Genomic DNA, 112556 nt, shown 5'->3' with positions numbered 1-112556 from the left:
TTTAAATATAGAAAAGACCTCTAAAAGTAGGCTGTATGTTTATTGCATGATATTAAGTTGTCCACCCCCTCATGCCTGTGCAGCCTCAGTGACGTATTATACCCAGTTGTTGTTACACGGCTTTTCATATCTTTTAAGACTCAGTGACTACTTCGTCTGTAGGGTACGAATATCTCTTTTTAGATTTAATGGCATGCTACAGGACCCAAAGTAGTAATGATAGCTGGAATCAATCATACAAATTCTAACACAATACCCTCTTGTCCTTTCCCATCCCTCTGCCTCAAAAGTTCATTCCAATGACTTGCACGGTGTTTAAGTTTTGTTTCATGTTGAATCTAATGTTAGGATTCGGTGAAAGTGCAAAATAGATGAAGTGACCGTTTTGGAGAAAACTTAATGTTACTGATCATGGCCATAGGAACAGCAGTCTTGTGGCTACAGTAAAAAATAGTATGCTGACAACCAGGAAGGGCTCCTGACAAAGGAGACCATATAAAAAAACTAAATAGCTCAGTAAACAGTCCTGTGTAGACTAATCCTAAATAGGTCATTAACCCCGAAGGCATTGCAGCATCAGTTTATAAAAAAGACCTCAAGTCATTAAGAAGGGTCTAAAAAGTGCTAGTTTTTATGGGTGTAAACTTCAATAAAATGGAAATTAAGTGAAACATCACTGATAATAAAAAGAAATTTTTAACATTAATTCATGGCATTCAGGCTATACTTGAATCTATGTGCTCAATACTATGTGCCCTGGTTGAGCTCAGTGACTCCTGTCTAATTTTATACAGATGTCATATCTTTTTCCTTCTCACTTTTGAAAAAGAAATGGTTGATAGTGACATCAAATGGTGACGTGGGTTAGAGGCTTATATCTGCAAACAACTGTATAGATTATGGAGAGAAAGCATTATTTTCCATGATGCTGAATTTCTTGAGGGTAGGAGTTGTGGTTCTGCCAATAATGGAAGAGAAAATTTCTAGTAGTTATTAAAATATTCTCTGCAGAATGACAGCTGGGAGAAAGGTGACATGGAGACTTCCATGATTTTATGAAACACTTTTTTAATGTTTTATTTATTTTTGAGAGAGAGACCAAGAGAGACAGAGCATGAGTGGAAAAGGGACAGTGGGAGAGAGAGACACACACAAAATCCAAAGCAGGCTCCAGGCTCTGAGCTGTCAGTGCAGAGCCCGATGCAGGGCTCGAACCCATGAACCAGAAGATCATGACCTGAGCTGAAGTCAGATGCTTAGCCGACTGAGCCACCCAGGTGCCCCTTTATGAAACATTTTCTAAGAACTGACTCAATTTCTGAATAAAACTCATTTTTAGAAGAATGCATGTGCTAAATTTTGGATGTATTTTGTGCTGCCTGCTGCCTCTTCCTGGCAGATGTAGAGACAGAATCACAAATCTGGGGTAGCATACAATGTGTGTGTGCAAAAAATAACTGTATTCTGTGCACTCCTCACCTGTGCCCAGGAGTTCTAATCTATGAGATATCATAGATATTGGGGGATGGCTAGAGAACAGAAAGAGGCAGATATCAGCAAAGTTTGCAAAAGGGGAAAAGAGAAGATTTCATTAATGATCCACTCATCTGTTTGACATTATTCCCTGGGAAAATTTTATTTTACTTTTTATTATTTTTTTAAGGTTATTTATTTAGAATCTCTACATTTAATGTGGGGCTTGAACTCACAACCCTGAGATCAAGAGTTGCATGCTCTACTGACTGAGCCAGTCAGACACTGCTATTCCTTGGGAAAATATTAGAATGTGTCATTATGTGGTTTGTGAAGACATGGAAAAGAATTTGATGGTAACCAGGGTGCTGATGTGTTTGGCAAATAATTGAATATGCCAAATTATTCTCCTTCCACTTATTTCAAACAGTTGTTAAATTTATACATCAGATCAATGAGATAAATAAGTATTTATATGTTGAAGATGGAGAATATTTGATTATATTATAGTTGTATTTGAAGATGGTAGTTGAATAATCATGCACCAAGAATCTAAAAGATCATTGTCAAAAATAAATAAATAAATAAATACCGGTGTTAAGAGAACATTTTTCTTTTTCAGGAAAGAGAAGAACAAAATTGGAGGAATCACATTTCCCAGTTGAAAAATTTACTTACTACAAAACTCGAGTAATCAAAACACTGTGTATTGGCATAAGAATAGATTATGGAGAAATGGACTGGAATTGTGAGTCTAGAAATAAGTCCTCACATATATGATCAATTGATCTTTAACAGGAATGCCAAAACAATCCAATGGGGGAGACAACAGTCTTTGGTATAACTGGGGCAACTGGATACCCTCATGCAAAGAATAAAGTTGGATCCCTACCTCACACCATTAAAAAAAAAAACAACAAAATCACCTCAAAATGTATCCAGTCCTAAGTGTAAGAGCTAAAACTTACAGAAGAAAATATAGGCATAAATCTTTATGACCTTGGATTAGGCAATGGTTTCTCAGATAGGACACCAAAAGTACAACAAATAAAAAGTAGATAAACTGGACATCATTAAAATTTAACAGTTTGGTGGTTCAAAGGACACCATCCAGAAAGTGAAAAGAATGGGAGAAAATATTAGCAAATCATATCTCTGATAAGGGACTTGTACTTACAATATATAAATTACAACTCAGTAGTAAAAAGACAACCCAATTGTGGAACCCTGGAGCACTGTTGGTAGGAATGTAATATGGATGCAGTTGCTATGGAAAACAGTATGGCAGTTCCATAAAAAATTAAAAACAGGATTACCATACAATCCAGAAATTCTACTTATCAGCATATGCCCAAAATAACTAAAAGCAGGATCTTAAAGAGATCATTCATATACCCATGTTCATAGTAGCACTTTTCAGAATAGCCAGAGGTGGAGACAACTTAAATGCCTCTTTTTTTTTTTTTTTTTAATTTTTTTTTTCAACGTTTTTTATTTATTTTTGGGACAGAGAGAGACAGAGCATGAACAGGGGAGGGGCAGAGAGAGAGGGAGACACAGAATCGGAAACAGGCTCCAGGCTCCGAGCCATCAGCCCAGAGCCTGACGCGGGGCTCGAACTCACAGACCGCGAGATCGTGACCTGGCTGAAGTCGGACGCTTAACCGACTGCGCCACCCAGGCGCCCCAACTTAAATGCCTCTTGACACGTAAATGGAAAAACAAAACATAGCATATACATACAATGAAATATCATTCAGCCTTAAAAGGGAAGGAAATTCTGACACATGCTATAACATCGATGAACCTTGAGAATATTATGCTAAGAAATAAGTCAGTCACAAAAGGGTAAGTACTGTATGATTCCAAGGCCTGGATGGGAGATTGGGGAGTGACAGCCAGGAGGTATGGAGTTTCTTTTTGGAGTAATGAAAATATTCTAAAATTGTGTTGATGAATGCACAATTTTGTGAGTATTCTAAAAGCCATTGTATTGTACTGTTCAAATGGGTGGATGGTATGGTATGTGAATTATAGCTCAATATAGCTGTTTAAAATAAAAGATTTAAAATAAAAGTATTGGATTTAAGGAAAATCTGTCATGCCATGCACTTTTCTATCATCCAATCCTTTTCAGCATCCAAGGACAAAGACATAGAAGTGTGATGTTTACTAATTTTTTTAAGTAACATAAAGCTGTAAAAATGGTTAATACAAGTCCCTCCATGGAAGAATAGAGACTAAATCATCTTAAGAGTTTGTGTTCAATCAATAGTGGCTAATATTTATGTGGCATTTACTATATGCAAGGTACTGTTCTGTATGTGTGACAGATGTTAACTCTAATCCCCACAGCAACCGTAGGAAGCAAGTTATCATTATTATCACCATTTTACAGGTAAAGGGATTAAGACACAGAGAAGCTAAATGGTTTTTTCCCAAGATCAAAGTCACACAGCTAGTTAGTGGTAGAGCGTGGATTCAAGCCTAGGAACTCTGATTGCAGAGTGGATACTCTTAATCATTTTACTCTCCAGCAATCTAGACTTTTTTTTTTAAGGTTTAATTTTTTAAGTAATCTCTACACCCGACATAGGGCTTGAACTCACAACCCCGAGACCAAGAGTCACATGCTCCTGACTGAGCCAGTCAGGCAACCCCAGCAATCTAGATTTTTAATAAGCATAAATATCAATTCCTATATTTAAGCCAAAAAGAGAGATGGCAAGAAAGAGAAACCTATGTATTAAGTTTTATTTATTTAATCACTACATCCCTTGTGGAGCTTAAACTCACGACCCAAGATCAAGAGTCATATGCTCTTCCAACTGAGCCAGCTAGGTGCCCCCAAGACCATCACCTTTTAAGGTCATTGACAAACTGATGTATTCCCAAGGAACAATGTGGCAAGGGGTTCAGGACAACTTACTGTCTTGGGCAATTGTAGGAACCGAGGCTTTAACGTAGAGAAAAGAAAATAAAGTAGCTATATCCAGGTAGTTAAGGATATATTCTTGAAAGGCTCTAATGTTATTTTTCTAGATGACAGAATTAGGTAGTCTAATGTATAATTTATTTTTTTTTTATTTTTTTAATATATGAAATTTACTGTCAAATTGGTTTCCATACAACACCCAGTGCTCATCCCAAATCTAATGTATAATTTAAGAGCATAGACTTAGGGGGGAAAAAGAGCATGGACTTTGGAAACTGATTAGGTGGGTTCAGATCCTGGTTCTGCCCCTTAATCAGGCACATGAACTTCAGCGATTCACATATCCTTTCTGTGTCCTTTTCCTCAACTGTTAAGATGATGATGATCACAGTATCAACTTCATAGTTGTTATGAAGATTAAATGAGTGCCTGACACATTAAGCATTATATATAAGATTTATTAACAGTGGATGGAAGTGGTAGGTTTATAGGTTCCAACTTGTTGTAAGGAAGAATTTCTTTTTTTTTAATGTTTATTTATTTATTTTTGAGAGAGAGGGGAGGGACAGAAAGAGAGGGAGACAGAGAATCCCAAGCAGGCTCCATGATGTCAGCACAGAACCCAACACAGGGCTCAAACTCATGAACTGTGAGATCATGACCTGAGCCAAAGTCAAGAATCAGACGCTTAACCAACTGAGCCACGCATGCAACCCTAGAATTTATTTTTTAAATTCAAATTTATTTTTTAAAGTAATCTCTACCCCCAACATGGGGCTCAAACTCACAACCCCAAGATCAAGAATCACATGCTCCACTGACTGAGCTAGCCCAGTGCCCCAAGGAAGAATTTCTTAATAATTATAATACTATTCAAATGAGGAACAGGATATTGCCAATACTAGTGCATTCCCTAGCCCTTAGTTGCTAGAATTGCTTAAGGAAAATCTTTAATGAACATTTTTGTCAGGAATCTTGCAGAATTACTAAATTACAACAGAGGTTTACCCAGATGATCTTGAATTCCTGCCTAATTGGTTCATAACATAATTACTACGTTCTCCATGTATATATAACAGTATCTTACAGAAGTAGTTTTTATTTTTATTTTTGTTTTTGGTGTGTGTGTGTGTGTGTGTGTGTGTGTATGTGTGTGTGTGTTTGTAGGAACACACATAGGTATATCTGCAGAATTTTTAAACATGAAGGACATGATTGTTAGGAAGAGGAAATAAATGAGAAACACTCTGTATAATACCTGTTGACACTATTTTATGGTTTTGTATTTGGTTCTTTTCTATTTGCCAGTGCCCTAGGAAGAAAACTATCTATATTGGGGAATGATTTTCAAAATATTTTTTAGCTAGTACTACACTGATCTATCAGAATGTACGGTTAAAGCTGAGTCCCAGAGATCCTCTGCTATGCTGGGCAGTAAACCCTTCGGTTGCTGATAGAAGGTATGTTCGGGAGAGTCCTGAGTGTAAGAGGAGGCAGGCAAGGAAAACTTGGGTTTGGGACAATGGTACTCTAGAGCAAGTGTGGAAGCATTTTAATATTTTAATAACTGAGCTAAATATCAATCGACCCTGCCAATATCCTGGATTGAAGAGACTATCCTAGGGGTACCTGGGTGGCTCAGTTGGTTAAGCATCCAACTTCGGCTCAGGTCATGATCTCACTGTCCATGAGTTTGAGCCCCACACTGGGCTCTGTGCTGACAGCTAAGAGTCTGGAACCTGCTTTGGATTGTGTCTCCCTCTTTCTCTGCCCTTCCCCTGCTCATGCTCTGTCTCTTTCTCTCTCAAAAATAAATAAACATAAAAAATAAACAAACAAATAAAGAGACTACTCTTTCCCCAATTACTTATCTTGACATCTTGGTCAAAAAGACTATGGGGTGCCTGGGTGGCTCAGTCAATTAAGCATCCAACTTCAGCTCAGGTCATGATCTCCCAGTTCGTGGGTTCTTGCCCCACATCAGGCTCTGCGCTGACGGTAAGGAGCCTGCTTGGGATTCTCTTTCCCTCTCTCTCTCTCCCCTCCCCCACTCACACTTTCTCTCTCAAAGAAAATAAACTTTAAAAATTTGACTATAAATCGAAGGGTTTGTTTCTGGATCCCCAAATCTATTCTATGGATTCTGTAGTCCTATCCTCATGAATATTACACTGTCTCAATAACTATAGCTTTGTAGTCAGTTTTGAATCTGGTAGTATAATTCTGACTTTTTTTTTTTTTTTCAAAATTGTCTTAGCTATTCTGGGACTTTTATATTTCATTATACATTTCATGATCAGCTTGTTAGTTTCTACAAAAAAAAGAGTGCTAGGATTTTGTCAGGTATTGCATTGAATCTAATCAAATTGAGAACTGTTATCTTAATATTGAATCTAACAATCCATGAACATGGAAAGTGTCTTTACTTTTTTAGATCTTAATTTCTCTCGGTGTGTTTTATATTTTTGGTGTATAAATCTTCAACATGTTATACTAAATTTTTTCCTAAGTATTTTATTCTTTTTGATGCTATTGTGAATGCGTTGTTAATTTCATTTTTTGTTATTAATGTAGAGAAATAACAGTTGATTTTTGTATACTGATCTTGTAGCCTGCAATCTTATTAAACATATAAGTTCCATTAGTCTTGTTTTTGTTTTTCCTCTGTGTGTGTACTCCTTATGATTTTCTACAGAGGATCACGTCACCTGCAAATAAAGATAGTTTTGTTTCTTCCAATCTGGATGCCTTTTGTTTGCTTGCCTTTTTGCACTGGCCACACACACCCCCCAGTACCGTGTTGAATAGAGGTGAAGGGAGCCTGTGTCCTCACTTGCCTTGTTTCTGATCTTAAAGGGGAAGTATGAAGTCTCACCATTAGGTATGATATTATTAACAGTAGGTTTTCCCGTAGTTGCCCTTTATAAGTTTCTGTAAAAATAGGACTCCTTGGCTCCATCCGAGGACTTTGGAAATTGTATCTCAGGGAGGTGCAGCCTTAGGAATCCATTCTTCTGGAAAGCAGCCCTTTTGACAGTCGTACTGGTGTTTGAGGACCTACACCTCCTACACGGGAGCCCTCTGCCGCACAGCCTAAGAGTAACTTCTAATTACCCTACCCGCCTCTCGGAACAATCCTTGAAGAAAATATCTGAAGAGCCCTACAGCTGAGTGTAGGAAGCAACAAAACTGTCAGTTATAACGTATGACATTCGGCAGAAGGACCCTAATCTGCTCTCGTGTACTGACCAGAGCTGTAAACAGGGGTCTGACGTTTGGACCCTTTAGGAGTAGAAACAGGTCAGACAGTCAGATAGAAACTGGAGCTATTAAATTGTCTGCCTAGGTGTGGTGTCATGCGCAGGATTAAAAGCTCCCGGCCCGAGAATGAAATTATTAGCAGTATAGTTGAACCTGACGGTGGCTTTAAAAAGTCATACGGCCTAACCAGACTACCCTTCCAAGAAGTGACACATCTTCTACGTGGAAATAATTTTACATTCCTAACAAGTGAATTACAACAACGTCTTTTCCTATTACCTCAACCCTGGGACCCAATCCGACAAAAGGATAGATGGAAAAGAGACGGGCCGGCGTTATTGATTGACGTACATTCCGTCCAACCTACAGGGGGAAAAGAGGGCGCTTGCGCAAGTCGTTATCCAGTGAGGACTCAACGGCAGAGACGGGGGCGGGGCTTGTGGAAGCAGCTGCCGCAGGGTTGGCGGATTTGGGAAGGAGTGAAGATGGCGGAGTGAGGCGCACCGCCGGGAGCCGGCCTTTGGGCCGGGGGCGGAGAGGCCCCCGGACGGTCGAGTGCTTCTGCTGACTGGTGCGAGGTAAGCCGAGAAAGCCGGCGATGAGGGAACTAGCAGGAGGTGGCGCGGTCCAGTCCGATAGGGGACGGGAGCGCGCAGAGCCTGCCTGCGGTTGGCGCGGGCCTCGGCCTGACACGGATTTCCTTCCGCGCTGTCTCAGGGCGGTGGTACTAGCCTTCCGGGGTGTGTCGCACCGACACTTCGACCCGCCGATGCCCTTCTCGGTTCTTTTTGGCTGCCTTTGTGTTTTCGGCTTATTCCCCGTTGACTGCACCCACGCGGGTGTATATCTACCAGCGTCTGCGTTGTCCAGAGCTTTATCTTTTAAAGAATATGTTTATTTTATTGATTTATCTATATTCCTCGCCTCACGGCTTCCTGCCCGCTGTTTTGCGTGAGTCTCCGACATCTATCGAGGCTTGTTGCAGCCTTGAATAATTAGTGTCCCTTCTCCGTTGACCTTGAGATTTGGTGTAACAAGCCCCCCCACCGCGGGATTTAATTTGTGTGTATCATTCACGTTCTCTTGTTACCTATCCATTCGTTCCCACTCCCATCTCTCAAACTTTAAGATGCGAGTAAGCACCTTTGTCCTTGCATGACCTGGTAGTGGCTTAATGGCGCATTAATCTCGGCTGTCTCAAGGTCTCGGTAGAATTCACCGTTGTTTGTTTCCAAGAGCTAAAAGTCGGTGTACAATTTTTATTTATTTATCTTTTATAGAGAGAATGAGAGTTTTGGAGATATTACTAGAACGCAATTTGTGTGATGTGGTGGGGTCGCGAAGTGTAATACTCTCAGTATTCGGTTCTTGTGTCTGGGGTCTCTTTGTAATTTGGGTTTTTATAACCTCTCATTCGGTCTTTCAGTTAAATTCTTCGAAAGTTACCGAACAGGTAGGTTTCGGAATTGGTGAAGCCTGTTTAAAATTGGCACGTTGGTTCGACTGACATGTCATAATACGATTGAGTGTTTCTGGTATGGTCTTTGCTGACTCTTGATTTAGCAAAGCTGGAAATGTCAGGTAAAGAAAGGGCTTCTAAATAAGACCTTTCTCTTGCTTTTCTCAGGAGTCTTTGTTTTTTTGTTTTTTGTTTGTTTGTTTTTCCCTTCGATTTCATGAAGAAGAAAGAAGATACATGGGGCAGAGGAAAGGAATAGAACATTATTCCTTCCTACCTTAAAACAGGGGTGTGGTCATCTATAGTAAAGCACAGGTCTTTTGTGAGAAGAGGGACCATAGCATCATCAGATTCTCAGTGGGAACTGTGTTCCTTGAAAACTTGAGAACCACTGATCCAAGAGTTTTGAAATTAGTTAAAATTATAAAATCTGTATAAAATGAGGGCCAGTGCAGATAGAGAGTAACTTCTTTCTATTCCTTTTGAGTAGTTTTTGATAGTGATGTTTTTTAAAATACCTTGGTTCATTGGAATAGTTTTGCCCCCAGAGGCATATAGCACAAGTGAGGGCTGTATCCTTTCTGTAATGCTCTTTTTTATTTTTCCTTATCACAGGAAGAACATTTTCTTTGGCTTCCAGGTGCTTTTATATTCCTCTCGAGAAGAAAATAAAATTCTGAACTCAGGATTTGGCAAGTGAGTAATAGTGGCTAATGCTTTCAGATACTGTTTAAGCGGCTCAAAACATAGCTTATAGAAGTGGAACAATAAGCTTCAACAGAAAATGAGCATCACAAGTGATTAGAAATTATATACATTTAAGTTAAATCTTATATTCTCAACAAAATCAGTGTATTAAGTATAAAAAAAGAAAAAAATGATCATTTGCCCAAACTAGTAATTTTTATTGGATAAAGGAAAAAAGGTACAGACTTAGATTGAAGATCAACTGATAAAATATAAATGTTATTAGGCAGATTTTCGAGTATATTATTTTTTTTTTTAAGTTTATTTATTTTGAGAGAGAGAGTGGGACAGGGGCAGAGAGAGGAAGAGAAGGAATCCCAAGCAGGTTCTGCACTGTCAGTGCACAGCCCAGTGAGGGGCTCCAACTCATGAACTGTAAGATCATGACCTGAGCCAAAGTTGGAGGCTTAACTGACTAAGCCACCCAGGTAGGTGTTCCTCGAATATATTTACTTAAATTTTAATTATAGATAAATATTGGTATTTTAATCTTTAATTTCTAAAGCTTTTCAGTACACCTTTATTTTTTATTTATTTTTCTTGTCTTTTTAATTTTTTTAAGTTTATTCATTTCAAGAGAGATGAGAGAGCAAGCGGGGGTATTGGGGTCAGGAAGAGAGGGAGGGAGAGAATCCCAAGTAGGCTCCTTGTTGTCAGCTCAGAGCCCTACATGGGGATTGATCCCAAGAACCATGAGCTCATGACTGAGCTGAAATCTAGAGTCAGACACTTAACCAACTGAGCTACCCAGGCACCCCAGGGTCATACTTCCTTTGAAGGTACTAGGGAAGGATGTGTTTCTTCTAATTTTTGGTGGTTCCTTGGCTCGTGGCAGCATAACTCCAGTCTTCACATGGCATTTTGCCTGTGAGTGTGTCTGTGTTCTAAGTTCTCTCTTTTATGAGGATACCAGTCATGTTAGATTAGGAGCCCACTCTGTTCCAGTATGACCTCATTTTATTTTATTTTTATTTTTTAAATGTTTATTTTTGAAAGAGAGAGAGACAGAGTGTGAGTGGGGGAGGGCCAGAGAGAGAGGGAGACACAGAATCTGAAGCAGGCTCTAGCCTCTGAGCTGTCAGCACATATCTGAACACAGGTCTCGAACTCTGGAACTGCGAGATCATGACCTGTGCCAAACTCAGACACTTAACTGACTGAGCCACTAGGGTGCCCCAGTATGACTTCATTTTAATGTTTGTTTATTTTTTGAGAGAGAGAGAGTGCATGTGCATGTGGAGCAAGGAGAGACAGAGAGAGAGAATCCCAAGCAGACTCTGCACTAACAGCACAGCCCACCATGGGACTTGAACCCACTAGTTGTGAGATCACAACCTGAGCTGAAATCGACTCTGTCACTTAACTAACTGAGCCATCCAGGTACCCCTAAAGGAATTTGTTTATAAGACACTCTATATAGGTTCCCTATTAAGAAAAGGTGTGCTTTTTTTTTCTTTTTTTCTTTCTATAATTTATTTTATAATTTACATCCAAGTTAGTTAGCACATGGTGCAACAATGATTTCAGGAGTAGATTCCTTAATGCCCCTTACCCATTTAGCCCATCTCCCCTCCCACAACCTCTCCAGTGACCCTCTGTTTGTTGTCTATATTTGAGTCTCTTATGTTTTGTTCCCCACCCTGTTGTTATATTATTTTTGCTTCCCTTCCCTTATGTTTATCTGTTTTGTATTTTAAAGTCCTCATAAGAGTGAAGTCATATGATGTTTGTCTTTCTCTGACTAATTTCACTTAGCATAATACCCTCTAGTTCCATCCACATAGTTGCAAATGGCAAGATTTCATTCTTTTTGTTTGCCGAATAATACTTCATTGTATATATATATATCGCATCTCCTTTATCCATTCATCCATCAATGGACATTTGGGGTCTTTTCATACTTTGGCTATTGTTGATAGTGCTGCTATAAACATTGGGGTGCGTGTGTCCCTTTGAAACAGCATACCTGTATCCCTTGGATAAATACCTAGTAGTGCAGTTGCTGGTTCGTAGGGCAGTTCTGTTTTTAATTTTTTAGGAACTTCTATACTGTTTTCCAGAGTGGCCGCACCAGTTTGCATTCCCAGAAAAGGTGCTCTTTTTAAAGGCTTCTTTGGTGTTTGGTTTGCGTAGAATTCTTTTAGCATATTTACTCCTGGAAAGAACTAGCTTGTATCTTCTTTCCTTGTCAACATTACTACCAGTTATCTTGTCATTATAATTGAACTACAGAACAGTCTAATGACTGATGCAAGCTTTGAATTAGCCTGAGTAAGCTTATATAATGAAACAGCTCTGTTGCCTGTGGTGTTCTAAAGGCCCTTTGTGGTTCTTCTGTATTTTTTACTCTTACTTCTACTTTTGCATCAATGCAAATTCTGTAATTCTCTTTCTCCTGATTTGATTCTGAATTAATTTGTTTGCCTTTATTTTAATTCCAGTATAATTAATATCCAGTGTTATATTGGATGTACAATATAATAATTGGATCAGATGTACAATATAGTGACTCAGCAATTTCTTGCATCATCCAGTGATCATCATGGCATGTGCACTTCTTAATCCCCATCACCTATTTCACCCATCCCACTACCCATCTCCCTTCTGGTAACCATCAGTTTGTTCTTTATAGTTAAGAGTCTTTGTTGGTTTGTCTCTTTTTTTCCTTTGCTAATTCTTTTTGTTTCTTAAATTCCACATAGGAATAAAATCACAAGGTATTTGTCTTGCTTTGATTTATTTTGCTTAGCATTATATTCTCTAGCTCCATCCATGTTGTTGCTAATGGCAAGATTTCATTCTTTTTGGCTAATTCAGCTTTTTGGCTTTCATTAAGCTTATAGCTGAGTAATATTCCATTGTATATATACACTATATCTTCTTTATCCATTCATCTATTGATGGACACTTCGGCTGCTTCCATAATTTGGCTATTGTAAATAATGCTGCTATAAACATAGCAGTGCCTGTATCCCTTTGAATTAGTGTGTTTGTACTTTTTGAGTGGATACTGAGTAGTGCATTTACTGGATCATAGGTAGTTCCATTTGTAACTTTTTGAGGAACTTCCATACTGTTTTCCACATCGGCTGCACCAGTTTGCATTCCCACCAGCAGTGCAAGAGGATTCCTTTTTCTCCACATCCTCGCCAACACTTGTTGTTTCTTGTGTTTTTGATTTTAGCCATTTTGACAGCTGTGAGGTGATACCTCATTGTAGATTTTTTTTTAATGTAGGCTCCATGCCTAATGTGGGGCTTGAACTCATGATCCTGAGATCAAGAGTTGGATGTTCTACTGACTGAGCCACACACAGGTGCCCCACATTGTAGTTAGATTTGCATTTCCCTGATGATGACTTATTTCTTTTGCTCTGCAGAAGCTTTTAATTTGGGTATAGTCCCAGTAGTTTATTTTTGCTTTTATTTCCCTTGCTGTAGGAGACATATGTAGGAAAATGTTGCTGTGGTTGATGTCAGTGAAATTATTAACCTCTTCAAGGATTTTTATGGTTTCAAGTCTCACATGTAGGTCTTCAATCCATTTTGAGTTTATTTTTATGTATGGTGTAATAAAGTGGTCCAGGGCCATGTGGGTGGCTTAGACGGTTAAGTGTCTGACTTTGGCCCAGGCCATGATTTCATGGTTCATGAGTTCGAGCCATACATCAGCCTCTGCCCAGGATTCATTCTCATTCTCTCTCACCCTCTCTCCCTTTCCCTCTCCCTCTCCCTCTCCCTCTCTCCCTGTTTCTCTGCCCCTCCCCAACTTGTGCATGTTCGTGCTCCTGTGTGTGTGTGTACATGTATATATATATAAGAGAAAGGGGTCCAGTTTCATTCTTTTGTATGTAGCTGTCTAGTTTTCCCAACATTATTTATTGAAGAGACTTTTTTCCATTGGATATTCTTTGTTGAAGACTAGTTGACCATATCATTGTGGGTTTATTTCTGAGGTTTCTTTTCCATTGATCTATTTGTCTGTTTTTGTGCCAGTACCATGCCGTTTTGATTACTACAGCTTTGTAATAAAACTTGAAGTCTAGAATTGTGATGCCTCGAACTTTGCTTTTATTTTCTTCTTCTTCCCTTCCTCCTCCTCCTCCTCCTCCTCCTCCTCCTCCTCCTCCTCCTCCTCCTCCTCCTCTTCTTCTTCTTCTTCTTCTTCTTCTTCTTCTTCTTCTTCAAGTTTATTTATTTATTTTGAGAGAGAAACAGATCACAAGCAGGGGAGGGACAGAGAGAAAGGGACAGAGAATCCCAAGTAGGCTGCGCTGTCAGCATAGAAGCTAACACGGGGCTCGATCTCATGAACCGTGAAATCAAGAGTCAGACACTCAACCGACTGGGCCACCCAGGCGCCCCTGCTTTTCTTTTTCAAGATTGATTTGGCTATTCAGGGTTCTTTATGGTTCTGTATATATTTTAAGATTGTTGTAGTTCTGTGAAAAATGCTGTCGGTATTTTGATAGGGATTGCATTAAATCTGTAGATTGCTTTGGGTAGAATAGACATTGTCACGATATTTGTTTTTCCAGGGGTGCCTGGGTGGTTCGTCTGACTTCGGCTCATGTCACCTCATGTCACGATCTCACAGGTTTGTGGGTTTGGGCCCTGCATTGGGCTCTGTGCTGACAGCTCAGAGCTTGGAGCCTGCTTCACATTCTGTGTCTCCCTCTTTCTCTGCCCCACCCCCACTGGAGCTCTGTCTCTCTCTCAAAAATAAAAGCATTAAAAAAAAATTTTTTTTTTAAACTATTTGTTCTTCCAGTCCATGAGCATGGGATGTCTTTTCATTTCTTTGTGTCTTCTTCAGTTTCTTTCATCACTGTTCTGTGGTTTTCAGAGTATAGGTCTTTTACCTCTTTGGTTAAGTTTATTCCTAGGTACTTGATTATTTTTGATGCAATTGTGAATGGGATTGTTTTCTTAATTACTCTTTCTGCTGCTTCATTATTACTAAATATTATATATATTATTATTACTATATATTATTAGTATATAGAAAGGCAACAGATTTTGTATTCTTAGATTTTGTATCTTGAGACTTTACTGAATTCATACATCATAACGTTCTAGTAATTTTTTGTTGGAGTCTTTAGGGTTCCCCCCCCCCCCAGAAAAGTAGTTTTGTGTTTATTATTATTTTTTTAATGTTTATTTTAGTTTTGAGAGAATAAGCAGGGGGAGGGGGAGGGGTGGGAGACAGAAGATCTGAAGTGGGCACCGCGCCCACAGCAGAGAGCCTGATGTGGGTCTCGAACTCAGGAACCTTGAGATCATGACCTGAGCTGAAGTCTGCTCAACCAACTGAGCCAGCCTGGTGCTCACTATTTGGTTCATCTACAAATAGTGAAAATTAGTTAATTTATTTTAGAGAATTTTTTTTTAATGTTTATGTACTTTTGAGAGAGCGAGAGAGCATGTGTATATGAGCAGGGGGACAGGCAGAGAACAAGGGAGACAGAGGATTCCAAGTGGGCTCTGAGCTGACAGCAGAGAGCCTGATGCAGGGCTCGAACTCAAGAACCATGAGATCATGACCTGAGTCAAAGTCTAACACTTAACCGACTCAGCCACCCAGGAACCCCATGTTAAAGTTAGTTTAAATTTTCCTTTTGTGATTTTTGATTTAAGACTTTGTCTTGTCTTCAACCTGGGTTACTCAAATTCAGTTTAGAGTTGAGGTATTTTTTTATGTGACATAGTAAAAATGGAGGCCCAGGAAGACGAGTTAGCCAGTTGCTTATTGGCCATTTTTGTAAGCTAATTTATTTCAGCTTTTCATAAGCATTTGTTACATGTTTTTTATTGTAAAATAATACATAAGATATATCATTGTAACCACTTTTAAATGTAGAATTGTGTGGCATTAAGTGTATTTATAATAAGTAAACATTTTTTAAAAAATGTATATTTGTGTAACCACTACCACTGTTTCCAGAATTTATTAATCATCCCAAGCAGAAATTAATTAACTCCCTTCCCCACTACCCCCAGTCCCTAGTTACCTCTTCTACTTTGTTTTAGGTACCTCATGTACATGGAATTACATTAATATTGTCCTTGTTTGTTTGATTTACTTTTGCACATATTTGCAGTTTAAAAAGTGTTATATTTAGCAATGAACTGGTGATAATTTTACATACTTCTATTTGGTGACCATGGTATAGTACACATTGTTTTACTTGTGGTTATATTTTACAAAAACATTTTTTAAGTGTTATTATTATTATTGTTATTAATTTTTTTTGGTTCAGTTTCTGCAGCTGCTACTACTAAATAAAAAACCATTTTTATTAATTTCTTATGTACCTTTCCAGAGTTTCTTTCCACATATAAAATCAAATACAAAAAAAAATAATAATAAAATAAAATACAAAGACATTTCCCACTTCTTGCCTTTTATCCAAAAAGGAGAATATGACAAACTTTGATCCATATTTTTCTTTTTGCTTCTCTTACCAAATTTTCATAGTACTACACAGAGAACTTTTTTTATTCTTTTTGACTGCTGTATAGTATCCAGCTGCTTACAAGTACCATAATTAATGTAGCCAGTTCTGACTAGAAGGTCATCTGGGATGTTACTGTTATTTATAATTACAAACAGTGCAATTCTGATCTACCTTATGCATGTTTTTCTACACATTACAGAAAATGTTTTTAATAGGTTGTCCCAGCCTAAGATAGTTCTTGTTTCATCGCATTCTTGGCAACACTGTGTATTAAGTAATTTTTCTTTTTTTTTATCACAAAACCTCATTTATTACAGTGTTAGTTTTGTTGCTCTCTAGTAACAGTACCATGAAAGTATTATCAAACTTGATACAAGTTGATTTTATCTAATAAGTTGCATTTCTTTTTTCTCTCTTTTTTTTTTTTTAATGTTTATTTATTTTTGAGAGAGAGAGTAAGACAAAGCATGAGCTGGGGAGGGCCAGAGAGAGGGAGACACAGAATCGGAAGCAGGTTTCCAGGCTCTGAGCTGTCAGCACAGAGCCCAATGCGGGGCCCGAACTCACGAACCGTGAGATCATGACCTGAGCCGAAGTCGGACGCTCAACTGAATGAGCCACCCAGGCACCCCGAAAAAAAAATTTTTTTTTTAATGTTTATTTATTTTTGAAAGAGAGAGTGAGACAAAGCGTGAGCTGGGGAGAGCCAGAGAGAGGGAGACACAGAATCGGAAGCAGGTTTCCAGTCTCTGAGCTGTCAGCACAGAGCCCAGTGCGGGGCCCGAACTCACGAACCGTGAGATCATGACCTGAGCCGAAGTCGGACGCTCAACTGAATGAGCCACCCAGGCGCCCCTAAAAAAAAAAATTTTTTTTTTAATATTTATTTATTTTTGAAAGAGAGAGTGAGACACAGCGTGAGCTGGGGAGGGCCAGAGAGAGGGAGACACAGAATCCAAAGCAGGATCCAGGCTCTGAGATGTCAGCACAGAGCCCGACGCGGGGCCTGAGCCACGAACCATGAGAACATGACCTGAGCCGAAGTCAGACGCCTAACCAACTGAGCCACCCAGGCGCCCTGTCTTTTTTCTTTTTTTTTTTTAATTTAATTTATTGTCAAATTGGCTAACATATAAAGTATGTAAAGTATGCTCTTGGTTTTTGGGGTAGATTCCTGTGATTCATTGCTTACATACAAAACCCAGTGCTCATCCCAAACAGTGCCCTCTTCAATGCCCATTACCCATTTCCCCCTCAGTTTCTTCTCTGTACTTTTTCTAAAAATTTTTTTTTTTTACATTTGTTTATTTTTGATAGAGACAGAGTACAAGTGGGGGAGGGGCAGAGAGAGAAGGAGACACAGAATCCAAAGCAGGCTCCAAGCTGTCAGCACAGAGTCTGACGCAGGGCTCAAACTCACAGGTGCCCCTCTTCTTTGTATTTAAGAGTTTAAGTTTGGGGTGTCTGGGTGGCTCAGTCCGTTGAGCGACCGACTTCGGCTCAGGTCATGATCTCACCATCTGTGAGTTCGAGCCCCGCTTCGGGCTCTGTGCTGACAGCTCAGAGCCTGGAGCCTGCTTTGGATTCTGTCTCCCTCTCTATCTGTCCCTCTACCACTCATGCTCTGTATCAAATAAATAAACATTAAAAAAATTTTTTTTTAAAAAAGAGTTTACGTTTTATTTACTTAAGTAATCTCTACAGGCAACGTGGTGCTAGAACTCACAACTCTGAGATCAAGAGTCACATGCTCCACAGACTGAGCCATCCAGGCGCCTCTATTTTACAAAATTTTTATTGTTCACTGTTAGTCTTAAGTTGTTGAAGATAATTCAAAGTAAAGATTATACAGGGGTGCCTGGGTGGCTCAGTCAGTTAAGCGTCCGATTTTGGCTCAGCTCATGATCTAGCGGTTCATAGGTTCATACCATGTCGGGCTCTGTGCTGACAGCTCAGAGCCTGGAGCCTGCTTTGGATTCTGTGTCTCCCTTTCTCTCTGCCCCTCCCTCACTTGTACTCTGTCTCTCAAAAATAAATAAACATTAAAAAAATTTTTCTTTCAAAGTAAGATGATACATACAGCTTTGAGTACAAGTAGTTCTATCAAATTGGGAGTACAGCTGCTTTTATTACTTTATTATTTTTTTAAGGTTTATTTGCTTTTAAACATACATGTTCTGTGTAGAATCAGGGCTATAAAAACTTGAGGCACCTTACTCCATTTGCATAATATGAAATGGATATGTGTGTGTCTTGTTTTATAATACAAGTTTTTATATAAATGTAATTTTTTTCTGTTGTGCTTATATATTTTTTCTGACTAATGCTTCTGCTTTTCTGATGACAGTACTGAATTCGATGTTATGGTTGGACGTTTTCTTTTAGACAGTGTGTAATCTAAAGTATATTTTCTTTGTGTTTTTAAATATTTTTAAAAGTATGCTCATGCAGAAGTACCTGTCTTAACCTCCCTGTTTTTAATTTATTTTGTATTTCCAGGTATTCTGTGTTTCTCCTGGAGTAGGTAGTCCTTCTTCTTTTACCCAGCCACTTTCCCTATTCTTGAAATGTGGATATCTCTTCTCTACATGTTTTACCTCCATGATTTGGATTGGAAAAAGCTGCTTTTCTTTTGGTTCCACTTCTCAGATTCAACATAGAGAAGCTCCTAGGATGCAGTCGTCTTGCTGAGCGCTCCAGGAAGAAAGAAGCAACTGACATGCATGTTCTGCTTTTGCTTAATTATAAAGAAATTATTTTGGAAGCTGGGGCTGATGTTTAATTTCAAACAGGTGCTTAGATGTTGGCATTTTTTAAATTCTTTACCTTTTGTTCCAAACAAGAAGACTAAATAAATAGCAAGTATGGATGACATAAGGTTTTTTTTTTTTAATGTCTTCCAGTTTCAGCCACTGTCATAAGCACAGTTGAATCTGCAAGAGTAAATTCCAAATATGTGTTCTAATATGAAATGAAAGAGATGCTTAAAAATTAACATATTAAATATCTAAATTCATCCTGTGAAGTACATTTGCTGGAAAAGAACAAAGGTCTAATTTTGCAGTAAAACCTTTGATGTAATAAAGAAGCATAAAGACAAGATAATGCAAGGTTAACAGAGTCTCTGTAAACTACACATTTTCACATGTGTAAATCTACATTTTGATGAGAAGAGGGATTTTTCTCTTAGAGAAGGAAGCTGTTGTTGGCTTCTGTGTCAGAAGTCTTTGGACCACATTGTGCATTTGTTAACCCTGTGAATCCATGCTTGGGTTTACTGAAAGGTTGGAAAAGGAAACAAAACAACTTCAAGTCCAGTGATGGAACCCTGTTCATCTAGCTCAGATGAGAGGCTGTTATATTTCAAATTACTTCATTCTTTTTTGTGCAGTCTTACATAACACTTGAGACTTGGTTTTCCATACTGCTAAGGCAGGAAGAAGAGTGGCTTAAGTGGTTTTTCTGTTCAGAAAATATGGTGGATCATACATTATGACCTGCCTTCAATTTTGGACATGGAGGAATGGAGGGCAGGGGAATGAGAAGAGTCTCCATAAGATTCCTTTCTCCTGAGAAAAAGAAGCAAAAATGCCTTATGCAGCTCCATCTGACTTCATGGCATTTTACATTCTGTAGCTTGATTTTTCTAAAAATTTAAATAGCCTTTTTCCTTTGATCCAAGGTGGGTACTCAAGTGTTTAGTTTGTTTTTCTAGGTGAGGCTGTCAGGTCTGGGACTCAGGTAACTTTACGCAGTTGGAACTGAACTTTCTCATCAGAGAATGGACCTCAAAAGCAATGTTCCCAAACTTGTTGTTGATGTAGAAGAAGTTCAGGGTCTGGAAAAAAACCTCAAACAAGAAAAATAGTTCAATAAGAAATACGGATCTTCCTTCTTTCTCTTAAAACCTACACCATATGATGAACAGACTATTGTGTAAAGAAAGCTGTTCTTGCTTCCAGATCAACAGAGGACCAGTGTCTGAATTGTCAGGTCTTTACATAAAAAGAATAAAACCGTATGGGTCTTTGTGAGAAAGAACTTAAAACTTCTTAGATGCAATTAAGAACACATTTTCTTAGAGCCTATCTGTGACTTAGGGAATTTGCCTAGGGCCATACATGCTGTGATGCTGAAAACTTAGAGCAGATTTACCAAAATTTACCAGTGATAGAAATGACCAAAAATGGGAAACGTTGAGAACCCTTAATGATTAGCTAACTTGGTCAAACTATTTGAATTGTCATAAGAAAGCTTTTTAGTAAAATACTCACGTAATATAGATAAGGTATAATTTCCTTTGAAGATAAATACTGAGTGGTAAAGCATAGAAGTAACTTCGGATAAAGGTAACTTAAATTTTTCTCTGACTTCTTAGCCAACTTATATTTTCCTTTAGTATTTTGGAATTGTTAAAGACAGAATGGAACCTACATACATGAATCTCACTGGTATGTTGAGAATTTATATCTTCTGTTGTCTGTTATCCATCTGCCCTGTGTCCTTTTTGCAGTGTTTTGGGTAGGGTCATTTGGCCCAGGGGATAGGGACTCTGTACGGTCAGCACCAGTGAAACCATCTCTGGCCCACTTGTTGAATATGTATCAGACTCATCTTCTCCATTTGCTTTGTATTTTTTATTTCATACCTAAAAGAACCACTGCTGAATGATCTCGTTCAAGTTGTTCTTGCATCTTTAATTGTTGTCACCAGATGGCATCTACCAAAATGGTACATGCCAATTGTACTAGCCCAGGGTTTACTAAATACACCTACGTTTCTCCCCCTCCCCTGGTCTATTTTGTCCCCTTCTTGATGGCAAAGGCTGTAATTTTAGGCGAGAATATGCCTACTTCGTTCCCTTTGTTCATCCATGTCACCTGGCCGTTTTTCTTTTTAAAAAGTTCAACAAAAACGGGATATGTGCAATAGAAATATATATATATGTATATTTTAATACTTGTGGACAAATGTTACAAGTTGTTTAAGAACAACAAAATCACCAATGTCTTCCATTTTGAGATGTGTATAGTTTTGTAAGCATTAGTGCTTGGTAGCATATTGTAGTGCCATGTTAGGGGTTAGTGCATGAGCCTAGTAATAATTTAAACTTCAGGATGAATTATTGATAATAACCAATAGTGTAAAATGAGTGGAAAATTGAGACCTTTTCTTTTTTCATAAATATCTCAATCGTGATCTTCTCTCTGGGGAAAGACGATTAAGGCCAAAAAGACTCATTTATGAATAGAAATGTGGGATCACAATGTGAAATACTATGTTTGAGGTTATTTAAGCTTTCTCTGAGGTAGCTGGAAACCAGCTGCCCTTGTGTCTTAAGAAGCCTCAAATCAAAATGAGTCCCCATTTCATGATTCTGCTTTTTTGCTCTGTTTGAGATGAAACTGTTCTTAGGTTGTTTTCACACTGTATGTCTCGTAGGTTTATTATTTAATCCACTCCTTTTGCATCAAGAAATTCTTTTATATTTTGCATGTCTTACTCAGATGCTATGTTAAGCAAGTGCTTTTCTAATCTGCAGACAATTTACATTTCCTGTCTGCAGCATGCTACTTGTTACCGAAGAACACTGGTCAGTAGTTCAGTGTCCTTCATTAATTTGTCACGGGCTTTTCCTGTTTCAGAATCTGAATTGTGTGTTGATGGGATTCCAGACCTTTTTATGAGAATTGGAATGTAGCTAGATAGAGCTTACCCAGGTTGCCCTGTAATAACTATCTATTTTGCTTGGTTAGATAGAGTAAGCCACCTCAGACAGCTTTCACTTTTTTCTACTTTCCTTGTGGAAATAAAAGTTTTGTTCTGAAAGCCTAAGATAGCTTTCTGTGGAAGAGAAATTCCTACCTCTAAAAGCTGCCTTGAGAACTTGGAAAGGGCAGTTTTCTGAGGTGATTTTTAAAACTCAGTATTCTGAGAGTTCAGGATTTATTGACACAGGTTCTACAGTTACCATGATGTGAAATGCAAAACTAATGAGGTATGTCTCCTGTACAGAAGCAAGCTTAAACAAATAGACTTTGCAGCAGCAGATATCCAGGGACCCAGGTTTAGATTCTCATAGTGTATTTAAAGTAGTTGTACTCTTGGCTCAAGAAGTTTATTACCTGGGAGAATCCATTTCTGAAAAGCATTTAAACATTTTTAAAAATACCTCTGAAAAGGTAATGAATGCAAAATATCAAAATAGCACAGTATATAGGAAAGGATACTTCCTATTGCAAAAAATAAAAAATAAAAGCCATAAAATGAATAATTTTCAAGAGGTAGAATTTTAGTAGCAATAACAGTTTTGCATGTATAGTAAATTGTATTAGCAAAGTTGTACAGTTGAATAAATATTATTACTTGAGGTTGTGAAGCTCTGCGATCAACAGAGTTGCACAAAAGGAAAAAGATGTTTTAGACAAAGAACATATAAAAGGTACTTATAAAACTGAATGTATATGAATATATCATTGTGTGAGAATTAGCAACTTTTGTGTAAGTTTAAAGGTTAGAGACCCTATTTGTTTCCTAAAGCAGAGGGTTAGAGCCATTGAATGAAATTTTTCTAGTGGTTAACCTGGAAACAAATGTATTACTGATGTAGCTCCACTGAAGCCATCATGTGGGGACTTTGCTTGATGTTCTTGTCAGCAACAGGCATCTACAGAATAGCATACTTTGTTGTTTGTCACCTCTTCTTTTCTCCATTAGTTTTCCGGGTGCATTTTAAAAAATGAAAAGTTTGTTGTGTGTGTATGTTTGGGTTAAAAACAAGCCAAGAACTTGGATAGCTGGGTTTTCCTTATGACTGTGGTAAGGGAGTGGTAGGGGAGTTAGAATTTAAAGGTGTAAAGCAAAGGATTGAAGGGAATAGCCAAACACAGTATGTTGGTTTTTTAAACCTTGTCTCATGTAGCTGTGCTGAGGACTTCGGCCTGTGACTGTTTATTTTAATTTAATAAAGAGCCCAGCAAACTAGTTTCTTGATCTGGGGAATCACACACCTCACATCGGGCTATAATAGTGGAATAGTTCATTTTGGCCATTAGCACCTTGAAGTTCCTTGAAAAGATTGGGTCTATGTTCCCTTGTTTTCCCAGGGAAAAAACTAAAAGTGGAGTGGATTTAAGAAAATAGTGCCTCTTGAATATTTAATTCTTATATGGCAACTCCAAAGGATGGGGAGAAGGCTATATTAAATTGATTATAGCTCCTCTTTTAATGTCTTACGCCAGCAGTTGGTGTTAGAGACATTGGAATAACCAAGCAATATTCACTCATCTGCACGATCATGAGGACACCGCTGTGTATTATAGTGATGTCAACTTACTTAGAACAATTAAAGACTACTCTTAACAGCCACGTTATAGTTGTAAATGCTAAAATGTGTTACAAGTTTTTGTAGTCTCTGAGTATGCAGTTATTTTTAATGTTGTGGTATCATGTTTACTCTTTGTGTACCTGTGATATGCAAAATATGAAGAGACCCTTGGCCTCCAGGAGTTTACATTCTCATGGTGCTGCTGTTGCAAGCAAATCGCTTCTAGTTTATTCAGAACATTGCTTGGCTATTAACCATACCCTATTTGGAAGGATCCCTTGGTCAACAGTTTTCAAAAGCAGAAGTCTATGCTAAATTTCAGGGCATTGATTTTGAGTTTACATTTTATTAGCTCTGCTGTTCATAAACTCTCTTTCCCCAGGGGGCTGTGCAGATAAAGCTCATTAATGTGAATCAGAAACCATTCTGCCTAAAAACATCTTCATCACTACACCACCTATGCTCTTCTATGCTATAGGTGTCAATAAATGGCCAAGAAAACTTAACTGCTCAATTCTCTTTCTTTTCCCAGAGTTTTTACATCATTCTTTACCCAAAAGGGCCAGGATTTGCAATTAAGCCTTTTATAATTGAGTAGTGGTCCTGATTTTAACCTCTTTGTGTGTGACTTTTGTACCTCTATTGAGATAGCATTGTGATGTGGAGCACCTGCCCTGCCTGCATTTCTAAGCAATCACTTTATTAACCCACATTTTCAGTTGAAATTTGGCATGCATGCTTGTTATTTTTCCTAATTCCTCTGAATCAAGGGGTCTTTTCTGCATGTTTATTAAAACTGGGTCTGAATGAAAGTGGAAGCAATCAATAGTGGCAGGCCCGTAACTCTGATTTTAGAGTACTAATATTTTAATGCATGATTGAAAATGTCCAGTGTTATATGGTGACTAGTAGATACATATATATATGCATTTGTTAATGAAGCAATAGAGACTTAAACCAATAGCCTGAATTTACTGTTTGGATTATTCGTTTTCATTTTCTAATTAAAGATTATCATAACTTCCATTGAAAATGGGAGCTAGAAGATAAACAGGGGCGACCACAAGACATTCAAACTGTCAGGAATAGAGAGCATGACAGTGCTCACCCTCTCACCTCTTGCCTGCTTCCCTTAGTCCCCAAGCATGTTTAAAAACAAAACTAAGGCACAAACTAAGCATGTGGAATAAATAAGTAAGCTGCTATGGCTCTAGTAATCAGAAAGGTGCAGAGTTTCAGAAAGCGTAGGAAAGTAGGGAATACCAGTGTAGATTATAGAAAGTAATGTTAAGTATGGGGATTTGTCTGATAAAATTTATGTGGCTTAAGTTTGGATCTCTTAAAACTAGTATCTTGGAATTCAGTATCCTATTTCAGATATTCCAGCATTTTCAGGTAACCAGCCAACTCTTCTGAATGGTACTGGTACTGACCAGTCCTAAAGGTTCCCGCAAAGGAGACTGTTCGATTTTGTAGAAACAGTGCTAAAAATGTTGACAAATCTGTGACTTGGGTTCTCTTTTGTTACTATATTATATAAATGTATTGTGTTTTTAAAATTTATAGCCAGGGCTTTATCCATGATCTTTTGCTTAGACTGCATAATTTGTTGCCTAAAGCTTTTGATCCCAGGTGAACAGGAACAGGTTTTCTCATAAAAACAACAACAAAAATCCTTGCCATTCATTTTCTTACTTGATGTGGAAAATAGATCAGTTTATTGTGATAGCTTAAAACTTTTGAGAATATTCCTTAGAAATAGCCATTATAAGTGCAAATGATCATGAAAAATAATGTACAAATGGAATTCATATCTGAGTGGCCTAAACAGAAGAGAATTCAGAATTAGAATAGATGATTCTCCCTAGGCCTCTCCCAAGTTTCATGTTTGATTGAAAAATAATTTTTCTAAAGTCATTTTAACCTGTTTGCTGTGGGGTTTTGGTCTAAATACCTTTAGGAATGCTTAAGTGGAAATTGTGACTTTCTAGTAGTTCAGAACTGAATTATACTTATAGTCATTGCAGTGTTTAGTCTCCACTTAAGTACAGGAAGTGAGATGTCATATCCCATATATAAATTTTCTCTTTGCCACTTACTGATAATGCTGCCAACCAATGAAACCAGTAAAGATACAAAGAAAGTTTCTCTTTGTTCCCATTATTCCACAAAAGCATATTAAAATAGTTGGAAAACCAAGCATCACAGATTTCTCTAGGAACTCTTAACTCCTAAACCTCCTTTAAAATCAAAGTAGATCTCTTAAGGTTGCAATTTTCAAAAGGTTTTTTCTCCTTTGGTGATAGTATGCCATGCCATCAGTTTTTCTCCCAGGTATAAGAACAGTATTGTGGCAATACATTATCGTCAGCCATTCAACAACAGTAATAGTCTTGGCACTTACCTTAAAACCACCCATCCTTTACAGTCATATTAGGGTATCATTCACATATTTTTATTTACTGTCCTACAAGTACAGTTGTTTTTACTTGCTGTTCTGCATTTTCTTCACTTGCACCATTGGTAAAATGTTAAAAGGATTTCATTGAATGTTGAAAGTATTACAAAAGGCAGCTTGCTTTGTTTAATCTATGCATCCTTGGGATTTCAGAAGAAATGTTATTCTTTGATGTAAAAGGGAACTGCTATACGAGTTGGAAACTCTGTACCTGTGTGTGTGTATATATATATTTTTTGGCAATAAAGCAGCATGGGCTGAGAATGCACTGAAACTTCACTGTGTGTCACTCATTACTTGGAAGAGGTAATTTCTAATAATGCAGATTACTAAAATGGGAGGAGCCAAACCAGAGACGTAGGCTGAGGTAGGCTCCAGATGTCAGAAAAGACAAAAGACCTGGGTGTCAATAACCTATTGTAGCAGTTTCTGCTGTAGACCAAGAGGACTGGCAGCCATTTGAACAAAGAGGCATCCCATTTAAACTCTTGTCATTCCCACCTTTAGGGCTAGGTATGAACAAATGTTTAGTTTCTGGTAAGGAATTACTGAGCTAAGTACAATAATGATAAAACTATTGCAGAGAAAAAAAAAAAAAAAACTATTGCAGAGAATCCTTCCTATCTGAAATATATAACACATTTAAAATGCTTTTACATTTGAGTATTTAAACATTAGCTACCTTAACTAAAGAGGCTTAACACTGTAAGAAGAGATGCTTCTTAATTTAGGGGAAAGTGTTTTCAAGTTTAAAGAAAGTAGGGGTTCCTGGATGGCTAGGTTGGTTAAGATTCAGACTTTCGCTCAGGTCATGATCTCACAGTTTGTGAGTTCAAGCACCATGTCAGGCTCTGTGCTGACAGCTCAGAGCCTGGAGCCTGCTTTGGATTCTGTGTCTCCCTCTCTCTCTGCCCCTCCCCTACTCACATTCTGTCTCTCTCAAAAATTAATTAAAAAAACATTAAAAAATTTAAAAAGTAGATGTTACAAACTTCCTTGGGATTGGCTCTTGTCAAATGGAGAGGAACAAAAGCTATGTGGTTTTTGAGGTACGATTACTTAATGTAATCATTCTTTTGATTTTTGACTAACACACACTGATATATACTGATATACTCCATTCCCAGGTACTGTACTAGATGTTGGGATTACAAAAATGGAAATAGTTTCTGTTAACTCAGGAGCTTAAATGCTTACAACTCAGGAGGAACTTTAGTATGTAGTTTTATTCTCATGACTATATGGAATTCTGAAAAGACTTTTTCAATATATATACAATGCTCAGTAACAAATTGTAGCAAAGTAGCCTTAGAATCTGTTAATATCAGTCATTGATGTTTGTTAGACTTTCATAGGGACTCATACCACCTAAAAGTATCATTTAAAAGGGTTTAAAAATTCAGCCATTTGTGAGTATCAACTAGTGTATGGAAGGCATAATATCAAAATTATAAATGCATATGCCCTTTGGCCCATTTTAGTAATCACTCCTACAGAAATACCAGTACAACTATGCAAAGATATATACAAGGATCCAATATAAGAAATGGTTAAATTCTGATATATTCATATCATTGAATCATGCAGATATTAAATAATTTGCATATGGGCTGGTATGGAAAGTTGAGAAAAGCAGATGGTAGAATAATGTGAAAGATATAACTGCCTTTATGTCTATATATGTATATCCACATGCATAAAGATTATTGAACACTTAGTATGTGCTAAGCACTGCTGTAATTACATTAGATGTATTCATTAATTAATTTACTCTTCACTACATAGTTTTTTGTTTTTTTTAATTTATTTTGAGAGAGAGAGAGCACAAGGGAGGGGCAGAGAAAGAGAATCCCAAGCAGGCTCCGCATGGTCAGTGCAGAGCCTCACGCAGAGCTTGAACTCACAAACCGAGATCATGACCTGAGCCGAAATAAAGAGTAGGATGCTTAAGCAACTGAGCCACCCAGGCGCCCCCAGCCCTAGTTTTTGTTTGTTTTTTTTAACAGAACAAGCCTTTTGATTTAAACAATTTTTTTCAAGTTTATATTGAAAGACAAAGCAAGAGGAGGAAGCAGGAGAGAGAGAATCCCAAGCAGGCTGCATGCTGCCAGCACAGAGCCCAATGTGGGGCCTGAGCCCACAAACCATGAGATCATGACCTTGAGAGCCAGATGCCCCAGACCAAAAAGCTTCATTTTTTCATTTAGCTTTCTGACTCTGTGCTTGTGCCTTCAACACTTTTACAATGATTTTCTGCTCTTTAATAAGGAAAGCATGCTTGATCCTATCACAAACACACTTAGCACATGTGGAACCACCCTAGACCCTGCTTGCTGTTTTCTCCTTGTAGACAACCTCATAAGAACTGTAGGTCTCACAGCATGAACTCCTTGAAGCCAGCCTGAGCACATACCACACGCTGATTCTGATGCTTTCCCAGTCTTTTTGGTGTAACAGTAAATTATTCTATTCCAGGGATTTGGGACACCTTAAGTTTTGTTAGAGGCTGTATTGTAGGACAGCATAAGATGGGATGTCAAATGCTGGACCATTGTGAATGCCTATGATGCCATCTCCAGAAGAGGGAAAAACCAGCCCTAGTTTTTAATCCCTATTTTATAAGAGCTTATGTAAATTCTTTACATTTATGGCTAGAAGTATCCAAAGTATCACTAGAAGTATCACTATCCTATTGTGATAGGAATCCAAATAGTTTGGTTCCAGAGCATGCTCACTTTCTAGCTTGCTATCCCATGCTTTTCAAAGGTGGAAAGGAAGTGTAGTTTTCACTCGTCATACATCTATGTCTGAACTTTTTTCTAGAATAAGCACATAATTTGTATTTGGGGAAAAAAAACCTATTTAAAACCAGCCAGCTTAATTTGACGTAAAGTTCGAGCATTTAAATTTCTATTTGTCTGCCAAATCAGCAAATCCAGAGGTTATGGAAAATAGCTACATAAGAACATACCTCCGCCCCCCCCCCCCCCCCACACACACAACAGGATAATTCAATACAGTATTAATTTCTTATGTCTCATTCTTGAGTAGAAAATAAGAGTTTTTCTGGTACTATTTGTTGCCAGAGGTTTCACCCTTGTTTATGGAATCAGATTTTGCAACTCAAAAGCATAAAGCAAGTCAGAATTTTGTTTAAAATTTTTAATTTTTAGAGCGAGAGGGTGCAAACAGGGCAGGGGCAGAAGAAAGACAGAGAGAGAGAGAGAGAGAGAGAGAAAGAGAATTTTAAGCAGGCTCCATGCTTAGTGTGGAACCAGATACAGGGCTTGATCCCACAGCTCTAGATCATGACCTGAGCCGAAATCAAGAGTTGGACACTCAACCAACTGAGCCACCCAGGCATCCCAAATTTAAAATACTTTTAAAGGGAAATGTCCTTTATGTAGTATAAAATGGAAAAAATTTTTTAAAAAATGCTGCTAGCTACAGCTGAACCAAGTCAACCTGGCTATATCATGTCTCAATTGTGCTCTTGCCAGTCCCTCAGTGGTCTGCTTGCTGAACCTATAACCCATTCTCCACAAGACAACCATAATAAGGTTCTACAAAAGTAAAACCAATCCTATCACAGGCCTCCTCTAAAATTCTTCAAGGGCTTCCACTGTTCTTGTGATAACAACCACCATCCTTCAGGAGGACAGTAAGTCCTCGCACCGCTGGTTTCTGACCACTGGTGTAACTCCTGCAGGCCTTCTTTTATGGACCATATAGGGCCTTTGCACGTTTCTCCCTCCATTACCTAATTAACTCCTACTCTGTAAGACCACTGCTGAAATGTCACTTCCTCAGAGAGGTCTTTCTTGACCTCCAGACCAGGTCCGTTACATGCTGTATGTGCTTGTAGCTCTATGTCCCTTTTCTTCAAAATCCTTACTACACTAGTAATTTCACATGTATTGATGTGGTTATTTGAATGTCAATCTCTGTTGAGACAATAAGCTCTGTGCAGGTAGAGAGTGGCTGTTTTGGCTTAACTGTTATCCCCAGAAGCTAGTATAATATCTTTATTGAATAATATGATAAGCTACTGAGCCCATGTGCTACATAAAGCAAAATATGAAAAAACAGCATTTTGGTGAATGTTTATCATTCCTTTATTACCTGGTTAAGCTCAATTTAGAAATGAAAAGAGAAAGATAAATTGTATATTTTCCAGTTAACTTATTGAATATTACCTATAAAATATGTATGTACCTGTATTTTACATAAGAAAAAAAGTGGTTTCTCAGTCTTTACCTAACAACTGTACATCTTTACATCAGAGCATTCACGGGACATTGCCTCCCCATCAACCTAAATTTGCAGCAAAAGAGGGTTTCAGAAATAAACATTTATGAAATTTACAAGCTAAAATCAGTTCTTAAGACAAATAGCTATAAAACCTAGACAGGGTGGGCCAGGGAGGCTCAGTTGGTTAAGTGTCTGACTCTTGATTTCGGCTCAGGTCATGATATCACAGTTGTGGGAGCCAGCCCCATGCCAGGCTCCGCGTTGACAGCACAGTGTGGAACCTGCTTGGGATTCTCTGTCTCTGCCCCTCTCCCGCTCATGCTTGCTCACTCTGTCAAAATATATAAACATTAAAACAAGCAAACAAAAGCTAGACAGAAGGCTCTTTAGTTTCTCATCTTCTAGAACAGGCTTCACAAATCATCTGGACAATCGGCCTAGACAAAATCCTAATAAACCACATTTCTCATCCATTCTTGAAGCCAATCTTTCTTGCGAATTGATAAAATAGCACCTGTTGTTGAAGACAGCAACAAGGACTCACCCTGATACTTTAAAAAAAAAAATTTATTTATTAATTTATTTATTTACCGACCCTAATACTTAAACTCTGATTCTGGATCAGTTTTCTGGCTTGGGCTGGTCAGGAGTTACTTCCTTCAGAATCTTCATCAGTGAATTTAAGTGAGTATGAGTTAACATTATCTTCTCTTTCAGCTAGGAAGAAAAATAAATAGGCATCAGGGCATCTTAAGCTTAACACTCAATTTAGTGATTCTAAAAGCCATTTCAAATTTAAACTAGTGATTGTGAGTTGGCAATGTCTCAACATATTTCATAAATATGTTTCTTCTATTTCTGAAAGAACTTTATGGTACAAACTCAGAGCACAATGAGATCCTTAGATACAAAGTTCATGTGAAAAAAGACCAGCCATTGCTGAGTGTCACTGCTTCAGTCTCTCTCCTATCTACCTCTTATCACCAGATTTAAACTCCAAATACTGGAAAGGAAGACAAGAATAAGGTGGAGTAAGAAAGCTTACGGAGAGAAGCATCAACTAGTCTTCCTTTCCTTTCCTAGTGGCAAGAATCTAACTTTTTTCCTTTGTTTCCAGTAACAAATGATTTTGTTTGATATTCTGCCAATGGTCTTCAAAAGTAGCCCTGTTAAGAACATATGTTTGGTGTAATTAGACAATTTTCAATAGTTCTTTCACCTATGAATAGCTATATCTAGAACCAAACTTAGTGGTATTATTCAGCATAAAATATGAAATACAGAATTACGGAGGATTATCTGTTGAAGTCGGGTTAATAAAAGTCTTATTTCTGACATAATTTGCACCATACACTAAATCTCATTTTTATCATCCAAGATACAAAAACAATCAAAATTCATCAGGAACTATGACTTAAACAAGTAACTCTAGAGCCTCTCTTTTGTTTGGGGGTACCCTTGGATTGGTGAATCATTTCTCTATTGCTGCTTTCAAGATTTTTTTTTTGTCCACATTTTTACTATGATATGTTGGGGTATAAATAAATCTCTTCTGTGTTTATCCTACCTGGGGCTCATTGAGGTTTTGGATATGGAAATTTATGTTTTTCATCAAATTTGGGAATTTTTCAACTATTTCCTGGGACATGTTTTCTACTTCTTTCTCTTTTCTTCTGCTATTTAGTCCCTTTACCAAAGAATTTTTAGGTATGCATGTTGTTTTTTTTAGAAAATGCTATTGTACACTTAGGTAAACTACAGTTTGGTATAAGCATAACTTTTATATGCACTGGAAAACCAAAATATTAATCTGACTTGCTTTGTATTATGGTATTTGTTTTATTCTGGTGGTCTAGAACTGAACCCACAATATTTCTGAGGTATGCCTGTATTATAGTAAATATACGACCATTATGAAATTTTACCTCTGCAATCTTTTCTGGTAGAGATAAGTTGTGAATATCCATCTCAGATGCATTTACTATGGCCTTTGTTTTTAAGAGATAGCTAGATAGAAAATATATAAAGAAAATATTAGTATCATACTACAGATAAGATTATTAGTGAACCAAACTTGCCCTCTAAAATAACACGTCGGGCAAGGACCGCCTTCTTACAGATTTCCATTTCAGCATTCATAATGTGTCTTTTAGGAAAAACAAATCCTCAACTAAGAAATCAGAGAGACTGTGTGTCTTATCTCACCCCTTGCCAGCCAGGAGACAAAATAACCCCACAACAAACTAAAGACAAAAACCAGGGTCCTATGAAGAATTCTGATGAGTATAAGCTTCACAGTCCACCAGTAGATCGTGTAGCAGTTAGAAGAAAAGTAATCATATTGTGACAACACTGTTGGTTGCCTATCCAGTAGCCATTCCTAACTTGTTTTTGGCTAACAGAACCCAGATTTCATTTAGGGCAGGAGTATGCCCAATAGTAGGAGATGAATAATAACTGCTCTGAGCCAAGTGTGCAATCTTACTCTCCACTGTCACATATTTGCTCTCCCGCCTTAAGGCAATCATGGGACATAATTTGGCCAATAATAAGGAAATTTTTGCTAAAGAGACCATTCACTGTGTTCCCATTTCCCATATCCTTTTCCTTCCAGTTAGGGATGCTATTGTCTATGAATGTAATGCTTATAACTGTCACAGCCTACAAGAAGAAAAGGCCGAGAAAACCAGAGATGCTCACTCAGAGCTCTATTGTAGCTAACCCACTAGAAGACTCCTGGGGTGGCCAACCACCCCTACCCTTACTTGTTAAAGCCACCATCAGTCAGGTTTAATTTTTCCTAGCAACCAAATTCATTCTGACACACAAAGACATAGATTTATTATCTTTCCAGACTTGTGCTACCTATACTTTCCTAATTTCTACTTAATCAAAAAGAATATACTGACCTTTGAGTCCCAACTCCTTATTTTAAAGAAATTACTTAAAATCCTATTATACTTTTAAAATTTACATTAAAAATTTTTGTTACTAAAAACTTCCTTGTGCAAAAACTCAATTACAGCTCACCTGGAACAACTACTTATAACTTTCTGAAGAAGACTTGAGGTTACTAATAGCACACAGTTAGAAATAACTTTTCACCCTCTTTAAACTTAGGTCTTACTTGGGGTGCCTGGGTGGCTCAGTAGGTTAAGGGTCTAACTTTGGCTCAGGTCATGATCTCGCGGTCTGGGGGGTTCAAGTCCCGTGTTGGGCTCTGTGCTGACAGCTCAGAGCCTAGAGCCTGCTCCAGATTCCGTGTCTCCCTGTCTCCCTGCTCCTCCCCAACTTGTGTTCTGTCTCTCTCTCTTTCAAAAACAAATAAGCATTAAAAAAAAATTTTTTTTAAGAAATTACTTAAGAAATTAGAAAATGAAAGTAAATTATCAATCCATCTGAAGTATATATTTTCTGTTGAAAATTTGCAGTAAAGAAAAAAAATTGCACCGAGGAACAAATAGTATACCTAATGCACATTGAACAACCTTGTGAATGAAAGATGGGCTTTATGAGTTTTATTGTTTAGTCACCCAAAACTCACCTAGAAACACCTATCTAAGCACATTGAGAAAAAGGATGGGCATCTGGGTGCTTCAGTTGGTTAAGGGTCCGATTTTGGCTCAGGTCATGAAGTTTGTGAGTTTGAGCCACAATGGGCTCCATGCTGACAGTGCAGAGCCTGCTTCAGATTCTTTCTCCCTCTCTGGCCTTCTCCCACTCATGCTGTTTCTAACTCAAAAATAAGTAAAAACATAAAAAGAGAAAAAGGAAACTTCATGTTTAATGAAAGGAAAATGAGTTTTAGAGTTAAGACAGATTAAAATCTCAGCTCCCCTCTCTGAGACCCAGTGTTCTTCTATTAAGAACTCAAGTGAGGTAAGCCTAATATCTGGCATAAACACATAAAGTAGGTCATCAATGGCTATTTTTTTAAATTACTTAATTTAAATGTTTATTTATGACAGAGAGACAGAGAGAGAGAGAAACCCAAGCAGGCTCCCTGCTGCCAGCACAGTGCCCGATGTAGGACTCAAACCCACGAACTGTGAGATCATGACCTGAGCCAAAACAGAGTCGGACACTCAACTGACTGACCCACCCATGAGCCCCAATGTTTATTTATTTTTGAGAGAGAGAAAGAACGTGCACACACAGGGGAGGGGCAGAGAGAGGGAAAGAAAGAATCCCAAGCAGGTTCCTCACTGTCAGCACATAGCCTGACATGGGGCTCTATCACGAACCATGAGAACATGACCTGAGCTGAAATCAAAGTCAGACGCACAGCCGACTAAGCCACCCAGGCAACCCTCCCCCACTTTTTTTTTAAATGATCAAGAAAAGACTATAATAGATGTTTCAATTTGTTATAATACACAAAAAAGCTTAAGTGAGGGGCACCTGGGTGGCTCAGTTGGTTAAGTGTCCGACTTCAGCTCAGGTCATGGTCTCAGGGGTTCGTGAGTTTGAGCCCCACATCAGGTTCTGTGCTGATAGCACAGAGCCTGCTTCTGATCTTCTGTCTTCCTTTCTCTGCTCCTCCCCTGAGCTTGCACACGTGTGCACTCTCTCAAAAAATAAACATTAAAAAAGTAAGCTTTAAAAAAAAAAAGTAGGGGTGCCTGGTGGGTCAGTCAGTTGGGCGTCCAACTTCGGCTCAGGTCATGATCTCACAGCTCATGGGTTCGAGCCCTGCGTCGGGCTCTGTGCTGACAGCTCAGAGCCTGGAGACTCCTTCGGATTCTGTGTCTCCCTCTCTCTCTGCCCCTCCCCCGCTTGTGCTCTATCTCTGTCTCTCAAAAATGAATAAATGTAAAATAAATAAATACATAAATAAATAAATAAATAAATAAATAAATAAATAAAGTAAGCTTAAGTGAAAGTAGTATTAGGAAGGTAAAGAAATATCCAAAATACTACATAAGAAGGAATAATAAGTAGTGTACTTTGTCTGATTCTATGAGGCCACATGGTCAGTATTTTTTTTTTACCTTCCTGTGGGTATCTATCTGCATCATTCTTTTCTGCAGACAAGATTTCTCTGCATCTACATGTACAACATAGAAAATAGCTATCCTAAATCTAGAGCTTTCATTTCCCAACTTCAGCACCAGTACCATTTACAAATGACCAATGTCTCTGGGTCCTTATTTCAAATTCCTAGAGTAGAAAGCCTAATTTGCTTAGCTTAGGTGAGGTATTCATTCTTGATCCCATCACCTGGGAATGATATCTATCACACATGATAAAAATAAAGATACAAGGTCCCACTCTATGGGGAGAGAAACAGAGGCTGGGCACATCAGTGTCTATTACAACATTATTTTGCAAAAGCTTACGTCCAGAAGTTTCTATAATGAAAGAATATCCTCTCATTTATTCCAAGGTATGATTAATAAGACATGGTATGATTACAAGACATCTAAAATGAGCATAACATTATGAGACTTTATTTTGGTCCCACTGCCCATCTTTTTGTGTAAACGACAATGCCTGGCTTTAGCATTTTCTTTGGTACACACATTCTGTTTTTTCAGGAAGTTCTTTTAATATGTATTTGATAAAGAATATCTAAGTCTACTCACCATATCATTTTGTCACTGGAAAGGCAGAAGTGACCTCTCAAGGCAGCCAGAGCAGCATGGGTAGAATACAAATGGAAACCAATGGGAATCCCACAGGAAGTACAGAATAAAAGGTTGTAAATGCTAGAGGAAAAAATGGAATATGGGTAAGAAAAAAAATCAGAGAAGAAATATAAAATAACCAGTCTCTGGAAACTATGTCTCCTAAAAACTATGCTATAATAGGACCGAGCCTGAAGAAATGTCACATTCACAAAAGGTTAACTCAGGTTTTAATAAAATTACATCCTAGATTACAGATTCTCTTGTGGATTCTGGCCACAAAAGCAATTATGGATGTATAATTGTCAGTTCAATAGAATAATTTACATTTGAAAAGCAGAAAAAGAGCTAACTAATCAGATTAATATTTAAACATATAAAACTATACATGACCAGGGGCGCCTGAGTAGCTCAGTAGGTTAAGCCTCTGACTCTTGATTTCAGCTCAGGTCATGATAGGATCTCAGGAGACTCAGGCTCTGTGCTGACAGAGGAGAGCTTGATTGGGATTCTCTCTCTCTCTCTCTCTCAAAAATAAATAAACAAAAAACCCCACAAACTACACATAACCATACAAATTAGCTACCATCAAACCAATTTCCAGTATAAGGAAAATAATTAAATTGATTGGGGCTTACTAAACAATTAACAGAACTCAAATCAAGAATTTTCTTATGCAGATGTAACAAAAAATTAACTTAAAAGTACCCAGACAAAATGCCAATAGAGTGGGGGGGGGGGGGGGAGGGGGGAAGAAATCCTATTACCCTAGCCAAGGCATCTATTTTTTTCTTTTTTTTTATCCTCTGAAAGATTACTGGATGAGGAAACAGTTACACCACTTGGGTAAGTCACTAACCATATTTGCTGGTGTGTAAGACATATTCAAATAATACAAAGAAATGTTTTAAGAAAAAACTAAGTGTGTTTCATCATGCATGTACTGAAAACAATTTTTTTTTAAATTTTTTATTTATTGGGGTTCCTAGGTGGTTCAGTCAGTTAAGCGTCCAACTCTTGATTTCAGCTCAGGTCATGATCTCAGGGTCATGGGCTCGAGTCTCATGTTGGGCTCCACACTGGGCACAGAGCCTGCTTAAGATTCTTTCCCTCTCCCTCTACTGCGTGTGTTTTCTCTCTCAGTCTAAAATTGATTTATTTAAGTAGTCTCTACCCCCAATATGGGGCTTGAACTTACCACCCCAAGAGCAAGAGTCACAAGCTCTTCCAACTGAGCCAGCCAGGCACCCCTTGAAAATAATTTTAAAGCAGCTTGATACAGGAAAAAATTATTTTTGTAAACATAATATATTATGCAGTAAAATTGCATTAATAGAGTATAAAAATCACTTGACTAAAAAAAATTCATGTCAACGGACACTAAAAAAAATAAACGTAATATCCCAAATTCATTGGTAAATTAAGTCCCATACCACACATGTAGTACTGTATATTTGTGAGTATAGTAACCAAAAAGCAAGCCATGAAATAAAGTTGCATCAGGGCACATGGGTGGCTCAGTCGGTGAAGTATCCAACTCTTGATATTCAGCTCAGGTCATGATCTCACAGTTCATGAGTTTGAGCCCCACATTGGGCTCTTGCGCTGGCAGTGCAGAGTCTGCTTGGGATTCTCTCTGTCCCTCTCCCACTTTCTCTCTCTCTCTCAAAATAAATAAATAAACTTAAAAAAAAAAAGAAAGAAAGAAAGTTGCATTAATTTAAATTAATTCCTATGCAGGAATTAATGGTATCAGACAAATCACAGTACCTATAGAAAAATGTCTCAGAGAAATTAATATATGGAACAGAGCAAAATGTGAAAAAAAATTCCCAAAATATGCTTGTGTGTGTAATATAACATATTTCATTGAATATTAGTCTGCTAATGGCTCAAGTCCTTCAAAATGAAGGTATGCATTACCACACCAAAGAACTATGACCAGCTGAGTGCTTGCTGAAGGCAAGGGGATATATATGGGTAGTGGAAGAAGTTAGTTATAAATAACAGCTACGACCTAGTAACCAGTTACAGAAATGAGGACTGTGATTGTCATGAGTATTTCCTCCTTAGTTATGAGTATGTCTGTGTTTTTGCATGTTTATCTCTTTTCTTCTCTCTTATTCCCTTACTGTGTAACATAAGATCATACTATTATATCATACTATATCAAACTATTTATTATTAATTTTACTTTACAGTATAAATTATGAGATATCAAGGAGAAATGCAAACATCACTCAAGGACTTTATTTCCTCTTCCAGAGAAGGGATTAGTATGTTTCCAGTTGTATGCAGGACAGTTGTAACATGTTAGAATTATGACCTTGGTATTGTCTTTATTTGCAGTCTTGTATGGTTTTAGGAAATGCGTGTGGCTGCCAAGTTAACAAGTGATAGTTACATTGTATGTGTCCACTTAACTAGGTCCTATGGTGCCCAGTTAGGTCAAATACTCTGAACGTGTTTGTGAGAGTGTTTTTGAATGAGATTAACATTTGAATCAGTAGACTGATTTGGGATGGCCCTCGTCTCATCAGCTGAAGGTCTGATGAATTAGAACAAAAAGGCTAACCCTTTCAGGAATAAGGGGAAACTCCTCTTGTCTGACTGATTTAAGCTGGAACATTGGTTTTTTTCCTTAGCCTTTGGACTTGAACTGAAAAGTAGGCTCTTCTTCTGTCTAGACCCTTCTGGCTTTTGGACTGGAAGTTACACCTTTGGCTTTCCTGGTTCTCAGGCTTGTGGACTTGGACTAGATCTAAACCACTGGCTCTCCTGTGTCTCCAGTTTGCCAACTACAGCTCTTGGGAATTCTCACCCTCCATAATCACAGGAACCATTTCCTGATAATAAATCTCTTCCTACCAAGTCCCATGGCTCTCCTTATTCTAAAAGTATACAAACACATGGGAATTTCCCTCCAGTGTTTTCTAAACCATCTACATCAGTACTGCCCAAAAGGGACATAATGTGAGGCACATAAGTAATTTAAAATTTTCTATTAGTCTTGTTAAATTCAGGGGAATAGGTGAAATTAGCCTTAATACATTTTATGCTACCCAATATATCAAAAATATCATTTCAACATGTCATCAATATTTTTAAAGTATTAATTTTTTGGTATGAAGTCTTCAAAATCTAGTGTATATTTGCACTCATAGCATTTCTCAATTCAGGATGGCCACATTGTAAGTACTCAATAGCTACATGTGGCTAATGGTCACAGTACTGGATACCATGTGCCTAGATGCCTTATCCTACTTTAAGAAGATATTTGGAGAACATCTGCTTCTGGCCCCAAATGACCCAATTCCAAGCAAGCCACCACTCTTTTCCTACCTGTTCCCTTTAGGTGGGAAGAGGACACTCTGGTAAGTATCTTTCAATTGGGAAAAGGGAGCTGCAAAGCTCTTTTCAATTACTGGGTAAAGTAACAATTCCCGTACTTTAACCCAAAAACTGAACCAAACTGTGGTCAGAATGAACTGTCTTGCCGTTAAAGCCAACACTCAAAATTGAGAAGCCTTCTAATAATAAATTATCTGAGTACTTTGTTTTCACTTGTAGATCACAGCAGAGACTGGATGCGAAGTTCACCCTGAAGTATTCAAGTACATAACATTCAACTTGTGTTTTTCCCCAGGTTCCCAGGTTACAGAAGAATTAGTCCTGCCATGGCTTATTACGAACTGCAGATAAAATACAAATTTAAAAGTTTTACTTATCTCAAAGGATTGTAGTTTATAGTGATTCTTGCTACACACCAAAAGGTACTTTTCTCCCTTTTTCCCTACTGGACATTACTTTCTTAGCCTCACTTCCCTTGCACAAACCACTAGGGAGATGTGGCCCTCAGAAAGATGTTAAAATGTGCACACAACTACAACCAACTTTTCCATTTCACTGACAAGTTCCTACAAGTCTCAAACAGGTAAAAGGAACATCCCTCAAATACACTGTATGGATAGAATAAACTTTTCTTGTTCCTTTGTGCACGTCGGTTCCCCACTTCTCCGTGTTATTAATATGGGGGCTAGAAACCAATGGAGAACTCTCAATACATACCTGCCTTTGAGCGAACCTTCAATGCCAACTAGGAAGGGAGTTTCCAAAACCACGTTGTTTGTGACTCCTGGGTAAATAAATAGAGGTCAGAATGAATACCTGTGAAGCCTTGAAAAGGAAAACCTACCCGCTACAAACAGATTCACCATGGCCACAAAAAACATGAAAAGTTGCCCCCACTCTTGGCAAAGGCGTTAATTTCCTTACAAATCTTCACCCCATTTTCTTCACCACCTTGCTCTCAACCATCCCGTGACAAAGTGGGAACACCCTCTCCGCCTTCCTCCTGTCTTCTTCAGACTCCGTCCCCACTCACTGGAGAATACCACGGTCCCGAGGGACGGCGACAGGTCCCAGGCGAGGTGCACAGAGTCAGCGAGTACTGCGTGGCACTGTGCACACTGGAACACGGCGCACCTCTCGGGCTGCAGCCACGACGGCAGCTGCGGTCTGCACGGCTGTTCCTCCGCCCCCAAGCCTGCGGGGCCAAGCGGGGAGGACCCGTTCACCACCTGCGTGTCCCACTCCATAGAAGTTGTACAAGAGAGTTCCTCAGTTGAATTCTTGGCGCCATCACAAACGTTACCCTGCGACAGCATCGCATAAAGTGAGTGACAACGCCGCCTCGGCCGAGCGGCCATCTTTTTGCAGCCCCGCCTCAGCTTCGAACAGACACTTCACCACGCCCACACACGGTTCCTGTATCCTCATTGGACACTGTGAGCCGAGGCTTTGCCCTGCGCATGCTTTCTGGACACGCCCTTCGGCGCCAAAGCGTTAATGAGGGGTGGGGGAAAACCGCAGGCCTGCTGGGAGGCGAATCTTCGTTTCTATTGGTCAACGCCAGGAGACCCCGCCTTCAAGACATTTTTAACCAATAGACGTATAGCATTTTCAATTTAAACTCTCTATAAAGTTCGGTTTAGTCAACGCTCAAAGTGGCGCCAGAGCTTTGAACGGCGCTGTTTAGTTTAGAGTGTCTGTGCTATCCAGGTCGCTTGGATGCAGCTCGACATGACTGTACCCTCCTTTGAGGAGCTGGACACCTTCAAATACAGCGACCTGCAGAATTTGGCCAAGAGTCTGGGCCTCCGGGCTAACCTGAGGGTACGTAGCAGGTAACCCGCGGGGCAGGTTGAGCGCTCTCGGAGAGGTGGTGGGAAGAGACCGAACGGGAACCTCGGGGGATGAGGCGGCTGTCCCTCCAGCTGGGCAAACGGAGAGGGAGCCATAGTATTCACCTTATTTTGAGGCTGACTTTTCTGGGGCTCACATAGGCCTTGACTTCGCAAGCGTTTGTTTTGGTTTTATTGGACGTACTCTGGAATTTTGTCTCCGAGGCTGTAAAACGTTGAGGGGGAACTGTGCGGATTCATTTTGGGAGTGGGGTTTATATATTCTTCAGTGGAGTTTTCACACAAAATTCTTAGGGTACTCGAGATTTGTTCTGCAGGGTGTGGGTGTGGTATTTACAGAGTGAATGCCTAAGTTAGGTATTACAAATGGTTTTAAGTGATTAAAACAAAATAATTAGTGCCCAGGTACTTGTTGGGGCTTAAATAAAGGAGTGTCTTTGGAGATATTTCTGAGCTTTAGTCTTTAATGGCTCCCCAATACTATTTCATAAAGCCTTAATTCTTTACCTTAAATCCCATCAGCTTTCTGCATTCTGGCTGGAATCTTATCCAAGACAGCATCCAAACTGTACTGGTCTCTGAACACCTGACACCTTTGTCCATCTTTCTGTCTTTGCTAATTTTGATCCTTTGGCCCCATATCCCCTTGTCTTTCCCTCTTCTTTATTTGCATTAATAACTTTCAAATGCTCTTCAGAGTCCATCAGAAATATCACTGACTTGGCACTTGGTCTCCTCCTCTTCAGTTCCTTGGCCATAGGTCCACTACCCCCAGTAATTCCAGGAACTGTATGTGCTTTTAACGCAGTTTAATTTCAAGTACTCTCTTTGAGCACTTTTAGGCTTTCACCTCTGGTTATTTGTGTATTAAATTATCTTCACTAAAAGTTAAATTCCTTGAACAAGTTTCTCATCCATGTCCCTTGGAAGTCTTACAACACTAAGCACAGTGCATTTTATATAGGAGATGCTGAATAATTAATTATTTTCAATCACTTCTTGGCAGTGCTAGAATAATGCCCTACAGGGTGGCAAGAGAGTTACAGTGGAGGCTTGCTGAGTTCAGAGCTCTGGATGACATTAAGGCCCCACAACCATTTGGATCTCTAAAGAGCTATTCCAAGAGAGATAGATTCCTAAAAGCCTCACCTGTAGTCTCTTGAGGCACCTAATCTGCATTAGCTGATTAGTCACCTGTTTTTATAGAGTGGCATAGTAAAGTATTTCAGGCCACCACAGACCCCATTGCCTTTCTAGCACACAGTATCTGGCACATAGTAGGTATCAATAAATATATTTTTTAAATTTTTTAAAATGTTTATTTTTGAGAGAGAGAGAGCACAATCGGGGGTGGGAGGTGGGGCAGAGAGAGAAAAGAGAATCCCAAGCAGGTTCTGCACTGTCAGCACAAAGCCACATGTGGGGCTCAAACCAACCCACAAACTGTGAGATCACAGCCTGAGCCAGAGTCAGACACTCAACCGACTGAGCCACCAGGCACCCTAAAATTTTAATTTATTTTTTATTTTAGACAGCAAGCAGGGGAGAGGGGCAGAGGGACAGAGAAAGAACCTTAAGCAGGCTCCATGGTCAGCACGGAGCTGGATGTGGAGCTCAATCCTATGACCCTGGGATCATGACCTGAGCCAAAATCAAGAGTCAGATGTTCAACTGACCCAACCACCCAGGCACCCCTCAATAAATATTTCTTGAGAGGTACTGTTTCCCCAAAGTTGACCATACACTACTTGATTATAACCAACTATAAAAAGAGACTTTTGAGACAGTTGACGAAAATTAAACTTGGACTAGGTATTAAGATATTGTTAATTTTTTGGAGTATTATGGTATTGTTATGTTCCCCCCCTCTTTTTTTAAAAAATTTTTTTTTTTAACATTTATTTATTTTTGAGACAGAGCATGAACGGGGGAGGGTCAGAGAGAGGGAGACACAGAATCTGAAACAGGATCCAGGCTCTGAGCTGTCAGCACAGAGCCCGACGCAGGGCTCGAACTCACGGACCGCGAGGTCATGACCTGAGCCGAAGTCAGCCGCTTAACCGACTGAGCCACTCAGGCGCGCCCCCCCCCCCCCCCGCCTTTTTTTAAGGCCTTCTCTCTTGTAATACATGCCAAGTACTTACAGCTGAAATGTTATGACCCCTGGGATTTGCTATAAATATTCTAGGACAAAGAGAGGGTAATAAGATGAAGTAAGAACAACAGAATGTTGATAATTGTTGAAACTGGGTGATAGATACATGGGAGTTCATTAGACTATGCTCTCAACTTTTTATGTGATTGTAACTTCTTATAACTAAAATGTTTTAAATTATTTACAATTTGTACAGCTTAGGAGCTTGTTAAATCAGTTGGCTTTTTAAGTTCAGAGTATATAAGCAAAATATGAACAAATTGCTCTAAGCAGTGATCAAGATTAGATGATCATTTTGATGATTTAAAAAACTTTTTTAATGTTTATTTAGAAAGAGAGTGTGTGTCCAAACAGGGGAAGGGCGGAGTGAGAGAGAGAGAGAGAGAGAGAGAGAGAGAGAGAGAATCCCAAGCAGGCTCTGCACTGTCAGCACAGAGCCAGACAAGGGGCTCGATCCCATGAACCTTGAGATCATGACTTGAGCTGAAATCAAGAGTCAGATGCTTACCCAAGTGAGTCACCCAGGCAGCCCTTTTTTGATTATTTTAAAACACTAAACAGAATAAGATTTAAATAAATTCCATCAGAATGGTAACATTCAAAATAAATATAGAAGGAAAAATCTTAGCCCTTTTTTTGTGCTTTACCATTGAGAGTAGTGTCTCAATGAAGGAGTCAGTTACTGGTATTTACTGTGTGGCCACTGGTCCTTCTCACTCCTGCCCTGGCTTTCCTGCTCACAAACAAGCCTAGATTACAAAGACTGGCGCCATCTGCATTCTCTTGTAGCTCCCCTTCTTCTCCTGCCCAAATTCCAAGCCTGATTAAACCTGGCTAGGTGCTTAATCTTTGTACCTAACCAGCCGACTCTGCCTGGAGAAAACCCCTGACTTTGCTGACTGAACTTAAATTTATGACCATAAATCATAAAATGAGCATTTGACTCCCCTATACTCCCTTGGTAGTCATTAACTTCTCTATTTTTGAGGACCATTATTTCATATCCTCTCACCTCAAATTGGCTCCCTTCCCTCACTTGACTTTTCCTCATAGGTCATGGAAAAATAGACACAATCAGCTAAGAATTACCTCCTCTTTCCACCATCAAACTATCCAGCCATCCCGCGCCTGTCCCCAATCCCCAAGACCTCTGTCTTTGTGTGAGGGCAGCCTTGCCATTTGTGCTGTGGATCTTGTTCCCTCTTCCAGGGCTATGTGCCTGCAGTTAGCTCCTCTCTCCTACATCAGTTTTTCCCACTCTGGTTGCTCATTTCCATGATATATGCAATCAAGTCTTAATATCCCCCATCTTAAAATAAAACAAAGCTCTCTCATGACACCTTGTCCTTCATTTGCTGCCTGATTTCTCTGTTCTGTTTCACTGTAATTGCTCTTACCAAGGCCACCATGCTCTGCACCTTACCAAGCGTACAGTTCATCTCTATCTTCCTCTGCTGTTTGGCAGGATCTAATGTTCCTTTTTCCTTAAACCACTTCTTTTGAGGCTTATTTGATGTTAAGTTTTTTCCTATCTTACCAGCACTTCTTTCTAGCCTTCTCTCTTGCTTCTTCCTCTGCTAAATTTCTAAATGCAGAGTGCCCCAGAGTTCTTTTCTCTAACTGTGCTTTCCCCCAGGTGACCTTATCCACTATCATAACTTTAAATTCATATTGAACTCATGACTCCATATCTCTGGTGGGACCTCTCTCCTGAGGTGCTGACTCATATCTTTAAGTGCATCTTAAACAACATGGCCACTTCAAAACAATTAAGATCTCTTCCCAGTCTCAGTAGATGATTGAGACCCACATTAGAACACTCTTTTAATATACATCCAAATTAGTTAGCATATAGTGCAATAATGATTTCAGGAGTAATTCCCTAATGCCCCCTACCCTTTTAGCCCATCCCTCCTCCCACAACCCCTCCAATAACCCTCTGTTTGCCTCCATATTTAAGAGTCTTTTATGTTTTGTCCCCCTACCTGTTTTTATATTAATTTTGCTTCCCTTCCCTTATGTTCATCTGTTCTGTATCTTAAAGTCCTCATAGGAGTGAAGTCATATGATATTTGTCTTTCTCTGACTAATTTTGCTTAGCATAATACCCTCCAGTTCCATCCATGTTGTTGGAAATGGCAAGATTTCATTCCTTTTCGTTGCCGAGTAATACTCCATTGTGTGTGTGTGTATGATACATATTTACATATGTTTATATAAATGCATATAATATATATAAATAATATAAATAATTTATATATAAATATATACAAATAATTTATATATAAACATTATCTATATATTTATATATAATTTTTATATACACATTTATATATTTTATATATATTTATATATTATATATATGCCACATCTTCTTTATCCATTCATCCATCGATGAACATTTGGGCTCTTTCCATACTTTGGCTATTGTCGATAGGGCTGCTATAAACATTAGGGTGCATTTATCCCTTTGAAACAGCATACCTGTATCCCTTGGATAAATACTTAGTAGTACAATTGCTGGGTCATAGGGTAGTTCTATTTTTAATTTTTCAGGGAACTTCCATACTGTTTTCCAGAGTGGCTGCACCAGTTTGCATTCCCTCCAGCAGTGCAAAAGAGATCCTCTTTCTCCTCATCCTCGCCAACATGTGTTGTTGCCTGAGTTGTTAATGTTAGCCATTCTGACTGGTGTGAGGTGGTATCTCATTGTGGTTTTGATTTGTATTTCCCTGATGATGAGTGATGTTGAGCATTTTTTCCTGTGTCGGCCATCTGGATGTCTTCCTTGGAGAAGTGTCTATTCATGTCTTTTGCCCATTTCTTCACTTGATTATTTGTTTTTTGGGTGTTGAGTTTGATAAGTTCTTGATAGATTTTGGATACTAACCCTTTATCTGATATTGCAAATATCTTCTCCCATTTTGTTGGTTGCCTTTAATTTTTGCTGATTGTTTCCTTCGCTGTGCAGAAGCTTTTTATTTTGATGAGGTCCCAACAGTTCATTTTTGCTTTTAATTCCTTTGCCTTTGGAGATGTGTCAAGTAAGAAATTGCTGCGGCTGAGGTCAGAGAGGTTTTGCCTGCTTTCTCCTCAAGGATTTTGAAGGCTTCCTGTCTTGCATTTAGGTCTTTCATCCATTTTGAGTTTATTTTTGTGTATGGTGTAAGAAAGTGGTCCAGGTTCATTCTTCTGCATGTCGCTATCCAGTTTTCCCAGCACCACCTGCTGAAGAGACTGTCTTGATTCCATTGGATAGTCTTACCTGCTTTGTCAAAGATGAGTTGGCCATACGTTTGTGGGTCCATTTCTGGGTTCTCTATTCTGTTCCATCGATCTGAATGTCTGTTTTTGTGCCAGTATCATACTGTCTTGATGATTACAGCTTTGTAGTATAGCTTGAAGTCTGGGATTGTGATGCCTCCAGCTTTGGTTTTCTTTTTCAAGATTGCTTTAGCTATTTGGGGTCTTTTCTGGTTCCATACAAATTTTAGGATCATTTGTTCTAGCTCTGTGAAGGATGATGGTTTTATTTTGATAGAGATTACACTGAATATGTAGATTGCTTTGGGTAGTATTGACATTTTAACAATATTTGTTCTTCCTATCCAGGAGCATGGAATCTTTTTCCATTTATTTGTGTCATCTTCAATTTCTTTCATAAGCCTTCTGTAGTTTTCAGTGTATAGATTTTTCACTTCTTTGGTTAGATTTATTCCTAGGTATTTTCTGATTTTGGGGGCAATTGTAAATGGGATCAATTCCTTGATTTCCCTTTCTGTTGCTTCATTGTTGGTGTATAGGAATGCAAGTGATTTCTGTGCATTGATTTTATATCCTGCAACTTTGCTGAATTCATGAATCAGTTCTAGCTGTTTTTTGGTGGAATCTTTTGGGTTTTCCATAGAGTATCATGTAATTTGCAAAGAGTGAAAGTTTGACCTCCTCCTTGCTGATTTGGATGCTTTTTATTTCTTTGTGATGTCTGATTGCAGAGGCTAAGACTTCCAATACTATGTTGAATAACAGTGGCGAGAGTGGACATCTCTGTTTTGTTCCTGACCTTAGGGGGAAAGCTCTCAGTTTTTCCCCATGGAGGATGATATTAGCGCTGGGTCATTCATATATGGCTTTTATGATCTCAAGGTATGATCCTTCTATCCCTACTTTCTTGAGGGTGTTTATCAAGAAAGGATGCTGTATTTTGTCAAATGCTTTCTCTGCATCTATTGAGAGGATTATATGGTTCTTGTCCTTTCTTTTATTGATGTGATGAATCACATTGATTGTTTTGCAGATATTGAACAAGCCCTGCATCCCAGGAATAAATTCCATTTGATCGTTGTGAATAATTTTTTTAATGTATTGTTGGATCTGGTTGGCTAATATCTTGTTGAGGATTTTTGCATCCATGTTCATGAGGGAAATGGATCTATAGTTCTCCTTTTTAGTGGGGTCTCACATTAGAACACTCTTGATTCTTCTCTTCATGATCCACATCCATCCTCGTAGCCTCTTCCTCCCAATTACTCCTGAAATCTGACGTCTGGACACCATCTCCAGTGCTGCAGACCTGGGCCACACACCCTCTTCCCTTGACCACTGCCTCAGCCTGCTGCTTTCCCACCTGTACTCTTGACTCAATGTAGTAGTCTCTTGGTAATCAAGGTGATTGACTTCCTTCACACCTAAAATAAAATCCAGACTCCTGCAAATGTAAGGTGACATACTTGGTTTGATCCTGATTTGGAGGGGAATGTTTAAAAAAGAAAACAGCTGGGGCATCTGGGTGGCTCAGCAGTCAGTTGAGTGACTCTTTGGCTCAGGTCATGATCCTAGGGTCATGAGATCGAGCCCCATGTGGGACCCTGTGCTGAGCATGGAGCCTCCTTGAAATTCTCTCTTGCCTTCTGCCCTTCTGCCCCATTCGAGCTCTCTTTCTCTTGAAATGAAATTTTAGGGGCGCCTGGGTGGCTCATTCGGTTAAGCATCCGACTTGGGCTCAGGTCATGATCTCAGTTCATGAGTTTGAGCTCTGCATTGGGCTCTGTGCTGACAGCTCAGAGCCTGGAGCCTGCTTTGCATTCTGTGTCTCCCTCTCTCTCTGCCCCTTCCTTACTCACACTCTATCTCTCTCTGTCTCTCAAAAGTGAATAAACATTGGGGGGAAAATTTTTTTTAAATGAAATTTTAAGAAAGTCTGTTTCCCCACTGGTCCACCAGTACAGGTTCCTGGGGAGTGGAGACCTTGTCCATCTCATTTATCACTCTCTCTCCAGTGCCTGGGACAGTGCACAGCATGATAAGTGCTTGTTGAGGGAATGCCTGTGTATACTAACACCTGCACTTCCTGCTTGGTTCTTGTGAGCATCACCCCATAACATCAGTCAGCTAGATACCCTGACTTGGCTCTGCCACAGGCACCTCGTTTTATCATTATCACAAGCTTGGTATTTTTGTGGCATTTTAAGGAGTGTTCTGGAAACCTGTACAACTTCGAACCTATGACAAACAATATTGTATCATATATTTAAAAATTTGCTAAGCTAGGGGCACCTGGGTGGCTCAGTTGTTTGAGTGTCCGATTCTTGATTTTGGCTCAGGTAATGATTTCACGCTCATGGGATGGAGCCCTGCTTCAGGCTCTGTGCTGAGCGTGGAGCCTGCTTAAGATTCTCTCTCTCCCGTTGCCCCTCTCCCCCAACTTACATTCTCTTTACCTCTTAAATTATTATTATTATTATTTTGCTAAGGTAGATCTTAGGTGAAGTGTTTTAACTACCAAAAAAAAAAAAAAAAAAAAAAAAAAAGATAAAATCCAATGAAGTGGTTGGCAAAAATTTGATAGAAGAACCAAGAATGCCTCAATTTTGCCATGCCAATCATCCCCTTCACAGAGAAGACCCTTAGAGAGGTTCAAGAAACAACAGCAAGTAGAAAATAGGTACCACTCTATTACTAGCCAGTATGGTGACTAATAACTTATAGGGCATACTGGTGAACTGGGCTGGAGGATGGGCTTCACACCCTAAGCGCAGCCTCTCCTGTCCCCTAAAGCCTAAACCAAACCTGGATCTCTGCTGTTCTCTCCTGGACACATGGCCAATGATAAATGGTATGAGAAGTGGTGGCTGAGCTCACCTTGAGAAGGAAATCTCTGATTTTCAACTGCCTGGCTGAGTGGAGAAGGAAAAGACAACATAACCAATATGCTTGATCTTTTACAGCACAAGAAAACATAACCAATCAGATTGATATTTCTCTTTCAAGAATGGGAGGTTTCCTGGACTGGAAAGAGAAAATAGGAGTCCCTTTCCTCAGGAGCCCTTTAACCATCCTCCTCTCTAAGCCTGCCTGTATTTGGCATTCCTCATCTGAGAGACCCCCACCATGTTCCATGAGCTGCCCAAGCAGAAACCTAGGTGTAAGAAAGTTTCACTATTCCTCAACCCCTATGTTCATACTGATTTTACTTTTTAAAAAGGTTTTGAATCTGTCCATACTGCCTTAACCCTGCTCTAGTTCAGGCCACAGTCCTTTCTAGTTTCCTGCAACAGCTTTCCAGATGCTTTCCTGACTTTGTCTTCCTGCCATCAAGTGCATCCTGCACAATGTCCTACCAGAGTAGGACAATTTTGAATAAAGCAAAATTGGTAAAATTTTGTGCTGCTGTGCTGCTGCGGACTCTTCAGACAATGCCCTTTACTCTAAGGGTAAAGTTTGTATTTTCAAGAGGCTTATAAGGCCTGGCAGGATTGGTCCTTGCCCACTTTCCCAGGGTCCTCTCTCACCATCCCTCCAGCAGCTCCATGCTCTGGCCACTTTGAATTCGAGTTCCACAAACCACCCTCATTCTCGCTTTCCCATGTGATTTATTTACCTCTTTCTTGTAGCCACTGCTGTCCTGTTCATCCTTCACACCTCAGCAGCTATAGACATCATGTCTTTGTCTTAGAACTGGTGTGTCTGGTTACCTCCTGAAGTTGACCCTGACTCGTGGTCCAGATCTTGGTGACTGTGCCCATTTGTGTTTCTGTACAATAGCCTAGGCCTCCCCATGCTGGTTCTTAGCCCTGTGCCTCTGTGGTCCTTTCCTCTTTCCCTGTCTCACTTCCCCGTTCTGGTGTGAAATCTATGTGGGGCCAATTCTGTGTTGGTCATCTTCTTGTTCCCAGAGGCTGCCTTGAGGAATACAAGACCAGGAGAATAATTGTCCTTAAAAATGGGAAAGATAGGTTATTATCTTTCTTGCTTACTTGATTTTTGGCCCTACTGATAAAGTCTTTAACCTTCCTGCAGGCAGGCAAATTATTAAAAGCCTTGAAAGCCCACCTTCAACATGAAGCAAAAAAAGAAAATGAGAATCAGGTAAGTAATATTTTTATCACCTATTAAATATTAAAACAATTATATTTAGTTAATGAGTGATGACTTAAGACATGATATTTACCCCAAAGAGATAATTACTGGTAATAATAAATCCTTTCATAATAACTGTTTGTTATAGAGAAACTGCATATAGCAAGTAATCTGTTGAATAAGATGTTCTCATACAAATGCAAAGGTTAATTATTAGTTGGCAATCATTACAAGAACTAGCCTGGTATGAGCAGGGAAGGAACAGGATTTGAAACCCGAAAAACCCAGGTTAAATAGCAGTTGTCATTTCTTTTTGTGTCATCTTGGAAAACTCAAGTGACTAGATTCTTAGTTTTCTGTTCTTTAAAATGGAAATAACATCTGCTTGGCTGAATTGAATATTAAGAGTCAAAGGGTCTGTGAGTTGGGCTTGTGAAAGTGCCCTGTGTGGTGAACTGTAAACCAGAGCTAATGGGAGAGAGCCTGTCCTGGCTGTGTCAGACCTACACCAAAGGTTTTGACAGAGCCAGGATTCTAAACTTGAAATGGAGGAAAACAGGGAAAGGCCTTAAGGCCCCGGGCTTTGAAGAGCATCCATTATCTATCTGGAAATGAAGGTAAATATAAAAATGAACCAAAAATGTAATTTTTCCCCTCTCTGTATTTGTCATCTCTATAACTATATTCCAAGTTATAAACATTTAAAACTATTAATATTTAAAATTCTTTTGGCTCCTGGTTTAATTAACTTAAAACAGAAAAAAAAGGATTAATTTTGAATTCTAGCTTTAAGATTCTACATCATATTACTCTCAATCTGCCCCCACCTCTTGCCGCCTCTCCCCCCCCCCCCCCCCCCCCCCCGGCCTGTACCCCCATCTTCCCATTTGCCCCTCCCCTCCCTTCCCATCTCTTTCCTCCCTCCCTCGCTTCCATATATAGGATACTTGATTGTAGTGCCATTTGAAATCAAGATTTTAGTTTGGATAACAATTAATGGACGAAATTTAAAATTATCCTATTTTCAAATTCTGCATTTTGGGCCATTTCATTTTGAAAAAATTTCACAAAAGCATAAATCAGATAAAGAATTCCTAAGTCAGGATTCTTTTTTTACTTTATTTTGAGAGAGCAAGGAAGTAGAGCAAAGGTCAGGGGTGGGGTGGGGAGAGAGAGTTCTGAGATCATGACCTGAGCTGAAGTCAGACCCTCAATCAACTGAGCCACCCAGGAGCCCCAAGAATTCTTAATATATCAATAGTGAGCTTAGATTGATGGGAGGACCTGTTATAGACAGAGTTTATTTACTAAGGCTACAGAAAGAGTCAACACAGTCCAAATGCATGGCAAAGAGATCATTAATGTTACCAAGGATTGACAGACGTGCAAACTTCCAGACCCCCCCAAATCATCACCTAGGGAGTGCACAGGTATGGATCACATCTGAGTGAGTGGGACATGGCACATTTTGGAAGCCTTATTCTCACACTGTAGGTCAGCCTTAACTATATGGGTTGGGGAAGTGCTGTATGTGGGTTAGTGTGGCTGTGTGCCAAGGATTCCGTGTCTAAACCAGGTGCGCCTCATCAGTCTTGGATTTAGACAAGTGTATTATAGGTACATCATGGTGCATTCAGGAATGAACATACCCTTCCTGATCACTGTCAGCCTCCCAGACTCACATAAAATGCATGGGATTAAAACAAGCAATCTCAGGGGTGCCTGGGTGGCTTAGTGAGATAAGCCTCTGACTTTGGCTCAGGTCATGATCTCATGGTTTGTGGGTTTGAACCCCATGTTGAAATCTGTGCTGACAGCTCAGAGCCTGGAGCCTGCTTCAGATTCTGTATTTCCCTCTCTGTGTCTGCCCCACCCCTGCTTGTGCTATCTCTGTCTGTCTCAAAAATAAACATTAAAGAAAAATATGCAATCTCTGGGAGTTGGGCTAACAGGCTTCTAAATAGGACAGTTAAGGGGGTGCCTGGGTGGTTCAGTTGGTCAAGCATCCAACTTTGGCTCAGGTCATAATCTTGAGGTTGGTGAGTTCAAACCCTGTGCTGACAGCTGCGAGCCTGGAGCCTGCTTTGGATTCTGTCTGTCTGTCTCTCTCTGTCTCTCTCTCTCTCTCTCTGCCCCTCCCCCCATGCTTATGTGCCCTTCCCTCCCTCCCTCTCTGTTTCTCAAAAATAAATAAACATTAAAACATAAAATAAAAAGGACAATTAGGGGACCTGTCTTGCACTCTGTTAATAAGGGAGTCCCTGTAGGAGAGATAAATAAATACTTTAAGAGCATCTCTTGGGGCCCCTGGGTGGCTCAGTCGGTTAAACGCCTGTGGGGCTCTGCACTGACAGTGTGACCGTGCAGAGCCTACTTGGGATTTTCTCCCTTTCCATCTCTCTCTGCCCCTCTCCTGCTCTCTCACTCAGTCACTCTCTCTCTCACAAATAAGTAAACTTAAAAAAAGTATCTCTTTAGATTCCAGCAATACAGGTAACCCAAGGGCAACACTTTTACAGTGGAAGCAGTTTCTTTTGCTTCCCCATGACTATCCAGGGAGTTGGGAGGTGGGATACAGATAGCATCTTCCTATTCTCATGTATCCTTGTTTCTTTGAATTTATGCTTATCTGTTTTCAGCTGTCACTTGCCGACTCCCTGGTTGCTTTCTGGTATTTGGTGTCTTGCTGTCTTCCTCATCCGCTCATGCCCTGACTTTCTTTGGAATGAATTCACAGGTCCATCTGGATGTTCTTTACTGTCCTTGCCTGCTTGTTCCCTCACTCCTGTAACTTTGCTTCCCCCTCTTCCTTAGCATATCCTGGACCTTTTATGACTTGGAACTATTTTACTTCTGCAATGTTTTACCTCTAAAACCTGGCATTCTCAAAACCTTCTTAATTCTTTGCCTCCCCATAAATTTGTTTTATATTATGGTTCTTATTGCAGGATGCATGGGAGAATCATTTGGGGAGATTTTTTAAAATGCTGATAAATTAGGGCACCTGGGTGGCTCAGTCATTTGAGTGTCTGACTCTTCATTTCCTATCAGGTCATGATCTCAGGGTCGTTCAATTGAGCCTTGCATCGGGCTATGCACTAAGCATGGAGCCTGCTGGGATTCTTTCTCTCTCTCTCCCTCTCTCCCCTTCTCTCCTCCTCTCTGCCCCTCCCCCACTAACACTCTTTCTCTCTCAAAATAAATAAAATATGCTGATACATAGGTCTTACCAAACCCAGGCCAACCAAATCAACTCTCAGGGGGTGGGGTCCAGGCACCATAGTGAAATGGATTGAAAAATCAGGATATAAAACATTCACCCCCACCACTTCCACAAGCAGAGCACCAGGTGTCACTACAAACTACGGTTTGTAATATTGGAAGGTTTCTCAGTAAGGAAAGTCAGTGTTATTAAGCAAAGTCCTCTGCCTTCTGGCATTCAAGGATTCCTCTACATAATAGCTTCTTCCCCACCTAAGGACCCTTGTACATCAGATTGCACCAGGTAACAGGCCCTCCCATACATCCAAGCCTCTAATGAGGTCTTCCTTGTTTTGAAATAGGATAGACAGCACCAGTCACCAGTGTGAGAGAGCTTAAGATAAATAAAAAGACCCTAAAGGAGACTGAGATGACCAAGAAAACAACAAAAGCTTTAAGAACTTAATGATTTGTTAGCTCTTGGAATCCAGGCACACAGACAAGGAACAGATGGTTCAATTAAGGTTATGTAACAAGCTATAAATGTTCACAACTTAAAGAGAAATAGATGACAGCGAGAAAAGGAAGACAGAATGAAGGGAAGCATAAGGATGCGGCACTTGGAATTTACAGGATATACTGTGTAGTTGTGAGACAAGATTGAAAGGCTTAGAATCTTTAAAGCAGCAAAGGTGACTCGTAGAATGACTGAGGTGGTGGCATGCTGTCAGGAAGAAGATGGGAGGTGAGAGTGGGGCAGGAGCTAGATTTCAGTATATGAGAGGCACTAAACATAGCGACTGAAAATACAAATGAATATCCCACTAGCAAATCACGAGTGATACACAAGTGACTACCTGAAGTTAAGCCCTAGAAATGGGAAGGGTAGGGCAGAGAAGCAATTGCTTTCCATTATAATCTTTTCACTACTGGATTTTTTTTTTTAGCTGTATGTATATAATATTAGTTTATTTCAAAACATTTGAATTTTTTTAAAAACAAAAACACCAGGAACAGATCAAGCCTATCCTTTTAGTCTTCAGGTAAGAGAACATGTTTAAGAAGGCCTTCCTCATACTCATGATAATATATTCACCTATTTTGTTTCCTAGGGCTTTTTTTTTTTTTTAATTATTTTTTTAACGTTTATTTTATTTTAGAGAGAGAGTGAGCAGGGGAGGGGCAGAGAGAGAGGCAGACACAGAATCCAAAGCAGGGCTCCTGGCTCTGAAGTGTCAGCACAGAGCCAGATGTGGGGCTCGAACTCATGGGCTGTGAGGTCTTGACCTGAGCTGAAATTAGATGCTCAACCAACCGAGCCACCCACGTACCCCAATTTCCTAGTGCTTTTATAGTTTCCTTTCTACATTTAAATCTTGTACCCATCCACATTTCCTTTTGGTGTGAAAGAACTAAGATTCCTTGCCCACCCCACAAAGATAAAAAGCATCGTTGTCTCTGTATCATGTGTTGAATAATGAATCCAGTCTTCCGCCATTAATACTAATAAGTGCAAATATTATACTGTGCTTTTTTTTTTCCTAAATGTTTATTTATTGAGAGACAGAGAGAGAGACAGGCACAGAGAGAGGGAGACAGAGAATTTCAAGCAAGCCCTGCACTGTTAGTGCAGAGCCCAACATGGGGCTTGAACTCCCAAACAGCAAGATCATGGCCTGAGCCAAAATCAAGAGTCAGATGCTTAATCGATTGAGCCACCCAGGCCCTCAATGAGTTCTTATAAAATAAGCAAGTTTGTATGTTGTCTTTTGGTACCTTTATCACACTGTTGTGATAATTTAGCTCTTTACTTTTAGTTTATGGTTGTACAGGTGCTGTTTTTACCTTACTCCCTTATTTTGGCCTTGACAAGTTACTTTGGACTCCGAGCCTCAATTTTTCCATCTGTAAACTGGGGATAATGTTACTACCTATGTCCTAGGCTTTGAGGAATGAATGAGTTAACCTGTATAAACACTAAGCCCAGTAAAGATGTGATATTAGCTGTAATTATTTAGTTAGAGCATACTGCCTGTCAAATAGCATATACTCAAAAAATTAATGCTAATTGGCTTAATTACACTAAGAAAACATTGAATGCTTTCTTACCCTATTTTTTTCAAGCTGGGGATGTTAAATGTGATTATTTCTTTTGGAATACTCTAAAATTCTTGTCCTGGACTATAATTCAGTACAAGAGAGTATTAAAATTACCTTTTGTAAAATAGTTTTTTTATTCAGTTTAAATTCTGATTCTTCGTGAACATTATAACTCTAAAAATAGGACATGGCAGATTAATGTCTTTCTCTTCAGGATGGAAGTCAAATTTCTGCATCCTCTTGTGATGAGGCTGAGATGCAGATCAGCAGCCAGGAACAAGCTGAGAGGTTGCCAGTTGACCATGTCACCAAAATGAGGAGAAGGCACAGGACAGTCCACAGAAACCCTGACTCCCAGGTGAATAGAAGTGTGACCATTTTGGGCACTCCCTGTTCAAAACTGGTGTATTCTTAAGAAGCTTTCTCTGAATTCTTTTATGGTACCAGATGGTTGTAAATTCTGCATGCTGTGAGGTCCATGAAAGCTCAGACCCAAGTCTAAGCTGGTCCTCATCACACTCTGAGTACTGGCTCTTGGGAAGCACTTACTAAGGATTAAGCACAAATTAAGTATTTGTTGAATAAATATGAAAGTATTCACTTAATGATGAGTAGTAAGTAAGAAGGAAAGAAAAACCAGCATCAAATAAGGTGGGTTTTTTTTTCTTTTCAACTGGCCTCAGACCTAGTGATCACTCTTGGGTTGATCTTTCAGCAGAATAGTCACATGATTAGCCAGGGGCTTCCTTCACTTGCTTCACTTGCCTTGGGAGGACTCTGATTTTTTTATTTTTAATCTTCTTATGCAAATATAACTTTACAAGACACAGTCCTAATTTTTATTTTCTAGCTCTGTATACTCCCTCAGTCATTAGACTATCCATTTAGATTATTTGTTAATTTCTCATCCCTAAGAGATCTAATCTTGCCATTTATGCTTTTCAGTGGTCCCTCATATGTCCTATTCCCAAATTCACATTCTCAAGAGCCAATCTGTCACTCAGAAACCTAATTCTCCTACTTGTCTTCCTTCTTTGCAATTTGGGTGCCTATTTTTGGAAGGCAGTGGTGACTTCTGATTTAAATAATTCATTCCCTTTTAAAATTGTACCAGGATCATTCAGAGATAAAGATAAGTGATCCCATTGAATTCCAGAATCAAGAGAAGCAGGAAAACCAGAAACTCAGAACTGTTGGAGAAGTTCCTTCACCACCAGACGAGAGCCAAGGAGAGGAGAATGCAGTTTCCTCAGGAAAAGGTAGAACAGATGGTATGTCAAATAAGTAAAAAAACCAAAAAAACAAACAAAAAACCCCCTGAAATTCCTGGGGGGTAGTCATGTGCGCTCATTTCCTAGGACTGCCATAACAAAGTACCACAAAATAGACCCTTTTTCTTGAGGTCACATCATGGTTACTACAAGTTAAGGCTTCAACGTAACTTTTTGAGGAACACAGTTCAACCCATAACACCATGCTGTAGAACTCCTAAGTGTCTACAATGAAAGCAAAAGTTTAAGCCTTTGAGACCTCTTCCATATTGTGGAAAAACCAGAGTAAGAGTGGTAGCTGGAAAGCTTAGGGTAGTTGATTGCTTCTTGATGAGAAGAGTTCATATTTTGTCCATCAACTCCTTCTGGCCTACTCCAGACACAGGTACAAAGACCTTTTGCCTAGTCAACCAAACAGTTAAATTTTTTAATAGTTTTTTAACAGTTTATATTTTTTAACATAGGTCAGTTTTGGAAGTCCTCTGCCTTGGTTTGTCTAATGTGTGCTGAGGTTTAGATTTGGATCATGCACTTAGGGTAGGAATTCCGCAGGGTGGTCCTCCCATCAGCACCCGTAGAAGGCACAGGTGGTGGCTTGTTAGCAGGTTATCATACTGGTAAGTTGCTCCTTGTGAAGTTGCTATTTTTCTATTTATAATATTTTATTATTTATAATAATCTGGTGAGGAGTGATTCTGACTCTAAATATCCTCTATTTCATGGAACTTTTCCTTTCTGGTTTTAGAGCCAAGGTCCAAGCAGAAGCCCCTGCAGTCCTTCGTGCTCTATCCAGTCATTCTTGTATATTTTATGGATGTATTGGGTCACCTTCAGGATGAGTGACATATTTATAAATAAGTACCATTTATTGAAAATCCACTTGGATGGATGGATGGATGGATGGATAGATAGATAGATAGATAGAGATATAGATATTTATTTATGTTTATTTATTTTGAGAGAGAGCAAGGGAGGGGCAGAGGGAGAGAGAGAATCCCAAGCAGCTTCCCTGCTGTCAGCCCTGAGCCGGATGTGGGACTTGAACTCCTTAACCATGAAATCATGACTTGATCTGAAACCAAGAGTTGGACGCTTAACTGACTGAGCCACATAGGCACCCCTGGATATTTTTTAGTAGATTGCCTCAAATTGAAAAGATGGCAGAATGTGGAAAGTGGTGAAGGAGGGAAAGTCAGTGAGGGAAAGTCACAAATGTATACACCATGATTTCAGCTGGATTTAAAGAACAAAAACAAAACAAGTATAGAAGCAGAGGACCTGAGGAAATATGTCAAAATGCTAATGGTGTTTATTCGGGTGATGGGATTGTGTAATTTTTTTTTTAACGTTTATTTATTTTTGAGACAGAGAGAGACCGAGAATGGGAGAGGGTCAGAGAGAGAGGGAGATACAGAATCTGAAACAGGCTCCAGGCTCTGAGCTGTCAGCACAGAGCCCGACACGGGGCTCGAACTCACCGCAAGATCATGACCTGAGCCGAAGTCGGACGCTTAACCCACTGAGCCACCCAGGCGCCCCTGTGTAATTTTTTTTTTAAGATTTTGTTTTTTGTTTTTTGTTTTTTTTAACGTTTATTTATTTTTGAGACAGAGAGAGACAGAGCATGAACGGGGAGGGGGGGGGGGGTCAGAGAGAGGGAGACACAGAATCTGAAACAGGCTCCAGGCTCTGAGCTGTCAGCACAGAGCCCGACACGGGGCTTGAACTCAAGGACCGCGAAATCATGACCTGAGCCGAAGTCAGCCGCTTAACCGACTGAGCCACCCAGGTGCCCCAAGATTTTGTTTTTATGTAATCTCTACACCCCAATGTGGGGCTTGAACGTAACCCCAACATCAAGAGTCGCACACTCCACCAACTGAGCCAGCCAGGTGCCCTGGGATTTTGTGATTGTATCATTCTTGTTATAACAATAATCTGTTCATAGCAAAATTTTGAAAAAGTGTTCTTAAATTTCTGATATATTTATATAACCTCTGTACAGGAAGCATAAAATTTTTGGCTACTTGAAGCATATGAGCTAAAATTGTAGTGATGCTGTAACTCATTCTTTGTGCTCATTTTTTCCACCACTTTGGCAGACCCTGTCAAATGAAAATGCCCCATGTTAACTTCTAGATATTTCTTAATTGGAAGAACTTGTTTTGGAATCTTTCATCATTTGTGTATCTTTTGATTCAGGTAATGAAGATTCAAAGGTTCCTTCGGAAAAAAAGAGGCCGCTCTACACAGATGGATTTTCCAAACCTGGAAAAAATAAAAGAACTGTAAGCACTACTCCAAGTAAGTTTTGCACACAAAGAAACAAAGTAATAGTTGGCCCCTTCAGGCTAATTCCAAATAGGCGGTGCACCATAACAGCTGAAACCTTGAATGCTGGAACTGGGGCTTGCATTCTCATTCTCTAATTTTCTCACTGTGAGACCACGGGCAACTTATCCTCAGTAAACTCACTTGCTCAGCTTACAGTGGGAGTGGGTTATACCACCTTTTTCATCAGGTTGATACAGACATATCTGATACTGTGGCTTCAGTTCCAGACCACTGCAGTAAAGCAATTATTGCAGTAAAGTGAATCAAATGAGTTTGTTTCCCCCGTGCATGTAAAGGTTATGTTGACACTGTACTGTAGTCTGTCAGGTGTGTGATAGCATTATGTCTCAAAAAAACATACACGTATCTTTAATTTAAAAATACTTTATTGCTTAAAAAGCGCTAACTATCATCTGAGCTTTCAGTGAGTAGTAATCTCTTTCCTGGTGGAGGGTCTGGCCTCGGTATTGATGACTGTTGAATGCTTGGTATGGCAGTTGGGAGTGGCTATGGAGTTTCTAAAAATAAGACAACAGTGAAGTTTGCCTCATCAGTTGACTTCCTTTCACTAATGATTTCTCAGTAGCAATGAATGCTGTTTGATAGCATTTTACCCACAATAGACTTCTTTCAAAATAGAGGAGTCTATCTTCTCAAACCCTGTTGCTGCTTTATCAACTAAGTTTATGGAATATTCTAAGTCCTTTGTTGTCATTTCAACAATCTTCACAGCATCTTCACCAGGAGTAGATTCCATCTCAAGAAGCCACTTTCTTATCCATAAGAAGCAACTCCTCACCCATTACAGTTTTATCATGAGATTGCAGCTTATATGTATATAGCCTTCAGTTATATGTATATAGCCTCCACTTATTCTAGTTCTCTTGTTGTTTCCACATCTGCAGTTACTTCCTCCACTGAAGTTTCCTCAAAGTCATCCTTGAGGGTTGAAATCAGCTTCTTGCAAACTTGGTTGTGTTGATATTTTGATTACTTGTGGCGAATGACAGATGTTCTTAATGGCATCTAGAATGGTGCATCTTTTCCAGAAGGATTTCAGTTTTGCCCAGGTCCATCAGAGGAATTACTGTCTATGGCAGCTATACCTTACAAAATGTATTTCTCAAATAGGACTTGAAAGTCTAAATGACTCCTTAATCCATGGGCTACAGAATGGATGTTATGTTAGCAGGCATTAAAATACCATTAATCTGGAGCGCTTGGGTGACTTAGTTAAGTGGCCAGCTTGGGCTCAGGTCACAATCTCACAGCTGGTGAGTTCGAGTCCTGTGCTGACAGCTCAGAACCTGGAGCCTGCTTCACATTCTGTGTCTCCCTCTCTGTCTGTCCCTCCCCCACTCACGCTCTGCCTCTCTCTCAAAAATAAATGTTAAAAAGAGAAAGAGAGAAAGAAAGAAAGAAAGAAAGAAAGAAAGAAAGAAAGAAAGAAAGAAAGAAACTACCATTAATCTTGTACATCTCCCACAGAGATCTTGGGTGACCAGGTACATTGTCAATAAACAGTCACTCTTTTATTTTTTTTTTTTTTTTTTTTTTTTTTTTTTCAACGTTTTTTATTTATTTTTGGGACAGAGAGAGACAGAGCATGAACGGGGGAGGGGCAGAGAGAGAGGGAGACACAGAATCGGAAACAGGCTCCAGGCTCCAAGCCATCAGCCCATAGCCTGACGCGGGGCTCGAACTCACGGACCGCGAGATCGTGACCTGGCTGAAGTCGGACGCTTAACCGACTGCGCCACCCAGGCGCCCCAGTCACTCTTTTAAAGAAATCTTTTTTTTTTCTGAGCAGTAGGTCTCAATACTAGGCTTAAAATACTCAGTAAATCATGTTGTGAACAGATGTGCTATCATCAAGGCTATATTCCATTTATAGACCATAAGCAGAGTAAGTGCCATATAATTTTTAACGGCCCTAGGATTTTCACATGGTAAATAAGCATTGGCTTCAACTTCAAGTCACCGGCTGGAGTAACTTTTTTTTTTTTTTTTTTTTTTTAATTTTGAAAGCGGGAAAGCACAAGTGGGGGAGGGGCAGAGAAAGGGAGAGAGAGAATCCCAAGTATGCTCTGTGCTGTCAATATGGAGCCCAATGTGGGCCTCGAACTCAAAAACTGAGATCATGACCTAAGCCAAAATTAAGAGTCAGACCCTTAACCAACTGAGCACCCAGGCACCCCAGACAGTAACTTTTTTTTTTAATGTATTTTTATTTTTGAGACACCAAGAGACAGAGCGTGTGTAGGGTAGGGGTAGAGAGAGAGTGTGGGGGGGAGACAGAGAATCTGAAGCAGGCTCTGAGCCGTTAGCACAGAGCCCGATGGTAGGGCTCAAATTCACCAACCATGAGATCATGACCTGAGTCAAAGTCAGATGCTTAACTGACTGAGCCACCCAATTGGCCTGCAGTAACTTCTAATGAGAGAGTCCACCTGTCCTTTGAAGCTTTATTTTTATTTATTTATTTATTTAATGTTTATTTTTGTCAGAGAGAGACACAGAGCATGAGTGGGGGAGGGGCAAAGAGAGAGGGAGACAAGGAATGTGAAACAGGCTCCAGGCTCTGAGCTGTCAGCACAGAGCTTGACGCAGGGCTTGAACTCACGGACCATGAAATCATGACCTGAGCCGAAATCGGACGCTCAACTGACTGAGCCACCCAGGTGCCCCTGTCCTTTGAAGCTTTAAAGCCAAGCATTGACTTCTGTCTAGCTGTGAAAGTCCTAGATGACATTTTCCAATAGAAGGCTATCTCATGTACATTGCAAATCTGTTGATTAGTGTAACTGTAGCAAAATTCTTGCACAGAGTAGTGATACCGAGGCTTTTCTTTCCAGGAAGCAACTTTATTCCTACCGGCACCGCTCAGTTGGGTTCGTACCCAAAGAACTGAGCCCCGAACGCCATGTGGCATAGTTTTTTATATATTTTTTACTTCTTTGTTTCCCATATATGGTAACACACAAACATGCAGTCTTATTAAGTGGTTGCCTGTTACAAGGTTGTGAGGGCTATTGTCACGTGGGCATATAGCTAGATTGCCTTGAGGTTTTTTTTCTTTCCTTACTTTGATGTTTGGACCCCTCTATTTAGGGTCAAAGAGCATCATCTTGGTTTAGAGGTTTATATAGGCTGTCCTTCCACATATCTAGTATGGTCCACCTGGGGCCTGCCGTTTGATAGCTGCGATGACATTGTCCCAGGCCTGTCGGAGATGAGAGAAGTTAGACAAGGGGTGGGGATCTGGCTCAAGGTGATCTGGGGTCCCCCACCATTGGGTTTTTCTGGCAGTTGAGTTATAAAATCTTTGGCCTAGGCATGTTAAGTTTTTAACAGAGATGACGATGAACTTTTTCTCCACTAGGCAAGACAGTTTTTCCCAATAATTGGGCTTTTGAGAAGCCAAACCCTGGTAGTAGGACTGGGGTATTTTGTTTTACTATAAGGTTTGTGGGGATCTAATTTTTATAGTCTCTTACGGCCATCATTTCCCCTTGTTGGTACCAACGAAGTATCCTGTCCACAAAAGGAAGGTGAGTGTTAACAGAAACTTCTCACCACATTTCTAGCTGGCTGTGGCAGCCTCAGTAGAACAAAAATCACAATAATAGAAACAAGGTGTGACAGTGCATCACAGTAAGGAAACATAGAGAAGGTAAGGATAGTCTTTTGTTTCATTGGACCGTCAACTCCTGTAGCTTCTGCCATGCGTGGATTAGTCAGCTTCCAGAGTGACTAGAGCAGGGCTGCAGTCTCCTGGAGGCTCCAGAGTTGCAGATTGCTTTTTCCGTATGGTCAGCTTGCATGGCATTGATGGATCAGGAATGCACTCCCAGTTTTGAAATGCTGGCTTCACTCTGCTGTAGTGAATCCAGGGACCCACTTCTACTACCGTTACTGCAATAGGGGTGGACAAAATGACAGTGAACGGTCCCCTCCAGAGAGGTTTTAGGGGTTGAACAATTCATTCCTTTATCCATATTGCATCTCCTGGTTTAAAGGGGTGAGCATCTGTGGTCAGATTCATAGGTACTCGTTCCCTGACCCACTGGTGTAAGGTGGTTAGGGTAGACCCAAGGGCCCGCATCTGTTGTCTTAGGATTAGACTGTCTATCTCATTTAGATCCCCTCTTTATGCCCTTGATAATGGGGTGGTGGGGGGACGCCTCCGATTTGCAGCTACAGTCTTTTTCCCTGAAGATCCCTTATCTCTCCCTGCCTAATATTAACTCTTTTCCTATTTATTTCTCCCCTGGAATAGGGCCTGTAACTACTGTTAGGTAACAGGAACAATGAACATTCTGGCTTCTTCAAGCTGATAAGGGATGGTGTAGGGGTACAGCAGTTAGAGTCCACCCAAAGGTTGGTTGAGTGGCCCACAGTATAGTTGTACAGGAAGGCGGCATAAACATTAGAAGACACAAAGAGAAAAACACAAGGTAAAGATGATACTGACCAGCAAGATGGCATCTTAAGATAATGTCTACAGTTTCCAAACCTGTCAAATAATCTAGGAGAGACCCTGACTTTGTAAACAACGTATGTCAGGGAATCTCTCATAACCCAAATGATAGAGAAGCAGGAGCAGTAAGTAATCAATGGTGGCTCTATTTCCAAGAGTTTGGCCCTAACTTAATTAAAAAAAAATTTTTTTTAAAGCATCTGATGCCTGTGAGGTGTTTAATTTAGAGTTTTGGCTGAGTATAAGCAGACAGTCTACTTTATTTTAATGTGTAAAACTTTTTTAAGAGCCAGGAGTTCTAGAGAAAGAGTGAAGGCAGCCATTTACCATAATTAATTTGAAAATTTTTAGATAAGCCAAACCTGGGTATTATTTTATAAAGCAGAATTTTTCTTACTTTTGTGACTTTTCTGTCTTGTAGGGGAAGGCCTTTACCCAATTAGTAAAAACAAAACAAAACAGAATCCAAAGCAGTCTCCAGGCTCTGAGCTGTCAGCACAGAGCTTGATGCGGGGCTTGAATTCAGGAACTATGAGATCATGACCTGAGCTGAAGTCTGACTGTGACCAAGCAAGACTTTCCTGGTCGTCATACAATGTGCTAATTTTATTTTGGCCCAACAGTAACTTATATATTAATCATTGGCCATTGAGGGAAGGGGTTAAAGGGCCAAAGTCAAGGTCTATTCCCTGCCTTTTTCAACAATGCCCACATGAATATGTTTCGGCCATGTGGATATCCATTTTTGGCATACAGTGGGTTAAGTTTAGTATCTTAGTAAAAGCCCTTCATATATCACCCATCCCTCATATGGCAGAGGCATCCGTTCCTCTGCTAAACAAGAACAACACAAATGTGGAGGATTTGGAGGCCGGCATCAAGAGTATTGCCATTATTTTCCCAGCCTTTGGATCAAAGAAGGAATTTTAATCTTAGCCCTGTGTACTGTTAAAATCCATTTATTTTAACCTTACTCTGTCCTGACCACACATAAAATTTCTTTTTAAAGATTTTCCTTCACGAACCTTCTACAACTTTTCTTTGCATTTAGGTTTTGTCCCAAGCCCTTTTGCTCCAGATAACCAGTCTCATTTAGGACAAAGTTACTTACTTTTACCTTCAACAAAAATACATTTACATTTCTTATATCTTTCTTTCATATCTCCTACTTATCTACACACAGAGTTGCTTTTCTTATTTTTATCAACTTTAACTACATTTAGCAGAATTTTAACTCTTAGAAACCTTAGTCTCCAGTGAAACCTAAGTAGTAACCAGTCGTGAACTCTGTTACATCAGAATTTTTTTTTAGATGGCAAACTTATGAATCCATTAAGCAAAAAGCATGTTTTTCAACAGTTCCAAATATCCTTAGTTTTTTTGCAACAAGTCAAGTACAAACCTATATCTAGTAATTCATGTTTTAGCCTCTATCTGGTTAGATATCCAATGAATTCAATCTGAATTTATCATGCAAGCAAAACCTTAACATTTTAGGTTACCAAAGACTTTGAAAGCTATCTGAACAATTACCCATGGAAACTTTGAGACAGACAAAATTAACCATCACTTTAAGTCATCCTTTTGTTAACAAATTGGAACAGAGATAACATGAGCTTATTTGACCTTCAGCAAATGTAGGTAGAATGAAAGTTTATGTTTTGTTTTTTTTAATGTTGATATTTTTATGTGTATTATTTTTACTGTTTATTTTTTAGTAACCTCTACACCCAACCTGGGGCTTGAACACATGACCTCAAGATTTCAGACTGACTAGCGCCCCTAGGATATTCTTAATCAGAATAGCACAAAGCAGGGATCAGCCAAGTACTGCCCACTATGGCCTGCCTTAAAACCCTTAAACTAAGAATGGTTTTTATGGTTTTAAAGGATTATAAAGGGTTTAAAGGGTTAAAAAAAAAAAAATATATATATATATATATATATATATATATATATATATATATATACACATACACATAAATTTGACATTTTATAATGCTTAGAAAGCTTGAGATCAAGGATTGGCAAACCTTTTCTATAAAAGTTCAGATGGTTAATATTTTTGTCTTTGGGGCCAGATATGGTATGATCTCTACCATATATATACACACATACACATACACACACACACACACACACACGTATACATATGTATACAAAGACAAAAATATTTACCGTCTGACCTTTTATAGAAAAGGTTTGTCAATCCTTGATCTCAAGCTTTCTAAGCATTATAAAATGTCAAATTTATGACTAAGGAAAGGCAGCCATTTGATTAATTGGTGAGGGGGGAGGCAAACCTATTACTCTTATTCTCTAGATTAAACCAAATATCAGGAGTAAAATGGACAATGGAAAAATGGAAGTGTTTGATAGGTTATGAGATGAATATAATTTGTTCCTGACTTTCCAAGAACTAAAATATTTGAAATTAAAGTTATAGCAAAGATGATGTTGAAGTTGACAGGGATGCAGAGAAGAGAATAAGTATTAACAGAAAGACAAAGGGAAGATGAATAAATGGAATTGTCTTGTTACTAACTTTCATATTTTGGGGAACATTCTAGACTTTAAGAAGCTTCATGAGGCTCATTTTAAGGAAATGGAGTCCATTGATCAATATATTGAGAGAAAAAAGAAACATTTTGAAGAACACAATTCATTTAATGAACTGAAGGTATGCCGATAAAATTGTATACTTTTTTACTTTTTGTTGTTGTTATTTTTAATCTCTATCCAACATGGGGCTCAAACTCACAACCCCGAGATCAAGAGTTGTATGCTTTACCAGTTGAGTCAGCCTGGTGTCCCTAAAATTATGTTCTTAATGGTACTGAACCATTTGATCTTAATCTTGGTACCTTAGCTAATACAGCCAGCTTTTTATTACTCTACCATTGGAATGGATTTGAGTTTAATGTATATTTATCATCTGAAATTGATTCCCCCCACCGTAAGAATTTTCAAAACTCTCCAAATAAAACAGGGAGTCCTCACTATAAAGAATGAATTCCAGGGGTGCCTGGGTGGCTCAGTTGGTTAAGCATCCGACTTTGGCTCAGGTCATGATCTCGAGTTTGTGAGTCCGAGTTCTGCATCGGGCTCTGTGCTGACAGCTCAGACCCTGGAGCCTGCTTTGGATTCTGTGTCTCCCTCTCTCTCTCTGCCCCTCTTGAGCTCATGCTCTGTCTCTCTCAAAAATAAATAAATGTTAAAAAAAAAAAAAAAAAAAAGTGAATCACTTTTACTGGCTAACTTAGAGGCTTCCTGATAACTGAGCTCCCTGGGGGCCTCTCTACAGGTCCTGCTGGACTCAAGGTCCCTTCAAGTAAGAAAAGGTGAACTCAACCTCAAGGTTGAGTTAGCAGAGCAGTAAGTTGATGACATCCTGTTATGGCCTTACATGGTATCTGGTATTAAAGAGGTGCCACTCAGAGGGCTGGGAGACATTTATTTTCGAATTTAATAATACATACAACCTGCTTATTAAAAATAATTGGAGGCAGTCTGTGGTGTTACAACACAAAACAATATAAAATTGATTTAAAAGGGGCAGAACAAGATGAGTGCTTCAGTGGCATCTGACTCTTGATTTCGGATTAGGTCGTGATTGCATGGGTCATGAGTTCAAGCCCCACATTGGGCTCTGCACTGAGATTTTCTCTCTATCTTTCTGCCCCTCCCCCACTCATGCTGTCTGTCTCTCTCTCTCTCTCTCTCTCTCTCTCTCTCTCTCTCAAAATAAATAAACTTAAAAGATTCAAACTCTGATAATATCTTTTAAAAAATAATAAAAGGGGCAGAACATGAACACTGTTAGCAGGGACAGTGTCTGCTGTATCAGTCACTCCGTTGAGTTTTGTATTTTCTGATACATAGGCCAATAGAGAAAGACACTGGGTGATGAATTTAAAATTTTTCTTAATGGGGCACCTGGGTGGCTCAGTTGGTTAAGCATCCGACTATGGCTCAGGTCATGATCTCATTTTGTGAGTTCAAGCCCATGTCGGGCTCTGTGCTAACATTGTAGAGCCTGGAGCCCACTTTGATTTCTGGGTCTCCTTTCTCCCTGCCCCTCCCCTGCTCACACTCTGTGTCTCTCTCTCAAAAATAAACATTAAAAAAGTTAAAAAAAAAAAAAAAAAACATAAACCATAAGCTTCTTAGTGAGAAGCTGAATCTACAGTAACAAACATTCATTTAAACTATTTATAAAACCACAGTTACATAGTTGAAGACACCATTTATCAACCAGTTAACAATGGCAAAGCCAAGCCATGGCATTTGAATGCTAACACCCTGGGTGGAGAATCAGACAAGAGATACTCAGTGTCCCATAGTAACATTTTCTTAAACTTTAGCAAGGGTTGAATACCTGGACAGGAGGTCCATACTGATGCTTTACGGAAAGTAGTCATGTAGTTCTTTTTTTTGTATATGCATGAGCTAGCTGCAAATATGCCTGCAACGGGCTAGTCGCTTCCCTTACCATGAAGCTAGGTCTACTTAAATACTTGATTGAAAGTCAAGTTGTCTATACTACGTAATATGGGTGAATTAATTTCCAGGTGAAAATTAAGGGCAGAACAACTACCTCAATCAGAAACTTGTGTGTAGGCCTGAAGATGTGTTGAATACATGAGTAAATTATTTTTTACTGATACCCCATCTGAATGAGTTTATTTCTAAAATCTCATGCCCACTCCCCACTGTACAAGGAATAGATCTATCATGGGTTATTTGGTATGATCTGTTTGGAAACTGGAAAATAAAAAATAATTACAGTGACTTCACTATAGCTGATAGGAAGTTGTTATTAACAGTTGACCTGTTTTGGGATTGGTCATTGGATGGTGTTAGATAATCATAAATAACAGATCCTAGACAGGATCTTGACTTTGATAATTAGAGCAGGGAAACCTATTTGACTTAGTCACCAAAGGCTTTTTCTACAAACATCAGAAACATTGTGCCCCGAGATGCATGTTTGTTTTACCAACAGTGGAGATGATGAAATCTTAAAATCTTTATTAATATGATGTGAAAAAAATCCCAGTTGAATTAGCATTTCTTTCATCATTATATGTTATAATTGGCTGAGGGTTTTTGGTGAATTTTTTTCTCAATTTTTAATGCATTTATTACCCATTTATATTAATGCTATAATATATTGCAAATACTTCCCTACGGTTTATATTTTAACTATATTAATGGTGTCTTTTATCTCGTGAAAGGTTTTTTTTAAATTGACCCACCTTTTCCTTTTAAGGGTCTGAGTTTTTTTGCTATGTCCCCCCTATTCCAAAAATCATAAAAATGAGCTCTTATTTATTTTTACTGCTTTTATTATTTTCCCCTATATTTAATCCTTAACCCACATCTTTGTGTAGACGTATGATTGAGCTCTTTGCTTTGTTAAGACTGAAGAGGATTTTTATTGGTAAAAGAAAGGGAGGAATTGATTACATGCATTGTTAACAAAATGAATTAGTACTACTACAATCAATGGTAAAATATTCTACCTGAAGAAAAAGTCAGAAAGATTGATAAGGGCTAGTGGGATCATTTCTACAATTTAAGTTGCTCAAACAAAGGTGTAGAGTTGATGGTCCTGACACCAGGTGAACTGTGAGGAGACACAGCATGGAAACTGGGAATCTTCGGGGAAAGATAGACATAAAAAGTGTGGTTAAATAGAAGAGCGTGCTTGTTACGTCTAACCTGGGCTCTTGGCTTATGGTACAGATGTGTACTTAGTAAATATTTTGGTTTTAACTTTGTCTCACTTAAGAATCTCTTCTGCTTGTATGTTGAGATGAGAAGTTAACATAATTCTCTTACTGCTTTATTTCCTAGGATATAATCAGTATTTTTCTATCTTAAAATTTCAGTAGTCCCACCACTGTTGTCCGTTAACAAAGTTGTATTTCTTCTGCTTGCAACAGAGTTTAAACTAATGATAGGAAGACATTGTTATTCTTTGTGCCTTGACAATATCAAAAAAAAAGATAAGGTAGGAGGACTCTTCCCAGTCATTTCAAAGGGAGCATTTCCCCCTCTCTCCCTCATTTGGTTTTAGTTTTTTTGTTTCTTTGTTTGTTCTTGAAAGAACTTTTTAAGAAACCACTGGAGGATAATTGGGGTAGGGGTGGAGTTACTTGTAGATTACTCATGCTAATTATGTAATAGGTGGTTCTTCAAGTTTATATTTAATAAACTGCGTATCACCTTCTCAAAGATACCATATGTCCAAGGGAAGCTACTTATCCTCCTTTCTGGCCACAGGGGATTGTTTAGCCATATCCTCCAGTCAGAAAATACCTGGGTTCATGGCAGCTTGGAAAGGCTTTCTGTCACACATGACTCAGCACAACCAGAAGTTACTCCTAACTCAGTTACCATACTCCTAACTCAGTTACCATACCAAGGCAAGTTGCAAGGCACTGCCCACCTGGCAGGTAGGAATAGGATGAGGTGGTGAGAAGGAAAGATAACAAGTGGGGTTAAAATTGGGATAGAACAAGGGGATGAATGGGGGTGTTCTGGAGACAGTATCCTCTAAGAAGCCAAACTTGAACAAGGTTGTGGGTGTCTTTCTTCAGAAGCCTCCTGTCACTAAGGGAAAAGTGGCGACCCCAGTTCCTCTCAGGGGAAGACTCCCTGTGGCTTGTACTCCCACCAGCCAGCAACGCTCGCAGGGGGCCGCAGGCCGCAGCACCTTGTGCGGGAAGGGGTCCACCAAGCGTCCTGTTCTGTCAGCAACTAAAATGAACGTCAGGTAAGAAGAGGACGAGATCTCAAAGCTTTACTGCTTCCTGTACATTTCAGGTAGATGACATCAAATGTGTTTCAATGTTGGTGAAAAAGAAGGCAAAGAGGATCAGAACAGAAAGATCAACAGATGGTTTTTATAAGTTCTAATCTTTCTTTCTTTAAATTTGTGTTCTGTTTTCTTATTTTATCAAATTTCTCTAAGCTCATATTTGGTTCATAAGATAGAAAATATATATGGATATTCATTTTATTAGTTTAATGCATGCCTGCAAAGATACATAAAATTTTTCCATTGACTTAAATGTAAAGTTGAAGCTAAATTCCTACAGAAAATCTCTCAATGCAGTGAACTAAATTGACTCGTCCTAAAGTAGAAATATTATAACCCATTGGGTACTAGTGTCATGGCCATCATGCCTCATTGATCCCTCTTGTTTCTTGTGCCTTTCCTGATAGCAAGATAGCCATCAAGTATAAGCATCACAGAGATGAAGATGTTCAGGCCCCTTTTCTTTAATACTGAAACTTTTTTTTTCTTTAATTTACATCCAAGTTAGTTAGCACATGGTGCAACAATGATTTCAGGAGTAGATTCCTTAATGCCCCTTACCCATTTAGCCCATCCCCCCTTCCACAACCCCTCCAGCAACCCTCAGTTTGTTCTCCATATTTAAGAGTCTCTTATGTTTGTCCCCCTCCCTGTTTTTATATTATTTTTGCTTCCCTTCCCCTGTGTTCATCTGTTCTATGTCTTAAAGTCCTCATATGAGTGAAGTTATATGATATTTGTCTTTCTTTAATTTTGCTTAGCATAATACCCTCTAGTTCCATCCACATAGTTGCAAATGGCAAGATTTCATTCTCTTTGATTGCCTAGTAATACTCCATTATATACATATATGTGTATATATATACCACGTCTTCTTTATCCATCCATCAATGGATATTTGGGCTCTTTCCATACTTTGGCTACTGTCAGTAGTGCTGCTATAAACATCGGGGTGCTTACGCCCCTTCAAAACAGCGTATCTGTATCCCTTGGGTAAATACCTCGTACTGTAATTGCTGGGTCATAGGGTAGTTGTATTTTTAATTTTTTGAGGAACCTCCATACTGTTTTCCAGAGTGGCTGCACCAGTTTGCATTCCCACCAGCAGTGCAAAAGAGATCCTCTTCTCCTCATCCTCGCCAACATCTGTTGTTGCCTGAGTTGTTAATGTTAGTCATCTGACAGGTTTGAGGTGGTATCTCATTGTGGTTTTGAGTTGTGTTTCCCTGATGATGAGTGATGTTGAGCATTTTTTCATATGTCAGTTGGCCATCTGGATGTCTTCTGTGGAGAAGTGTCTATTCATGTCTTTTGCCTGTTTTTTCACTGGATGATTTGTTTTTTGGGTGTTGAGTTTGACAAGTTCTTTATGGATTTTGGATAATAACCCTTTACCTGGTAGGTCGTTTGCAAATATCTTCTCCCATTCCATCGGTTGCCTTTTAGTTTTGCTGATTGTTTCCTTCGTGGTGCAGAAGCTTTTTACTTTGATGAGGTACCAATAGTTCATTTTTGCTCTTGTTTCTCTTGCCTCTGGAGGCGTGTTGAGTAAGAAGTTGCTGTAGCCAAGGTCAAAGAGTTTTTTGCCTGCTTTCTCGGGGATTTTGATGGCTTCCTGTCTTGCATTTAGGTCTTTCATCCATTTTGAGTTTATTTTTGCATATAGTATAAGAAAGTGGTCCAGGTTCATTTTTCTGCTAGTTGCTGTCCAGTTTTTCCAGCACCACTTGCTGAAGGTACTCTCTTTATTCCATTGGATATTCTTTCCTGCTTTGACAAAGATAGTTGGCCATACATTTGTGGGTCCATTTCTGGGTTCTCTATTCTATTCCATTGATCTGAAGGTCTGTTTTTGTGCCAGTACCATACTGTCTTAATGATTACAGTTTTGTAATACATCTTAGGTGCGGGATTATGATGCCTCCAGCTTTGGTTTTCTTTTTCAAGATTGCTTTGGCTATTTGGGGTCTTACCTGGTTCCATACAAATTTTTAGGATTGTTTGTTCTAGCTCTGTGAAGAATGCTGGTGTTATTTTGATAGGTATTGCATTGAATATGTGGATTGCTTTGGGTAGTATTGACATTTTAACAATATTTGTTCATCTTGCCCAGGAGCATTGAATCTTTTTCCATTTTTTTGTGTCTTCTTCAGTTTCTTTCATAAGCTTTCTATAGTTTTCATTGTATAGATATTTCACCTCTTTGGTTAAATTTATTCCTAGGTTGTTGTTGTTGTGTTTTTGTTTTTGTTTTTTGTTTTTTTTTTAATTCTTAATCTCTGCACCCAATGTGGGCCTCAAACCCACACCCTGAGATTGAGAGTTGCATGCTCTACCAACTGAGTCAGCCACGTATCCCTGGTTCTCTCCTTTTTCAAGGGCATTTGCAGCATCTAATAGAGGTGGTGCCTGGTAACACTTCCCCCAACACATGCAGTTATTTGACATAGTTTTTAATTTTTTTAATTTTTTAAAAATATTTATTTTTGAGAGAGACAGAGTGAGAGCAGGGGGGGAACAGAGAGAGAGGGAGACACAGAATCCAAAGCAGGTTCTAGGCTCCGAGCTGTCAGCACAGAGCCCGATGCGGGGCTTGACCCCATGAACAGTGAGATCATGACCCAAGCCAAAGTCGGACGCTTAACTGACTGAGCCACCCAGGCACCCCTGACGTAGTTTTTACAGTTTAAAAATGCCCTGAAGTTTAGAATTCTATTTATTGAGTTAGCTTGGAATATGAGGTAGCTATAGTTGGCAGTTTGGATTGTATTTAATACTACTTAAGGACACCATGGTCAGGGGTAAATTGTTGCTACACTGCAGTATACGGAGCAGCCTGGATTTCACGGCACTTCTCCTAACATTGTTTTCTTAACTGTGTTGTAAAATGTTTTGTAATAATTTTGAGGGTTGATTCAGGATTACCGCTACATCTTTAGTAGAAGTCCAGAAGTTCTCATCTGTTAATTCTACCATCACCACCATGTATATTAATATCTGTCCTTTCTGAATTTCACTGAATCTAAGGACCCCATCAACCAGAGATTCACCATTATCATAGGGACCACTAAAAAAAAATCACTGCCAGGGTACCTGGGTGGCTCAGTTGGTTGAGTGTCCAACTCTTGTTCTTAGCTCAGGTCGTGATCTCACGGTTGTGAGTTCAAGCCCCACAGTGGTCTCAGTGCTGATGGTGTGGAGCTTGCTTGATATTCTCTATCACCCTCTCTCTCTTCCTCTCCCCATCTTGTGCTCTCGTCCTTTCAAAATAAACGTTAAAAAAAGGAAAAATCACTGCCAGCTATGATGTGTTACAAATTATTAAACACATCCCAAGTTCAGACATTAAAATGTAGAAAAACTGTGCATCATAGAAACAGTGAAATGTCTTTATGGCAATTTGCCAAGAGTAGACAATGGGCTTATGTACATTTCAAATAAATGGCATTCTTCTAGGAAGATGTAAGATCTGTTCCCGTTACTTATTTGGCATAGCAGTCTCCTGTTCCCTCTGACTTGACATCATCAGGAGGAGAAAGTACTTCCTAAACTGTAACTTGAACCCCCCGGCAGCTCCTTTGAGCTTTGCTTTGTCCTGTATTGGTCAAGGCAAGGAGAACAGAGAATACAAAACCATATTTTACCAGAAAAGTTGATAAATGATTTGCTTTAGTATCAGTGTTTTAAAATGTTTACTCTGCAAACGAGGTTCATTCACATAAATATTTATTGAGTCCTTTTGCTACTTGGTGACAGGTGTGTGTTTGATACAAGTTACTCTTGACATAAGCACTAATGTCTTGTACCCCACTGTCCTGTTTAGGTTTTCAGCTGCTACCAAAGATAATGAGCATAAACGGTCACTGACCAAGACTCCAGCCAGGAAGTCTCCGCATGTGACTATGTCTGGGAGTACCCCAAAAGGCCAGGCTGTGCTTCAGACATGCAAGCTGAAGACCACAAAGGGGAATTCTGCTTCTGGTAAAACAGAACAAAAACTCTGGTTCATCTTTAAGCATGTAACTTCCTGAAATTAAGTATTATATCTGTTTACTTAAAGCTACTCCATATCCATAAAATCAAAAGCAAAAATTTGACCATAGCATATTTTTCATTTTATATTGGTGAGGAAAATGCCAGACACACAAACAAACAAAAAAAGTGATTACCACCTGAGGACTCCATCCTGTCTAGGAGGAGTCCTAAGATGGTAACCCTCCCTGAAGAGCATTCAGCTCCTTCTCGAACTCAGGGATGAGAAGGAGGATCAGAGTATGCATTATAGCCTCTGTTTGGTCCTTTGGGACTCTGAAACAGGATTCCAGAGTTCATAGAATAAATGCCGCACTATGGACCAGTAGATTGTGTAAGCCAGAATAAGCCATATGGATACTCTTCTACACAAAGTCTACTTAATTAGTACCTACATTGACCAGTTGGTTTTCAAAAGAATACTGCAATAGTGGTATGAAGTTTAAAAAAGTCCCACCAGCAGATTGAGGCTTGTATTAGAATTAAGTATGTCAAGATTCTCCGGAGAGTCCTACTGAATGTCTCAGGAGAGAGCCTTGGTCACATAGAAAGGGTTGCCAGCTTGCCCAAGACTAGAGCAATCCAGCTGGAGCTTCAGACCAAAGGAGAGTACAGTGTCGATAATAATCAGTGTGGAGACTGTTGAGAATTTCGTCATACCTTACAGATAGAATAATGAGACTGACAACTATATTTTAAAAGGGTCCAAAATGGTGGGAACAGTAAGTTTATGATTCCTCCTTAAATGAGCTAATTCCCATTCTAACCTTTAATTTACACCAGCAAGCAGACATTCCATATAACATTATATTTTGTTGTTGTTGTTAAATGTTTATTTTTGATAGCACACATAGGGGGAGGGGCAGAGAAAGGGGGACAGAGGATCCAAAGCAAGTTTTGTGCTGCCAGCAGCAAGCCGGATGTGGGGCTCGAGCTCACGAACCACAAAATCATGACCTGAGCCGAAGTCAGATGCTCAACTGACTGAGCCATCTAGGCACCAGTCTATATAACATTCTAAATCTTACAGTATGGGAGAAAGGGGACTGGGCAGAGGGCAGTACTAAAAATGGAGTGGACTTGGCTAAGATACGACTGTGTTATTTTACAGAGAGCTGGGGTCACAGAGTAGCAGCCCTTACCTCATAATGAGAAAGGACTCAGAAATGGTCACAGATAAGGACATGAGGCAGAAACTAAATGTTTACCATATTCAGAGCTTTCTCCTCATGGTAATTCAGGGGTGTGCCCAGTTAAGATGGGATAGTTTTTTCCCCAACTATCAGATATGAGTTTTATGTAAAGGAAATAAAATTGTATGATTTCTTTTCCCTGTGATTTGCTTCTTTCACTCAGCATAATGTTCAAGAACCATTCATATTGATAAATGAGCTAAAGTTTATTCATCGTCACTGGTACGGATGTATTTCAATGTATCTGTTTTACTCCTCATGGACATGTGGATATTTCCAGCTTTTGTTGTTATGTATAGTGTTAGGACCATTCTTATTAACCATGTCTCCCATACACATATAAGAGCTTCTGTAGACCTAGGATGGACTGCTGTTAGCAGGGCTGCAGATGGCTACTGTACAGGTCGAATTGTACCCATTTAAACTCTCATCAGCATTGTGGGCAGCCCCAGTGTTTCCCACCACCACTGGCACCTGATAGTGACACAATGAGATCTCTTAAGCACAGGGGTTTTGTGATTTTTGGATTTAACTGAGTGGTCCTAGACGCTGGTGGCTTATTCATGTATACACGCAAGTGCTAACATAGGACAATAGCCAAGTGCAGCCTGTGATGGAAAAGAATTATAAAATGTGCCCAACTCTAGTATAAATTGGGCTGAGTCCTACCATCTTTGTATATTAACTTTATGGTACAAGAATTCACATTTTATGGCGCCTGGGTGGCTCAGTCAGTTAAGCGTCCGACTTTGGCTCAGGTCATGATCTCACAGTTCTTGAGTTCAAGCCCCGTGTCAAGCTCTGTGCTGACAGCTCAGAGCCTGGAGCCTGCTTCGGATTCGGTGTCTCCCTCTCTCTCTGCCCCTCCCCCACTCACGCTCTATCTCAAAAATAAATGTTAAAGAAAAAAAATTTTTTTTAAAGAATTCACATTTTTTAATAAGTTTTATTAAAAACAACCAGAGCCACGGATCTTTTCATCTATATGTGATAAGGTTCCTTGCAGGCTTTATATCTATTTGTGTGAAAGAAAACGTTACTACTAATGTATAATATTTTTTATTTTTTTTTTAATGTTTTATTTATTTTTGAGACAGAGACAGAGCATGAGCAGGGGAGGGGCAGAGAGAGAGAGCGAGACACAGAATCCAAAGCAGGCTCCAGGCTCTGAGCCATCAGCACAGAGCCCGACACAGGGCTCAAACTCACAGACCTCGAGATCAAGACTGAAGTCGGACACTCAATCGACTGAGCCACCCAGGCACCTCAATGTATAATATACACCTAATGTATAATATTTTTAAAGGATAAATAATATCAGGGACACAGGTTGAAAATTTACCCACTTCTTTAAATAGGATTTTCAACACCCAGCTGACCCTAGGAAATACCATAATATTGAGACTATTTGGGGAGCTGGTCACAAGCAAATCTCAGTGGTTAGCTTTCCTTGGTTATTCTTTTTTCCCCCTTTTGCTTTTTAACCAAACTGATGATCTATAGATGATATTCCTAATATTGAGAAGTGGTACTTCAATAAAGAACTTTATAGATCTTTTTTCTAATTAAGCCCTGGGGGGGTTGTTCTTTGGTTTTGTAGTTGTTACCCCATTCAAGTTGACAACTGAAGCAGCACAGACTCCAGTCTCCAACAAGAAACCAATATTTGATCTCAAAGCAAGTCTGTCTCGTCCCCTCAACTACGAGCCACACAAAGGTATGTGGGAATGTTCTGAGATACAAGACATGCAATAGACTTAAGATTAAATAGTTCTGCAGATCTGAGGATGTGAAAGATTCTCACACTTGACCCCCTAGAATTCCTTCCCCTTGGGCCCACATGACCCATGATTAAAAGACTGTCCAGTAAGCAAATACTAAATAATTGATTGACCTACATTTTTGTTAATCCAAAGACATAACTTGTAATCATTGTTAGGGCAAAGAAAATTTCAGGGAAAATCAAGAAACTTGGAAATTGGCCTGTGGGTAAATGAATGGTTTTTTTTTACAACTTTCAAGTGATTCCAGGCTGGAATCTGCCAGTCCAACAACCTGGGACCTTTATTGGCCATATAAATGCCCATATCAATTGGGCATATGTTAAAGTATCTGTATCTTTCAGTAATTCTAAAATTACTTTAAACATGAAGACTTCCCACAAATCATGTCCAATAGTGTTTATCTTTAAATTAGTAAACAAATCTTATTTAGAGGTAAGTCATTTGTAGTCCAAAAGCAAAACAACTACTTTCCTCTCACCCCGCAGCCCTCCCCTCTTTTTCCCCATATGTGGCCCTGGCACCTCTATTCATTGAGTTGTCAGGGAGAAACCTAGGAGTCCTCTGGCTCCTCGCTCTCTTAGAACCCGTACCTAGTGCATCAGCTGGTCCTTTGAGCTCTACCTTTGATATAGATCTTTGACCCCAACTATTTTCACCCTCCACTGCAACTCCCTTTCATCCAGGTCATCATCATCTCTCCTAGACTTTTGGAATAGCCTCTAGGCCCCACTCCAACCTGAAAAACAGATCAGAGCATGTCACTGATTTGCTCAGAACCTCCTAAGAGTTCTCATCTCTCCCCCAAGTTGATTTCATCACCTCCTCCCCTGACTTTGTGCCAATAACACTGGTGTTTCACCCCCTCAAACAGACTGAGCTCATTCCCACCTCCAGGTCTTTGAACTTGTTATCCCTCTGGTCCACCTAGAATACTAGTCCCACACCCCTTTGCACAGCTCCCTCCCTTGTTTTAATGCAGCATTCACTCAACTGTCACCAACTCAGAGGGCTTTCCTCCCTTCCCTGCCTCACACACTGCTGTTTTCTGTTTCTTCATAGCATGTTACTTTCACCTGATACATGTTACCTGACTATAATCCATCTCTACCACTGAAAAGTAAGCCCGAGAGAGCAAGGATTATTTAAAATTTATTGTCAAATTGGTTTCCATACAACACCCAGTGCTCATCCCAACAAGTGCCCTCCTCAGTGCCCATCACCCACTTTCCCCTCTCCCCTCTCCCCCAACTCCCATCAGCCCTCAGTTTGTTCTCAGTATCCAAGAGTCTCTTATGGTTTGCCTCCCTCCCTCTCTGTAACTTTTTTTTTTCCTCTTCCCTTCTCCCATGGTCTTCTGTTAAGTTTCTCAGGATCTACATATGAGTGAAAACATAAGGTATCTGTCTTTCTCTGACTGACTTTTTTCACTTAGTATAATACCCTCCAGTTCCATCCATGTTGCTGCAAATAGCCAGATTTCATTCTTTCTCATTGCCAAGTAGTATTCCACTGTATATATAAACCACATCTTCTTTATCCATTGGTCAGCTGATGGACATTTAGGCTCTTTCCATAATTTGGCTATTGTTGAAAGTGCTGCTATAAACATTGGGGTACAAGTGCCCCTATGCATCAGTACTCCTGTATCCCTTGGGTAAATTCCTAGCAGTGCTATTGCTGGGTCATAGGGTAGGTCTATTTTTAATTTTTTGAGGAACCTCCACAGTTTTCCAGAGCAGCTGCACCAGTTTGCATTCCCACCAACAGTGCAAGAGGGTTCCTGTTTCTCCACATCTTCTTCAGCATCTATAGTCTCCTGATGTGTTAATTTTAGCCACTCTGACCATTATGAGGTGGTATCTCAGTGTGGTTTTGATTTGTATTTCCCTGATGAGGAGTGACCTTGAGCATCGTTTCATGCATCTATTGGCCATCTGGATGTCTTCTTTGGAAGTGTCTGTTCGTGTCTTCTGCCCATTTCTTCACTGGATTACTTGTTTTTCGGGTATGGAGTTTGGTGAGTTCTTTATAGATTTTGGATAGTAGGCCTTTATCTGATATATTATTTGCAAATATCTTTTCCCATTCCATCGGATGCCTTTTAGTTTTGTTGTTTTCTTTGCAGTGTAGAAGCTTTTTATTTTGATGAGGTCCCAATAGTTCATATTTGCTTTTAATTCCCTTGCCTTCCCCTTCCCTCAAGGGTTTTGATGGTTTCCTATCCTCTTTCATCCATTTTGAGTTTATTTTTGTGAATGGTGTAAGAAAGTGGTCTAGTTTCATTCTTATGCATGTTGCTGTCCAGTTCTCCCAGCACCATTTGTTAAACAGACTGTCTTTTTTCCATTGGATACTCTTTCCTGCTTTGTCATAGATTATTTAGTCATACATTTGTGGGTCCAATTCTGGGTTTTCTATTCCACTGGTCGATGTGTCTCTTTTTGTGCCAATACCATACTGTCTACATGATTACAGCTTTGTAGAAGAGGCTAAAGTCTGGGATTGTGATGCCTCCTGCTTTGGTTTTTTTCTTCATTATTACTTTGGCTATTCAGGGTCTTACGTGGTTCCATACAAATTTTAGGATTGTTGGTTCCTATCTTTGAGAAGAATGCTGGTGCAGTTTTGATTGGGATTACGTTCAATGTGTAGATTGTTTTGGGTAGTATTGACATTTTAACAATATTTATTCTTGCAGTCGATGAGCATGGAATATTTTTCCATTTCTTTGTGTCTTCTTCAATTTCCTTCATAAGCTTTGCTATAGTTTCAGCATACAGATCTTTTACATCTTTGGTTAGGTTTATTCCTAGGTATTTGATGGTTCTTGGTGCAGTTGTGAATGGGATCAGTTTATTTCTCTTTCTGTTGCTTCATTATTGGTGTATAAAAATGCAACCGATTTCTGGAGCGCCTAGGTGGCTCAGTCGGTTAAGTGTCCAACTTCGGCTCGGGTCATGATCTCACAGTTGGTGGGTTCAAGCCCCGCATTGGGCTCTGTGCTGAACACTTGCTCAGAGCCTAGAGCCTGCTTCAGATTCTGTGTCTCATTCTCTCTCTGCCCCTCCTCCACTCATGCTGTCTCACTCTTTCAAAAATAAATGTAAAAATATAAAAAAAATTCTTTTAAATGGAATTGATTTTGTACCCTGCAACTTTGCTGAATTCATGCCTCAGTTGTTCTAGCAGACTTTTGGTGGAGTCTGTTTGGTTTTCCATGTAGAGTATCATGCCATCTGTGAAAAGTGAAAGTTTGACTTCATCTTTGCCAATTTTGATGCCTTTTCTTTCATTTTGTTGTCTGATTGCTGATGCTAGGACTTCCAACACTAGGTTAAACAACAGTGGTGAGAGTGGAGATCCCTGTTGTGCTCCTGATCTCAGGGGGAAAGCTCTCTGTTTTTCCCCCATTGAGGATGATATTAGCTGTGGGCTTTTCATAAATGGCTTTTATATGTGAAGTATGTTCCTTCTATCCCGACTTTCTTGAGGGTTTTTATTAAGAAAGATGCTGTATTTTATCAAATGCTTTTCCTGCATCGATTGACAGGATCATGTGGTTCTGTTCTTTTATTAATGTGATGAATCACATTGATTTGCGAATACTGAACCAGCCCTGCAGCCCAGGAATGAATCCCACTTGATAATGGTGAATAATTCTTTTTATATGCTGTTGAATTCGATTAAGCAGTCAAAAATCCTTGCTCTCACTTCACTGCTATGTCCCCAACACCTAGAAAAGTTCCTGGCACATACCAGGTGCTCAGAAAGTGTTTAAGGAATGATTCTGGCCTCCAGTAACTTCCACTAACAATAGAAAACCTGGCTTAGAGCTTCATCTGTGCTGCTTATTATTTTTATACCCTAGACAAGTCATTTAGTTCCTTAAGGAAAGGAAAAATAAATATTACATCATCAGTTACTAAAAGGATCAAATGAGGGGTGCCTGGGTGCCTCAGGCAGTTAAGTCTCCGACTTGGGCTCAGGTCCTAATCTCACTCACGATTTTTGAGTTTGAGTCCAGTATTGGTCTCTGTGCTGAGAGCTCAGAGCCTGGAGCCTGCTTTGGATTCTGTCTCCCTCTATCTCTGCCCTTCCCCTGCTTGCTCGCTCTCTCAAAAATAAAGAAACATTAAAAAAAACATTTTATAAAAAAACTTTACATTTTTTTTGAAGGATCAAATGATTAGATGGTTGTGAAACTCCTTTTCATAAAATGGGAAACTACACGGTCGTCTGAGTGGCTCAGTCAGTTAAGCGTCCAAATCTTGGTTTCGGTTCAGGTCGTGATCTTGGGATTTGTGGGTTAGAGCCCCAAGTGGGGTTCTGTGCTGACAGTGGGGAGCCTGCTTGGGATTCTCTCTCTTTTCCTCCCTGTCTCTGAAAATAAACAAACAAACTTAAAAAAAAAAAAAAAAAAAAAAAGAAACTGCAAATAATAATCTTCAGCACTCAAAGATAGGTCATTAACTATACAAATAAAGTAAAACATACACCTCTGGAAATTTGGTCCCAGTTCTAAAGCTAACAAAGTATTCCCATTCATTCCATTCCAAATACTTTTTATTGGCTAACAGTAATAACATACTGCCTAGATGAAATACTACTTTATAATATTAAATACGTTTAACCTTGGGATAAACTACTTGGTTGTGATGGCTTTTTTTAATGTGCTATGTAATTGGATTTAGTATTAAGATTTTTTTTTGTAGTATGAGGACTATCTGTGACTTTCCAAGGATTAAAAAGTAGGACATACTTTTATTTTTAGGAGAAAAAAATGCAAATTGGATCCGTGGAATATGAAATTAAAGCTAATAGAACTATGCTGGCAAATACCTGTAAAAACGAAGTGTAAATACTGAAAAGGAGTAGTCCCAGATAGAGAATAAAATTGGGACTATAAATACAGGAATCTTCCTAACTCTTTGTCTTTCCTAAACTAGGAAAACTGAAACCATGGGGACAATCTAAAGAAAATAATTCTCTGAAGGAGCATGTAAACAGAGTTAGCTTCCACAAGAAAACTTACAAACAACCTCCTCTCCAGACTAGGTGAGTACATAATTATGCAGGTCTATAGTTCTTTTAATGTTGAAAGACTATAGATAAAAAGCCTCTGAGGGACAGAAAGTTTTGATAATAGTGGTATTTAGGAAGAGTAGGAGTAGAATCACATATAGAACTGCCTAACAGTATGGGTGCCTAAGCCCCACCACAATGGTTTCTAATTTGGTAAGTGGGAGGTGGGGCCCAAGTAACTGCACTGTTTACAAAGCTCTGTAGGTGATACAGAAGGGGACACTGTTCTCTCACATGACCTATTGGCCCCAACAGGACACCTGGACAACCCTCCAGCCCCTAATCCAAGTGCCCAGAGCATCTAAGTATACAGATAGATGTAATTCTTCACTCCCAGGGAAACCTGGGTTACTAGGCTACACCTGGGGAGATCCCAGGATGATCCTAAGCGGCTTCCTTCTGCTTGAAAACCAAGTTAAAGCCAGAGCTTGCAGTGGGCTGCGGCAGGTGCTGGTGGAGTCCTTTCCCCAAGTAAAACTCTACTGATGCAGGGTTGCCCATCATCTGAGTTGCCTATAGCCAGCTGCCACCAAGACCTTTACTAACTTTGCTGTTAAGATTGTTAACATAGGAACACCTGGCAGGCTCAGTCAGAAGAGCATGCAACGCTTGATCTCCAGGTTGTGAGTTCAAGCCCCACATTGGGTGTACAGATTACTTTAATAAAACTTAAAAAAAAAAAAATCATTAATATAATCCTGACTCTCCCTGTCTGAATCCCCAGTTCCTTACAGAAAAGTACAATGGCTTAATTCAGTAGACTATGGTTCTAGTTCAAATATTTTCACCACACTATATGATTTTGAGCCTGACCTCTAACTTCCAACAGTAGAGATTTCTCATTTAAAACAAATTAAGGCACCAAGGTGCCTTCTGTCCCAGTTTCATGCTTAATTGTAGGGTGCTGCATTAACATAAAAGGAAAAATACCAGTTTGTAGCCCTTTAACACAAATGACTTACAGATATGGCTTCTATCAGACAAGCCACTAGATAGAGGACAGTGTCCGATGAGAGTGTGTTCTGTGCAAGTGTGCAGGAGGTCAGTGTAAGCTTGGACAGGAGTGTGACAACAGGTGGATTCTTGAGCTTCACTAGAGCCTAATGGGTACCTGTCCCTCTTTAGGGAAGAACTACGGAAGCAACATGAGCAAAAACGAAAGGAGAAGAAAGCAAAGGTTTTGGGAGCTCGAAGAGGCCTCATTATGGCTGAAGATTAATTTTTTGATGTCTTGTAAATATTACCTTATTCTGAACACTTTTTGTAAATATTTTTCTACTGTCTTCCCTGCTTTAGTCAAAAAACCTTTTTCTGTTCTTTGTTCACTATTTATGTAGTGTCAGTGCGTTCTTAACATGCTACATCTCCGAAGACATTAACTTTAAGGCTCACATATTCTTTGACGTGGTTTTTACTTAAGTCTCTGTACAATTCACTTTTGAACTGAGACTCCTCCTATAGATTCTTGACCTAGATTTTTCATGTCAAGTTCCGTGTGCTGATTCTAATATTAATTGCAATCCTGTTCTAGGCAACAGCATTTACCCTGATGGTAGGTAGTTCTACCACAAGCTTTAGTAGAAATTGCACCAATAAAAAGTTATGAATAGGGTAAGTTGAGAAAGTTCACTTCTTGCTCCTCTAGAGAATCTAGTAGTCTTGATCAAACTGGGGGCCATTTGGGTTGGTTATGGCATTAATATTCTACGTATGTGAAGTATCTGGTTACCTATGCACATTAGTTCAGATCACTTAATATAATTGGCATCTGTCACTCAACATACTCTTAAAAACTCTATTGCTCATTCTAGCCTTATTTAAAAACATACAGGGCCATACTGAAATCTGAGGATTGCTGCTTCAAGGATCATTATGCTCTGTGAAACAGACCTTTTACTCACTTTATGGAAAAAGATGACTTGCTTAGCACCATAGCCATGCTTGTTGAACCTAAGTGGAGCTTCTGAGCTTTGTACTAATTAAGATTTTCATAGTTGTTTTCTCATGGTGGTAGATGGATTGTTTGTAAATAAATTGGCTTCCAAGATTGAATTGACCAGCTAAGATGTTAACAGGTGTCTACTTGTACTCCTTGTGCATTCTTTCCTGACCACCTCTTCCCACCCTAAGAAATGACCATGTCTTCCTTCTGTATTTTTTCACAGCACATACCAATTCTGTTATACTTACCGTTAGATATGTGAGCCCAGAGAACACTGATATATTCCTGGGTGCTGAATATATTCAGATTTTGCTATTAAGGTAGAGATCATTGGAAAACAGATTGGTATTATGTTAAATACATGTCTACCATATGAGCCAGCAATTTTCCTAGGTATATATATATATATATATATATATATATATATATATATACACACACACACCTAGGAATATAGGTATATATATATATATATATATATATATATATATACACACACACACACACACACACACCCAGGAGAAGTAGAATCACATGTCCAGACAAGAATTTGTATGCACTATTTACACCAGTATTATTCATTGTAGCCAAAAAGTAGAGAAAATGCAGCTGTCCATTAATGGATGAATGGATTAAAAATTATTAGTACCTCATTCTTTTTCAGTACACCATAACATGATACAACATGGATAAATCTCAAAGACATTTATGCTAAATGAAAAACCACCAGACATAAAAGATCACATATTATTGGATTCTATTTGTAGGAGACATATCCAGAGAAGATAAACCCATGAAGAAAGTAGATCCATAGATACCTGGGCTGGGAGAATGAGTGCCTGCAAAGGGCACTCAATTAAGGTTTCTTTTTAGGCTTGATAGAATTTTCTAAAATTAGCTTATGGTAAGGATTGACAATTCTGTGAATATACTAAAAAATCACTAAATTGTATAGCAATCTTTAACAGTCTCCTTAAATGATGGATTAGAAAACACAAGAAACCTATGAGGAACAGAGAGAGACAAAGACATCAACAATCATCTTAGAGACGCCCTGCTTTGACAATACCAACTTGGGCAGGAATAGTTCCTAACAGGAATCATTCTAACCCAAAACAGTTAAGTTCTTTACCTATTATCTCCACATCGGGACTTGCATTCTTTAAGCTGAAGTACAGCTTAGAACCTGGTTTCATGCTGTGTCTCCCACTATGGGGCCTTTCTTGGCAACAGCATTTAGCTTTGTCTCAGGGAATACATCCCAGCCGTTAATGGGAAGCTGTTAAATATTTTGTCTCTGTCATCATGGATGATACTATGCAGTTTGGTAGTACAAAATTACCATACCATCTCTACTACTTAAAAAGTCTTGGGTTAAGCTCTGGAGAATTTTCATAAGCAAATTCTTCTGTGTGGGCTGGATCAGCAAAAACTCCAATAAAATCTATTTCCAGGAAGAATGGACCATCCACTTTATCAGCTAGGGTGAATCCAACAGAAGAGATCTACATTGGAAATACAGAAATTGATCAAAATCTCATATACTGATACCATTCCTGGAGTTTTGAAGTTCCTGAGGTGATTAATATAACTAGGTCTTGGGGCACCTGGGTGGCTCAGTCAGTTAAGCGTCCGACTTCGGCTCAGGTCATGATCTCTCAGCTCATGGGTTCAAGCCCCACATGGCCCTGTGCTAACAGCCCAGAGCCTGTAGCCTGCTTTGGATTCTACGGCTCCGTCTCTCTCTGCTAGCATGGATGCGCAGGGCTCACTCTCCACTCTCTCAAAAACGTTTAAAAAAAAGAATTTAACATAGCTGGGTCTTTACACTATCAGCCCTTAGCAAGTACACCAGAGTTCTCAAATGCTGTAGCAAATCCTAAGTGCAGGGCTGATTTTCTACCTTCTACTTTCTCTTCCCTCTCCAAAGTAGTGCCACTTCAGACTGGTAAGGTCAGCATGGATGTCTAATGGAGGTTCCTTGTAGCCCTCCTATACTTCAATACTTTTCACTATTTTGGAGCTAAAATAAAATGTGAGCAGGCTGAAGTGATGACGACCATAGGAAATTCCTGCAGGATGGAGGTTTGGCTCACAAGATATGTCTGAGTCAACCTCCATATGGGAGTAACAGGGATGGCCTCAAGAATTTTTAGCTTTCATTTGCCAGCCCTCAAAAATGAACTGAAATGATCCTCACAGGAGTTCTGTTTCACTAAAGGGAACAGTTCTGAGTGAAAGTACAGGAAAATGTTACCTTATCAAGCAGAAGCTGGTACTGGGCATCCCGGATTCTTCCTTGATTAGAGAAGAAAAATTTGGAGAAAGGAATCTGAAAAAGAAACCATATACTTAACATCTCAAATGTCAGCAAGTGAGGCAGTTGTATGGAATTGCAACGATAATAGTTTAATGCTAATGTTATTTAATTCTAACGTTATAATTCTAATACATGCAGTTATGACAAGTGGCTTGTCATTTTGATCATAGATATACATTTTTTAAAAATGAAGTATTAGTTGGGCGCCTGGGTGGCTCAGTCAGTTAAGTATCTGACTTTGGGCTCAGGTCATGATCTCACGGTTCGTGAATTTGAGCCCCACATCAGGCTCTGTGCTGACAGCCCACAGCCTGGGAGCCTGCTTTGAATTGTGTCTCCCTCTCTCTGCCCCTCCCCCACTTGCACTCTGTCTCTGTCTCAAAAATAAATCTTTAAAAAAAATTTTTAAAAACTTTAGATGGCTCCTGGGTGGTTCCATCGGTTCAGCTCAGGTCATGATCTCACAGTTGGTGGGGGTTCGAGCCCCGGGTTGCGCTCTGTGCTGACAGCTCAGAGCCTGGACTGGAACCTGCTTCAGATTCTGTATCTCCTCCTCTCTCTGCCCCTCCCCCTCTCAGGCTCTGTGTCTCTGTCTCTCTCTCAAGAATAAACCAGCATTTTTTAAAAAAATGAAGTATTAGAAGAAAACAGATAAAAACCTTTCTAAGCCAGAAATCCCAAAGGAAAAATGATACAGTAGAGTACAATTTAACCTTCTGACAGCAAAGACAAAGGATAAATATGTGTAACATTTATGAACAAAATTCTAATATCTTAAACACAAAACTTTCACAAATAACTAAGGTTTAATAACCAATAGAAACACGGGGAAGAGGGGAAACGGGCCCACTTGTATACAGCGGGTAGGTGTGCAGATTGGTACAACTCTTAGAGTGGCCGGCAACTGGGAGGCAAGAGTCTAAGAGGACTCCAAGAAGCCCCCTTCTGTATACACACACCCTCTTCCAGGTATTCATGCTAACCTCTGTTGCTGAGAAGGGACTGTGCACAAGTAAGGTCCTAAAGCAGCAGACCTTAATGTAGGGAAGATTATCCACTGTAGGCCCGATTTAATCACTTGAGCCTATAGGAGGGACTGGTGAAAGAGCCTAAAAGCATGAGCGATTCAGTGGGGGAGATCCTCCACTTTTTGTTCTAAAGGTGGAGGAAACAAAATGGCAAGGAATGCAGGCAGCTCCCTGGAGCTGAGAGTGGTCCTCAGCTGACAACCAGTCAAGAAACCAGGACATTAGTCCTACAATCATAGGAACTGAATTTGCCCAATAACCTTAATGAGCTTGTAAGTGGATTTTTCCCCAGAGCCTCCAGAAAGGAATACAGCCCAGGAGACACCTTAATTTTAGCCTTCTAAGGCCCTGAGCATTGAACTCTGCCACACCAAGTCCCAACTCATGACCCATCAAATTGTGAGCTAATGTGGGTCTTTTGAAGCTGCTAAGTTTACGGTAATCGCTCACAGCAATAGAAAACAGCAATATTTAGCGAAATTTGAAATGCTGTAACTTTGACCTACCAACTTCACTTTTAGGAATTTATGTTACAGATAGACTCTGACAAATATGTAATGGTACAGCTTTTTCTAATTAAAAAAAAAAAAAAGGAAAAATAGGGGAATGGTTAAAAGATTACATTGCATCCACACAATTCAATACTGTACAGCTGTTTCTTTTCATGTAGATCTACACAGGATGCAATGGCAGACCTCTACAATGTATTAGGAAAAAAAATCTAGGGCGCCTCAGTCGGTTGGGGGTCCGACATCGGCTCAGGTCATTATCTCATAGTTTGTGAGTTCAAGCCCCACGTCGGTCTCTGTGCTGACAGTTCAGAACCTGGAGCCTGCTTCAGAGTCTGTCTCTCCCTCTCCCTTTGCCCCTTCCCCGCTTGTGCTCTGTCTCTGTCTGTCTGTCTGTCTGTCTCTCTCAAAAATAAAAACATTAAAAAAAATTAAGGGGCGCATGGCTGGCTCAGTCGGTTAAGCATCCAAATTAGGCTCAGGTCATGATCTCGCGGTGTGAGACTTTGCCCCACATCAGGCTCTGTGCTGATAGCTCAGGGCCTGGAGCCTAGTTCAGATTCTGTGTCTCCCGTTCTCTCTGTCCCTCCCATGCTCATGCTCTGTCTCTGTCTCTCAATAATAAATGTTTAAAAAAATTTTTTTAATTAAGAAAAATCTAGACAGAATACACAGTATAAAAATAAATTTTTAAAAAGCCTCAAAAAAATAATAATAAAAAATTTGCTAGAGCAACTGGAGAGTTCCTGGATGGCTCAGTAGGTTGAGCATCCGACTCTTGATTTCAGCTCAGGTCATGATCTCACCGTTTACGGATTCAAGCCCCACACCAGGCTCTGTGTGGAGAGTGTGGAGCCCTCTTGGGATTCTCTCTCTCCCCCTCTCTTTCTGCCCCTTGCCCACTCATGTTTGTCTCCCTCTCAAAATAAACTTAAAACAAAACAATTTACCACAGCAAATGGGAACAACCCAGTGTCTATTAATACAGGCATCAACTATGGGAATTCCATTTAACAGAAAATGCCAGGGGTGCCTGGGTGGTTCAGTCGGTTAAGAGTCCAAATTTGGTTCAGGTCATGATCCCACAGTTTGTGGGTTCGAGCCCCGCATTGGGCTCTGTGCTAACAGCTCAGAGCCTGGAGCCTCCTTCAGATTCTGTCTCCCTCTCTCTCTGCCCCTCCCCTGCTCATGCTCCCTCCCACTCTCTCTCTCTTTCAAAAATAAATAAACGTTAAAAAATAAATTTTTTTAATGTCAACAAAATAACAATAATGAAAAATAACTCCACAAAGCGACAGGGAAGCTCTCTAGGATTTAAATTAAAAAAAAAAAAAAAACACTAAAGATGTACAAAGTTTGTTATTTATACTTTTGAGTAAAATTAGACAAAATAAGAACATGTATTCACATTTGCTTATATTTGCATAACAAAAATGCCAACTACACAAGAAACTACAGAGCGGCTCCCTAGAGCGGGTGGGCAGGAAGAGTCAACAGGGACATGAGTGGGAGTGAGGCTTCTCACTGTACATCATTTTAGATTTTTGACTTTTGAACCAAAAAATTAATGTGCTGTTCAGATTACTTATCACCAAAAACACTTGTGGACATAAAAGTCTCAATTCAAAGCTCAGATTCCAACCCACCACTGCAGTAGATCACACTGCTCACATAGCAGATTTAAATGCAGTCACATCCTATTTCACCTGCTCTCTTCATTCCTGTCAGACAAACCTGGGGGGAACCCCCCCATCAATTTTTCATTTTGCACCCTAGTTTCACACTTCATCTACCTCATTATTCAAAACATATTTTGGAAATGGAATCAAGGCTACCTGGTTGCCATTCAAGGAACATGTGTCATCCACCCTACTGTCCCCTCAAACTAATCTCTTCTATCTTTTTGACACACAATTCTCTAAGAACACTGTCTACATCAAAGGAACTGGATTTTTTTTAGCTGGATAAAAAAGCTAAGAGGAAACATTAAATCTTGCATTAAAAGCTTGCATAAAAAGAAAAGGATGAACAGTTGTTCTCTCTTTCCAAGGGACAGTAAGCTAAATTTTATAATTTTTCCATCATTTTCCTCTGTTTTCTCCCTGTAATCAGAGTAAATACTTAAGCATCTCACTTCTATTTACTAAAGGATAATTATTCATGCAGAAGTTAACAGCAATTAGTAACATTTAATTAAAAACCTCTTGTGACTACACCTATTGTAATGAGCACTGAGTAATGTATATAAATGGTGAATCACTATGTTGTATACCTGAAACTAATTTAACATTGTAGGTCAATAACACTTCGATTAAAAAAAAAAATCTCTTCCCCAACACTTTCCCTTAATAATTTAAAGAGAGCTGTTGCAAACAACTATTCCTTCTGGCCAAAGTTAGGACTACATGTATTTTCAGGGAAGAAAGTAATTGTTAACAATTAAATAGCAATAATACCAGAGAATAATTTGTCAGTGTGCAAGCCCTAAAAAATGTACATACCATTTATTCTAGGTATGTTATTTCCGAGAATATATCCCAAGAAAATAATTAAGGATATTTACTTCAGAGTTTGGCACAACAGTGAAAATCTCTGAAAACAATCTAAATGTCCAGTAATAGGGGAACAACTAACTAAACTGTCTTCTATTTATATAGTAAAATATCATAAAGAAATTTAAAATGATATAAAAATGTATCTCAGCAGGAAGTTGTATATGAAATTCAGTGAACAATATATGTTATAAAACAGCACTGACACAATAACATTTTTGTTAAAAAAATTTTTTGAAGCGGAAACAGAAAAATCTGGGGGGAGGGGCCAAGATGGCGGAAGAGCATGGAAGTTTTTTTTGTATCTCTCATCCCTGAAATGCAGCCAAATCAACCATAAACCATCTTGCACACCTAGAAAACTGATTTGAGGATTAACACAACAATCTGCACAACCTGAACCACAGAACTGCAAGGTATGCAGTGCAGAGAGGTAAAATGGAGGAGAGAGAAACCACCAAGGGCAGGGAGCTGTTTTTGCTGGCAGAGAGAGCACAAAGACAGGGGGAGAGTATAGGAAAAGCACCCCCCTCCAAAAGCAGCTGCAGAGAAAAAGGAAGAGTGGAAACAGCCACAAGAGTCTAAACAAAAAAGGGAGAAAGGAGAGGGCTTCAATTCCATTAAGACTCTAAACAGCTGGAGTGCAGAGTCTGAAACTTCATAGCTGGATACCTGGTGGAGCTCTGGATACCTGGAAGAGCAAATCTCCAGGAGCAGAGTGAGGTCCAAGGGGTCCTCAGGCCACACGAGGAGAGGTGGTTCCCCTGCTGGGAGGACATTTGGTAGAGGCTGTGCAGCCTCCCCACAGGCAAAGGTCCCAAAGGGGTCCCAAAGGACCCCAGAGAATAACCACATTCCCTGGTGCTGGAACAAGGTCATTAAGGGTGAAGCCTGGTGCCAGATGTGTGTTGTTATTTACCATAATCCCTAAAACACTGCTGCTACACAATCATGCAAACTTTCTGGGATGGGCTGGCACCCAGCTGCAGTCTCTGGGCATCAACAGCAGCACAGTCTGTAGAACATTCCTAGGAGCAGGCTGGAACCCAGCCATTGCTCAGCGAGACCCTCCCCCAGAGGGTCTGAGCAGGTCAAAGCTGCAGTCCCTTAGAAGTGAGGTGTTGGGAAACACAGCCCCATCTGAAATAAAACTCAGGAGGAAGGTGCCACCTAGCAGCCTGACAGCTTGGTCATGGACAGTGTAGAAGTGGGGAGTGGACAGAATCCCTAGTCAAAGGAGGGATGCTTGATTGCTGGTTGGGGAGAAATGGGTGATGCCATTTTCACCCCACACACCTGCACACACCACAACAATCCACCCCAGTAAGGCAAGCAGCGCCATCTAGTGGAGAACAGAGTCATTCACTAAGCCCCACCTAACTAGGCCAACCGTGCTCTTCAGGAACACAAGTCTCTCCACCAGCTTAGTTTACAGATTATAAAGTGCTTCATCGTTTGACTTCTACAGGAAACCAGATGTAATTTCAATAGTATTTTATTCTGTTCGCTGGCCCTTTTATTCAATTTTTTTTTCTTTTCTTGAATACAAGAGAAAGAACTTATTTTCCATTTTTATTAAAAATATTTTTAATTTTTTCTATGATATTTTTTACTTTTTGTAAATTTTTAAAATTCTATTTTACTTTCATCATTTCATTTTATTCTATTTTATTGTATTCATTTTTTCAAATTTTCAAACGTTTTCCTTTTTTCTTTCCCATTTTTTTCTTATCTTTCCCTTTTTTCTCTATCAAGCTCTTTCAACAACCAAACAAAAACACACCTAAGATCTACCATCCTTCATTTGATTTCTTTGTGTTGTTTTTAAATTTTTTTCTTTTTTTTACTTTATTAATTCCTTTTCTTCCTTCAAAATGACAAAACTCCAAAAGAAAGAACAGGAAGAAATGAGAGCCAGGGACTTAACACAGATACAAGCAAGATGTTTGAACCAGAATTTAGAATCACAATAATAAGAATACTAGCTGGAGTTGAAAATAGATTAGAATCCTTTTCTGCGAAGATAAAAGAAGTAAAAGCTAGTCAGGATCTAATAAAAAAATGCTATAACTGAGCTGCAATCGTGAATGGATGGCATGGTGGCAAGGACGCATGAGGCAGAGCAGTGAATCAGTGATATAGAGAACAAACTTATGGAGAATAATGACGTAGAAAAAAAGGAGGCAGCTAAGGCAAAAGAGGACAAAATAAGAATTACAGAATTCAGTGACTCATTAAAAAGGTATAACATCAGGAGCACCTGGGTACCTCAGTGTTAAGGTTAAGCATCTGACTTCCACTCAGGTCATGACCTCACAATTCATGAGTTCAAGCCCCGCATCAGGCTTTGTGCTGACAGCTCAGAGTCTAGAGGCTGCTTTGGATTCTGTGTCTCCCTCTCTCCCTGCCCCTCCCCCGCTCATGCTCTCACGCTCTCTGTCTCTCTCTCTCAAAAATAAACATTTTTTTAAAAATTAAAAAAAAAAAAAAAAGGAGTAACATCAGAATCCTAGGGCTCCTAAAAGACGAACAGAGAGACAAAGGGAAATTTATGTGAGCAAATCATAGCGGAAAACTTTCCTAACCTGGGGGAAAGACACAGACATCAAAATCCAGGAAGCACAAAGAACTCCCATTAGATTCAACAAAAACTGACCACCAACAAGGCCTATCATAGTCAAATTCACGAAATACTCAGGCAAGGAAAGAACCATGAAAGCAGCAAGGGAAAAAGAAGTCCTTAACCTACAAGGGAAGACAGATCAGGTTCACAGCAGGTCTATCCACAGAAACTTGGCAGGCCAGAAAAGAGTGGCAGCCAAGAATTCTTTATCCAGCAAGGCTGTCATTCAAAATAGAAGGAGAGATAAAAAGTTTCCCAGGCAAACAAAAATTAAAGGAGTTCGACTACTAAACCAGCCCAGCAAGAAATTTTAAGGGGGACTCTCTGATGGGAGGAAAGATGAAACAAAACAAAACAGAACAAAACAAAAAGTGACCAAAAGCAACAAAGACTAGAAAGGACCAGAGGGGCGCCTGGGTGGCTCGGTCGGTTAAGCGTCCGACTTTGGCTCAGGTCACGATCTCGCAGTCCGTGAGTTCGAGCCCCGCGTTGGGCTCTGTGCTGACAGCTCAGAGCCTGGAGCCTGCTTCAGAGTCTATGTCTCCTTCTCTCTCTGACCCTCCCCCCATTCATGCTCTCTCTCTGTCTCAAAAATAAATAAACATTAAACAAAATTAAAAAAAAAAAAAAAAAAAAGAAAGGACCAGAGAATACCACCAGAAACTCCAACTCTACAGGCAACACAATGGCAATAAATTCATATCTTTCACTACTCACTCTAAACATCAATGGTCTAAATGCTCCAATCAAAAGACACAGGGCAACAGAATGGATAAGAAGACAAGATCCATCTATGTGCTGTTTACAAGAGACCCATTTTAGACAGATTGAAAATAAGGGGATGGAGAACCATCTATCATGCTAATGGTCACCAAAAGAAAGGTGGAGTAGCCATAATTATAACAGACAATCTAGATTTTAAAATAAAGACTGTAATAAGAAATGAAGAAAGTCATTATATCATAATTAAGGGGTCTATCCACTAAGAAGACCTAACAATTGTAAACATTTATGTTCCAAACGTGTGAGCACCCAAATATATAAATCAATTAATCACAAACAAACTCATTGCCATAATAGCAGGGGACTTCAACACCCCACTTACAGCAATGGACAGATAATTTAAACAGAAAATCAACAAGGAAACAATGGCTTTGAATGACACACTAGACTGGATGGACTTAACAGATATATTCAGAATATTTCACCCTAAAGCAGAATAGACATTTTTCTCAAGTGCACATGGAACATTCTCCAGAATAGATCACCCTCAACAAGTACAAAAAGAGCTGAGATCATACCATGCATATTTTCACACCACAATGCTATGAAATTTGAAATCAACCACAAGAAAAAATTTGGAAAGATAACAAATACTTGGAGACTAAAGAACATCCTACTAAAGAATGAATGGGCTAAGCAAGAAGTTAAAATAGAAATTAAAAAGTACATGGAAGCCAATGAAAATGATAACACCACAGCCAAAACCTGTGGGATGCAGCAAAGATGGTCATAAGAGGCAAGTATATAGCATCCACGCCTTCCTAAGGAAGGAAGAAAGGTCTCAGATACACAACCTAACCTTACACCTCAAAGAGCTGGAAAAAGAACAGCAAATAAAACCCAAACCCAGCACAAGACAGGAAATGCTATCGAACTCCCCCAAAAAACAGTAGAACAGATCAATGAAGCCAGGAGCTGGTTCTTTGAAAGAATTAACAAAATTGATAAACCCCTAGCCAGTTTAATCAAAAAGAAAAAGGAAAGGACCCACATAAATAAAATCAAGAATGAAAGGGGAGAGATCACAACCAACACTGCAAAAATGCAAACATTAATATGAGAATATTATGAGCAATTATATGCCAATAAGATGGGCAATCTGGAAGAAAGGGACAAATTCCTAGAAACATATAAGCTACCAAAACTGAAACAGGCAGAAATAGAAAATCTGAACCAACCCATAACCACCAAAGAAATAGAATTAGTAATCAAAAATCTCCCAAAAAACAACAGTCCAGGGCCAGATGGCTTTCCAGGGGAATTCTACCAAACATTTAAAGAAGAGTTAACACCTATTCTCTTGAAGCTGTTCCAAAAAATAGAAATGGAAGGAAAACTTACAAACTCCTTCTATGAAGCCAGCATTACCTTGATTCCAAAAGCAGACAAAGACCTCACTAAAAAGGAGAACTATAGACAAATTTCCCTGATGAACATGGATAAAAAATTCTCAACAAGATACTAGCCAACTGGATCCAACAATACAGTAAAGAATTATTCACCACAACCAAGTGGGATTTATACCTGGGATGCAGAGCTGGTTCAAGATCGGTAAAATAATCAATGTGATACATCACATCAATAAAAGAAAGGACAAGAACCACAGAATCCTCTCAATAGATCCAGAGAAAGTATTTGACAAAATACAGCATCCTTTCTTGATAAAAACCGTCAAGAAAGTAGGGATAGAAGGATCACCTCGAGATCATAAAAGCCGTATATGAAAGACCCAATGCTAACATCATCCTCAATGGGGAAAAACTGGGAGCTTTTCCCCTAAGGTCAGCAACAAGACAGGGATGTTCACTCTCACCACTGTTATTCAACATAGTATTGGAAGTCTTAGCCTCAGCAATCAGACAACACAAAGAAATAAAATGCATCCAAATCAGCCAGGAGAAGGTCAAACTTTCACTCTTCACAGATGACATGATACTCTATTTGGAAAACCCAAAAGATTCCACCAAAAAACTGCTGGAACTGATCCATGAATTCAGCAAAGTTGCAGGATATAAAATCAATGCACAGAAATCACTTGCATTCCTATACACCAATAATGAAGCAACAGAAAGAAAAATCATGGAATCAATCCCATTTACAATTGCACCAAAAACCATAAAATACCTAGGAATAAATCTAACCAAAGAGGTGAAAAATCTATACGCTAAAAACTACAGAAAGCCTATGAAAGAAATTGAGGAACACACAAAAAAAATGGAAAAACATTCCATGCTCCTGGATTGGAAGAACAAACATTGTTAAAATGTCAATACTACCCAAAGCAATCTATATATTCAATGCAATACCTATCAAAACAATACCAGCATTCTTCACAGAGCTAGAACAAATGATCCTAAAATTTGTATGGAACCAGAAAAGATCCCAAATAGCCAAAGCAGTCTTGAAAAAGAAAACTGAAGCTGGAGGCATCATAATTCCAGACTTCAAGACGTATTACAAAGCTGTAATCATCAAGACAGTATGATACTGGCACAAAAACAGACATTCAGATCAATGGAATAGAATAGAGAACCCAGAAATGGACCCACAAAAGTATGGTCAACTAATCTTTGACAAAGCAGGAAAGAATATCCAATGGAATAGACAGTCTGTTCAGCAAATGGTGCTGGGAAACTGGACAGCGACATGCAGAAAAATGAACCTGGACCACTGTCATACACCATACACAAAAACAAACTCAAAATGGATGAAAGACCTAAATGTAAGACAGGAAACCATCAAAATCCTAGAGGGGAAAGCAAGGAAAAACCTCTTGGATCTCGGCCACAGCAACTTCATACTCAATATGTCTCCAGAGGCAAGGGAAACAAAAGCAAAAATGAACTATTGGGATCTCATCAAGATAAAAAGCTTCTGCACAGGGAAAGAAACAATCAGCAAAACTAAAAGGCAACCAAGGCAATAGGAGAAGATATTTGCAAATGACCTATCAAAAAGGGTTAGTATCCCAAAATCTATAAAGCACTTATCAAACTCAACAACCAAAAACCAAATCATCCAGTGAAGAAATGGGCAAAAGACAAACTTCTCTACAGAAGACATCCAGATGGCAAACCGACACATGAAAAAATGCCCAAATCACTCATCACCAGGGAAATACAACTCAAAACCACAATGAGATACCACCTCACACCTGTCAGAATGGCTAACATTAACAACTCAGGCAACAACAGATGTTGGCGAGGATGTAGAGAAAGAGGATCTCTTTTGCACTGCTGGTGGGAATGCAAACTGGTCCAGCCACTCTGGAAAACAGTATGCAAGTTCCTCAAAAATTAAAATAGAACTACCCTATGACCCAGCAATTACACTAGGTATTTACCCAAGGGATACAGATATGCTGATTTGAAGGGGCACATTCGCCCCAATGTTTACAGCAGTAAACACTGGCTATCAACAATAGCCAAAGCATGGAAAGAGCCCAAATGTCCATCGATGAGTGAATGGATAAAGGAGAAGCAGTAATATATGTGTATGAGCATGCGTGTGTGTGTGTATATGTATCTACACACACACACACACACACACACACACACACACACACACACACACAATGGAGTATTACTTGGCAATCAAAATGAATGAAATCTTGCCATTTGTAACTACATGGATGGAACTAGAGGGTATTATGCGAAATTAGTCAGAGATAGACAAATATCATATGACTTCACTCATATGAGGAATTTAACAGATGAACACAAGGAAAGGGAAGCAAAAATCATGTAAAAACAGGGGTGCCTGGGTTGCTCAGTCGGTTAAGCATCGGACTTCGGCTCAGGTCATGATCTCACAGTCCATGAGTTTGAGCCCCGCATCGGGGGGCTCCAGCTCAGAGCCTGGAGTCTGTTTCAGATTCTGTGTCTCCCTCTTTCTCTCTCCTCCCCCGCTCATGCTCTGTCTCTCTCTTCTCAAAAATATATAAACATTAAAAAAAAATCATATAAAAACAGGGAGGGGGTCAAAACATAAGAGACTCTTGAATATAGAGAACAAACAGAGGGTTGCTGGAGGAGTTGTAGGAGGGGGTGGGATGGGCTAAATGGGTAAGGGGCATTAAGGAATCTACTCCTGAAATCATTGTTGCACTATATGCTAACTAACCTTTAATATAAATTAAATTAAATTATTATTTATAAATAATATAAATTAAATATATAAATAATATAAATTATTTATATTAACTTTAATATAAATTAAAGAAAGAAAGAAAGAAAGAAAGAAAAAAAAATAGATCTGGAAGGTACACACCAAAAGTATTTTACCTTTGGGTAGTGGTTAATTTTTTTTTCCTTTTCGGGATTTTCCAAATTTTCTATATGAAATCCTAGTTTTAATAATTCATTATATTGGAGCGCCTGTGTGGCTCAGTCAGTTAAGCATCCAACTTTGGCTCAGGTCATGATCTTATGGTTCGTGGGTTTGACCCCTTATTTGGGCTCTGGGCTAACAGCACAGAGCCTGCTTCAGATCCTGTCACCCTCTCTCTCTGCCTCTTTCCTGCTCACCTGTTCTTTCTCTTTCTCAAAACTAAACATTTTAAAGTAATAATAACTTGTTATATATACTATTCGTATACAAGTGTTACACATGTAGTAATTTTTTGCTTATGTAACTATATTAATGCAGAAATATGCATCAAGTGTCTGCTATATGCTAGGCACTGTTCAGGTGCAGGGGAGACAGCAGGGGAGACAATACAGACAAGGTCCCTGCTCTCCAAATTTACAGAATTTATGTTCCAGGGGCACAGGGTAGAAAGTGATAATAAAGAGACAAGTGAATGAACAAAATAATTTTACTTAGTGATAAGTTCTATGAAAAAAGTAAACAGGGTAGTGTTAGTGACTGGGTTAGAGGATACAACTCTAGCTACAGGGGTCAGGCATCTCTGAGGCCTTTTGAGCTGAGAGGTGAGTGATAAGGAAGAACAAGCAGGTGAAAAGCATACCAAGCAGATACAACATCAAGTACACAGGCTCTGAGATGGAGGTGAGCTTATTGGGTGTGATACACAGAAAAGGGGCCAATATGGAGGAAGAAGGTAGGCAGGGAGACTGAGGATAAAGATAGGGGTCTGATACTATAGGCCCAGTAGACCATGTTAAGGAGTTTGGGCTTTATTCTAATTGCATTGAGAAGCCACTGGAGGGTTTTAAGCATGTGACTGATGTAGTCTGCACTTTGTGTTAGATCACTCTGACAGCTGAGTGGAAAGTGAATTTTAGGGGGCAAAACCATGAAGAGGCTGCTGTAGTAAATCCAAGGGCCTGGAATAGGGTGAGTGGGAGAGATGGCTAGAATGGTCAGACTCTGGGTACAGTACAGGTGACAGGATGTGCTAAACAGACTATATGTGGGGTAAGGGAGAAAGCAATCTAGAATGACCCTTAGGTTTAAGTATAAGCAAAAGAGGAACTTTCTTTGGAGTTTATGTATTAAAAACCTTCAGTAGACAGAAGAAAAGAATGGGAAATTGAAATTCATTCCCTTAATTTCTACCTCTTTTCCTCTGGGTGAACATTTTTACCTTCTTAAAGCTTACTCTCACAAAGTAACAGTGCCTTATATTACCAAAAAATGAATAAAAATTTTGATGATTGTAAAATATGAAGTATTTATTGCTCCTAAGAAGACTTTCTCCTAAGCTAGGGATACTAGCTTAATAGAGTTGCCTGGAAGAGGGGATGTGGTGGAAACTTAAGAAGAAACATCTACTTGGGCACAGAGCAGAGATGTACCCATGATTTACCATGGACCTGGCCATATCCTTATGAGAAATATTTACTGGTTAGGAAACTAACATTTATATTAATTAAAGAAAAAAATCACTTATATAAATCTCACCCCTAGATCATCTTCCTTCTTTCTCTTTCCACACCTTCCAAAAGGGATTAATAAGGAAAAAAACAAAAAAAAACAAAAAAAAACTACAGGATAGCCATGATTTCAAAAGACTTCATTTTCATACACAATAAAGACTTATGCTGTTACCTTGACCTCCTGCCAGTAGGGCCCCCCACGGGTGAACATGAAGTAACTGTACATTTGATCCTTCCTCTGGATTATATCCGTGTCCTGTCTAATATTCACCATCCAAGGCCGACCATCTCCACGTACACGGAGATACAGAGTGTTGAACTGGGACCAATCATAAGACCTCTTTCTCTCAAAAGGGCCCTAAGGTGCAGAAAGGAAAATTAAGTTCATCTCATTTTCCACTACTAGCAAAATTAGTCATCTTTTGAAGTATCAAAAGGATCCACTGGCATTTTTCTACCTAGTTTGGCTTTCTACCATAAGGAGGCAGATAAATCTGGGGATTATTTTTTTAGCATAAAATACTGACATAGTATTTATGTTTCTCTTTTTTTTAATGGTCACTTATTTTGAGATAGAAAGCATGTATGCATGCACAATTGGGGGACAGGCAGAAAGAGAGAGAATCCCAAGTAGGTTCCACACAGTCAGCACAAAGCCCAACGCAGGGCTCAAACTCTTAACCTGAGCCGAAATCAAGAGTTAGACGCTTAACCAAATGCACCCCCCAGGCGCCCCGTATTTATGTTTCAAAGGTAATGTTCAGGACATGACTGGCCCAGGACAGTGTTGATATGTGGTAGGCACTCATATGTATCAATGAATGGAAATGAATTGCTGTATGTACCTTTTTTTCCCCTGGTCCTATCAAGTAATGGATTCTGAGTGGGCAGCGACAGCTGCCTTCCTATAAATCAGAAAACTATGAAAGAGCTCAAGTTTTAAAATTGCTGTTTTATAACAATAGCTACCATCCACTGAAAACCTACAGTAAGCACTGTGAATGCATAATTTCATCCCTCACAGCCCTCTGAGATAGATACTATCATTGTGTTCCAGCTTACAAATGAAGAAACTGAGCACTCAACTAGGAAATGGTAGATCCAGTGCCATTTAATTCCAAAATCTATATTTAAAAAGAAAAAAAAAAAATTTTTTTTAAATTTTTTTTTTTTAACATTTATTTATTTTTGAGACAGAGAGAGACAGAGCATGAATGGGGGAGGGGCAGAGAAAGAGGGAGACACAGAATCGGAAGCAGGCTCCAGGCTCTGAGCCATCAGCCCAGAGCCTGACGCGGGGCTCGAACTCATGGACCGCGAGATCGTGACCTGAGCTGAAGTCGGACGCTCAACCGACTGAGCCACCCAGGCGCCCCAGAAAAAAAATTTTTAATGTTTATTTATTTTTGAGAGTGAGAGAGGAAGACACAGAATCTGAAGCAGGCAGCAAACAGCCCGATGCAGGGCTCGAATTCACGAATTGTGAGATCATGACCTGAGCTGCAGTCACTCAACCAACTGAGCCACTCAGGTGCCCCTCCAAAATCTGTATTCTTAATAACTACCTATACTGTCTCTCATGGAAAATGGAATTTAGTGTTAATTTAAAAACTGTTTTAAACATTTAAACATTTAAAAATGCTGTTTATTTACAGCATTCTCAAAGGTAATCTGATTTCGAGAATAGCAGTGCTCAGATATGAACTATCTTATTTACTAGCTGTGTAACTTTAGACAAGTTGTTAACTCTCCCAAAGCCTCAGTTTCCTCATCTGTATAATTAGGATGACCACACTTTACAGGATTGTTGTGAGGAATTAAAGGGATATATGTATATACATGTATATATGTATATGTACATGTATACATATATATGTATACATATATATGTATATATATGTATATATCTGTATTTATATATGTATATATGTATATATATACACACACACACAGAAAGTAGCAAGAGGACTGGCAAGGCACACTTAATAAATTTTATCACCTATTTTCATTACTCCACAGTGTTTATCCAGCCATAGAATTATTTTCTACTGTGGAATGACCAAATCCATTCTGTGGATTTCAGGCACTAGAAAGAAAAAAAAATCTTTGTATGCATACTTGTCTCTGAAAGAACACATACCTTTCTTTCTCATCATTCTCTGGAGAGAGGGACCCTTGTAACTAACATTTGCCTTTCTCCTTAGAGTACAATAGCCAAGCAAACATCCAGAGGCTATGGCCAAGGCCAGGCATGAGAGCCTGTCCAGGTAGCCCTGAAACAACATCCAGTCAGCAAATTTGCAAAAAGCCATAGACTGGTTGTGAGACAAAGAAGCTAACCTAAGTAACTCTAGAAAATAATGTTCTGATGGTAAACTGTAAAACTAAAGACAAAGGAAACTATATATACCCAGTGTACTCTAGTTGGTAAAGTTGTTTCTTACAGGGTTATGGGTTAAAAGTTCTGAAACTGCTGGGGCGCCTGGGTGGCTCAGTTGGTTAAGCATCCGATTTTGACTCAGGTCATGATCCCATAGTTTATGATTTTGAGCCCTGCATCAGACTCTGTGCTGACAGCTCAGAGCCTGAAGCCTGCTTCAGATTCTGTTGTCTCCTTCCCTCTCTGCCCCTCCCCTGTTCACACTCTCTTTCTCTGTCAAAAATAAACATTAAAAATAAATAAATTTAAAAAAATTTTTTAATTAAAAAAATTTAAAAGTTCTGAAACTGTTTTGCATGTACACGGGGCTGAATTAACAGGTAAGTTGATGGTAAATAATGGGAGACAGGTTTCTCACATTATTACAGTACGAAGTTATAGATAAGAAGAGGGAGAAGCTGAAAATGAACCACATGGTACTATATTAGAGTCAGCACGGTATGAACTCCTATTTGGCTTGTACAGAAATAGTTACAGACGTGTTTCCACGATTGGTATACATCCCTGTATTTCCTGCTGTGTCCGTTGAGAGGTCCTTGAAGTACTGTCAACCCAGTAGCAACAAGCATACTCAGCACCCAGATCTGGGTTTCTAATACCATTCTCCAAAAAAAGGCATCAGGGCTCTTTTGGGAAATGGCTAGTTCTAGGTTTGGGACAGAGAAAATACAAAATGTGCTTAGAGCATCTTATAGTGCCAAAAAGTTCTAAAAAACAAAAAAATGGAGGCATGTCAAAAGGACAAAAACCAACTTGAAAGAGCTTCCAATGGCCAAAGCTGGAACAATTTGAGCAACAAAATAAATAACATAGCACTGGATTATAACCCGAAGTATGAGTCCATACAAAATGACTGGCTGACTAAATAAAGTGGGAGAAAAACAAAACTTCTTCTCTGAAGAATACCCAATAATATATGAAAATACCATCCCTTTAAGGAGACAGAACTTAACCCCATGCCCTGCTCCCATGCCTTGAATGTAGGATGCTCTTAGTGACTTGCTTCCAAAGAAGAGTATGGAAAGAAGAAAAACAAATAGTAACAACAGAGTAATCTGGCAAACACTATCCTGACCAGGGGATCAAGGTTAACACATCAATGATAAGTCACATTGCTAGCATGTACTCCTGATATGATGTGATGAAAACAGTACTTCAGCTCTGTGGTATTCTTCCTAAAAAACCAAAAACCCAGTCTTACAAGGAGAAAAAACATCTGAAAATCCCAAATTGAGGATTATTCCACAAACTACCTGACCAGGATTTCTCAAATCCTCAGGAAAAATAAGGAAAGACTAAGAAACTATTACATGGTAGAGGAGCCTAAGGAGACATGACAACTAGATATAATGTGGTGTCCCGGCTGGGATCCTGGGACAGAAAAAGTACAAGTGGAAAAACTACTGGAATACAAATAGTGTCTGGAATTAGTTAATAGTAATGTACCAATGTTGGTTTCCTAATTGTGACAAATGTACGAAAGCAATGTAAGATAGCAACAATTGGAGAAGGTGGGTGAGGGGCATATGGAGTCTTCTGTACTATCTGCACAATTTTTCAGTAAAACTAAAACTTTTCTAAAATAAAAAAGTTTACTTAAAAAACCAAATAAAAACTACATGGTGACCCTACATCCACCCTAATGAACCTCTGGTCATCACAGGGTCTGTGGTCTATTAGAGAAGATGCATATCTCCCGAGATCATTGTTCAAATGTCTGACTTCTCAGAGCTCCTCAAACATAAGAATGTCCCACCCTGACCCAAAGTGATGCCCAGAAACAAGTGCCCCCTCCTCAGGAACCACTTCCCCCTTATGCTTTTGCTTTTTACACCTGTGCCCCGTAGTTACTTAACCCCACTGACACAGATGACCCACCAGGTGTTTTCATTCATACAAACAAAAGCTATCTGTAGGGGCAACTGAGTGACTCAGTTAAGCGTCCAACTCGATTTCGGCTCAGTTCATGGTCTCACAGCTCCTGAGTTCAAGCGGCGCAATAGGATTCTCTTTCCCTCCCTTTCTCTCTGTCCCTCCCCCACCCGTATTCTCAGTCTCTCAAAATAAATAAACTTCAAAAAAAAAGTATTTTGTTTAAAAAACAAAAAAAGCTATCTGCTACAGTTCATACTACAATGAAATTCACCCCCGTTCACTGGGAAACTGAGGCTCTGGGACTTCACTTACCCTTGGAATCCTGGATATCATTGCACAGTACCCACTGTGGCCACTTTCCCCATCTTTAGGCGCCTCAGAGCTCAGAGTTCCATACAGCAGTGCACTCTGATTATTCTTGCCCATTTTCAGGAACACTTCGCTTCTGCCTCCAATTGTCTTATCAGAAGTCACCATCCACTTATCTAAGTCCTCTTTTCCACGGAATTGCCAGACAACCTTGGCTTGTTCCAGCAAGACCTCATGCAGAGGGCGTCCTTCAGGGCCGATACAATAATTCACAATATCATCCTTCAAACGCCTACAGTGGTTCTTTATTTCATCTTTAATTGCCTTATCAAAACTAACTTCCGGCTTTTCCTCTGGAGAGGTTATATCCAAAGCAACTTCTCTCTGGTGATGTCCTTGCAAATCCCCTTCAGTATTCCTTTGAGAGGACGTTTTGCCAGGAGCAGCCACAGGTTTCTGAAGACTACTAGAACAATAGTCTGCAAAGTGATTACCCAAAAATGGACATGAGGAAACACTTGGCTTCAGGCATTTTCTGAAAATATAAGCGCTACTCAGAAACTTGTGAACCAAAGCCATAGTAAGATAAAATGTAAATTTCTCCCTGGGCTACAAAGGAAAGAAGCTTCAGCAAATAGCTCAATTCCACCTAGAAAGGAAAAGACATTGAAGAGTTACCAGGGTAGCAATGACTGCATCACAATTTCAAATTCAACAAAGACACGTGTTGTGAAATTCATGAACTTATTTTCTAATTCTATAAACACTTCCCCAGGGCCTACTATGAACATAAGCCTGTTTACACAGTATGTAAAGAAAGTATCCCCCTGCCTAGTGAAAAAATGAGAAGAGGAAGAGAAACACAGGCCCCCTTCATGGAGTTAATTATTACCTCAAAATAATTCAAGTATGTACTTCAAAAGGTTGTGTTGACCTTAAACCAAATTTTTATGCTGATTCTTATTTTATTTTTATTTTTTTAATTTTTTAAAGATTATTTACTTTTTGAGAGACAGAGCATGAGTGGGGGAGGGGCAGAAAGACAGGGAGATACAGAATCCAAAGCAGGCTCCAGGCTCTGAGCTGTCACCACAAAGCCCGACGTGGAGCTCAAACTCACAAACCTGAGATCACAACCTGAGCCAAAGTCGGATGCTTAACTGACTGAGCCACCCAGGTGCTCTTATGCTGGATTTTTAAAGAAATCATGGACACCTAAAATAAAATACTCAACTAATTCACTCCAGGACCTAGGATAACTGACAACATTTTAGCACTTCATCTATACAAACAGGGACTACAGGGTACATTGTATGTGGAGTCAGAAAACATGCCCACTTATTAGGTTATGAACATTGTGAATATTGGCAATTTCATACGGCTAAACCTAATAAAGCTCTTTATCCTCTGGAAAAGCTATTAATCTTTTGAAGCCTCCATTTCCTCAGGGGTAAGGCTGTGTTAACACCTCCTCTACTTACCATAAGGTATTCTTCTGAAGATCAGATGGAATGAAGGCTACAAGAGCATTCTCTGATCCAGTAAGGTTTTCAAACCACCTGGCATATATTATCTCATTTAAGGCACACAAGGCTCCTGTAAGACAAGCCAGGGAGATATTTCCTTTCTCTAGGAAACAGACACCAACAGGTGAAATGATTTGCCTAAGCTCACACTGCTAATCAGCATGGAAGCTAGAACTAGAACCCTAGCCTTGAGTCCTTCCACTAGATGCTGCTGCTTCTAGTAAAAACATCAGCAACACAAGTTCTATAGCTCTAGTAAAATAACAACTTTGGCTAAACAGTTCTCTCTCCTACTTACTCCAGCTACCCCTAAGAGGAAATAAAAGATGCAATGCCAATTTCTTTGTCTTTCTCCTATCTTGGCCCAAAGACCAGGAGAAAGGAAAAACAAAAACAAAAATGCATCCACTAGTCAGAAGATGGTGCTGAATGAGGAAATAAACAGAACACTAAAAACTTAAAAGAAAAAAAAAAGCCTCAAAAATGCCAAAATCCAACAATCTGGCTCACCTGCTTCAACTGCCTAGTAGTCTACAACTAAATGGCGCCCAGACCACCCTAACTACAACCAAGGAGTGGTCAATCTTCTAGAGTGCCCCTCCTCCCTCACTCCTCACATCAGGGGAATCACCACTTTCTTTCTTCTAGAACACTGCACTCTGCTCCCTGCCTCCAGGCTTGCTGCCACCACCTCTACCTCATCCCACCTCTCAGCATCTAGAAGGGCCTAAAACATAAAACTGATCATTTATCTTCTCTGATTAAAACACATGTGGGGCTCCCTCATGGTCTTCAGAATAAAGACCAACTTTCTCCACAGGGTCTAGAAGACTCCACATCTGGCCTCCATTCATCTCCCCAACCTCACCTCTAGTCACATCCCACTCTCTACTCCAATCCTGGCTAAACACCTGTGCTCCACCAAGTGCCAACCAGTACTCCCTTCTCTGGGCTTCAGTCTTTGGCTGATTGCTGTTCCTAGGCCAGGAATGCCCTCCACAGATTTTGCCTAGCTACCTTATCCTTTGGAACTCAGCTTCAACATTCCTTACCCCTCCAAGAACCCTTCCTTGACGATTCAACTTCACCAGCACCTGCATCCCTCTGATGTAATCTTACTGCATCCTGGGCTTATACTTTCCCTACTACAGTTTACTGCAATTTCTTCATTAGTCTCTTCCATCAAGACACTTCCAGTCTGGCGAGGGAGACCATCCTCACTGTGGCACTTCCAGCTCCCAGGATGGTGCCAGGCATGCAGGAGACTTGTAATATATGTTAAATAATACCTCCACAATTCCCCACTTTCTCAACCAGTGTCTTGGTTCAGGGTCTTATTGCTTCTTACCAGGACTACTGTAACTTCCCAACAAAGGGCTTCTCAAACTTTAAGTGCCTATGAATTGGAGCGTCTCAGTAGCTCAGTGGGTTAAGCATCCAGCTTTTGACTTTGGCTCAGGTCATGATGTTGCGATTCATTAGTTTGAGCCCCGCATCAGGCTCTGTGCTGACAGCTAAAAGCCTGGAGCCTGCTTCAGATTCTGTCTCTCTGTCTCTCTCTGTCTCTCTCTCTCTCTCTCTGCCTCTCCCCCACTTGTGCTCTGTCTCTCTCTCTCTCTCAAAAATAAGCATTAAAATTTTTTTCTTAAATCACTTTAAAATGCAGATTCTGATTTAGTAGGTATAGGATAAGGCCTGAGATTCTGTATTTCTAACAAGCCCCCAAACGATGCCCTTGTCATTGGTCCATAGGATACTCTTTAAGTAGCAAAATTCTAACACATCTCCTTGACTCTGATCTCCTCTACTTCTCCCAATCTATCCTTTGACAGGCAACAAAAGGGATTTGTCTAAATCTGACTGCACTCCCCTTATAATAAGTCAGCAATTCCTCCCCAGAAATTCAAACTCCTAAAATAGTACACAAGGCCCTCCAAAATGTGCCCAAGTCCCGATCTATTGACTCATATCTATGGGCAATAACCTCAGCTCCATCAAGACCAACTGTAGGGGCACCTAGGTGGCTCAGTCAGCTGAGCGTCCAGCTCTTGATTTTGGCTCAGGTCATGGGATCAAGCCCCTTGTGAGGTTCTGTGTTGAGTGTGGGGTCTGCTTAAGATTCTCAGTTTCCCTCCCTCTGCCCCTCTCCCCCGCTTGTGTACAGTCTCTCTAAAATTAAAAAAATAATAATTTTTTAAAAAGACCAACTATAATCCTGTCTGAACACATACAAAAAAAAAAAAAAAAAAACCACTGTTGAAACCACAAAAATGACCAAATATTCTACTATCTTGGCTAATATGAATGACTGACATACCTTTTTTAAGTTTATTTATTTTGAGAAAGAGAGAGTCTGTGAGTGAGGGGGGCAGGGCAGAGAGCAAGAAATGAGACAATCCCAAGCAGGCTCCTCACTGTCAGTGCAAAGCCTGATGCAGGGTTCGATCCCACAAACAGATTATGACCTGAGCCAAAGTTAAGAGTCTGGGCACTTAACCGAGAGCCACCCAGGTGCCCTGAATGACTGGTATATGTTGACCAATCATGGCATTAGCCTAACACTAGATAGATAAGACTTCACATTCCCAGTCATAGAATTACCTCCACTTCCAGACTACTTTCCCCCAAATCACTTAACACAAACCTAAATCCAATAATAAATCCCTTTTAACACTCTCTTACTTAGATGTTACACGGTTTCCTATGGTATGTGTTTTTTCTCACTGTAAGAAGTAATAAGCTCATGTTCAACTATAGTCATGTTCCTGGTTGCCTTCCACCAGGGGGCAATGACATTACTCTTCCTCCATATTCTCCTGACAATCCGTGTATACCCCTCTTTTGCCCTTACATAATGTTAGAATATCACTTTTATCTGTCTACCTCACTAGTGTGACCTCCTTAATCATAAGGACCATGGCTTAAACATAACTGATGCCCAATGATGTTTGCTGAATAAATGAAAACCACGCAAACAGTATATTTTCACATGGACTAAAAAAAGAAGGGAACCAGGAAATTAAAAACAGTTGATCTGAGGTCCTGGAATCACAGGTAATATTTCAATTTCCCTCACCGATTGTGCTTAAATAATTTTATCTCTATATATTAAGGAATTTGGGAAACAAATGATAATCCTACAAAATGGAATTTGTACAATCATAAAAGATTCTCGAGAACCCCAACCATAGGCTACACTACTAAGTGGCAAATAAGGAGAAATCCAAACTGCATATATACAAATATTGCAAGCATAAAAATGCAGAGACAAAAAAGTTTTGGGTGGCGAAAAAAGGCTTAAAGCTGTATATAGGATGGGATTATGAGTAACATTATTCACCCTATTTTCCACACTCTTAATAGTGCTGTTACTTCTCTAATAACATAAATTTAATTATAAAATTTTGCTTTGTATTTTTACCAATAAACATAAAGTAAAACCCATCAAATGGATGATCCGATGCCGAAGTTGATGAATTCTGACGGCAACGGAACCCACTGAGCTAAAAGAGAGTAGTCTTAGTAAAGATTATATACCCAGGGTTTACCATGTGCCAGAAACTGTTCTAAGTATATTTCATTGACTCCTCACAACAACCCTGAGAGAGGTGCTATAACTGTTCCCATTACAAAGACGAGGAAACGGAGGTTCCAAGAATAAATTAACCGAGGTCATACAGCTAGTAAGTGGCAAAACTAACCCTCGACCCCTGTGTTTTAACTCCGGATCTGATTCGGGGGGAACGGTCGGGACCGTGCCACGGAGAGGCAGCCCCGTCAGGCCTCACCTGCTGGGGCTGTGTGGCCCTCCCACGTCCCGGACGCGCTAACAGCTTGCCGGTGCTTGCTGGCCTCCCCGCCGGAGCGCGCGAGTGACTTCCACCCGGATCTCCGCTTTTCCCGACCGGGTACTCCACTTTCTTCGTGTGCGTCCGTCTGCTTTTCCAGTCCGGCGCCAAACCAGACCCTAGGGCACTAGAGTTCCGGCCGAGGCGCAGTCCGGGGAAGAGAAGATTTCCGGAGCCCGGCGAATTCAGGCTTTTGGTCGAACAGCCTCCCAAAGGGCTCCGCTTACCCCCTCCTGATCTTTTCTGCCCTGTGTGAGAAAGTGGCGGAGAGTTTAGAGACGCTTTTCTCCTTCCCTTTATGCATCCCTGCTTCAGGCTGCAAATTCCACCTCGCATCTTTCAAACAGGACCCAAATACTGCTAACGTCCTTTCGCCCCCGGGCGCCAGGGTCCCCTCTTGCCGCCTCTCCCCGCAAGCACCTAAAAGCTGCCCATGGCCTCAGAGGACTGGATCTCCTTGGAATCGCCCCCCCCCCCCCCCGGAATCTTTGGAGACCCACCACGCACCTGGACAGCAAACCGTCCTACCAGTCCTACCCAAATCCTGCCCAATGGGGCCGCCCACTCTCCAGAACTTCTGTATCTATTGCACACCGCTGTTAAAGCACTTTCAACATTGTGTCTTAAGTATTCACTTCTCACTTCCTCTGCCACTCTGTGAGCTTCTTGGGTCCAGACTTATGCTGTTCTTCTGTCCTCGGCAATTAGCACTGTGCTAGCAGGAATTAAGCTCTTAGCAAGTATTCGAATGAATTGTAACCCCCGGCAATTAATTCCAGTCTTTTCCAAGGTTCCGAAAGGCCTCACCGAATACAATTGGCTTTTCCAAGTTTCCCCTACCACTTGTTCCCATTCCACCACCTCTTACTTCTTGAAATTCTGCTTTTGACTTTTCTAGACTGACACTTGCCTGGTTATCCTACCGCCTTGAACCTTCCACAGCTGCCTCCACCACTGACTCTTTTTAGTTTCAGATATAAGTTATGTACAATTTCATCTTCCCTAAATCCCAGAATATATTTCCAACCTCTTTTTGTTAAGAGTTTTTTTTTATTTTTTATTTATATTTTTATAAAATATATTTATTTTGAGAGAGAGGGAGAGGGAGAGGGAGAGGGAGAGGGAGAGGGAGAGGGAGAGAAAGAAGAGCAGAGAGTATCCCAAGCAGGCTCTGTGCTGTCCACACAGAGCCAGACACAGGGCTCGATCTCATGAACCATTAGATCATGACCTGAGCCGAAATCAAGAGTTGGATACATAACAGACTGAGCCATCCAAGGGCCCCAAAGATCTATATTTTAAAGTATATGACAGGGGTGCCTTGTCATACAATATTTGCTCTTCTGTGTCTGACTTACTTCATTTGGTATAATATATTCAAGGTTCAACCGTACTGTAGCATGTGCCAGAATTCTCTTCCTTTTTAAGGGTGAATAATATTCCATTGCATGTACTTACCACATTTTGTTTTTCTATTCATTATTGATGGCAACTTGGCTTATTTCCACCTTTTGCGCATTGTGAACAATGTTACTGTGAACATACGTGTACAAATATCTGTTCAAGCCTCTGCTTTCACTCTTTTGGTTATTAAACCCATATGGTAATTCTAATGTTTAAGATGTGAGGAATCGGGGCACCTGGCTGGCTCAGTGAGTAGAGCATGAGGCTCTTTTTTTTTTTTAATTTTTTTTTTAACGTTTATTTTTGAGACAGAGAGAGACAGAGCATGAACAGGGGAGGGGCAGAGAGAGAGGGAGACACAGAATCGGAAGCAGGCTCCAGGCTCTGAGCCATCAGCCCAGAGCCAGACGCGGGGCTCGAACTCACGGACCGTGAGTTCGTGACCCGAGCTGAAGTCGGACGCTTAACCGACTGAGCCACCCAGGTGCCCCATGAGGCTCTTGATCTCAGGGTCATGAGTTCAAGCCACACACTGGGCATG

General features: G+C 39.7%; 3 protein-coding genes, 1 long non-coding RNA gene and 1 pseudogene across 13 annotated transcripts; 2 read left to right on the top strand and 3 right to left on the bottom strand.

Annotated features, from left to right (window-relative positions):
• The first annotated feature begins 8066 nt into the window (after nucleotides 1-8066).
• Nucleotides 8067-26396, top strand: LOC122222167. Its single transcript, XR_006203636.1, has 3 exons — nucleotides 8067-8247; nucleotides 9744-9824; nucleotides 18832-26396. It is a non-coding gene; the product is annotated as an uncharacterized LOC122222167 (long non-coding RNA).
• A 1817-nt stretch (nucleotides 26397-28213) lies between these two features.
• Nucleotides 28214-29089, bottom strand: LOC122221208 (annotated as a pseudogene).
• A 1650-nt stretch (nucleotides 29090-30739) lies between these two features.
• Nucleotides 30740-40851, bottom strand: OIP5 (Opa interacting protein 5). Of its 2 annotated transcripts, XR_006203635.1 has the most exons (6): nucleotides 40380-40720; nucleotides 40064-40130; nucleotides 35954-36076; nucleotides 32294-32375; nucleotides 31414-31534; nucleotides 30918-31085 (listed from the first exon to the last, which is right to left on the bottom strand). XR_006203635.1 is itself a non-coding variant. In XM_042942365.1 (5 exons), exons 1-5 carry the CDS (start codon nucleotides 40702-40704, stop codon nucleotides 30990-30992), a joined length of 693 nt encoding a protein of 230 aa, XP_042798299.1. In that variant the 5' UTR covers nucleotides 40705-40851; the 3' UTR covers nucleotides 30740-30989. The 2 variants fall into 2 exon arrangements, 1 of the variants encoding a protein (XP_042798299.1); XM_042942365.1 differs by lacking the exon at nucleotides 31414-31534 and having other exon boundaries at nucleotides 30740-31085; nucleotides 40380-40851.
• Nucleotides 40852-40977: 126 nt separating this feature from the next.
• NUSAP1 (nucleolar and spindle associated protein 1) lies at nucleotides 40978-84344 on the top strand. Of its 5 annotated transcripts, none has more exons than XM_042942357.1 (11): nucleotides 40978-41170; nucleotides 50654-50722; nucleotides 56229-56372; nucleotides 57171-57273; nucleotides 59488-59589; nucleotides 66670-66779; nucleotides 70705-70880; nucleotides 74749-74906; nucleotides 77751-77867; nucleotides 82881-82989; nucleotides 84142-84344. In XM_042942357.1, exons 1-11 carry the CDS (start codon nucleotides 41066-41068, stop codon nucleotides 84233-84235), a joined length of 1287 nt encoding a protein of 428 aa, XP_042798291.1. In that variant the 5' UTR covers nucleotides 40978-41065; the 3' UTR covers nucleotides 84236-84344. The 5 variants fall into 5 exon arrangements, with proteins under 5 accessions (XP_042798291.1, XP_042798290.1, XP_042798289.1 ...); XM_042942356.1 differs by having other exon boundaries at nucleotides 57171-57285; XM_042942355.1 differs by having other exon boundaries at nucleotides 57129-57273.
• NDUFAF1 (NADH:ubiquinone oxidoreductase complex assembly factor 1) lies at nucleotides 59152-110717 on the bottom strand. 5 transcript variants are annotated; one of them, XM_042942362.1, is made up of 6 exons: nucleotides 110552-110717; nucleotides 105241-105886; nucleotides 100786-100971; nucleotides 87216-87290; nucleotides 86306-86463; nucleotides 59152-59553 (listed from the first exon to the last, which is right to left on the bottom strand). In XM_042942362.1, exons 2-5 carry the CDS (start codon nucleotides 105814-105816, stop codon nucleotides 86314-86316), a joined length of 987 nt encoding a protein of 328 aa, XP_042798296.1. In that variant the 5' UTR covers nucleotides 105817-105886; nucleotides 110552-110717; the 3' UTR covers nucleotides 59152-59553; nucleotides 86306-86313. The 5 variants fall into 5 exon arrangements, with proteins under 5 accessions (XP_042798296.1, XP_042798297.1, XP_042798295.1 ...); XM_042942363.1 differs by lacking the exon at nucleotides 59152-59553 and adding an exon at nucleotides 85127-85270; XM_042942361.1 differs by lacking the exon at nucleotides 59152-59553 and adding an exon at nucleotides 106719-106833 and having other exon boundaries at nucleotides 85649-86463.
• Nucleotides 110718-112556: the final 1839 nt, after the last annotated feature.

The sequence above is a fragment of the Panthera leo genome, chromosome B3 (assembly GCF_018350215.1).
Source record: "Panthera leo isolate Ple1 chromosome B3, P.leo_Ple1_pat1.1, whole genome shotgun sequence".
Taxonomy (NCBI): Eukaryota; Metazoa; Chordata; class Mammalia; order Carnivora; family Felidae; genus Panthera; species Panthera leo.
The sequence above is the reverse complement of the archived record's forward strand: the minus strand, read 5'-3'. Positions and strand labels throughout refer to the sequence as shown.

Bases quoted from the DNA above. Each gene is read 5' to 3' on its own strand.
- OIP5 (XM_042942365.1), bottom strand. From the start codon at position 40,704: ATGGCCGCTCGGCCGAGGCGGCGTTGTCACTCACTTTATGCGATGCTG. The intron at 40,131-40,379 runs GTGAGTGGGGAC...TTATTTACCCAG, and splicing joins CGGGACCGTGGTATTCTCCA to GAGTCACAAACAACGTGGTT. The intron at 36,077-40,063 runs GTATGTATTGAG...TTTTTCCTCTAG, and splicing joins GAAGGTTCGCTCAAAGGCAG to CATTTACAACCTTTTATTCT.
- NUSAP1 (XM_042942354.1), top strand. From the start codon at position 41,066: ATGCAGCTCGACATGACTGTACCCTCCTTTGAGGAGCTGGACACCTTC. The intron at 50,723-56,228 runs GTAAGTAATATT...CTTTCTCTTCAG, and splicing joins AAAAAGAAAATGAGAATCAG to GATGGAAGTCAAATTTCTGC. The intron at 57,286-59,487 runs GTATGTCAAATA...CTTTTGATTCAG, and splicing joins AGGAAAAGGTAGAACAGATG to GTAATGAAGATTCAAAGGTT.
- NDUFAF1 (XM_042942362.1), bottom strand. From the start codon at position 105,816: ATGGCTTTGGTTCACAAGTTTCTGAGTAGCGCTTATATTTTCAGAAAA. The intron at 100,972-105,240 runs GTAAGTGAAGTC...TCTGCACCTTAG, and splicing joins TGATATCCAGGATTCCAAGG to GGCCCTTTTGAGAGAAAGAG. The intron at 87,291-100,785 runs GTAACAGCATAA...TTTCTTTTTCAG, and splicing joins CCTACTGGCAGGAGGTCAAG to ATTCCTTTCTCCAAATTTTT.